Raw genomic sequence first — 144,179 nt, 5'->3', positions numbered from 1 at the left:
ATTACGATAAATCAATCTGCTGGGGTCAAACACTCGGGACCGGGGGTCCGGCGTCATCTCCAGTGGCTCTGAGGGGTATGAGCGAGACCCCGGATAAGAGGGCGTTCCCCGGGAACCCCCCCCCCCCCCGGTGACCCTCCTCGACCGCTCTCGTTTCCGCGCCGAGACCTTCATTAACCCATCGAAACCGGGAAGGCATTATCACTTTGACCGCTATTTTATGCTTTAGCTATTGAAAAATAGCAGATATACAAGCTTGTAGATCTGCTATTTTTGAAAATTTGGATATTTTCGACACGATTCTATAAATGTCTTCTAAATCTTTCTAAATGTATTTGGCCGCGGACCCCCATCTCAAATTATGTTGTTCCCGGGACCCCCAGAAGCAGAGATTTGAATAACAAAAGTTTGCTTTGAAAAATATATATTGAAAGATTTGCACGATTTTTCAAAAATAGCAGATCTAGTGCGGCACTCTGCGCCGCACTATGAGCTTGTATATCTGCTATTTTTGAATATCCAAAGTATAACAAAAATAATGGTTAAAGTGGTTACGTGACACAGATCCCGGTTCGCGGTCGAAATGCTTTAAGGGCCAAATCTGTTCCCGGAGTGAGAAAAAAAAAGTAAAGAGAGAAGAGAAGGGAGGGGGGACTTGTTTTTCATCACATCTCTGCTGCCTCTACCTCTGGTGGCCTTATTTCTCTGTCTGGGCGAGGCGGGGAACTGACAGGCAACGGCAGCCGCAGAGCAATAACGCTGTCCCCCCGGCCTGTACAGCAGATAATGCCGGAGATTTAATCAATGGCCGAGAGGAAAAGCAGGGCCAAATCAATAGGAGCCCGGGCTGTGTGCTCCCTCTGCTTTGAAGGTGAAGCCCGGCCTCGCTACATAAATTGGACTAATTGAAGAGCGTGTTCGGAAACAAGCCCCTTAAAAAGCATGTCTGTGTCAGCGTGATGCTTCTATGTGAAATTCATCACCCCGGCAACGTAAAGGAGGGCCAAGATAATAAGCTGCCATAAGCCCAAGGAAGAGAAGTGGAAGGGAGAGGCACACCATAACACATTAGCTGCATTAGAGATGACAACAGCCAGACGCACCCGTTTAGGTGACGAGAGTGGCTGCGGCACAAACGTCCACAGAAGAACGCACGCTTGTGCAGTGTGCTAGCGACTAGCGAGCTCACGTTCATGTTGTTGTTGTTGCTGATGAAGACCCCTGCCCTGTGTTGTAAAGTAACTAAGTACATTTACTTAAGTACTGTACTACAGTTTTGAGGTATTTGTACTTTACTTGAGTATTTCCAGTTCTCAGTACTTTCACTTCTACTCCACTACATCTCGGATCCAAATATTGTACTTTTACTCCACTACAATTATTTGAAAACTTTAGTTACTAGTTACTTTATAGATATAAACTATTATATAATATAACATACATTACTGGACTTAGCCCTTAGCCCTATTCTATACCTTGGCTATTTGAAAATAGCCGATCTACAAGCTCACAACGCATCGCGTTGCGATGAGTTGTGAGCTTGTAGATCTGCTATTTTCAAACATTTTGTACTTTTACTTTTGGTACTTTAAGTATTTTGATGCCAATACTTTCATACCTTTACTCAAGTACATTTTGAATTCCAGACTTTTACTCGTAACGGAGTGCATCTACATTGCAGCATTGATACTTTTACTTAAGTACAAAATGGGAGTACTTTTTCCACCACTACCCCGACCCTACAGTTCCCCACTGATAGCAGTGGTAGAAGAATTACTCATACCACACAATGCCACAATATAAAAGGCCTTGTGTTCAAAAATGTTACTTGAGTGAAACTACAAAAGTATTGGCATCAACATGTACTTTACACCATTGACTGATAGGCCCCCTGCCAGCCCGCATAGGAGTTGCTGGTCCGTCGACACAGATCAACCCTTAGTAGAGGGCCTAGGAGAGGTTAGCTCAAGGGATCATTTGGAAAATGGTGATGGTGTTTTTTTCCCTCATCAAAATGTTGTCTAACTTTAAATCTTTAGGTATTTAGCCCCCTTCCCGACATGGCAGCACAACAAGGTTGGTCCCATTGGAAACCTGAGGTTGTCTATAGAATCAACTGATATCTTTATCTCTGGAGTGTGTCTAACTTTGAGCAAGCTACAGACTCCGAAAGACAGTCTCGCCGGGGTTCCAGTCAGCAATCCCAGAGGTGTCATAGGGGTAATAAAACATAAAAAAAACACACTTTGGACATTTCTTTTCTTTGTGATCATCAAAATCTCTATATTAGAGGTCCTAAGGATGCCAAAAATCCAAACTAGAAAAAAATAAGGCGGGTGCGCGTGGACCTCTCCTAGGGCCTCTACTACCTTCCTGCCCGGCTTCCTTCCCCTTTGAACAAGCTAAATTGTACTGATATGTACGCCCGGCGGGCCTACCGGCCCGGAGGCACCGCAGAGCGTTCAAACCCCAAGTCTCCATAGTGGTGGAACCCCAGTCCCTTCTTCTGTCCTGTTCTGTTCTCTGTTAGCTGTGGTAAGCAGGAGGTGTAATATTTACAGTATATATTATGTAAAATAAAGGTGCAGCGTGACCGTGCCCTATAACAGATTATTTATATGCAGCAGTAGTGATACTTTTAATTACTTTTAATTACGGTATATTGTCACTCTTGGGCAGAAACCTTGTATCTCCACGTTTCAAATGTGTACGTTTTTTTGGTAAATCAAAGCCGTTCTTCATCATACAAGAGTCTCGCACAAAACTCATGAAAATAGACAATCTACAAGCTTGTAGATCGGCTATTTTCATTAGTTTAAAACATTTTTGGAGCTGTGTGAAGCACAGGCTCCCTATACGTGGCCGTGTGGGTCTGTCTGTGTGTCTGTCTGTGTGTCTGTCTGTCTGTGTGTCTGTATGTAGCCTGAACTTCCTAAACTTCGGCACGCTACTAGTCCCACAGTTTTGCCACCACACACTCGCGCCATATGTCAAATCGACCGGCTTACTCGGGAATCGTGGGCTAGTAACTTGCTAAGAGAAAGGTTCAATAGTTTAATTGATATTAATTTATTAGTGAATTAATTTTCCCCATTGACTTATAATGGGAATCGCAAAAACTCACATTCAATTATTTGTCTCTCGCAAACCATAGGGGCTAGAGTTTCAAGACTTGGAGAGGAGGTTCATAATGATTTCAAGGATTAAATACAAAATAATTGTGTCATTTGGCCGCATGGTGGCGCCATAACACCCCACTTTACGTTTTGGCCTGTAACTCTTGAACCGTAGGTCGGAAAATTAAAAATATTTTTTCCCTGGATTCCTTGGGTCATGAAGCATCTCCCCATATAGGCCACGCCCATTTGCGCCATGATAGATTTTCCGCCATCTTGAATTTTCTCCAAAACACACTTTTTGCTCCTTTTCCTACATATTTTCTTCAAATGTCACAAAAAACGGTACACATGATCCACACACACACACACACACACACACACACACACACACACACACACACACACACACACACACAGCTCCACTTCACACGGGTGTGATTTTTTAAATGATAAATACAAAACGAACGGTTTTGGACATACAAGGTTTCCACCCGACAACGACGTTATATACGAATACACACACGCACGCACGCACGCACTCACGCACACACACACACACGCATGCACGCACGCACACACACACGCATGCACGCACGCACACACACACGCATGCACGCACGCACACACATGCACACACACACACACACACACACACACACACACACACACACACACACACACACACACACACACACACACACATACACACTGTATTATACAGTCTTGACTGTATATATTTAAAGCATTCCAGGAAGGCAAAGGAAGGGGGCCCTCACTCTCTCTCTCTCTCTCTCACTGTGCTCTCAATCGCTGGGAAGCGGCCAAACCCCACTGATTCCATGGCTTCCTGTTCCTCCGCACACACGGACGGCAGTGAGAAAGAAGCATGAGAGACCTGAGGTTTGACACGGGGCCCTGCGGAGCCCCCGGGGACCCGCTACCCTAACCTCAAACCCTGACCCCCAAACCACTGTAGGGCTCCTGAGGCCAGCCGCGCTCAAACACATGGATGACATTTATTGTACACTGCAGCGATACGGGGCTCCATCACTCCACATGACCTCACTGAGCTCACTCACTGTGTGTGTGTGTGTGTGTGTGTGTGTGTGTGTGTGTGTGTGTGCGTGTGCGTGTGCGTGTGTGTGTAACGTCGTTGTCGGGTGGAAACCTTGTATGTCCAAAACCGTTTGTTTTGTATTTATCATTTTCAAAATGATTTAAACTAGTGAAAACAGCCGATCTACAAGCACACAACGCCTCGCACACTACTTGTGCGACTGCCTTGTATGATGAAGCAAGGCTTTGCTTTGCGAAAAAATGTACACATTTGAAACTTGGAGATACAAGGTTTCCACCACAGTGAAGATATATAACGTTGTTGTGGGGTGGAAACCTTGCATGTCCAAAACCGTTTGTTTTGTATTTATCCTTTTTTAAATTATTTAAACTATAGTGAAAATAGCCGATCTACAAGCACACAACGCCTCGCACAAGATCTGCTATTTTCACTAGTTTTGTGCGATATGGCTCTACTTTGAGAAGAAATTTACAAATTTGAGATACGAAGTTTGTGTGCGTTTGTGTGCGCGCGTGTGCACGCAGTGTTGGAAAATTAACTCAAATGTTTTACTTAATTAAAAGTAATACTGCAATGTACTGTTGAAATACTCCGTCAGTGCACGGTCACAGCGCACTTTTATTCTACCTTTTTCTTTTTTGTATGCAGAAATCCGCAAGAGAACCTCTCTACAGTATACTGTACTTGAGTACATGTACTTAGTTACTTTCCACCACTGCGTGCGTGTGTGCGTGTGTGTAGTTGAGCAAAGAAGTGTGCGTGAGCACTTTCAGGTCACCCTGTTTTATAGCTAGTTTTATAGACAGCTGGGGGGGGGGTTATGGTAAGCTGACTGGCTACACGCTTTATAAATGTGGGGGTCTCACAAAGACCCTGTTGATCAGAGCTCCATCATGGATGAGGTTTGCAGCCGTTCAATAGTTCCTGTGTGTGTGCTGATTCCACCCAACCCCTGTGTATATACTACACAATACGAGGGGAAGTGATGAAAGGGTAAGAATGATTGGAGTTCAAGTATATTTTGGTTGCGCTACCTATGTGTATGTGTATGTGCCTGTGTGACAGAGTGCACTGTAAAGCCTTAAAGGACAACTTTGTTTTTACAACATGTTTTAGATTGTAATTAGAGAAAAGAAAGACTGCTTTAGTAGCTATTTTAGCGATTTAGATTTCAGTGGGCGGGGGCATGCGGACAAGTGTCTAAACATGTCTTTTTAGACGCAATTAGCTGACATTTCTTGATTAAAATTTTCAGTAACACTACTGTGCATCTTGGGAATGGAGTGGGAAGCGGGAGGTAAACAATGACTCGTCTACTACATATACTAAGGGCCCTCTCAGACGAGGGCGATTTCTTATAAGATCCGAAATCGTAGATTCGGTGATCATTTCAAATGACAGCGATCCTCTTTCTTGAATTTGTGTTCCGATATATCCCGCTGTTCAAGTGAAATATCTGATACCTTTTCAAACTATAGTGGGGGAGCCAATCAAGTGATTCTGCTGGTTGTAATTTTGGAATGATAATTGTTGGAGACATGTATATCTTCATTCTTGGGGTTCTCACAATGCCAAAAAAACATGTCTTCAATTTTTCTTTTTGGGTTTAGCATGTGTAATTAGCATAATTAGCCAATTAATTGCCAAAAACGGGAAATGGCAATAACTTTGCTTCTAGGTAACTTATAAAGGTGATCTAAGAGTCTAAGTCCATGTTTGTGAGGTCCAGAAATTCATATGTTACCATTGTGAAGTCATACAAACTTTCATAATTAGCATAATCAGCTTAAATTATGCAAAAACGAGTTGAAAATCAGGAAATCGTTTCATTTTTCACATTTAGCTGACTTTGGAGAGATAATCTGAGACTCTTATTGACTAATTGAGTATGTTTACAAGTCCAAAAATTCCTATCCTGATGTAAGTAAATGCAACCTTTTGTCATTAGTATAATCTGCATACATGATTTATTAATTAGTCTGAAAGTAGGAAATTACCTGTTTCTTTTTCTGTTAGGATATCCACAGATTAATTCTTGTCATAATTAGTCTAGCAAATGTGCTTCAGCTGTGAGGGATCACAGCTGATAGGTCGCATCATGAAGGTCACTGGAGGCTTTGTGGGCATTACTCAGAATGCTAGTGCTAGGGAAAGGTTCTTCTCTGGTCGCACCAGAGCTGAGTAGACTTGCTGAAGAAGCATGCCAGATGGCTGGCACACAAACAGCTACACAAAAGGAGCACCATGACTTGTCCATTGCTGTCTGGACAAGGCAGGAAAAGAATGTACTTCGATTGAAGCATGTGATCAAGTCATCTTTGAATCCTCTAACATATGATGGCAAAGACCTACCCAATATCATCACAAAAGTTGTGATGCCACCCCACGTGGAGAAAGATGTATGCAGCCAAGACGAAATTGGCCAGCAGAACTATGTTGCTTTTGTGAAAGCGCGCATTAACAAAAATGAAGTCAGTGTCTGGGCCAGAATGAAAAAGATTCAAGATGTGGAAGAGTGCAGGAAAAGTTGTGAAACACAAGCTCGCTGACCAGGTGGTGGAATTGAAGGATGACAGGTCATTGTTTGCTCGAATGCTGATTGTTGCTCGATCACGGTCAGAGATCAACGTCAAAGAAGCCATTGGCCAGCACGAGTTCACTGCCAACCCACATGCTCTCTTCACAGTGACTGGTGAGCTTCGGCCCTGCACAGACAAGAGCAAGCTCATGACCATTCTCGAGGAGCTGCAGAATGAGAAGAGGACTGGTGACGTTGGTGTTGATCAGCAACCACAGAGTGCTGCCACTGACAGTTGTCCCCTGCCATCTAAGAGTGTAAGTGTCATAGATGGAATGGCATTGGTAGAGGCAATGGGAAAGCCATCATGGATCAAAATATGTTCCCAGTGGGCTGACCACTTCATAGCCATACTGGACAGGAAGACCAAAGAACATAGTGAGACCCATGTAGTATTTGACCGCTATGATATTGCATCTTCACTGAAGGAGGCCACGCGTATGCGACGCCAGGGTGGCAAGCCCCCTACCACTTATCATGTGGAAGACAACACACCGATAGGAAAGGTGTCTGAAAAACAGTTCTTGTCAGGTATCCACACCAAAGATGAGCTGACTGTCTATCTTGCTAAGAAAGCCCTCCAACACTTCCAGGGGAAACCCAACGTTTTCATAATCACGTCAAGGCAAGATGTCGACTCAAACTATATCGATGTAAAACATCTCCACAGCTCACAGGAAGAGGCTGACACAAGGATAATCCTGCACAGCCTGGATGCTGTCCGAAGAGGGGCAACACAGCTCTACATTGAGTCCCCGGACACTGATGTCTTTGTTCTTGCAATCCGACGGTACAATCAGCTGTGCAAGGACACCTATTTCATCACCGGTGTGGGAAACAAAAAACGTATCATCTCACTGGAGCCAGTAGTGCAGGCATTGGGTGAAACGAGGACTTCAGTCTTACCAGGGTTCCATGCCTTCACTGGAGCTGACCAGACAGGCCATTTTGCTGGAAAGGGAAAGTTAACCTGTTGGCAAGCCCTAAACCGGTGTCCTGTGGAGGTGGTATCTGCATTTGCTACTCTAGGTACTTCAAAAAAGCTCAGTTCTGACACAGAAAAAAAGATTGAAGCATTTGTTTGCCAGCTGTACGAGCCCGGTACAAATCTTGTGGATGTTGGTGAACTCAGGTGGAGGTTATTCACAAAGAAACAATTATAAGCAGAGAAGCTGCCACCTACACAAAGAGCATTACATCAAGCCATTGCCCGTGCCCATTACCAGGCAATGGTATGGTATCAGGACCACGTACCTAACCCACAGATGCCACCAGCAACTGAATATGGATGGGAGGCTGAGGGAGATCATCTGGTGCCAGTCACAACACGGGATCCCCCAGCTCCAGCCACCATTACTCAACTGATCAAATGTGGCTGCAAGAAATCCCAGTGCATGTCACATTGTTCTTGTCGATCTCAAAATTTGAACTGCTCCGAGATGTGCATGTGTGGGGAAGATGAAGAGGTGTGTTGTAATGTAAGCAAGGCACAACTGTTGGGGATTGACGATGACGAAGATGGAGACCCTTCTATTTAAATGTGTTTACAGAACTTTCTGTACATATTAGTATAAACAATCTGATAATTCTGTGACCATTTCTCATATTGTTCTTTATTTTATATGAGGGATGTATAAAGAAATATAGCTATATCTGGTTTCGGTGTGATTATTACATAATTATTACACAGACAAAAGGTTACATGATTCATGTATAGGATAATAATAATTCCTGGACGTGTAAACATACATCTTAGAGTCTGTGAGAAGCTTTCAAAGTTGACTAAAACAAAGAAATGCAGCAATTTGCTTATTTTCACCTCGTTTTTGCGTAATGTATGCTAATTATGCTAATTAGGAAAGGTTGTATGACTTCACAATGGTAACAGATGAGTTTCTGGACCTCACAAACATGGACTTAGACTCTTAGATCACCTTTATAAGTTACCCAGAAGCAAAGTTATTGCCATTTACTGTTTTTGGCAATTAATTGGCTAATTATGCTAATTACACATGCTAAACCCAAAAAGAAAAATTGAAGACATGTTTTTTTGGCATTGTGAGAACCCCAAGAATGAAGATATACATGTCTCCAACAATTATCATTCCAAAATTACAAAAATTGATAGGCTCCTCTACTACTAGCCAGATATCTGGATTGACAGCCCTGTTGACGATCTCGGGGGGGGGGGGGGGGGGGAGTGACACGACGAGATCGGAAATCCCGTCCCTCCAGAGGAACAAAAACAAGAGAGTTTTTTTTTCTCCACTCACTCGTTGAAGATGGACCCTGATGTTGCTATTGCTGTCTGCGCGCTGTTGTACGATGAGGCACCACGACAGAAGAAAAGTGTTCGTATCGGTTGAGCACGGATTCGCTAGGAAAGAATTATCTGAGAGGACATTCATAGATACAACAAGGATTTGTACCCCGCTGGTGCGAGAAAATCAAGCTTGTCAGAAATTGTCGGGAGCATCGGGAGAGTCATAAAAAGGCTATTAACATACTCAGATTGTCTCTGAGTAGTTTTCAAACCAAGCGCGAGTTTGTGTCTGAACTCATGAAATTTGAGGGGAGGTCATCCGGAATCAATGGGGGTAAATGTAATCAGTTTTTTGTCTTAGGAATGCGACAACAAACTAAAAAATATTATTGACTCAAGTCTCCAAGGCATGAGTATCAACAGGAAAAAAGTCATTTTGGGGGTGAACTACTCCTTTAATGTATGTTTCCTAATAATTAAAATCTACAAAGTAACTAGTTTTCTAATAGTTGTAGTGGGGTAAAAACTAAAATATTTGAGATGTAGTGCAGTAGTAAAAGTATTGAAATTTGGACATACTCCAGTAAAGTAAAAGTACCTCACAATTTAACTTAAAGGACAACTTATTATTATTTATTTTTTTACAACAAGGGTTCATATTTTAGAATGCCCCCAACCTGGGGGGTCATGCATGCAAATCAAAATCGTTAAAATCACAAAAACGATAGAAGTAAATGAAAACATTTTAACACTCATCTTATTTTCTCTAACACAAGGGTCTTCAACAGGGGGTCCGGGACCCCTAGGGGGTCCTCAGAGTTACTACAGGGGGTCCTCCAAATCTTTGAGTGATAGAAAACCTTTTTATCTTCTTTTTTTATATTAACCACTTGAACCCTAGTGTCTGAGAACTTTAGCCAAAAATAGCCGATCTACAAGCTCACAACGCCTCGCAGCGCGAGGGGGTCAAGTTTATTAGGTATTGACGGTTCAAGTGGTTAAATATCTGAAAACACAAATTCACATGAATCCAAAATACACTGATGATTGTGCTGTCAAACAATGAAACTATGAAATCTATGAAAATGTTGTGGGGGTCCCTACTTCATCTCTCTCTCAACTAAGGGGTCCTTGGCCTGAAAACGTTGAAGACACCTGCTCTAACAACTATCTATAATAATTATGAACCCTTGTTGTAAAGAACTAAAGTTGTCCTTTAAGTACAGTACTTCAGTAAATGTACTTATTTACTTTGCACCACTGCGAAGGGGAGAATGATTGTCTTGGAGTCTTGGAGGAGAGCTAGAAGTTGTGCACGGTCTCCCCAGGTTTTAATCCTGTGTTGAACGTGAAACTCACGGATCGCAGCTTTATAGATTGACACGGAGGATCTGTCTGTGTGACAGTTTGTGCGCGCGTGTGTGTACGTGTGTGTGTTTGTAAAGAGTAATGATGCACTGTGTGTGACGGGGGAGAGTCACATCTTAATGATGGATGGTCGATTATCCTCTTCAGACCGTGAACGCAAATCTGTGTCACTTTAGATCTGAACCACTTCAACCATTATGTTATGCTTTAACTATTGAAAAATAGCAGATCTACAAGCTCACAGCGCGGCACCGAGTGCCGCGCTGCGAGCATGTAGATCTGCTATTTTTGAAAAAAATCATGAAAATGTGTGAAAGCCTTTGAATATTTTGACTCGATTCTATAAATGTCATCTAAACCCTTCTTCTAAATCAGGGGTCCTCAAACTTTTTCATGTCGAGGACCCCCAAAATTACAAGTATTCGGCCGCAGACCCCCATCTCAAAAGATGTTGTTCCAGGGACGCCCCGGAAGTAAACATTTGAGTTACAAACGTTCGCTTTTAAAAAGATATATTCAAAGATTTGCCCCCCCCCCCCCCCCCCCCCAAGAAAATCAAGATTTTTCAAAAATAGCAGATCTACAAGCTCGCAGCGCGGCACTCGGTGCCGCGCTGTGAGCGTGTATATCTGCTATTTTTCAATAGTTAAAGCATAACATAATACCAGGTCTTGATGCGTTACAGAGAGATCTTCTTGCTCGTCCCAGCCCCAATGTGCTCCGTTATTAGCATGCATATAAATGGATCACACCCAGCAGCCTCTTCACTCTCGCTCTCTGACGCTATTAGTTATGCAGCCCTCTCTCTCCATCAATAAAGACCAGTCAAACTGGGAATTAGTGTGTGTGTGTGTGTGTGTGTGTGTGTGTGTGTGTGTGTGTGTGTGTGTGTGTGTGTGTGTGTGTGTGTGTGTGTGTGTGTGTGTGTGTGTGTGTGTGTGTGTGTGTGTGTGTGTGTGTGTGTGTGTGTGTGTGTGTGTGTGTGTGTGTGTGTGCGTGCGTGCGTGCGTGCGTGCGTGCGCATATTCATAAATGATGTGTGCATGTGTGGTCTAGTAGTGCATGATGTGTGGTTCGTCATGTGTGTGTGCATGAACGTGTGTGTGGTCTGCTGCATGTGTGGTTCTGTGGTTCTTTGTGTGTGTGTGTGTGCGTGCGTGCGTGTGGTTGTGTGCGTGTGTGTGGTCTGTATGATGTTGCAGTTCTCAGTTTACATTAACCCTTAAAAACGCGGCCAAATGTGACTTGGTTAGAAACATATATCAGTTGACCTGGGACTTTGTTCCCAGCATAGTGAACGTGCGTGACATGTGCGTGCGTGCGTGCGTGCGTGCGTGTGTGTGTGTGTGTGCGCGTGCGTGTGTATGTATATGAGAGAGCAAGAGAGAGCAGTGAACACTTTCCCAGCCTTATTCTCAGTGATGTCATGTGGCCTACGGACTCAGACCTTGTAATGTGCGACGACTGCAAACTCCATTCACAAGTTGGCCCATAAAGTGAGGCAGTGGTGTAAAATTAAAATATTGTACTGTTACTCCACTACATTCTTTTTGAAAACTTAGTTACTTGGCAGATATAAATGATTATATTATAAAACATATAGGCCTCCCACTGCTGGGCCGCAAGCGTATTGCAAGTGGGCCCCCAAATATTTGGCAAAACACTAAGCTTTGTATGATAATATGACATTATTATTATTATTATTATTGATAATGAGTGAGACCAATAAATAAGAACGTAAAGTATGCGTTAGTTCCATTGATCCAAGGTGGAACACAATCGACCATTAAATTAAACTTGCTCTGAAAATGCACATGCACATCCTATTAGCTTTCGTAGAGTTTGATGTCAAATGGAGGGTGCATGGCAGTGAGTGCACCTTTGGCCTTTCCTTTTTGATTCAATTTTTACGCCACAATGTTTGTAACCCATTTTTTTCACCCGGTGTCAATTGTCTAATGCAATCCTGGGCGCTACACTTCCTCTGCCGACCTGTGGAGAGCAACGGACTGACTTCATTCTTCCCTCTATGCATGAGGAGTCCAAGCCGTTTCTTTTCACCTAACGGGGGAGTTTCCTCAGCTGGACATAACGCGTGGAAGGAACACGTTATTCCAACCGGTTCCTTTTCCCTTCTTCAGGAGCCCCAGCTGGCCAGGGGGAGGCAGTATAGAGACCATGATTACTGCATGTTTTTTGTGAGGGTACCTACCCTAGGAGACACGGGGAGAACATGCATACTCCACACAGAGAGGCCCTTTTGCCAACCCCACCTAGGGTATGGGCACTGATGACGCGTAGGAGAGAACACGCCCCCAGCGCCCACAGCGTCCCCAGCAGGAATCGAACCCCAGGACATTCTAGCTGTGAGGCGACAGCGCTACCGACTGCGCCACCACGCCCCCTGCACCTTGGCCCTTCCGAAGATTTTTAAGTGAAATAGATGATTCCTTGCCCATACTCTTAATTCGAGAACCTATGAAGCTATATGAAGCTTTCTGCATGGGACATATCAAATCAAGATCCTAATCCCAGTATTTTACAAACATCGCAGTCATTCATAAATTAACTAACTCTCGGCTGCAGTATGACTCCCAGTGCGACGATTCTGCCGTCTGGAATTGCTGGAAAGCGAACCCCTTGGTCTGGGGACAGTGACGTCACAGGGCTCCTTCGCTTCGTTTTGCATAATGGAGTTAATCTCCCATGTGCAGTAGTGTCACCTCTGTGCATAAGCCTGTGTGCAAGTACGTGAGTCCAATTATACTGTTTTTCAATTCATGTATTTGGCCCCGGCTGCACTTCCGGAGTCGACCTCCAACAGGACTGAACTTCACTTTTCTCACTCGGTTCTGGGGGCTTGGACCAGGGGCGTCACAAGAGGGGGGAAAGTGGGACTGAGTTACTAGGGCCCAAGGTGGAGGGGCCCTAGTAACTTTAGCTATTGAAGAATAGCAGATATACAAGCTCACAGCGCGGCACCGAGTGCCGCGCTGCGAGCTTGTAGATCTGCTATTTTGAAAAGTCGTGAAAATGTCTGCAAATCTTTGAATATATGTATATTTTAAGCGAACATTTGTAACTCAATTTTGCTTCTGGGGGGTCCCTGGAACTAAATGTTTTGAGATGGGGTCCGTGGCCAAATACATATCACTTTGGGGATCCTTGACATGAAAAAGTGTGAGCACCACTTTTTCAAAAATAGCAGATCTACAAGCTTATAGATCTGCTATTTTTCAATAACATTCATGGGGGGCCCGCAGTGAATCCTTGTACCCAGGGCCCAGAATTTGGCGTGACGCCCCTGGCTTGGACTCCATAGCCACCATCATCTTTACATCATCACTTACAACACGCCTGCATCACACATTAAATCAAAAACAGTATTTATTGCGGCAAGAAAACCCGTTCAACCATTTACGATATACGGTACAATTCAGGCAGAGCGCTATTCACACACTCACACACGAGGACCAGAACACCATTATGGAGAAAGTGTTGCGCTACGTCGCCAAGCTGGACTCCCAGAATCCCCACGACGAGGGGCGTTTCTTCATCTTGTCTTACTTCCTGGCCACCGACACAGTCAACATCTACGAGCGGCCGGCCCGCGGGATCGCCGGCGGAATGTTCCTGAGCAAGATGCGCATCCCCAAGCAAGGTAGCAGTCAGGACAATCCCGTGTTCTACTCGCCAGCCGACTTTGCGATCGGAGCCACCGTGGAGGTCTTCGGAAGCCGCTTCGTCCTCACCGACGCTGACCTCTATGTCCTGAAATACCTGGAGTCTGTAGCAGACAAGATCCCCCCACAGACCCTGGACTCCATGCGGCAGAAGCTAGGCATGCTTCTTCCAGTCAGGGGGGAAGGTGGTAACCCTCCAACCAGTGATTAGATACCAGAGCCTTTTTCATAGTACAATGATACAGAAGTCTATACGTTGTCCTCTTGACTCTTAGCTAATATCTATTCAGTATGTTGCTTTGTAAATATTCCGTTTTAACAGAATATTTGGTAGCTGAACGGCTGTACACCAGAAGAAACGATTACCCTTATGAATATACAGTAGTGGAAGAGGGAAATGAACAACTTGCGACTACCAATGCTGCTAATAATGGGTAGTCAGGATCCACCTCTGCCCTTGAGGATTTCACAGGGGCCAGCCTGTGATGGGTCTCGCCCCTGAGGGCCTACCTAATGCACCTACAACGCATCTACAGTATTAACAGCAGAGGAGGATATTTTGAAATGATTTCCGATTTTTTTCCTTTTTTGCATTTCCTTTTGAGTTCAGTCAAGATCTTATTGTTATTTTTTGGTCTTTTGGAGTATGGTCTAAATAAATCCTGGTGTTTTTTGTTGCAATCTTAACAGTACTATTATGAAGTTTTTCTTTTTTAATATCGTTTGATAGCTTGTCACTTCTAGGTCTTTACTCATGGTCTTTTCATACGTCTGAACACTGTACTCTCTTCGGCCCAAGGTCACAGCCTCGATCCATATGGCCCTATATACTGTACATTGCAAAGAATGTACTCAGAGGATTAATAGGGTGGCGGAAAACACTCAAATCAGAATAGATCTTCCACTTGTCCAGGTTCTTATTTGGAATCTTAACAGTTAACATTTCTACTTGCTTGTCACCTCAACTCTACCTTTCCCATTAGTCTGAATACAGCTTTTTGTTTTTATTTTCTTTTTTGCTCCTTTTTATGGCCTGGCTCCTAGCCACCTAGAGAGAGTTTGTGTGTTTGTCTGTCTGTCTGTCTGTCTGTCTGTCTGTCTGTCTGTCTGTCTGTCTGTCTGTCTGTCTGTCTGTCTGTCTGTCTGTCTGTGGGAGCCACTCTCGCAGACTGCTTGACTGATCAACACCACATTTAAGCCTAATTTTTGAGCGGCGCTAGCATGGAACTCCATGTATGGAGATAACTAACGTCACGGACAGACCAGCCCAAACAAGGAGATATGCTGTTCAGGGCGCTACGTTGCCCTCACACCTACGTCACACCCCCAATCCAACTGATATACCCATCCCTAGTGTCATCAGTATATGCCCATACAAGGAGATCTCTAGCTGTCAGTCCTTTTCCCTTTTATGCCCATATATGGGATCCCTGGCAGTATATGTCCATATACAGAATGGGCATATCTGTTGGATTGGTGGATAATCCATATGCCTAAATATTGTATGGACTTGACGGCATTGGTTTGTTTGGCTCTGGTGTCATGCTGTCACAGTCAGCATGACACATGCCATATTTGGGTGTAACTGCAGTGGGTTGTGGTTTTGTCTGAGTCATTGTTAACTCTATATATGGTTATGTCTGAGTCATTTAGGATGACTACGGTTATGTCTGAGGCAGGTTATGTCTCACCAGCCATTAGCCAAATTTAAAATATAGGATAGGATGAGGCTTGGCACATCAGCCCCATCAAAACAATGTGCGTCTGTCTGGAAGATGTAAAAGAATCAAGAGCCCACATAGGCATGCTGTATGTACAGTATATTTCTATCTGTGTCTTTCTCTGAAAGACGGTGAGGACGATGACCCTAACTCTCCAGCTGCTCGACACACTATATGACTAAAGGTCTAATTAGTTCTCTGGAACAAAGGGGACTAATTAGAAACACTAATTAGAAAGGTTGTCCACTGACATTATATAGTGTAAGTTGAAAGTGGATACAAATGACAGGTCAGGGTTACGAGACAGGATGTCCGCCATCAAGGTCGCTAGAAGATGGCTCAGTTGATCAATGGAATGTGTCTACAACGAGACTATGACAAACTGTCCATTATACAAGAAGACATTAACTCCTGTGGTTTCTACACTGGTCTTTATGTTATACATTATATTCCTCTGTGACGTTTGGCAGAAGCAAGACTGACAAGCAGAGTTGAGTTCGTCCACTAAAGCTATATATATGACGAAAATATGGCTACGCTTTTCCACTGACGAAAACTAAATAAAAACTAAGCTATGGTGAACAAGACTAAGACTAATTATGTTGACAATTTGACCAAAAAAAAAGTAGACTAAAATGTTAGGGAGGGATTAGTGGAGAAGAGATCCAGTAGACCAGACATTTTATGTTTGTTTGCGCTTGGGTGTCTGGCTGCAACGCGTTGTGAGCTTGTAGATCGACTATTTTCAGCATTCAACCAAGTGTCAAATCAGGCATTACGACGCCATCAAGGCCTGCCAAAATACATTTTCGTCGATAAACAGTAGATTTAGTTGACTAAAATCTTATGACGTTTAGTTGACTAGAACTAGACTAAAACCACTGTATAACATTTCAGATGACTAAAATATGACTAAAACCTAATGGAATTTTATTCAAAAGACTATAAAACTGCTGCAGTAACACTGCTAACAAGGAGCTGTTGGACAGAATAGAGTCTCTGACACAACTCCTACCGCTTCGTATAAGGGGAATCTCCCCCGCCGATCAGTTGAGGAAATTATATGAAAGATTGCATCATTCCGCATTTCCATCATTTTGTGCGGGGGACGGGGGTTGCACTGAGACGAGCAATACCGAAACAGGGCAACAGTGTTGTGTGTGTGTGAGTATACAGTATGTGTGATATAACTCATGTCTTCTCTGTATCTCTTAATGGAAAGTGGGCATTGCATCGTTTTATGTGTTTGTAATGCTCTGTCTGGCAGAGATATGCCTCAGCGGATGTGGATGCCGTGAGAATCACAAGTCCTACCTTTACGCAGGCACAGGACCTCTCATGTCGGGGCACCCCACCCTTTATTTTCACCAAGTGAGATACCTACAGTATGGTTCAAGAAGAGAATTACGGAGAATGACTTTAAATGGGGAGACAGTCAGGAGCACGACAGCGAAACGAGACCTCGGGCATCGGGCATAAACGTTTTCTTTTTTGTGCACACTTTCTGCACATATTTTGTAATATAGGCCTATCACCTTAAAAACACCTTACTTTCAATTTGCGAACAGTGTTCTAATGGAATGACACACTTGTGCCTCCGAAACCAATCTGTCAGTTTAGAGACCGACGCGCCGAAGCATCAAATTTGCCAGTATTAAAAGTTAAGACCTTAAATGTTTGCCGGCTGCAATGTGTTCCACTGTGCTGGTTTTGGCAGTGATATGCCAATAAACGGATACAGGCAACCGAGGTGATTCCAGTTCACGCACAGCGTTTATCAGGGAAAACTTCTTATTGAATGGCTTTTTGTAAAATGCCATCGTGCGGATGAACTTCACGGAGGAAGGGGCGTTTATTTATTTATTTTTACTGCCTGGAGCACAAGTCGTACAAGTTTGATGTCTGTTATTACCTCCCAACGATTGTCTGAGAGCAGAGAAGCAGAGATCACACCTGTTCGCACGGCATTAAAAAAAGGAAGGAATGAAAAAAGAAAAGGGGCTTACTGGAGAGCAGGGGCGTCACACCAAATTCTGGGCCCTGGGTACAAGGATTCACTGCGGCCCCCCCCCCCCCCCCCCCCGTGAATGTTAACTCTTGAAAAATAGCAGATATACAAGCTCACAGCGCGGCACCGAGTGCCACGCTGCAAGCTTGTAGATCTGCTATTTTTGAGAAAAATGTGAAAAAGTGTGCAAGAAACCCATGTTTCCATGTCAGTGATGCTCAAACTTTTTCATGTGAAGGACCCCCAAAATGATTAGAATTTGGTCACGGATCCCCATCTCAAAATATTTAGTTCCAGGGACCCCCCCGGAAGCAACATTTGAGTTACAAATGTCTGCTTAAAAAATACATATTCAAAGATTTGCACACATTTTCACGACTTTTCAAAAATAGCAGATCTACAAGTGCCGCGCTGTGAGCTTGTATATCTGCTATTTTTCAATAGCTTAAGTTACTAGGGCCCCTCCACCTTGGGCCCTAGTAACTCAGTCCCACTCTCCTATACCCCTTGTGACGCCCCTGCTGGAGAGCACTGTTCCCGACTCTAATGTTTATACCATCCCCAGCCCCGGAATCCCTACAGGCCACTGAAAACACCGCGGATCATTTAATAGTCCTGTATACCGATAGGAGGCTACGGTTTCACAGCCACTTTATGAGCTCATGCTGGGAAAGCAATCTTTCAGCGCTGCGAAGATGGAGATTGCATTGGGGATGCGGCATCGCGCGGAGATGTATATACGGCATACCTTACACTCCATCATAAGAGCCGCGTGTTTGCCTCAGAAAAGAGCTTTGCTACACTATGCTATACTGCAGTCGTGTGGGGTGTGCCGTGCAACCAAAAATAGCAGATCGACAAGCTCGCAACACGAGGCGCCACACAATGTGTCATTGAAAGCTTGTAGATCGGCTATTTTCGGTGTGCGACATCAGCGCACCACTATATCGTCATTGTCGGGTGGAAACCTTGTATCTCCAAGTTTCAAATTTGTAAGTTCTTTCGCAAAGTAAATCCCTGCTTCATCGTACAAGGCCGCCACACAAAAGTAGTGAAAACAGCAGATCTTCAAGCACACAACGCCTCGCGGTGCGAGGCGTTGTGTGCTTGTAGATCGGCTGTTTTCACTAGTTTAAGTCATTTTTAAAATGATAAACGGTTTTAGACATACAAGCTTTCCACCCGACAACGACGATATGCTTACATCTGGCTCTACGGGGTGTATACACAAAGGAACCCATGGGGAACCTGGCGATACATTTTCCCCCCGTGCCAATTAAAACCTCCAGGTCTGGAGATAAACCGTCCGGTGCGCTTTGCAACAATTCCCCCTGAGTTACTGCATAATTAGGGCACGTCACCGCGACGCCGACAGGCCTGGCGTGTCCGCCGGCCCTCGGCTCAGTCACTCTCTCACTCTCTCTCCTTTACGGTCCCTCCTGTAACAATGAAACTGTCAGATTGAGTAGCAGGCAGAGGGGTCTGATGTTACCGGCAGTATGATGTGTGTGGTGGCATATCTCATGTAGCAACCACAAGTCATATGAAGGCATGTTATTTTACACTGCAGTCTCCAGCATGTCTGCAGCTGGCTGGCTCAGAGCGTAATCAGATAAGATAATGTAGCAGGGAGAGAGAGCGAGAGGGGGAGAGAGAGAGAGAGAGAGAGAAAGAGTGAAGGAGATAGAGAAGCAGAGTGATGGCTGCACTGCTCAATCTCGCACGGGAAGGAAGAGGTGGATCTGTGCATGTGTGCGTATGTTAATGTTGCGCACAATGTGGTCTCCTTATCTGCCATATCTCTCTCTCTCACACACACACACACACACACACACACACACACACACACACACACACACACAGAGAGAGAGAGCCAAGCTGAGCAGGAGATGCTGTGCGTGCGTGTGTGTGTGTGTGTGTGTGTGTGTGTGTGTGTGTGAGTGTGCGTGATTTGTACACGTGGAGGAAGTTTATAAAGCTGCCAGGCTCAGTGCATCCTTCAGGTTGCATTATGGGTAGTCTGGTAGGATTCACCTTGAAACATGGGCTGCATATTGTTGTAGTGTTTTTGGTTGGTTTCTTTTCTGAATGTTTTGAAGGTTTGCACAGGGCTCTACTTCCTGTATTGTCCCAGCTCAGATTCTGAGCCTGGGACAACTTCCTGCCCAGGAATATCATAGTTTTGGCCCAGAGGTTCTTCTCGCCCCCCTAGTGGCGAAAAAAAGAACCTCTGGGAACTCAGATTGCATTATGGGTGCTATTTAATTGGCCGAGGTGGAGGTGGGCCTCGGCGGAGGTTCAGGCAGAGGCTAGCAGTCTCACAGCATCTCAGCAGCTCCTATTTCACTGCAGTCAGTATGTGTGTGGAGGGAGGGGGGCCAGCCTGCCTGTCGCTGGAGCGTGCACACGTCCACGTGCACGCGCACACACACACACACACACACACACACACACACACACACACACACACGCGTGGACACAGAGATAGAGACACAAATCGTCGTTGTCGGGTGCAAACCTTGCATGTCCCAAACCATTGGTTTTGTATTTATCTTTTTAAAAATGACTTAAACTAGTGAAAATAGCCGATCCGCAAGCACACAACCCCTCGCACCGCGAGGCGCTGTGTGCTTGTAGATCTGCTATTTTCACTACTTTAGTGCAACACTCTTGTATGATGAAGGGCTTTCATTTCGAAAAAACATACACATTTGAAACTTGGAGATACGAGGTTTCTGCCCGACAAAACACAGAACACTCCCATGTACACGCCCGTTCGCCCACCCACAGCCACATGCATGCACGCACGTGTGCACAATTACAAAATCCATCCCATCCCATTTAGTATTGCTTTCTATTAGCCTAATGCTAAAACATTGTTTTCCTGCATTAAGAAGATGGCTCATTCAGCGATGTCATGCATCACACTAATCGTGTTATTCTGTTACGTAACAAACTTTAATCACACTCTCGTGCTGAAACTGTGATCTTTGAAATATTCCATATGCATTAGCAAGGAGGCCAACTTTATTATGTAGATGCTGTCGTAATTACATTATGGGAATGGGCGAAACAAAGGAGTAGAAATTAGTAAGTGATCTCGTCACAGAAATTACTTGTTGAGCTGTCTTCTACTGTTCTTTAACCACTTAGACCCCAGCGTCTGCATTCTGGGGTAAACTTTAAATAGATTTAATGTAGAGCAAAAACTGAAATTCTACCACTTTTTGTGGTCACATGTTCAGATACTGGATTCTGATTGGCTTAAAACAGTGGTAAATCAGTCAACAACCTTGAGTTGGCTCATGGACCCCGCCCACTGTTGTGTTGAAGTTGTAACATTTCCAAGATCAATGCACCTCCTTGCAAGTTACAACTGTGTTTTCTTTCATTTATATGGTAGAAGTGGTAGAAAAGCAATTTACCATTCGAGGGCCGTGGGTTGTTGGCTGATTTACCACTGTTTCAGGGTTGTGGCACTCGGCTTCGCCTCGTGCCACAACCCTGAACCCTGAACAACCCTGAGCCCTGAACAACCCACTCCCTCTCTAAATGGCTTACATAAACTGGAGCACTGAGCGACAATGTATGGAGTTTGGCCAAGAAAAGAGTGATTCGACTCCTTGTCAAGTTCCTCTTGTCAAAATGGCAACAGTATTGCAGCGATTCGACCATGGCAACGTGTCCTTGAGCAAGATACTGAACCCCTTACCTTACCCCATGAGGTTGCCTTATGTGAATGATGTGAATGTAATGCTCTTTGGATAACGTTTTTTACGGTATACATAAATGCAGACCATTAACTATTTTTACATTTCAGAAGAGTATCCTTTTCCCTAATAACCGTTGGACATGCAGTGCGTTGCCTGCGGTTGCGTGTTGAACGCTTGGACCCAGCCCTGCGCTGCATGATGGAATGGACAGATCTCGGGGCCTCCGGTGGCTCATATTTCTGTGCTGGTGTTGGAACACAAAGGGAGCCAAGTCTGATGAGCCAAGAACACTGACTGGACACACATAGTGAAACCCAAATGTAAGTCTGAAAGAGTTCAATTCAGATTTACTTCATTCACCCATTAAGACATGGAATTATTTTATACCTTAGCTATTGAAAAATAGCAGATCTACAAGCTCGCAGCGCGGCACTGCGAGCTTGTAGATCTGCTATTTTGCAAAAATCGTGAAAATGTGTGCAAATCTTTGAATAGATCATTTCAAAGCAAACCTTTGTAACTCAAAATGTTTTGCTACTGGGGGTCCCTGGAACAACGTATTTTGAGATGGGGGTCCGCGGCCAAATACCTATCATTTTGTGGGTCCTTGACATGAAAAAGTTTGAGAACCAAATTTTTTTGGCATAGAAAAATGCGTATTTCAAAAACCTGAGAAGGATTTAGAAGACATTTTCATAGCAGATCTACAAGTTTGCAGCGCAGCACTCGGCACCGCGCTGTGAGCTTGTATATCTGCTATTTCTTTTATAGCTAAAGCATAACATAATGGTTAAAGTGGATACAATCTAAAGTGGTCTTAATGGGTCGTTAATAACACGGTGCCAACATACAGTAGGTACAGTAGCTAGAGGCTAACACTGTAGGAGGCAGCCTCCCAATTCACTTTGTTTTCTCTCTAAGACGTACGGGCCAACACACTATATGTGAGAGAGAGACGATGTGCGATCAAAAATCAATTTGATTGAATGCATCAAGGCGCACGGACCGCGGGCTTCACACACCTGTGCCACCATGCATGCCGGCTGTGCGTTCCACACAGACAGCCGGTAAACATTGATTGGGCAATTTGACTATGACCATGCCCAGCCCAAAGGCAGCAATGATACCCAATTCCACGTCTGCACCTTACACACAGAACAGTGAAAACTACTACAGTTCAGAAAACTACTACAACATTGCGTCATTCGCCACGGTGAAGGGCTATCTCAGCGAACCCTGACATCTCTCCTCTGTTTTTTACCTTCAGACATCTCCCCATCACCCCGTTCACTGATTGGTCGATCTTGACCAATCAGTGTGCCCCCTGGCTTCACCGTGAGTCTGTGACTAAGATGGCCTCCACTTGTTTTCGAATTTTTAGGTGATAGCTTATCACCTAAAGGTTGAGGTGATAGCTCTTCACCTCGGAGTATGAGAAAGCCTTAAGTGTCTCCCTCTCTTAGTTGCTATTCTTCCCTTGTTCCTCTTTCAGCTTCTTCAACTCTCCCTTCTCTCCCTTTCCAACTTCCATTGGAAGCTAATACTGTGTATGTTCCGATATTTAATGGTCAAATACATTATACATACAGTACTGTACATTAGATAAACTATCCCCCCTTCTACCCATCACACACACACACACACACACACACACACACACACACACACACACACACACACACACACACACACACACACACACACACACACACACACACAGGAGCGCACAGGAGCGCACGCGCGCGCACACACACTGTGTGTATACTAGTGGCCAGATAGACGCGATCTCTGGGCTCAGCCTCTCCCCGTGCGGGGGGAGCGGAGGGGCTCAACTGTGTGATTAAGCAAGCCCTGGTTCCACCAGAGGGCCACCAGAGCAGATGGTCTCATTAAAAATGCAGGCAGTGTGAGCGAAAGAGATTGCCTCGTTCCAGACAGAAGCTGGCCGGTGGTTAAAGGCTCCTGTTCTTCTTCTCGCTCGTGAGATCTCCCCTCAAGCCAAGTCACGACGCCTAGCGTCGTCTCCCCTGAATGAAAGGAAAAAACTAAGAAGAAAGTTGCGAACTGTTAGTCCGTTATCCGCACGCAGTGCAATCACATCCATCGGATTTTAAGATAATGTCCAGGCTTATATCGTCGTTGTCGTGTGGAAACCTTGTATATAAGTTTCAAATTTGTATGTTCTTTCGCAAAGTAAAGTCCTGCTTCATCATACAAGGCCGTCGCCCAAAAGTAGTGAAAACAGCAGATCTACAAGCACACAACGCCTCGCAACCGCGAGGTGTTGTGTGCTTGTAGATCGGCTGTTTTCACTAGTTTGAATCATTTTTAAAATGATAAATGCAAAACGAACGGTTTTGGACATACAAGGTTTTCACCCGACAACGACTTTATGTTTTTGGCAATGACTCGTCCCTCTGTGTTGTTTTTGCAGACATCAGCACAGTTTAACATCATACTTAATGCCTGACAAACAAGGAACTGGCCCCCACACACATCACCATGTCCACTTAGTAAGAGCACACAGATGACTGAATATGGACACTCAGTGGTTTTTGGTCTTCCCCGTCGGGCCCACCTTGGCTTTGCAAGGCTTTAGAACGAGCAGCATGATGACAGCTTCGGGAACATTCCATCCTTTCCGATGTACCATCTAGAATAGATAGACGGTCGGTACAATTAAAGAGTAGCGGCGGGCGGGCGGCGCATTACAGAGTGATACAGCACTCTGGAGGGGCTGCAGCAACACATCCAGTACACAGCTGCTTAACCTATTTAGGACTGAGGCCCATTCTAAAAACGCCTTTTAAATCCTGACCTTAGGTCAGGTTTTCTGAAAAAAATCAAATATTTATTAAAAAGTTCAAAGAAATAGAATATATATATAGTTGTCGGGTGGAAACTGTAATATTAAGAAGTAATTCAGAGAGACCGGGTTTGTGTCTTACCAGTCCGCCATATTTATTTAAGAATAACTCCAGTCCCCGCAAGGGGGCAGCCTTATGGAGGCGTGGGTTCGAATCCCACTTCTGACACCATGTAATATTAAGAAGTAATTCAGAGAGACTGGGTTTGTGTCTTACCAGTCCGCCATATTTATTTAAGACTAACTCCAGTCCCCGCAACAGGGGCGTCAATTGGGTATGGCAGGGGTATGCAGCTGCCATACCCTGGGTCCAGGGGGGAAGATAAAAGTTAGTTCTAAATATGAATCCATTAATGTCTCTTTGTCTATCTGTGCGGGTTATTATGTTGGTAAATTACAGTAAAATAACTACAAATGCAAAATTTAACAAATTTGTCACTTTAACAAGGTATTATAATTATATTTTTATATATATTATATATTATATGTACTTCTTAAAATAAATATATCATGCCTGTTGCTAAGGTATGGCAACATGACTGGTGTCATGACACCAGTCACGACACCAGTCATGTTGCCATACCTTAGCTTTTTCTGAACTGACGCCACTGCCCCGCAAGGGGGCAGGCAGCCTTATATCACAACAGAAACCTTGTATATCAAAACGTGAAAATGTGAAACTTGGAGATACGAGGTTTCTGCCCGACAGTGACGATATATGTTGCTATATATTGTACATAGCAACAAGAACCCCAAAAGGGGTTCCCGTCCTAAATGCGTTAATAGAACCAGGGGCATCCATCACAACCTTGTGTAAACCCACAGCGAGACAGCAGTGGTCTGAGATCTCGGTCCAAACCCTGAGGATAATCCCTGGGCATTAAATATTGTCAACACAGACACAGTTTGGTCTGTAATGCCCCATGCCTTTGGAAAGTTAAAGGGGATTTGTGCGCTCCGAGCAGGGATTCTGGTTTTTATCAAACAACAGGCACCACCGAGGCGTGAGCGTGTCTCTGTGTGTGTGCACGTATAGAACTATACTGCGTGTGTGTGTGCGTGGCACGCTTGTGTGTCTGGGGATGGTTAAATTATATAGTGGTGAATAATATGTTATGTGCGCCTGCTTCGTGTGTTGTGCGTGCGTGCATGCGTGCGTGTGTTTGTATATGTTCATGTGTGTGCGCATGCCATGAGTACATGTTCATGTGTGTGTGTGTGCGTGCGCATGTGCTCATGTGCATGTGTGGGAGGAGGGAGTTATTGATGGATTACTGTCCTCACCTCTCAGTCTGACCCCATTACTGCCCTCTGCCTCACCCTCCCTGTCTTCCTCACCCTCCCTGTCTTCCTCACCTCACCCTCCCTGTGTCTTCTCCTCCTCACCCGTTACCAGGTACGTGCAGAGAATGTTTGAGAGGCAGGGGCTGACATGTCTAAAAGGGCCTTTTGGTGAACATGTCGAAAACAGCCGACCTCCAAGCTCACAACGTGTCGCAGGGCGACGCGTTGTGAGCTTGGAGGTCGGCTATTTCCGGTACTTATTCATGGTCTGGAGAGGGCGCTTTTTACAGACGGGTATAAGGGCAGGGGCTCAAACCCATTTGATGTCTATGTGTGCACGTGCTTGCCCGTTACTGTCTCACTCTCTCTCTCGTCTCCCCCCGGCACACGACCGCCTCCTGACTGTCCCTCCTCCATCACCTCTTCTTCTCTCACCTGTTCCCTCCTTCATGCACACACACACACACGCACGCACGCACGCACGCACGCACGCACGCACGCACGCACGCACGCACGCACGCACGCACGCACTCTCTCCTTGTTCGAAAAAAAAAGATCTGTCCTAACCTCAGTCGCTGTGACCTGCCCCCCAGCCACACACACATACATACACGCGCACACACACACACACACACACACACACACACACACACACACACACACACACACACACACACACACACACACACACACACACACACACACACACACACACACACTACCCCTATACCTTAATCTGCTTTACCCATGTCTCCTTGCACGCACACACGCACATATACCGTATGCACCGTACGCACACACGAAGCACGCACATATGCACACACGTAAGCACAGATAACCGAACTTCATCTGCTTTACCTATATCATCCTGCATGCGCGCACATACGCACACGTGCGCGGAGAGACAGAGTGAGTTGCAGAGTACAGACAGCAGAGTCAAGGGGTTTGGTGGTGGGAGGCAGAGTGTCTGTGTGAGGTTGAACATCTAAGTTGACGTGCGTGTCAGATGGAGGTCCCCTCTCGGCTGGCCGCTGGCCGCCGTACAAGCGAGGGGGCCTCGTGTTCATGTCCCAACATTTCCTGATATGTCTGAGGAGGGGAAACAACATTAGGCTGACATGTGTCGCGTTATCTCCCCACTACACATACTTGGGCCGATACAGCGAGAGCACAACACAGGCCGGTGTTAAAAGTTCCAGCTTGCCTGTCACGGCCGTTTCACTCGCACGTCGCAAAGTGGAACCAAATGGACCTCCGCTTGGTTCCATTTGTCCACTCTGGGGGTTAAATAAACGTCGAAGATTTTACTGTGGGGGAAGTCTGCAAGATAAGAAGTCCAGACAGACATGCTTGGCTAATGAAAAAATACTGAGGTTGAAGAGAAGTTCAGATCCTGTCAAATGCTTCATATTCTGTTTATTATTATTCTTCGTTTGTTACATGAGTCTCAAAATGTCTGCCGCACAGTGAAACAGTAACACATTAATTCACAGTTATTGTGAGCTGCTTCAGTCCGTACTAATAGAACTAATCGATCAGTTGTCTTGTGCGGCTATAGCGGTGAAGCCACGGACATTCTGAAAGAAAGAAACAAACCAACGACTTCACAAAGTGTGTCGGTTTAGCCAAGTTTATGTGTGATTTGTCCCGATTCCAACGCGACGTACGGGCCAAAACGAAGACACATCAGCATCATTAGAGGGCCTTCTTCTGAAACTAGACCATAGCGGCATCGTCATAACCACTAATGATCCATATCTGGCACGTTCGCACACACACACACACACACACACACACACACACACACACACACACACACACACACACACACACACACACACACACACACACACACACACACACGTGCACTCAATTGTTAACAAATACAGAAATATGTATGCTCACACACATGCACATGCAAGTGTGTGCAAGTGCGTACTCTCGCAATTGCAGACACCCAGATTTATGAAAACATCCTTGGATTGTAGCGCTACTCGCGATGATGCACCCTAATGATTTACTACAGCAATATGAGGTGCATGGAAATACTGCCAGACATTTTACATAATTCAGTCCTTTCTTCTTAAACATGGTGCTGATGTCACTTTGCAGATTATTGCAGAGCTCGCCACTTCATTATGCTTAGCCGTGGCTCTCGGGCTGCGTGTCTGTTGTTGGTCTTGCATGTAACTCTCAATAGAATCCATAAAACAAACGGCGATAGTGTAGAACAGATTGTGTTGTTAAACCCCGACGTTGTTTGTAACACTCGGAGGCAAGCAGAATTTCAGCATAAAAAGAGTAATAACCTGTGTTACAAAGATGTATGTGTCCCGGGATGTTGCGCTCCCTCCATACTGAGTACTGCCAGGTAGTAAATTAGGAAATGCCTTTGGCAAAGACTGCAGCCGCTGCCCATATACACACACATGTATGTATGTATAGTCAGTGTATACACAGCCATGGTAACATTCATCTCATGCATGCTTTTTATACTGACAGATCTACACATACATATTCACAAAGACATACAAACTTTCGATCACATGTACTGTATGTGTGCGCGTATGCATGCAGACGCACGCACGCACGCGCACACACACGCACACACACACACACACACAAACGATAAAGAAGCCCTATTTTTTTTTTTTTTTTTTCAATCGCACCCTTACATAGACTCCTCTCTTCAGTGTTGGAAAAATGTAAAGTATCAATACTGCAATATAGAAATACTCTGTTACAAGTAAAAGTCCGGAAACCAAAATGTACTTGAGTAAGTACAAGTATGAAAGTATTGGCCTCAAAATGTACTTAAAGTACCAAAAGTAAAAGTACAAAATGTTTGAAAATAGCCTAGTTATAAAATAGGGCTAATATAGTCATATACTGTAGTTTTATTGTAATAGAGGGTATGCGCGTGACATCATCATCATACCCGGAAGTTATGTGGGAACGCCTACTGAGTGGCAAAAACTAATTTCTGGCCTTGACAGCCCATACATCCAAACGGAAAGGTCCTATCTAATTGCATTAAACAGCGTTAAACAACGTTAAACTCACTTTGCCACTCATTTTGCCACTCGATATGCCATTCACTTTATGCATGCGCCTACCCTCTATTGCTTTGCACTTTCATGTTACCCAGCGGTTGAACCCTGGTGATTTTGTTATCTCCAGGACCATGTAGACTAGTAGAGGTGGATCTAGGGCCAATGTTGGAGCGGCCTGACCTCTAGGCCTACTAGCAGGGCTTTATACTTATTTGTACACTGGTGTCGCGCACCAAAAATAGCAGATCTACAAGCCCACGATGCGTCACAGCGCAACATGTGAGAGTGCAGATGATCTATTTTTGGTGCAAAACACAATCCGCAAACAAGCATAACTCTGATGTAGACTTCTTTTCTTTCCTACTGGAACAACTTGAGAGATTGTGTGCATCCTGCTTTGTTTTGGAGCTTAGACCATATTGTCGTTGTCGGGTGGAAACCTTGTATCTCCAAGTTTCAAATTTGTACGTTCTTTCACAAAGTAAAGCCCTGCATCATCGTACAAGGCCATCACACAAAAGTAGTGAAAACAGCAGATCTACAAGCACACAACGCCTCGCACCGCGAGGCGTTGTGTGCTTGTAGACCGGCTGTTTTCACTAGTTTAAATCATTTTTAAAACGAAAGATCCAAAACGAAAGGTTTTGGACATACAAGGATTCCACCCGACAATGACGATGATATACAATATATTCATTGCCGGTTATACTGTGCATGCTCTCTCTGTCTCTCTGTTCCTCTTTCTGACATGGACAAGGCAAGCGGTAAGCCCTCCCTGTCTTTTAGCTGCTTCTCCCTGTTGACACTCTCACAAGGTCTTGTAGAGTACGTATGAAGAAAGCGAGAGGTGAGATGAGAAAGGGAACGAGGTGGGAAAACAGGGTAAATTCAACAGCGGGAGAGGAAAAAAAGACACAAAGAAGAGAGACAAAGAGGACAGAGACGGAGCGTGTTTTTTGGCAAAATAGCTCGGTGTCAGATTCTAGCTGGGAGCAGAGTGGGTGTCCCTGGGCTGTCATCGTTGTAACGGAGAAGGCCGATGGACCCAGGGGCGTCACTAGGGGTAGGAAAGTGGGACTGAGTTACTTAGGGCCCAAGGTGGTGGAGGGGCCTTAATTATTTTATACTTTAACTATTGAAAAATAGCAGATATACAAGCTCGCAGCGCGGCACCGAGTGCAGCGCTGCGAGCTTGTAGATCTGCTATTTTTGAAATTTGTATCTCAAATTTTTCTTCTGGGGGGTCCCTGGAACTAAATATTTTTAGATGGGGGGTCAGTGGCCAAATACATATCATTTTGGGGGTCCTTCCCATGAAAAGGTTTGAGCTCCACTGACATCGAAATATAGATTTTTCACAAAACCTTAGAAGGATTTGAAATATTCAAAGATTTTCATGATTTTTCAAAAATAGCAGATCTACAAGCTCGCAGCGCGGCACTCGGTGCCGCGCTGTGAGCTTGTATATCTGCTATTTTTCAATAGTTAAAGCACAGGGGCCCCACAGTGAATCCTTGTACCCGGGGCCCAGAATTTGGTGCGACACCCCTGGATGGACCACTGTACTGTACCACGATTCCAGGGCTGACTTTTCAAATTATAACGTTGCACTGTGCATATTAATCACACAGACATATCAGTCAGCCTCTGCACTCCGGGGCTGCTTCAGTTACTCACTTACACAGGCCAGTATCCATTAACCATCCCAGTGTAGGAGTGCTGATGCAGGACTGGTTTTGCTTACAGATTAAAAGCAGTGTGTGATGGTCAAGCGGCCCTGTGACCTTAGATTAGTACTCCTACTCTTGTTTGATAAATAGGGGCTCTAGTCTGTGCTTTTTTCCATCTACGCTGCTCATTTCACAATGGAGTGAATGTCATGGGCTAGTCCTCCCCATTTAGGCGCGCGTGTGCGTGTGTGCACACATGCATACGTGCGTGTGTGTGTGTGTGTGTGCGCGTGTGTGTGTGTGAGACAGGTCTAACCCTGTAATAATATCTCTGCCTTTTGTTGTGGGTCTTTCCTCGGGGTAACCTGGAGGTCAGTTCTTGTCAGGTGGTTTTGAGATTAACCAGTTGCGTTCCCCTCTAAAGTCCTCTTGTGAAGAATGACTCCGGTTCTTTTGAACTGAAGCCCTGCCACTGGGCATATAGCACTCTTTTGGAAAGTTGGATCATTTAAGTGTGTAAGCAAATCAAACATCTGTATGACTTCCAATAGAATAGAATGGAATGGAATAGAATAGAATAGCTTAAGAAGCTTTTTCTGAAGTGAACATTAATTAAGTAAAATATCGTCGTTGTCGGGTGAAAACCTTGTATGTCCAGGACCGTTTGTTTTGTATTCATCATTTTAAAAATGAACTAAACTAGTGAAAATAGCAGATCTACAATCACACAACGCCTCGCACTGCGAGGCGTTGTGTGCTTGTAGATCGGCTGTTTTCACTACTTTTGTGCGACAGCCTTGTATGATGAAGCAGGGCTTTACTTGGTGAAAAAACGTACAAACTTGAAACTTGGAGATACAAGGTTTCTGCCCCGACAGTGACGATATATTTTCAATCTCAATGGGACTTGATAAAAGGAAAAGAGAAAGAAATGTATACCCTTGAGCCCTATTTTGATGACATGCACCGATTTTAACCAGGGTCAAAGTGGTTAATATATGTTCCGATTATATAAGTAAAGTTATTATGCATGGCTTGAGACTTTAGAATTTGGGGAAGAAATTCCTATTCTCCCTTGCTATAACATTTCTGTCCTCCTCCAAGTGTGTCTATATGTGCATAATGGAGTGTGGAAAGTCATGAATAAAGTGTATACTGTACATGCAAATACATACGGTTTCTGTCTTCGGGCAAAAAACTATACTATTTTAGAACTCCTCCCCCTTGCTCTTGCAGAGAGATACCCTGAAAACATTTCAGTAAATTACTTTTTTTTTTAAAGGCAACAACAAGTCATTAAAAAATGGAAGATCGTTTTAAATTAGCTGTTTATTCTTCTCTACACTGCTGCGCTTTGAGATAGCTTTAATTTAGGTGGAGGAGTGAACACCTTTAGGGGACCTGTTATATGTGAGTGTGCGTGGGTGCATTGGCTCGTGCCTGTGTGCATGTGTGTGTGTGTGGATGTGAGAGAGAGAGAGAGATAGAGAGAGAAATACATGTACATGTGTGTGAGATTCATTCACCCTCATTATCTCGGTTATTGATGCATTATTCCATTGACAGTTGAAGTTTATAAACAGAGAAAGTACTGTATGACCCGCGTTAATAGAGGAGGCAGTGGCTCAGGGGTAGAGTGGCCGCTTTGGGAACCGGAAGGTTCTCAGTTCGATCCCGGGCTCCCCCCAGAGTTAGAGCCTAATTGCTCCCGATGAGCCTTGCTTGGTTTCCTCCGCCATCGGTGTATGCATGTGTGTGAATGGGTGAATTGTTAAAGTGCATTGGATAAACGCACTATATAAATGCACCATTTAAAAAAGATGTATGACCATTTAAAAAATCAAACCTCTGTTCGAAGTGAAGCAGTGAACCGTTATTCTATGTATTCTAGAGCTATGAACTCTGTATACATTCAGTTCAAAGTGAAGCGGTATGTGTTCTAGAGTTCCAGAGCTCAGAATTCTGAATTCTGAATGAATGAATGATTTTATCTGGAGGGCCGAATTGTCATGTGAAGCTTGACCAATCCTCAAAGTATGGTCTCATTGGACATTTTTAATCATCCAATCATCAGACCGGGACGGACACTACACACATATTCTGGACGTACGGGACAGATAAAACCTGTTCATTCTGGACTGAAATTACCATATATGGACGTGGGGGACACACATGGGACACACATTTACGGACAGATAAAACCTTTTCATTCTGGACTGAAATGTCCATATATGGATGTGGGGGACACACATGGGACACACAAAGCCACTCCTTGGAAGCGGCTTTCACCGCTTCAAAAAGAATTGTGCCCTACAAAACATTTTTTAGGGCATACATTGCAATGGTTGGTCAAGTTATAAATGAAATGGAGATGCATAAATATTCCAAAATAATTCATAATTCAATTTTAATATTTTTAAATAGGATCTAGTATTGGGCATTTTACATTTTGCCTGTATACATGATGTATCATCTCTGTCGGGTGGAAACCTCATATGTCCAAAACTTTTGATTTTCAGGATTCAAATTCAAAACAGCAAAAGTAGCAGATCTACAGGGTCCACACACGTCGCTTCGCGCTGCATTTGAGCTTGTAGATCTGCTACTTTTGATACGTTTGTGTGACGCTGTAGTATGATCAAGTAGGGCATTAATTTAAGGAAAAACACAACACAAGTTAGACTATGGAGATAAGAGGTTTCTTCCGGGCAGCGACGATATTGTACTTTGATGAAGTTTTGCTTTTGGCTGGACCACAACAGTGGAGCCAGCCCTATAAAGGTGAATATCTCTGTGACTGAGTCACTCAATGACTGACTGATGAAGTCACAGCATTGGTCGGCTGATTGGCATACCAACGAACTAACCAATTGCAGAGCAACCGTCCCTCCAGGCCATGACATAATAATCTGTCCTAATAACCGACCTGGCCGGTTGCCATAATGCTTCCAGGCTATGGCGAGAGAGAGAGAGAGAGAGAGAGAGAGAGAGAGAGAGAGAGAGAGAGAGAGAGAGAGAGAGAGAGAGAGAGAGAGAGAGAGAGAGAGAGAGAGAGAGAGAGAGAGAGAGAGAGAGAGAGAGAGAGAGAGAGAGAGAGAGATATTTACTTGCACTTCACAAATGCACATATTTTTGAGCGGTGGTCACAACGCTCCTATACGTGGCCGTGTGTGTGGGTCTGTCTGTCTGTCTGTCTGTCTGTATGTCTGTCTGTCTCCGGGTCTGTAGCCTGCAGTAACCTTTTCTGACCACACATGTTAAGGGAGGGGCGCTGTTGCACACACACACACACACACACACACACACACACACACACACACACACACACACACACACACACACCACCGCTCAGTTCACACGAGTGTGATTTTACAGTCTGTGGAAGGCGCTCATTTATTAGGTTCCAACCAGGATGATCTATTGAACTGGCACGACTGAACCCTCTGCGGGGATAACACGAATACCTGGACATCACTGACTGATGAAGTTACAGGACTAAGCTATGCTAAAGCTAAGTCAGGAGTGCCACTGCTTCCTGTAATAAAAGCCCTTAAATGCCCGCCAGCATTTCATGAGCGGTTCAGCCATTTTCTAGCTTTTGACCTTTAGTGTTGTAATTAGTTTGTTTAGGGTCATTCATGGATCCAGGCTGTGCTCTTCCTCTAAAGCAGTGGTTCTCAACCTTTTCAGGCCGTGACCCCCAAAATAATCATACTTTAACTGGGGAACGAACACTAAGAGTTGTGAAAATAGCAGATCTACATGCTCACAGATCGGCTATTTTCACAGTTTCTTCCTCTAATATTTGAAAATGTGGCCAATGTTTCATTTGTCATTTTAGAGGTATTAAAAAGTCCTTAAATTGTCACTTTGGAAATGTGCAGATACCCCCTATACTCTTATACTGTATGTTGGTCTGCTTACTGTTGAGTGAGAAAAGAATTGTAACATTAAAGTAGTAGAGTAGTTCACCCCCAAAATGACTTTTTTTCTATTGATTAGTCACGCCATGGAGACTAGAGTTCAATAATATTTTTAGTTTTTTGTCACATTCCTATAAGACAAAAATGTGATAACAATAAATGTACCCCCATTCGTTCCGGATGGGGACTCATTTCGAAACGGGTCCCCATCCGGAATCAATGGGGGTACTTTTACTCGAATCAAATTTTTGTCTTAGGAATGTGACAAAAACCAAAAAATATTATTGAACTCTACTCTCCATGGCATGAGTAATCAATAGAAGCTAAACATCTGGGGACCCCACAAAAAAAAAATCCCGACCCACAGGCTGAGAACCACTGTTCTAAAGCTCTATCACAGTGCAAAGGGCTGTCTTCCTCCTACGACTGCATCGCTGCAACAAAACTATCCGATAAACTGTGTCCGCTATACGAAGACTTCATGACCAGACAACTTATTGCAGCAGCACATTACACACACACCTCCATCAGACGAACAACACCCAAGGAAAAAAAAGTGTCTTCTATAGGAAGAAGAGCTATAGGAATGTACTGCTCCATCTTGGCCCAGGAGGAGACATCAAACACACCCTCCCTTGCCCGCCTGCCTACTGTTCCCCCTGGAGAGACAGAGACGGGTTAGAGAGTGGAGACTGGCCTCTGGTAGTGTAACTCTCTGTGGAGCCCATATTGATTACACCTGCCACCGGCGGCTAGCTGGAGCTGTGCTCTCTGACAGCTGGCAGCACAGGGCGAGATGGATAACTGCTCCAGCCAGACTCCAGCCAGCTACATCATTGCCTGGGCTCCCGTTAGAGGGTGTTTGGAAGGCGAGTTGTTCTTTTGTCATTGCCTGCCGTATTAGTTAACTCGTATACGCGTCGTGCGTAGTACCGTAGTGTCCGGTCGCCCGTCCAATTAAATCACACGGGGAAATGTAGAGGGAGGTTGTAGAGGCAGAGTGTCGCCTCGTGCACTCGTTCACAGTGCATTGTTTACCTGAGGAAAAACATTTTTTTCCCTCTTTTTTTTTTCTTCCCTCGAGGGCGCGCTGCATCATCACTCAGTCCGAAGTTCCGAGCCATAAGGGAATTGCATCATCATACCTTGAACATTTGAAATGACTGCAACTTGAGATACCGTATTATCTGCAACATTCAGCGCAGGTAGTGTACCTGCATATCATCAGAGAAGTATGTGTAACGTAAATGTCAAATCACGAGGCGTTTTTGAATAACGTGCCATTCTGTGCACCAAATTTAACCACCACCAGGCGCGATTATTAAGTAAAGTTTTCTTTATCTGTGACGGACAGCTCTTGAGGAGCGAGTCAGTCTCGGAGTTGTGAATAGGTTTTCTACTTTCTCTCAGCCTCCCCGAGGACTGCTCACTAAACTCTCAAATACCTGGAACGCGCCCGAGTCGCGTTAGATTTTAACCACTTTAACCATTATTTTATGCTTTAACTTTAGAAAAATAGCAGATATACAAGCTCACAGCGCGGCACCGAGTGCCGCGCTGCGAGCTTGTAGATCTGCTATTTTTGAAAAATCGTGAAAATGAGTGTAAGTCTTTGAATATCTTTGACCCGATCTTTGACCCGACTTCTAAATCCTTCCCCTAAATCATGCTGTTCTCAAACCTTTTCATGTCAAGGACCCCCAAAATTACAGGTATTTGGCCACGGACCCCCATCTCAAAATATGTTGTTCCAGGGACCACCCAGAAGTAAATATTTGAGTTACAAATGTTCGCTTTTAAGTAGATATATTCAAAGACTTGCAAAAAAAAATCATGATCTTTCAAAAAATAGCAGATCTACAAGCTCACAGCGCGGCACTCGGTGCCACGCTGTGAGCTTCTATATCTGCTATTTTTCAATAGTAACATAATCCTAGGCCCTAAATGGGCTAAACACAAACTGTTGAGCAGCCAGGAGGCAGTGGCTTGTGTGAAGAGTTTGGAGCTAAAGCCAGTATGAATCCTGTTCCCCTGTCGGCTCCCATAGTGCCTCCTCCAGGCTGATGGGTCCATGGTGTTGATTATTGAGATGAACGGCTATAAACTCAATATTTTCAGAGGAGCAGTGAGGAGACTGTAAAGTAGGCAAATGCCTGGGCTCTCACACAGGAGAGCCGTGGAGTGAGCAAGCTAAATGGGTGTAGAGGGATTCATACGGCTTAGTCAGGATAAGGAACTGGGATCTGGTAGGGTGTTATTCTCATTTCTCTCTCTCTCTCTCTCTCTCCCTCTCTCTCTCTCTCTCTCTCTCTCTGAATCTCTTCTCCCTCTCACACACAGCCCAAGGGCTTTTATTTTATTTTTAATCCTTTACTTTTCACAGTACAGTCTGTAACAAAGGCTGTGAGAGACAGAAATGGAAATGTGATCTTGGCCAAATCCCTGGTCATTTGGTTTGAGAAATTGCACTCATGAAACATTAACGCGCGGAGAGCTATACCCGCGCACACAGACAGCACATGCAGTTACGGCACCAAAAAAAGCAAAAATAAATAATAATAATTTGATATATTACAATGCGCGACTCACTTTTACAGAGTTATCCCATGCACTGAACTTGAGCAAACATTTGCTCCGCTTAATGATTTATATTCTGCAGTATTATTCTCATTTTCTCTGTCAGTCTCTGCATTGTATAATTTCTCCGTTCCCTGCAAGCGTATGCTTTTTCCCCCTTCCAACCCACCATGCATCTGTCTTTGGTTGCGTTCATCAAAGACCAGTCACTCCCCTGACACCATTACAAGAATCCAGGATCAAGTTGCTCTACTTTTATTTATGTGTAGCGACTGGGATGTTTAAATATCTTCGCTCCATGTGAGAGCTTTAGTCTGTTTTGACCCAGCCATCATTTCTGTCACAGCGACCACGGAAAAAGCAGACCTCTGTGTCTCTTGGGACACAGAATCAAAGAGTGAGTGTAGATAGCAAGAGAGAGAGAGAGAGAGAGAGAGAGAGAGAGAGAGAGAGAGAGAGAGAGAGAGAGAGAAGTAAAGAATAAGAGAGAGATATATAGAGAGAGAGAGACCGTGTACAAGAGAGAGAAGCAGTGGAGTCAGTTCAGCAAAAGCTAAGGTATGGCAACATGACTGGTGTCTTGCACGCGCGCCCTCGCGCGCCACCTTAGCAACAGGCATGATACATTTATTTTAAGAAGTATATTTCTATTTTTTCCCCCGTTTCTATGGTTTCTTTCTTGGGCTGGATATGGCAGCCTGAAATGGTTGTTCAAGTGCAGCTAAACTTGGCATGTTAGTAAACGTGCCACAATTAACAATAATGCATTGCACCTGTGCAGCTGACCTGCGGAACCTGGGAATATACCATCTTGTCAAGATGGGGAAAATACAAGTGTGGAGAATAGAATTATAATACCTTGTTAAAGTTACCAGTTTGTTAAATTATGCATTTGCAGTTATTTTACTGTAATTTAACAACATAATAACCAGAACAGATAGACAAAGAGACCTTCATGGATTTATATTTAAAAGTAACTTTAATTTCCCCCCTGGACCCAGGGTATGGCAGCTGCATACCCCTGCCATACCCAGTTGACGCCCCTGGAGAGAAGAATGATGTAGCTAGAGAGACTCCGTTAACCACTTGTCTGACAAACAAGTCGCTCCTCGGCTGTCTGGTGATGCTTGATGCTGATGAAGGTGGAGACGTGCCTAAGCATTAATGGAACTGAAACAAAAATAAACCATTTCCAACTATAAAAAGAGACACACATACAGTGCATGTACACGCAGCTGTGTAGAAGTTGGCAGTGTTGCCTTTGATTTATTCCTCTGGGGGGAAAAAGAAGGACGGCATATGTGTTGGGAAAGCAGGGGAAGGGGAGAGAGAAGAAAAAAACAACGAAGCACACAAGGAACATTCCAAGTTCGCCACAGGAAATCAATTTATTTGAGAGGGCAGCCAGGCTAAAAATAGGGAGGCCCCAAACAATAGCGTTGGAATTAATTGCCCAGATTTTGTAGGAAGGCAAGAAGACTCCAGAGAGACAAAGTTTGTTCTCCATCTTGTTTGTGCGTGCGTGCGTGTGCGTGCGTGTGCGTGCGTGTGTGTGTGTGTGTGTGTGTGTGCGCGTGTGTGTGTGTTTACATGTTATGGAAATATTAGTCTGGTCGACTTGTCGTGTTATTTTGTTTCTCTGGCATATTTCTGCTAGTCTGCAGCTGTCACAACAGAACTGAGTCTCAATCATTTCCTGTCCTAGATATGATGACTTATACGCCGCGTTCGCGCCGCTGCCAAAGCGCGCGGCGGCGCACTTGACGGGATATGATGATTTATCCCGCGACTTCTGCACAGTAAATAGACAATAGCTGTTTTGTCACACTCCGCCGAGTTCTAACTGGCTTTTTTTTCTTTTTCAGGAATATGTGAAGGAGTGCTGCGGGGCCCTGATGGGGGCTGATGTGCCACTTTTAATGAGATCTCACATAGCAGTGTTTAAATATTTAACCGTTCCTGGTGTAGCCTCCCCCCAACGGCCGCCAGGCAAAACTGCAGAGGTTTTCACTAAATCAACACCTATGCCGTACGGTAGGCACCTATCTCTCCACCGAGAACATCCAGAAAAATAGGCACAGTGTGAATAGGTAATGGCATTTTTAAATACATACAGTAGCGCCCCCAATACCGAGCCTCACCTATATGGATAGGAGATGTCTGTCTGCCTGCTCCCTGCAAGAATGCATTCAAAGACGCCGTGACAAAGGGTGAAGGCTGCAGATGGGAGAAGCTGTTGAATTATACATCCGTTTTCAATTAGGTATTTTAAAAGGATCGGGGGGGGGGGGGGAATCCCAGCCAAATAACTCCCATTCCTGCCATGTTTTTTGGTTGAGGTGTTCTTATTTTATTTCCTTTTCTATTTCGCATTCAGTCTCACAGTGTGTTGTTGTGAGGAGCATTTTCGCTACAGATCATTTCAAATCCACCCTTCAGTGTTTTCTTTTCTCACCCCGCCACAAGCCCACCCCCAATCATCCACGGAAAATGAGGCTGGGGGTTTGCCACCCCCCCCCCCTGCTGAGTTCAGAGGGCATGGTGGTGGTAGCAGAGTCAGTGGTGGATATGTGTTGTGTTTGATGTTTGTGTATAGCCTGATTTATACTTAGCTGTAGGGATGGGACGATATGAAAATGTCATATCACGATTATTGTGACAAAAGAAATCGCGATTTACGATATTATGGCGATAATCAAAATCCATTATCCTGGGGTGCAACATTTGCCAAAAAATAGCAGATCTACAAGCTCACAACGCGTTGCGTATCAAGTACCTATATTATAAGTACCTTTTACCAATTCTAGAGGGTTTAAGTGGTATCGGATATGCAGCTCTGCAAATAAAAGGTGAATTGATCCCAGTGCAGGACGATATCACGATAAATTAAACCCCAGGATACGATTATCATGAGTGTTTTTTACCACGATAAAAGATAATATTGCGTATCGTCCCATCCCTACTTAGCTGTGCACCGAAAATAGGTGATCTACAAGCACACAACATGACACATTACGACGTGTTGGGAGCTTGTAGATCAGCTATTTCATGGTGCACGACACAGCGCACAACCAAGTGCAAATCATGCCTACTGTAATGTGTGTGCACATCTGGATGTGTTAAGCATGCTGGTGGAGAGGAGATATAGAAGATGGTAAAATCCTCACTGTAAAATGTTGATTCATGCTTCAGGTTCCACAGATAAATATTGTGAAATCTTGTGAAAAATATTTTCACAATGTTCGCCTCTTGCTTACTTAATATTTGAAGGTTTGGCCAGTTTGGTATTAAAATGGACTTGAAAGTCCTTAAAGAGGTGGTGCCATGATTCCCCCCCCCCCCCCCCCCCCCCCCCCCCTCTAAAACATGATTATCAGGTATTATGATTATACTAGGAGGAAGATTTTTTCCAAAAAAGTATACAGAAAGAGTTAAAATTGGGTTTTTATGTGGCCACACCCCCAGTTCATTAACACATTAAACGCCCACGTGGTGCCCACGCGCCAATCTCTTTGATGTTTACGTGTGCCCACGACGCGTTCGACGCATTGTACAGTAAACTATACTGTACTGTAGCTACTGCACTTGGCTACCGCGGTGATGATCATGAAACAAACTCCATTTCCCAACATGCAGCGCGAAATTACGTCACCCGGACGTGCTGCCTGTCTCGTTGACTTCCTGTTTAGCGGCTGCACAAAAATGCTGTTTTCTCCGGATTCTCTTCCTTTTTTCTTTTTTTTCTCAAAACGGCAGCCTCTTCTACCGGCCGTAACACAAACACTGTGGCTTAGAATTGATAAAAAACGGTCCTGACTGAAAGAAAAGATTTTCGCGAAATAAACAGGACATACTTGGATTACATTTACTCGGATTACTTTTCTCGCCAGTACTTCGATGATAGGTAAAATGGCGGGTTGCCATGGGCACCAGCAAATTAAACGTCGAATAATTCTGGGCACCCGATGTGTTAAGTATGCATGGATGTCATGGTGGGTGGTGACCCAGCTGAAGTTAGCCACACCCCACAGTGTTGGGTGAATGGGGAGGAGTTGATTCTGTGATGTCATTGTATCTGTGTTTTTAACTGACACTTTTGACCACAAGGTGGCAGCCTCCAAGAGAAAACAAACAAATACCAAGAGAATACATAATTGCTCATAAAAACCACACCAGGGGGTCTAATGAAGTACTTGCAACCTCCTAGACACATGAAAAACAGAAAAAGTACAAAACTATGGCACCACCTCTTTAAATTGTCACTTTATAAATGTGCAGATGTATACTCTGTGTTGGTTCGTTTACCGTTGAGGGAGAAAAATAAATGACATTAAGCTAATCATCTGAGGACCCCGCAGAATAATTTGGGGACCACACTTGGGGTCCTGACCCCAAGTTTGAGAAACACTGCTCTAGATAGTAACGGAGCGTAGGAGATTTGAAAGGGTTGACAAAGTTGCTCTAATAGCATCTTGTAATATTCAACCTGTACTGTAGCATCCATTTGATCCCTAAAACGCTGATTACACTCTGTTACCTATTAATTCCTTTGACCCGCTAATCCTTAAGCTATGATCTAAAAACAAAGAGCCTTAATTAACAAACATATTAACCACTTAAACCCTATATACTTCGCTGACCGGAGTCCCCCGGGAGTCTATACTAAAATCTCTCTCAAGAATACGTAGCTGATGTACAGTATAAGCTCACAACACATCGCCTTGCGACACGTTGAGAGCTTGTAGATCTGCTATTTTGTCAAACCCCAGAATAGAGCAATTCGATTTTATGTGGTAAATGATACAATATATTAAATACTATATTTTCTAAAATGGCTAGTTCCATTCCTTGATTCTGATTGGCTGGTTTCCCTTTGCTGTTGTATATGCGACTATAATCCACACCTTGAATCAGTTTATATCAAACCCAGGTGCGTTATTTCATAGTGCATAGTTATTACATAGTGCACCAATTATCTGCACCTGTGTTGTTGGCAACTACTTTCTTGTAGCTGGGAACCACTTTCTTGTAGACCTTGTTGTGAATTATTAGTGAAATAGAACAGTTTTAATTGGTACATATCTATGATTTTTCATGTTGCCATATTGTAACCGTTTTAGAAAAGCAATAAGCCACACGAGGCATGTGGTTACCTGTATTTTATACCGGCTGAGAGGGTTGGAGACACTCGGCTTCGCCTCTCTGCCGTTATAAAATACCAGGTAACCACATGCCTCTTGTGGCACTATAAATGTTGTTAACCCTACTGTACAACCACTAACATCCATTATTTTGTCTGTAACATTTGTCTATTAAAAAAACTGATGTTTTCTTTTAATGTACTGAATAATGAAAGCAGATTTGTAATTTTTTTTTCACATAGAATTTGGCACGCGCTCGGTTTGCCATGTTTTCAGATTCTCGCGTAATCACTGGTGCACAGATTTGGCAGTCGGTTGGGGGCGGCGGCGGTGGTGGAAGGGAGGCTGTCAGGAGGGATGGTGAATATTTGGGGAGAGGACGGGCTTGTATTTGAGTCTGTTTTGGGGTGATACATATTTGGAGGCGGGGGTGGCTTTTGGAGGTGGTTGTGGTGTGTGGGGGTTGGCGGGGGCGGGATGGGGTGGGGGGTGGGAATAGTATTTGGGGAATATGCTCTACCTGCCAGCTGGAGGGTTCTGGAGGCACAGATGATAGGATTCATGGAATCTCTCCTTGCTCTTTACACAATCCTCAACGCACGCACGCACACACACACACACACACACGCGCGCACGCACGGACGCACGCACGCACGCTATGGAGCACGCACGCACGCACGCACACACACAGGGGTGTCGCACCAAATTCTGGGCCCTGGGTACAAGGATTCACTGCGAGCCCCCTTAGACTGGGAACACATTATTACGCATTATTTTGTGCTTTAACTATTGAAAAATAGCAGATATACATGCTCACAGATCTGGTATTTTTGAAAGATTTGTGCAAGTCTTTGAATATTTCAAATCCTTCAAAGGTTTTTTTTTAAAAACCTATGTTTCCCATCTCAAAATATTTAGTTCCAGGAACCCCCAGAAGCAAAATTTGAGTTACAAATGTTCGCTTAAAAAATACATATGTTCAAAGATTTGCAAACATTTTCACGACTTTTCAAAAATTCGTGAAAGCTCGCAGCGCGGCACTCGGTGCCACGCTGTGAGCTTGTATATATCTGCTATTTTTCAATTAAGGCCCCTCCACCTTGGGCCCTAGTAACTCAGTCCCACTTTTCTCCCCCTTATGTGACACCCCTGCACACACACACACGCACTCGCACACAAATCCCCTCCTCCTTTCCCCTCTTCCCCTCTGCTGCCCTTCCCTCTTTCATCCTCCCCCCCCAGCCATCCCAGACGCAAACACACAGCCTATCTCTGCCTGACTGTCTGCCGTGCCAACTCAGCCCCTCTCTCTCTCTCTCTCTCTCTCCCCCGAAACAATCCCTATAGCTCCCCCGCTCTCCCCCGTAGGATGCAGGGGAGCGGAGCATCATTAATTCCCTCTAACCTGTCCGTTTTTCTGTTAGGAAAAGCGTGGGTTATTTGACAGTTGGGGATTGTACATATAGACATTGCTGTGGTGGATGTACATGCAGAGTTCGGCGGCGCCCAAATCACATGCATGACGACTCCTCTCTCTCGGCCCGCGTCGCTTCATCTGGCTGCCAATTCGGGCACCAGCGGAGGCGTGCTTGCCAGGGGACCAGACGAAAAATCCACCTCCCCCGACACACACACGCACACGCGCGCGCACACACACACACACACACACACACACACACACATGCACAAGCACACCAGGGACGTGCAGAGAATTTTAGAGAGGCAGGGGCTCAAATTTCTAAAAGGGCCTTTTGGTGAAAATACTTGAAAATAGCAGACCTCCAAGCTCACAACGCGTCGCACTGCGACGCGTTGTGAGCTTGGAGGTCGGCTATTTTCAGTGCTTGATACCACACTGAACTAGGCATAATCAAGTCAAAACTGGATTTCTAGTCAGGAGAGTTTGAACAAGGCAATTCTCTTGAACGCTGCCTTCAGGTATGGCATGGAAAGAGGGCATTTTCATTTCTTTAACCATTGTAAAAACTGTATTCATGGTCTGGAGAGGGCACTTTTTTAGAGACAGATAAAAGGGCTGGGGCTCAAGCCCCCTTTGATGTATACGTGTGCACGTGCCTGACACACACACACACAAACTAACACACACTACCCCCGATGCCCGCCCTCCCTCCCTCCCTCCCCCCACCCGGTACCACCCCTTATGCCCTCCCACTCCCCTCCCCCCGTCTCTCTCTCTCCATACCACACTCATTATTAATGATCTGAGGGACAGCTTTCATTTGATCTATTACTTAGGATGGGACGGTGGCTGCTGTGCGGCTGCATCCCCGCTGGATGTTTAATTATTTCACGGAGGGCTTCTCTCCCTCACTCTGGCTCCGTCTCTGTTGTGCAGATGAAATATTGAAGTTCAGGAGTGTAGTGCAAAGTGGCCCCATGCAGGGCAAGGTGTGTGTGTGTGCGTGTGTGTGTGTGTGTGTGTTTGTGTGTGTGTCCGTGCACGTGTGTGTATGTGTGGGTGCTCGTGTCTACGTACTGTACACAAGCTTGTGCATGTGGATGTTTGTGTGCTTGTATGCCTCTGTGTGTGTATGTAAAAGAGGCTGAGGTTTATACTTCTCAGACTGATTTGTTTTTTTTTTCTCTCAGAGTTTACAGTTTGGACATTCATCTAGACCAGGGGTCTTCAACGTTTTCAGGCCAAGGACACCTGAGCTGAGAAGGAGATGAAGCAGGGACCCCCCACAACCATTCCATAGTTTCATTGTTTGACAGCACAATCAGTGTGTATTTTGGATTCATGTACATTTGTGTTTTCAGATATTTAACCTCTTGAATAGTCAATACTTAATAAACTTGACCTTTCACTCTGTACTCAGTCTGCTCTTTTTCCTCTCTACACCAAACCTCTTTGCCAAAAATAGCCGATCTCTACAAGCTCACAGCGCCTCACAGCGTGGAGCGCTGTGAGCTTGTAGATCAGCTATTTATGGCTAAAGTTATCAGACTATGGAGACTAGGGCTCAAAAGGTTATGAAAAAGTCACTCAAGGATTTGGAGGACCCCATGTAGTAACTCTGAGGACCCCCTAGGTGTCCCGGACCCCCTGTTGAAGAGCCCTGATCTAGCCCCCTCCAGCCATGAGGCCACTGACTGGTAGCTGAGTGTATTCGTTTTTAAGGACTTCCTTAGTGAGAAAGATTGAGCTTTTTTTTTTTACTTTCAAATGGAAGTTCCATTCACTAGTACTTATATGAGGATATTTACGTTTTCTACAAACCACCATTAACTTGTAAACTTGAGCTACCATAATCATGTGCTCAAGAAACATTACTCACAAAGCGTATGTAATGCGCATATGAAACGCTATTAATGACAGCCCAGTAATGAGGTTGTTGTTGAGGCACGTAAAAATGACATCACCGTTGATTTGAATTATTTATACATGTATTTTATTTTTTTGCATTTTTGCCAAGAAAAACCCATAACAACATCTATCATGGAAATAGGTCTGACATCACATACATACATGACTGTAAACGTTGCCTTCAGGCTATGACGCACAACACCATGGCTAAGTGCTTTTACTTCACTACATCATAAATCCTGGTCCCTCTTGAGACCCAGGCTACCGTGTTACTTTTAATAGGCACAAAATGACATTTCTATCATTGAGACCCAGATTTGATGGAGTACAGAAAGACGGCGTCCCTTAAAATTCCACACGAACTGACATAGAACAATCCTTGGTGGTTTGGCTGGCTCAGACTACACTAGTTACCAGATGCACCACAGAGACCTAATCAGACCTGATCACCATGTTATGGGCTCAAATTAGTCACTCGTCTCACTCTCTACACCAGAGGTCTTCCATGTTTTTTCAGGCCAAGAACCCCTTATTAGAGATACCCCACTACATATAATAAAATATTAATATAATAAATATTAATTGGGCTGCAGATTCAACTTTTTCAGACTTGTGTAGCGTTGTGTTGGATTCATGTTAATGTGTATTTTCAGACCGTTTTAAACCCTCAACAGTTCTGCTCTTTTTCCCCCCTACAACAAGCTTTGCCCCAAATAGTCGATCTACAACATCACAACACGGCACACTGCGAGGCGTTGTAAGCTTGTAGATCGGATAATGTTCCCATCAGAAAAGTGATGCTGTAGGGTTCAAGTGGTTCATTAAAAAGAAATTCCTATCACACAAAGATTTTGCGGACCCCCTGTAGTAACTCTGAGGGCCTCCTAGGGTCCCGGACCCCCTGTTTAAGACCCCTGCTCTACACTCTTTCCCCCCATTAGTCTGTCTAGTGAAGCCTATGGAACAACCCTCCCAGAAGGACGAATGCATTTTCCGGCCACGTATTAGGAATAATTGCTGCGGCTGTTGTCGGTACCTCTGGCAACGTTGCGGCAGGTGCCGCTGCCGGAAAATGCTTTCGCTGTCCCTCCAACCACGGGTTGTATAGTTACGTGGCCAGGAAAGAAACAGGGTGGTGGTGGGATCAAATTGTGATTGTGACCGTCAGGTCGCAGTTAGTATGAAAACATCCAGCTCATGCCCGTGAGTGGGTGAGTCACGCTAATGCCGTGTAACACTCACATGGGTCTGTGCCGCGTCACTGATTGGCTCACTCACTCACATGGGTCTGTGCTGCGTCACTGATTGGCTCACTCACTCACATGTGTCTGTGCCGCGTCGCTGGTTGGCTATGGCTTTCACAGACAGCTCAGCTGTTTAACTGAACAGTGTCTGTGTGTGTGTTGAGGGAGATTGCTGCGCGACCTGGCGGTCGCTTCTCGACCTCACGGCGTGTTATTACTTGTATTATTAAACAAAAATATTAACCATATCAGACTCTACATTTCAGTCTGATAAAGCATATCCCAACCGGCCTTAAAAATATATGAACCAGAGGGATATTAAAAGCAGAGGTATGGGACCACCCCTCCCCCCCTCCCCTGCACCTGGCCATAAAGTCCAAATATGGCTACGAATCTTATCTGTGGCATCTCTGCTGTATGCTCCACAAACCAAACGTAGTGATTACATTCATATTCACTGTACAAAACTGTTCTCAAAATAACACTTTTAGCACATAAGCAAACACAAAGCAGTTTCGGAATGTTTGTTTGTTTGTGTTTTGCTGACTATTTTTCCTGCTCGTGTTGTCGTCCACGAAATGTTTGTAGCGCTTGACTAGAGAATTACTGCATTATAATTAAGTGCATTATAAAATGATGAATACAATACAGTGTTTTCCCTTTCAAATTTGACCTGAAGAAGATCCCAGGATTGAAATGTTGTCATGTTTTGCAAATAAAGCTGCTATTTTCCTTGTAGCTGGAGTGCGGGCTCTCCTTTAGTCTTATTGGCCCAGCACCCATTGTCGATGTGCATGTATTTCAGTTTAATTTCAAATGACATGCCACACAGTGCCTTTTTTGTTTTAAATATACTTGCAGCATCTGCTCGTTTATGTAAAAGTTTCATTTCGAGAAATGTTTCACAAGTCAAATTCATTTGGGTCTCCATCCGGAATCAATGGGGGTAAATTTACTATAATCAAATTTTTGGAATATCAAAAAATATCCATGAATTCAAGTCTCCATGGCATGAGTAATCATTTTGGGGGTGAACTACTCCTTTGGTTCCTCGGTCACAGAACAGCACCAAACAGATAAAAAGTACAGTGTACGATACAACAAAGTTTGGACTCATATCATAGATACAAACAATGAAGCATGCACATCCACTTCTAACAACCAGGTGCTGGGCTGAGGTCAGAATCCAAAAATTAAGCTCGAAACGTCACATCCAATGATGGTGGAAAAGGAACCAATAAATTTGAAGCTTTGGAGCATGACCCAGTGTGCAGACTTCATTCTTTTTGTACTCCTATCATCGCCAAACAGTTATACAACCCAGTGTAGATACCAGAGTTCACTTTAAAACAATCTTTTTTATTTAAAAGACACCGTATTACCATTACATCTTCCACAGCTATAAGGAACACTGACACACAGTCCAAACGCAAGTCAAGAACAGAAGATAACTTCACCAGGCGGCGGGCCCACGGCTGCTTTAGTGTTTACACTAAAACTAGAGCCAGTCGTTAACCCATTTAGGCCTAGGATTATTGACTGCTTTAACCATTGAAAAATAGCAGATCTGCTATTTTTGAAAAATCATGATTTTTCTTTGCAAGTCTTTGAATATATCTACTTAAAAGCGAACATTTGTAACTCAAATATTTGCTTCTGGGGGGTCCCTGGAACAACATATTTTGAGATGGGGGTCCGTGGCTAAATACCTGTAATTTTGGGGGTCCTTGACATGAAAAGGTTTGAGAACCACTGATTTAGAGGAAGGATTTAGAAGTCGGGTCAAAGATATTCAAAGACTTGCACACATTTTCACGTTTTTTTTTCAAAAATAGCAGTATACAGTATGTACAGTACTGTATACTGTATATCTGCTATTTTTACAGTATATCTGCTATTTTTCAATGGTTAAGGCATAACATAGTGGTTAAAGTGGTTAAAATCTAACGCGACTCGGGCGCGTTCCCGGTATTTGAGAGTTAAGCGCACGTATATACGAATCCATATTCCATAAACATAATGACACCTTATGCGAGTGCGCGTGATTACATGTGACGGTTAAGATTTGCGTCCCACAGTGGGGGCCACCTCTCCGGCCAGTCAGTGAAGCATTGGCCTGCTGTAATTGGTAGTGGGGAGTAATCCACATGCTTATGTGGGGGAGCATCGCAGTGACATTGATATACAGCGCTCCATTAACTCATGAAGACCGGCAGCAACGCATGATTACTTTAATTATTTTAATGCTTTAACTATTGAAAAATAGCAGATCTACAAGCTCACAGCGCGGCACCGAGTGCCGCGCTGCGAGCTTGTAGATCTGCTATTTTTTGAAAAATCTTGAACATTTTGTGCAAGCCTTTGAATATTTTTGACCTGATTCTATAAATGTCTTCAAAATGTTTTTTTTTTTTTTTTTGAAAAATGCATGTTTCTATGTCAGTGGTGCTCAAACCTTTTTCATGTGAAGGACCCCCAAAATGATATGTATTTGGCCACGGAACCCCATCTCAAAACATTTAGTTCCAGGGACCCCCCCAGAAGCAAATTTTGCGTTACAAATGTTCACTTTAAAAATACATAAGATGGCCAAAGCGCAAAACCTCCTATCTGCAAATTTTATGATTTTTGGATTTCACTTGAAATGAAGACAACAAGCTATGTTGCACATGGTCAGTCTGTCTGCAAGATCGTTCTGCCCCTTATTTTGCCAAAAATGTCATGTGACTAGAAATAGTAGACTTTTCTTTTTCATTTTCCCAACAAAGTGAATTTTTCAGATAGGAGGTTTTGCGCTTTGGCCATAGTTTTGTGCACAAATTTTCACTACTTTTCAAAAATAGGCAAAGCATGACATAATCCCGGGTCCTTAACGGGTTAATTGCCATATGAATAGGGTCTGCAGCGCTTGGCTCGCTGCTGATGCATCACAGTAAAAGAGATGGGTCACTCTGTCTTCTCCAGCCTGCAGCCTTGCCAAGCTCATAATTACTAAAACCCCCAATTAATCTTCCCATCACATAGGCCAAATATACACTTCCTCCCTATATAAATGAGTTACAGTATATGCTTTAAGTAAACGTGGGTGTGCTTGACTTTGTGTATATGCGTCGTACTGTATGTTTGTGCGAGGGAGCATTAGTACGTTTGTGTGTGTGTGTGTGTGTGTGTGTGTGTGTGTGTGTGTGTGTGTGTGTGTGTGTGTGTGTGTGTGTGTGTGCAAGCGTGCATGTGTACATAGTAAAATTCTCAGTGTTAATCTAGCTCAGAGGGTGGACAGTATAAATGGACCTTTATGGGTCTGTGACTCTGAGAGCGTACAAATGGAACCACATGGACCCTTAAGGGTCAGGATTAACACTCAGGATTTGACAGGGTACAGAAGCATGTGTGCAAGCGTACATTTGTGTGTGTGTGTGTGTGTGTGTGTGTGTGTGTGTGTGTGTGTGTGTGTGTGTGTGTGTGTGTGTGTGTGTGTGTGTGTGTGCGTGCGTGTGTGCGTGTGCGTGTGGCCCGTGTGCGTGTGTGTGCGTGTGCCCATAAGAACATTATGTCCTGCACTGGGTCAGTACTGTGTGTTCCCACTGGAAAGCCAATTGGCCACAAGGCACAGAGATTATCAATACAAGTGCTATCAATTGTTTTAGCGTCAAACTATTTCAGCAAACCTGTCTACTCTATAATGTGCTAATAAAAAAAAAGGTTAATAAACTGAAATGATTGCACACAAATACTGTACATACTGTGCACATATGCGATCGCAAGGTGAAGTACAGTACATGAATACAAGGCTGCTATGTTCCTTTTGGAAGACTTATGTAAGACGTCATCTGTCAAGGCCCGGCCACGACCAGACTTTCTACTGTAATTCACATGTTTCCTTTTATTTGAAACCCTATTCTAACAAACGAGCAGTGTGTTATTACAACATGCTAAATGGATCATATGGTTTCTTTAACTCCTATGCACCTACACCGTATTTCCAGCATGTTTCCAAAGGAAAACGCGGAACCGGTTCTTTTGAGTCGCCCTGTGCTTAAGACAAACCTAAGTGATTGGTGGATATACAAACCATCCCGTTCATTTCCTCTTGTTTTAAGTGCCAAATGAGACGGGCCGTCGGCGAGACGGACCGCGTCGTTTCTGAACGACGTAGTAACTCTCCTCACGGGTCAGAAAAGCAGTTATATGAAATTTTTTGGTGTCTGTACAATGCTAATCACTGTGAATTAGACTTTTTGACATACTGTGAGTGTGTGTGTGTGTGTTTGTCTGTGTGTGTGTGTGTGTGTGTGTGTGTGTGTGTGTGTGTGTGTGTGTGTGTGTGTGTGTGTGTGTGTGTGTGTGCGTGCGTGTGTGCGTGCGTGCGTGTGCGTGCGTCTGAACATATATTTATGATTTTAGCGTCCCTAGCCCTTTCCCCATTGTGAATAGAATCCTCACAGCCTCTTCTCCAGCCCTTGCCACCCTCCCTCCTTTTATCACATTCACAACACCTTACTGGCACCTAGTGGCTTGATGCAGTACTGCATCCACCTGATGCAGGGAGGCCAGTTGGGGAGATGAAGGATGTTTACAAGTGGCATTTGTCCCTAATTAAAAGCAGCACTTGTTGAAGCACTTGGTCTGGAGAAGGACTAGCATCCACAGTGACACAGGCCGGCCCGCTGATCCTCCGGTAAGCCTCCTCCACTCTGTACGCACAGGCACACATGTACACGCACGCACGCACGCACGCACGCACGCACACACACACGCACGCACGCACACACACACACACACACACATACACACACACACAAGCTCGTTAGAAATATATGTGAATATCTATTAATATCCATTTACAGTTAAAGGGAAACTAAGTCATATATACACCATGACACATGACGTCATTGTGCACTTGCTGAGAACACAAAGAAAACAATGGGTACTTTTTGGCCCACACTATCATTGATCTCCTCACGTCAGAACAATAGGATTTAGGTTGAAAATGTGCACCGTTTTCCATTATTAAAGAAGACATTGCTAATAACGTGGGACTAATAAGCCACAAGACATCAAAAACATTGAAGTTGTCATGTATGCTGTTGTGTAATGTACAGCATGTGCTTATCAATCTGTTTTCAGAATGAACTTAACAGCGGTCAGAAAACAGCCCGGTATTTCAGCTCAGCGTTTCGGGGGGGGCAGACGGCGCGGCGGACAGTGACAGAGCGGCGGGTATCTCGGAAACATCCGAGAAACAACACAGATGGCTCACGGCACAAGCGTTTCCTGACACGAAATGAACAATGCTCCTGGTGGAGGAGGCATCACCGTGATTGAAGTCTGTGGAATCTCCCTCTGTTTCTGTCAGCAACGCCCGTGTCTCTCCCTCCGTCTTCTGCCTCCGCTGGCCCAAACATCTGGCCATTCCGTGTGGAAAGGCCATTATGTCAGCGGAGAGAATAAATGGAAGTGGCCATCGACCTGTCTGCCTAGCGACTATAGCACAAGCCCAGCAGTGTCTTGAGTTGGGACCAGCTTAATGGAGCACAGCAGCTCAGCAACTAATCACCTGTTCTTTCTCATCAGCCCCTTCCCCCGCGGGACGGTAATTGATTGTTAAGTGTTTGATGGGTCAGATGTAGACCGACCTGACTCAAGGAATTGCACAGTACAGTCTGTCTGCCACCCCCTATCTGTGTGTGTGTGCGCGCGCGTTCGTGTTTTTTTGCAATATATAGTGTTTTTCAGGGACGAGTTTCCAAAAGTCAGACAAATTGTGAAAATAGACGATCTACAAGGTCACAGCTTGTAAGTTTTCATTATTTTCTTATTTTCCAGTTGAGTCCAAAACATTTTTTGTTTGTTATTGTGTTAGTTTTAGTTAAATATAATAACCTTGGTGTGTGTGTGTGCGTGCGTGCGTGTGTGCGTGCGTGCACGTTTTATATCTGTTTGTTTCACTGTGTCCTTTTATAAGTGCACATACATTACACTACCACAAATACATAACTACATCTGTTTTGTATACACATGGACTTGCTTTCAAGTTATAATTTGTCTACAGTATGTATCAATTACATCTGCACATGTCTGCACATACTATATTCCATACAGTGGACACAGAGGAACATGCACTTAGACACAGGGGCTTATTTTCTGCCATGCTAAACCCCAAACCCCTAAACTTCTTTGGCTTTTTTTACTATTTTGAAAAACATTTTAAAATACTTCAAATGGCCGATTTAAATCGGCACGTTGTGAGCTTGTAAATCAGCTATTTGAACTATTTAAAATGTTTTTCAAAATAGTAAAAAAAGGCAAAGAAGTTTAGGGTTTAGCTTGGCGAAAATAGGGCCGACAATCTTTCTAAACGTATGTCGTCTCCTGAACAACATGGTGCTGATGCTCCTCATGCTTACTATGCATCCCAGACCACAGCCATCCACTGAAAAGAACCATTATTATGTACACCTGCTGTGCAGAAGTTGTCCATTGCATCTGTGTGTGCATGTGGTGTGTGTGTGTGTGTGTGTGTGTGTGTGTGTGTGTGTGTGTGTGTGTGTGTGTGTGTGTGTGTGTGTGTGTGTGTGTGTGTGTGTGTGTGTGTGTGTGTGTGTGTGTGCAGGGGTGTCGCACCAAATTCTGGGCCCTAGGTACAAGGATTCACTGCGGGCCCCCCATGAATGTTCTTCATTGGGGGGTGGGTTTAACCCATTTAGACTGGAAACGCATTATTTATTACACATTATTTTGTGCTTTAACTATTGAAAAATAGCAGGTATACAAGCTCACAGCGTGGCACCGAGTCTTTGAGTCTTTGATTATTTCAAATCCTTCCATGTTTCTATGTCAGTGGTGCTCGAACCTTTTCATGTGAAGGACCCCCAAAATTATATGTATTTGACCCCCATCTCAAAATATTTAGTTCCAGGGACCCCCCGGAACCTAAATTTGAGTTACAAAATACATATATTCAAAGATTTGCACACATTTTCACAACCTTTTAAAAATAGCAGATCTACATCTGCTAAATAATTAAGGTAAGTGCACATACATTACACCACCACAAATGCATGACTACACTTGTTTTTCATACACATGGACTTGCTTTCAAGTTACAATTTACAGTGTGGGCCCTAGTAACTCAGTCCCACTTTTCCCCCTATTGTGACGCCCCTGTGTGTGTGTGTGTGTGTGTGTGTATGTGCGTGCGTGCGTGTGCGCGCGTGCGTGTGTCCTATCCTATGTGCAGTACTTCACACCATGAGTCTAAAGTCACCTGAGTCTGAAGAGGTGGTTGTGGTCTAGCTCTTGCTCCTCTTGGGTCTGACCTTGACCTCGGTCCCTCAGCCTCCTCTTCCTCTCCTGGGGGTCCAGGGTGAGCAGGACCACCAGGCTGGGCTGGAGCAGGTCCCCTGGCCAGCGGTACCCCTCCCAACCCTCTGCTGGGAGGTTAGACACTGGACCCGTCACCGCCGTGGCCATGGCGTAGGACGCTGTGCTGTGCCAGAATCTGGGAAGAGAGGTGAATGGCAGTGGTGGGAAAAGTACTCGAATTATTTACTTTTTCTTGAAAAACGGATGCTAAAATAAAAATAATGTTTCGAAAATATGTTATAAAAAATAAGCTTCATATATGTGTTTCTATTCAAAAATGACCACAAAAAGCGCAACATAATGATAAAATAATCATTTTGGCAATTGTCAGACCGACACTTTGTTTACATTCTAGTCTATAGACTAGGATGTAAACAAAGTGTTGGCCCTACAATGAAAAAGTTAACTATAGGTCCTTTAAGTAAAAGTATCAATATTGTAACATAGATTTTCTCTGTTACGAGTAAAAGTCCAGAATTCAAAATGTACTTGAATAAAAGTGTGAAAGTATTGGCATCAAAAAGTACTTAAAGTACCAAAAGTAAAAGTACTAAATATTTGAAAATAGCAGATCTACAAGCTCACAACACGTCGCATCGCAACGCGTTGTGAGCTTGTAGATCGGCTATTTTCAAATATCCTAGGTATAAACTAGGGCTAAAGTGGTTGATGTTTTATAATATTATAATTTATAACTGCAAAGTAACTAGTAACTAAAGTTGTCAAATAAATGTAGTGGAGTAAAAGTACAAAATTTGGATCCGAGATGTAGTGGAGTAGAAGTAAAAGTATTGGAAATTAGAAATACTCAAGTAAAGTACAAATACCGCAGCATGGGCCTGTCACCTAAAGGGTTACTGTCACTTTAAGAATCATCTTAAAAAACAAGTTAATATTTTTATGATGTCATTGTGGGGATGCGCAATTATAAGCCAATCAAATGAATTGTCTGTATAGCCTGACAGTATGACTACTTACTGTACTGGTCGGCTGTTGTTGGGGGGCGAGGGGCAGATTACACTGTGACATGAGCTTCAGACTGTCAGACTGTTTCAGACCGTTTTCAGAGAAGCTCACGTCACAGTGTAATCTACCCCTCAACCCCTTTAGGTGACAGTACCCATTTAAGTACAGTACTTAAGTAAATGTACTGAGTTACTTTCCACCACGGATGGATGGATGGATGGATGGATGGATGGATGGATGGATGGATGGATGGATGGATGGATGGAAAGAAGAATGGACAGATGGAAGGATGAGTGAATCGATGGAAAAAAAGGTTGGATGGATGATGGGTGGATAGATGGAAGGGTGGATGGAATAAAGAATGGATGGAAGGATGAATAGACAGACAGACAGACAGACAGACAGACAGACAGACAGACAGACAGACAGACAGACAGTTTAGGAGAAATAATATCTCCTCATACTTTAGGAATTATATTGTATGATACATATTTTTTTTTTCCTTTTTTATTCAGAGATAAAAAAAAGGTCCACATATAGGTAAACCCGTTCCAACAATAAGGAGGTACCACCTCCAACCTATCGACAAAATCCTTACCTGTCAACGATGACAGGTGTCTGTCTGGCCTCCTGGCCTATTAGTTCTGCTGTGATGTAGTTCCCCAGGGCGTAGAAGGCTCGGCGGATGAGGGGCGGCTCCTGATCAAAGCGGGCCCTCCAGGGGGACAGGCAGCAGGGAGGGGACCGCAGCAAAGTGGCCCCCAGCGCTTCCCTCAGAGACTCAGTCAGAGTGGTCTTACCTGAGGAGAGGCAAGAGGGAGGGAGGAAGATATGCTCACCACAAAAACAGAAGAGAAGCAAAGCAAGTATGGGGATCATACTTGCTTTGCTCACATGGTTCAATTGGCCTGATCAATTATTAGTAGGTTGGGATTGTTTTTGATTATAGTAATAGTAACTGACTAGTGACCACGACTGTACTGTGACTGGTGACTCTACACATTCATACTACATCATTTGTTCTCAAACAACACCCCCTGATTGTCCCAAGGGGTGCCTTGGGACTTTGTGACAACCACGTTAGTATTTCATAATACAAAATGTATTTTTGTATTTACTACATCAGTACTTTGTATGCACTTTTTTCCCAAGGCAAAAGATATACCCCAATATATTTAACCACTTGATATGCTATCCCTATTTTGACCATGATAATTTTCAATTCATATATTTTATTGAAAACCTATTCAAGCTCACATTGCAACATGTTGTGAGCCAAGCTTGTAAATTGGCTATTTTCTCTTCGTGTGCATGTGTGCAGTATGTGTGCCTTGAGATTTTAATTTGCCCATTGGGTAAAAAAAGTTTAAAAACCACAGCACTACTGCACCAGTTTCAGTCAATAAGTAGACATTGGGAATCCTAGTAACTTCTTTCCCAAGTTGAATACTCAACCACTTTGATAGCCACGTTAGTTAGAAATCTGGTTGGTTATGGTTTTACTGTTTGAGCTCAAAGTGACATGTAATTCGACTGAAAAAATGCTGTTATACTGTAGCGGTGTTATCATGAAGTTTCCTATTGTGATTTTTTATTATAGTGTATCATTTTATTTAACACTAACAGATTGACAGATTGTACGGTGTTGAAGAGACAGAGACGGCTGTGTGAGGAAGGGCTGTGGGAGAGCAATGAGCAGTTTACAGTACCCATCCATATGAGTTATATCAGCGCAACTGATGTATTGGGAACACCGTCTTTTATTGCATTTTATTTCACCAACTTGTCTCTCAGCCTGTGTGCTCTATCCAGTCTACGTGGTTCTCCAAATAAACGGGAAGAAGAGGGGGACATCATTTCTTGTCAGTTAGATAGCTCGCTGTCATGGGCAATATTGCATTAGTCAAATTTGCACAAATTGTCAGCAGAATTTAGATGCCACATATCCATATCAGGAAGACACCATACCCATAGCAACAGTTCACAATACCTGGGAATCTAGGGAATGAATGATGGGATATTTCGTAGTGTGTGCAGCGTGCATGGAAATGAGGGCAGGAAAGAAAAACACTGCTTGGCACTGGCACTACCAAGCAGTGTTTTTTCCTTCTCCCCCCATTTCCATGCACACTGCACAAAATTGTCCAAGTGTGCCAGTTTAATAACTTTCAACCTGACATTCCTATTTTGGGCATGTTATTATAGGCAAACATTATTTCATTTCAAATGGCCATAGCTTGGAGACTTGCTCGTTGCTCTGATCAGTGCAATATAGGACTGGATTTGAAGGCTGTGTCGCGGCCTGAAAATAGTTTTAAATAATTATCAATGGATAAAAAAAAATAAAACATTATGCACATTTTCAAAAATAGTGACAGTAGCAGATCTACAAGCTCACAAATATGTTGGATTGCAACATAAAGGTAGAGTAAGTGATATTCTTTGGTTAAAACAAAAATTGCTATAGAGTGTTTGCTCCGTAACAGGGGTATCCCCATCTCTCAAGCAAATACATTTTCTGGTGGGTTGCCAAGTTCAGCCAATCAGGAGCGAGTACCCATTTATTAGCTTCAATTTCATAGTGTTCTGCCAACGTCTTTGTGTCATAATTTCACTTGTTATCCTGTATCTATGAGTCTACTGATTGGTTATTTAATACACAAATAAAACAAACATTATACTGTATGTAACAATGTGTTTTATAAGATAATTTACAATGTACATTAATGGTCAAACGTATGCAGCTAATATTTTTAGCCAGATACAACTTTTGACCATAAGTAACCCTGACATGATGCTCGCGCATTCTTGAAGTTTGTGGAAAGAGCATTAAAATAAGCTCCAGTAACAACTCGACATCTTCCTTTTTACAGGATCATAACCTTTCTGACGTCATGTTGCATGATATTCCATTAGGCAGGCCTCCCTGGCAGATAATGACATCTGCAGAGAAGGTTGTCCATCACTTAAGGGAGACATCTATGCATCATGCTGCCTATCACATGTTCGTTTATGAGGTAATGACATTAACCTGTGGCATCCAGTCCTTCTATGACAATAACAGGGAAGTCTGCTTTACATCCGACCTCTCGTCTCTGGTCTGCCAGCTCCAGTAGGGCTCTAGTCTCTGGGATGATGTCACCACACTGCCGACCACACACACACACACACACACACACACACACACACACACACACACACACACACACACACACACACACACACACACACACACACACACGCACACACACACACACACACACAAAAGCATTTGTTGTATTAAGAAGCAGTAATGTTCACAATGTAGGGCAAATCTATTCTGGGTTATTAAGCTCTCTGCCACTAGAGTGCACTGTTGTGCCAATGATGTTGTTATTGTTGTCAAAATTATTGCACTCAAGTTATTGTCTTAGGAATGTGACATAAACCAAAAAATATGATTGGATTTAAGTCTCCATGCACGAGTAATCAATAGAAAAAGTCATTTTGGGGGTTAACTACTCCTTTAAATGACCCTAGTAGACTACTAATACAATATGTTAGTTTGTCTGTTCAGCTACAGCAACGATGACACGTTTGTGCAAATGTAAAAGCATAGGTCTACATATATAAATAAAAGCCCTGCCTGCATATACTTGTTTATGCAATCATTTAAATTATTATTATGATTATTATTATTATGCTCAATGTTGTTGTTGTTATCTTGTAATCTGAGTGTGAGCCCATGTCAGAGACAACTTATTATTGTGAATATGAATGAAACAGTCCAAACCTCCTGGAGAACACTGTATGCCTCCTCAAAACTGTAGAACACATCAGAGTTGATGATGCTGAGAGATGATGGGTGACAGTCAGGTGCTTCAGAGGGAACTATACAGTAGGACTCAGACACGCCCACGGCTTCTTCTCCTCCACAGGGCCACAGGTGTTGGGACCAGGCGCGACTGCAATCTCCCACTCGCACGTAGGAGAACGCCAATACAGGGTCATTCTGTACCAATTCACTCAATATGCGCTCCGTGGTGGCGGAGCACTCGGAGGAATCCTTTAAGAAATAACCCTTTAGGACAGAGTCTTTGACATTAGGCAGAAATGAAAACATAGTCAAAAGCTTGCATTCTGACGGCAGCGCTGTCAACAGTTTGTCTTTCAGCCCTCCGTAGAACTTAGCTCTTAGAATTCTGTCGTGGCTGTGGACGAGAAGAGAGTAGCACCGCTCGTTCTTTTGCACACTTCTAAACAGCTGCGGCGCCTCTCGCTGGTGCGTCTCTCGCTGCAGTCGCAGGGCAAAGTAGACGGGGAGCGCCGACCTCCCATCCATTTCCACAGAGAAAACACGAGCGGACCACTGGCCGAGGAGAGACAGGGGCAGGCTGCGTCTAGCCATGCTGGAATGGGATAAGAATAAGATATGGAGGATAGGATAGGTTTAAACAAGCTTCTGGGTTGAGATGCGATGGTAGGCTATCTTCCCCCCAACAGTAGAGTCCTTGTTATGTAATGTCATAGACATGCTGTAGGGAAAACGAAACTTAATGTGCTACTATGGTCATCCTTAGTTTCGAAATCGAAACTTGTGTTTGGTATTCTGCCATAAACATTGCTTATCTTATCTATGCAGTGTGCAGACTGTAACCCACTTGCGTCATTTGTTGTTTGCCAATTTGCTTTTAAGTTAATGGAAACCTATTCTTATTGGTCATATCGGTAATTAGAATCAATCACACAGCATCCACCAGTCACCACTCACCTGGCCCCATTACTCTTCCGTTTCATTTCATTGTTTGTAAATACGAACTGGAAAGCTATGATGACTGACTTTGCACTTAAGAAAGGAAAGGGATTCCCATGTAGCCTATTTAGCCTATCCAAGTTTCGTTTCAGCAAAAAGGTGGTGACTCTGCTGACAGTATTCTATTTAAAGTGCCCACCATCCTGCTGCAGTCAGTGTGATGATGATCCATTTCAAGATGTTTTGCTCTTCAGCTTTGAAGGTGTTCCTGCACTTTTGCATCAGGGTATTTTCAAGCCTCTTCTCCAATGCGCAGGCTTGGATTACTGGTGGTTTGCTGGAGAAAGGGTTTGCAGGGGAAACAACAACTACACCTGTTACCTGCAAATTGGATCAAAAGAAAGAAGAGAGCGCAATAACAACGACCCCAACCAGTGTCAATTATCATTTTACGCGCAAGTGCAACTACAAATGTGGCTTTTGTTTCCACACTGCGAAAACATCATTTGTCTTGCCCATAGAGGAGGCAAAGAGGGGTCTCGAACTTCTGCAGAAATCTGGTAAATTTGAAAGATCTCAAAAAATTAAATTCATCTATTTGCATTTGCCACAACCTTGCATGCTTATAATAGGCCTATTATGATCTATTGTTGTCCATTAGGTATGGAAAAGATCAACTTCTCTGGAGGGGAGCCTTTCCTGCATGACAAAGGAGACTTCCTTGGGAAGTTAGTTCAATACTGCAAACAGGACCTGAAGCTGCCAAGTGTCAGTATTGTCAGCAATGGAAGCATGATCAAAGAAAACTGGTTCCAGAAATATGGTAAGAGTTCTCATTTTTCAAATACTATGAACCATAACACAAATTATATAGGCTACTATAGCCTACTACAGTATTATTATTAATAAAAGTATTTGTTTTAATTAATTACTTTTCTTCTACAGTAGATGGCAGTATTTTCACAAAAAAAGGAATAATACTCTGTTGTGGTCTTTTTTTTAAAGAATAGCCAGTCTATTTGTCTGCAAATAAGGCATGCTTGTACACTCTCTCGCTTTCTGTCTCTATTTCTCTCTAGTATCTCTCTTCCTCGCTCTGTCTGTCTCCCACTTTTTTAATATATATTATTCACTCATTCTCTGTCCTCACTCTCAGGTGAATATCTGGACATACTGGCCATTTCCTGTGACAGCTTTGACGAGGAGACCAATCATCTCATAGGCAGAGCTCAGGGTAGGAAGAGCCACCTAGACAACCTCTACAAGGTCCGCAACTGGTGCCAGCAGTATAAGGTGGCGTTCAAGATCAACTCTGTGATCAACACCTTTAATGTGGACGAAGACATGAGGGAGAACATTGCTGAGCTCAACCCTGTCCGCTGGAAGGTAGGAACCAAGACAGAGCGATAAGAGGGAACTTATATTTGCAGTTAACACACATTGGTATTACAATCCTCAGTTGTTTCTTTTTTGTTTTACTTTTTTTTATTTGCAGTTTGTCACATACAGCATCACAGGGTCAACATTATTACATCATTTGGTTATCACATCTAGTCCATGTCAGACATTTGTGGTGGCATTCTGTTGGGTTTTATATTCAGTCTATTTCTCCCATTTCTCAAGGAACAGTTCTTCTTGTATCCAGAGTTTGTGTGTAAATCTCTCCATAACATATATTTCCTCCGCAAATGCACAGCCACTGCTCACAAGTTGGAGGGTCACTTTTATACCACAATCTTGTTATTGCTTTTTTGCTGGTTGCCAGCAGCACCTTGACCAGATACATGTCATCTCCATGTGTGTTTTCCTGTGTCAAGTTTCCTAGATACAGCACCACACTTGTCTTCGGTGTTTTCGCATTTCAATATCTCCTTTATTACTGACCACACATCATCCCAATACTTGTCAGTTTTTGGACAGTTCCAAAATATATGCTCGTGGCCAGCATCCATGTATCCACATAATCTCCAGCATGGTTGTTTCTCTGCTGTGACTTTTCCTCTGATCTTTGGAGTTACGAAATATAATGGTGTTCTACAATCCTCAGCTGACTTAGATTGTATTAAGGTAATCTTGCGGTTGGTTACATTTGTATTATGTATGAACACTCTGGATTTTGCTGCATGCACTTAACCCACTGTTTTTTGCGTGCTGCGTTCAGGTGTTCCAGTGCCTGCTGATTCACGGGGAGAATGCAGGGGAGGATGCTCTGAGAGAGGCAGAGAGGTTTGTGGTCAGTGACCAACAGTTTCAGGACTTTCTGGACAGGCATAGCAGCGTCACCTGCCTCGTACCCGAGTCCAATCAGAAGGTGAGACATGCCAGATGAACTGACAATACTGATTGTATCCACAATTGCAAAAAGTGCCAAAGTACCAAATAATATATTGTCGTGGTCGGGTGAAAACCTTGTATGTCCAAAACCGTTTGTTTTGTATTTATCATTTTAAAAATGATTTAAACTAGTGAAAACAGCTGATCTACAAGCACACAACACCTCGCACCGCGTGGCGTTGTGTGCTTGTAGATCTGCTGTTTTCACTACTTTTGTGCGACGGCCTTGTATGATGAAGCAGGGCTTTGCTTTGTGAAAAAATTAACACATTTGAAACTTGGAGATACAAGGTTTCTGCCCGACAGTGACGATATGACACTGTTGTTATAGGATGAAATGGCTTGCCATCCATATTCATCATGTTTTGCACCCTATAATCACTCCAATGTAATACTAATGGATCTCTTTTCTCTGGAGTATACAACATGTGAAAGAGAATGCAGACTTGAATGATATTTGATTTGTAAAACCAGGTTGCAGACAGAAACAATAGTTTTGACTAAGAATTGTGTCTTTTCAGATGAGGGATTCTTACCTCATCCTGGATGAATATGTAAGTAATATATGACCTTATTTATACGCATGGACAGTCGCACACCCATATAATTTCTAGCATTGGTAGTTAAAGGACATAACAATTTTGACATAACATGCTATCCTTTTAACTGATTCATTAGAACAATGGCTGAGCTTTTATGTTAGCTTTTCTTATTGTTTCAACACATTATTGCTGTGAATTTCAAAACATCAAAGTAACCACAGAATAGCATTGAACATGAACCATTTCTGTTTTCCCCTGTTCCAGATGCGTTTCCTGGACTGCAGAGAAGGACGGAAGGACCCGTCCAAGTCCATCCTTGATGTTGGTGTAAAGGAGGCCATTTCTTTCAGTGGCTTTGATGAGAAGATGTTTCTAAAAAGAGGGGGGAAATATGTGTGGAGCAAAGCTGATATGCAGCTTGAGTGGTGAATCTCGGCTACTCAAGAAATGTGCTTTACTGCAGTGGTTCTCAACCTGTGGGTCAGGACCCCCAAGGGGGTCCCCACATTATTTTGGGCGGTCCCCAGATGATTAACTTAATGTGCAACACTGTTTTCTCACTCAACAGTAAACAAAGCAACATAACGTTTAAGTGTATATAGCACATTTCTAAAGTGGCAATTTAAGCACTTTTTAATACCTCTGGAATTACAAATTAAACATTGGCCAAATTGTCAAATATTAGAGGCAGAAATTGTGAAAATAGCCGATCTAGATGCTCACAACGCCTCGCAACGTGAGGCGTTGTGAGCATGTAGATCTGCTATTTTCACAATAGAACTGTGTTTACAAAATGTAATGCCTCAACTCTTAGTGCTCGTCAGGGTGGGGTCCCCAGTTAAATTATGATTATTTTGGGGGTCGTGGCCTGAAAAGGTTGAGAACCACTGCTTTACTGGAGTGAATGCTAATTTGCACTTTTCATTACGTTATGTTTATTTGAATTATGTTACATTTATGTGTAGTTTGCCTGTTTGTATTACTTTGTCCACCAGAGAGTGCTGTGGATCAGATTTGCACAACCCTATGTTGCCTTTTTGTAAAATGTTATATGGTAATAATAAGCTAATATTAATGTTTCTCAGATGTTAAGATAAAAATAAAAAACACAATAGTTTGTAAAATATTATATTTAATTGTTGTCTTATTGCTTTTTAAGTTTAAATACCTGTTTTATACAATTTGTATAATAATACCGTAGGCCTAGCCTACACTTAAGCTCTGTTGCGCAACAGAACTGTCAGTGATGAAAAGACAACAGCATATTTCCATTCATGTACCTCTAATATTGTTGAATTAAATAAATAAATGATAACAAATGTATTGTGAATAATTATTTATGTATTCATAGGCTAACATCAACCTCTGCTTTGCAACTTTACACGCTTGTAGTAGCCAAACATTATTCTTATTAATATATTAATTCTTGACAGAGTACAAATGGAACCAAATGTCAAGTTGAGGGGAGGCCTTCAAATTTCAAAGTTTGTGAACCACTGTAAATATACAGTAATTTCGACAGCGTCACTTGGACAGCAGGCGGCGCTACCGTTAGCGGAATGCACACAGAGTGACGCTTGTTTCTCCTGGCAGCAGAGCGGAGCTGGAACGCAACGCGCACACTCGCAACAAATGGCGTCCCTCCAGTGCGAAGCAGCTGATTCCCCACTGAGGAGGAGAGCGGCGGCAATATCTGTTTAGAGGTAAACAACACCACCGCCCACGGATGTTTTTTGCTACACGATAGCAGCGCGTACGTTATTGCTTTATGCAGGAGGAAGGCTCCTGTTTTTAAGAAAAAGAACAGGCTGACGGTTAGGACGGTGCATTCTACTGTCTGTAACCGAGGCTTTACCACCACCACCGCTCCTGTCTGTGAGCCAGGAAGGAAGATACTGTAGCTTTACTGTCAGTCAGATACAGTTTGTGATTTTCGTTGCCCCCACAGCTCGGTTTGCTTATCGTTTGCGTCTCACCGGGGCCTTATTGTGTATTGTAAGCGCTAATAAATAAGGCTACACGCTAGCGACAGGGTCAGCGGACGTCCCCACCCGGACGTAGCGTCGGGGAGGATTCATAATAATGAAACAACATGGGCATCACCCACAGCCACTGCGTGCTATTCTGTGAGCAGCCAGCCAGTATGCTGCTGTGCTGATAACTCTGACTAGTTGGGTCACATCTTCCCCCCGTTAATCCAATTCAGGAGATCAACGGCGGCTTGTCGTTCCAAATCCTCCCTGGACCCGATCAAGACGGCCTTATCTCAACAAGCCAGCAGGTAATATTTTGGTGTCTTGTTGTTTTGTAACGTGTAATGCCGTTCTGTGGCCTGGCTGGCATTCGTTGACAGCAGTGTTAAATCAAAGCCGCAACCTGCCCATAACATAACGTCCAGGTCTCTCTCTCTCTCGCACATGAAAGAGCAGATTTCTACCCGTATTTACAAGACGCAGTCAGTGCTTGGGCAGGCAGGGGAGTCTCTGCGTTTCCCAGGGGGTTGGCTAACTGTCAACCAGTAGGTTTCCTACCCAACACACCTCCAACCACTGCATTATGTGCTGTATTAACAAAAAAGATTGGTTAAATAAGATGTATTAATTAAAATACGTTTCGGTTTGCAGCCTTTATTGAACTGTGTGGGTGTACAGTAGTTAACTGGAGATTGACACTGAGGATGTGTGTGTGTGTGTGTGTGTGTGTGTGTGTGTGTGTGTGTGTGTGTGTGTGTGTGTTTGTTTGTACATAACATTCTATTTATATCATCAGGCTAATTATCCAGCTGTGGTTTACTTTGCTGGCCATTTACTATAATCTTTTTCCTCGAATGTCTTGTCTTCAAGACAAATTTGAGCATAGATCATTTATCTGATTGTCTGCTCATTCTATAAGTGTACATTTTTCAAGTCTTTTAATAATAACTTGGCTGGTAACTTAAACACAGGTCTGCTGGTGGTTTCCCTCATTTAGTTTCATTGAGCAAAAAGAGAGTGAGAGGGAGAGACGGGGAAAACTGTTTTGTTGACACCACTTCACAGTCAATCAATATCACGTGTGTACTTCAAGCACACACACACACACACACACACACACACACACACACACACACACACACACACACACACACACACTGAACACACACACGTGATATTGATGATATTGATTGATTGAGCACACATTCAGGTGCACATGCAAGTACAGTACTTTGCATGTGCAGGCAAGTGTGTTATCCTTCATGAACTTGAAATGACAGTGCATTTGGTCCCATAGTACTACTTAATAAGAGCCTCCCTCTATATTATACAGAGATTACATGAAATTATACCCTTCTTTTGAACCACTTTAACCATGGCAAACCTATTTTGGACATGTCGCATATTTATGGAAATGTATTTCCATAAATAGCTAAAATAGCACATCTACCATCTCATAACTTGTCGTGGTGCAAGGCCATTTGTCATATAATGTCCTAGTATCCACCAGGGCTGTGTGTTGTTAATTCAAGTGCACTACAGTGCTGCATCTCAACTTTTCATCCAGAAATGGTTCACAAGTGTGACATGCATGAAGTGGATGGCTCCACTAAGCTGTGAAAGGTCAACCGGTGCCATGCCATTTCCATTTTAAGCAGCAACCGAGCAACCACTACCCTCTAGGGCACAGTGGGCATGTAACCAGGCTACTATACAGAGCAGGGCTGACACCATTACAACATTTATGTTGACGATTAAGTTTCATACAAATAATTAACGATCTAATCGTGTTTCTGTCGCTGAAAACTGGAGCATATGAATGAAAGTTACATTTCTGTTTGGCCTTTAGGCTTCATAATCAAAAATTGGTACTGCATTGATGTGACTAACAACTTGAATATACAAAAAACTAACTGACATATTTAATAAAACAAAATGAAATAGCTGACTTCATGCTGCGCTGTAAGCTCGTAGATCTGGTATTTCTGCTTTTTATATTTGAATAATTGTGATTATCTTGTATAACTGCAATTATTTGAGATGCAGGCCTCAAATAATTCGGCCTACTATAGAGCAATTCTGTGCTCCATGATGGATGGCTGATGTTGAGGGGGCCATGATACCAGACAGAGTGGCAACTGGCGAGGTCCATTTCCAACATAATATTCTATTCTTTTAGGGTGTGTGTGTGTCTCGGACTGTGGAAATTGACTGAAATTGCTCCCCTGTGAGAAAGGTTAATGTGTTTATTTCCTGATGAACCTAATCAGGATTTCCTGCAGCACTTTATTGGCCAGGCGGTCCACCCAGCCTAAAATCTGTAGCACCCGGCCTAAGAGTCTGGTGAAAATTATGCAAAATCCCTCCTAAGCGTGCAAAACAAACTATACTTTTGTGTTTGTGTTTGTTTAAGCAACTTCTCCTATGTTGAGGGCCAAAAATAAGAATTAATCAAAATTAAGGGAATTAATTTAGTCGACTGCCAGAGTCCCCCCCCCCCCCCAGCCTACCACCTGGCCAAGCCTTTTTCTTGCAGGAAACCCTGCCTAATAATGCGTTCACACACTAGCAAATACAGTTAAATACAACGCTATGCAGCATATTTGTAGCTTCATATATTCGTAGCTGAAGTTGAAACCAGCTCAACTTGTTTGTAGCTGCTGACTGTAGCCTTTGTAGCAGCTACCAACGTCGAATGTAGCTTTTTATCTTTGTGTTGCTGGCTCCCATTGAATATGAATGGTAGCCTGTATCTTTGTAGCTGCCAGTGTAAACCCAGCATGAGAGTGCTGTTCAATGAATGTTCACTCGCTGTGCTGCAAAGACTTAATGTACCTAGAATAACAACATGGCATCATTTAGGGAAAATGTGAAGCCTTTTCATTGTTCATATGATGCTGTGCACTGCAGCAGTATTCTAGGCACCTAGTTTTAGCCAATTCAAAATTGGCACTGTATTACATCAAGATTTACGAGTTTAGAGTTTTTTTTTAGTCTTTAAGACTCAAGATTGTATTTGTCACATCTTATATCTTTTCTGTTGTCTTTTTGTAAATGAATGCCCTAACTCGTAATACTGTACTGCTACAGTATCACACAAAAGCAGCAAAAATAGGAAATCTACATTTTGAAAAGAAAAAGGTGTGTGTGTGTGTGTGTGTGTGTGTGTGTGTGTGTGTGTGTGTGTGTGTGTGTGTGTGTGTGTGTGTGTGTGTGTGTGTGTGTGTGTGTGTGTGTGTGTGTGTGTGTGTGTGTGTGTGTGTGTGTGTGTGGAATCAAGAGCTTTTGACTAAATAATAACTACATGGATCCATTGGAACAGATGTTTTTCTTTCCATATCCTAACAAGTAACCATTGTGGACATGGCAAGGTTTCTACCCGACAGCGGCGAGTACACAGGCGTAATAATATTCTTTGGCTTTGGTTCCTCACACTGTGGCAGCAATAACGATAACAAAAGAGGTCATTAATTAATAATTACCAGAAGTATTAATTAAAGTGTCTGGTGCCTGTTTGTGTGGGGTGTGCATAGCTGCTTCTTTGCGTGTGTGGTAGGCAGTTAGGCAACGGTGTCAGTCGTTCGTAAACCTGATTGTAAACCTGGTGATTATCTTTTTCAAAGCCTAGTGCCCATGGTCTTGTCATTCATGAACGTGTTTTTGCAAGAACAAACATAAAAAAAAAATATATATATATATATATATATATATATATATATACATATAGGCCTACTGTAAGCTGCATCCTAGTATTTGTACCCATGGCTGTTAACTCGACATGGTTTTTCCCATCGATTCCCTGTGGAACTGCATGCTGCCTATAGTAGCAATACAGTATGTTATGTTCAGCTTTAACAACGCGTACACACACACACACACGCACGCACGCGCACACACACACACACACACACACACACACACACACGCACACACGCACACACAGAGCACACATAGAGTGTGGCAGACAGGTGAGGTGATGGAGATGCTATTCCATTCTCTTTTGTCCTACAGGCGTTCCCATGAGAGAATAAACATGCTTTGTAGAAACACAGTAGTGCATTTTGTGGAGTGACCAGCAGTCAGCCGGCTCCCAGAGGGAAGTGGGGAAGGGTTTGCTTAAGAGAGAAGGAATGTGAGTTTTCTTTCAATGGGATGTGGTGCGGTTATGATGCCCAGAACACAGTGTGCCTGCCAGGCCTAGAGGAATACTAACACATATCTGTATAGTATACTAAAGTATTGTATAGCACCATCCACGTCAATAATAAACACTGCTGCAGTGTATAGCATTAGCTTGCATGTTTCATTCCTATAGACACAGGCTGTGGTTATGTTTGGTTCTGCTGTGCTGTTATCAGTTCAAACAGCACTGGTCCTCACTGATGAGTGCTCACTAGGGATGGTCCGATCAGGTTTTTTGGAACCGATCAGCGAGCACCGATCACAAAAGTTTGATCACCCGATACCGATCAATCACCGATCCGATCAAGTTATTATTTATATTTTCTAAATGTTAATGTTTTAACTTTAATTCATTCATTCACTCATGAATTCATTTATATATTTGCCTTATAGTTATTTACTAGCATTACTATGTATTTATTATCATAGCAGTAACTAATTATTCCTTCAGCACTCTGGAAATCAATACCCCAAAATGGCCTCAAGTGGGCATACTGAACGGCTGTTTGATCGGATGCACCGATCCGTTCCGATCGGTGAGTTTACCTTTTGATCTAAACCACCGATTATCGCCGATCACGCTTTGATCGGCCCGATCCGATCCATTGCCGATTGATCGGTAACATCTCTAGTGCTCACCTAACCTTATTGCGCAATGTTTACCTACCTACCTAATCTTTTCATGGGCCTATTTGATCTTAGTGAGTGAGTAATAGAGTGAGAGAGAGAGACGCACAAAATGTCTTTCTGTGATGCTGGCATTGATGAGGACTGTGTTTAGTGAATCAAATGAGGTTCTAGGGCTGTCACAATTATTACATAATCGCCTAATCGCAATTACTTTACATAATCGCGATTGTTTTTCATAATCTATTTTTTTAAGTAAAAAAAAATAGTGGAAATAGCCGATCTACAAGCTCACAACGCGTCGCGACGTGTTGTGAGCTTGTAGATCGGCTATTTCCACTATCAATGTTCTTTTTTAAGTATAAAGTTGTCAAATATGCCTGTGATTTCTTTGTATATTTAGGTTATGTGTCGTATCTGCCATGTGCAACTTCAAAGCCTACAAGCCAAACAGAAATGTAATTGTCAACGACAAAAACACAATTAAATCGTTAATCGCAATTATTTGAGTGACAATTAATCGTCATGTAAAATGTCATATCGTGACAGCCCTAGTTGCTCCCCTAAGAAGCATAAGTTGTAGACTAGTTTGCTGAAATATGTTAGTGCATAATGTAACGATATAACGTTAGTAGTACAGACTACAGAAAATGTTTGATTGAATCAAAACAAAAGACAAGTTTATTAACGCTTGAAGTTAATCTGCACAGATGCTCTATCATGGTAAAATGTGCATACAAGCCTGTCAACAAAAACATCAAGTGAAGCTTTTTTAGGCTGCACTGAAAACCCATATGGAGGAAAACACATTGGAAATCAGGCAAGGGATCCCCTCGCAAAACCAACTTCCTGTTTTTTGGACTTGCACCTGTTGCACTCTATTCGATATAGATCCAAGCTTGACCTTTTAGGTCGTCTGTGTCTGTCTATTAAGCTACATTGTTGGCCCTGCTAACACAGTAGTACAGTACACACTTTATTCCTGGCCCGACAGCGTTAGTAGGGTGTCATGTTGTAATTACTCAAGTATGTGTGTCTGGTGAACTAATGGGGACTCCCATACTCGCTGCCGTACTTTTGTGCTCGGCATCTGAAGGGGTTCTTGTGTTCAGAGGTTAGATTCAAGATTTAAGGAATAGCAATAGAATAAGCGTAGTAATGGTATACACTACAGTGAGTGAATAGCACACCAAAATTAGCCTGGCATGGCCAGTCTAATATCACTGTGTAGATATAAGTGTGGAATCTTTGTGTGGGTGAATTTAAAAAGATGCCTCTGGTGATAAACCTGCCCCATATTTGCATACCGGGGCCTGATCAGTGCCCCACAAATTCGGGGTCAGGGAAATCCAATCACAACCGAGCGGTGCCTGACGAAATCTGCCGAGGGCTATTTTCTTATTCATTTTTTTTTTTTTTTTTTTTTTTTTTGCACTGGCAGATTTGCCTTGTCCACTGTATGGATGGGTAAATAACACGTGTACATTTAACTGTATATACTTACTCTGTGTATGTGCATAACATTATACATGTAATGTGTCAAGTACCTCTATATAGGACAGTGGTTCTCAACCTGCGTGTCGGGACCCCCAAGGGGGTCTGCAAGTTATTTTGGGGGGTCCCCACATGATTAACTTAATGTGCAACATTGTTTTCTCACTCAACAAGTAAACAACCCAACATAAAGTTTGAGTGTATAGAGAGTATCGGCACATTTCTAAAGCGACAATTTAAGGACTTGTCCAAATTGTCAAATATTAGAGGCAGAGCTCACAACGTGCGTTGTGAGCATGTAGATCTGCTATTTTCACAATATAACCATGTTAATGTAATGCCTCAATTCTTAGTGCTCGTCAGTTAAAATATGATTATTTTGGGGGTCGCGGCCTGAAAAGGTTGAGAACCACTGATATAGGATGTGTTTAATTGTGTGTTAAATCTGCTAACCAGCAACACGTCTGTACTGTCTATTGTTTATAAGCTGTCCTGGTGCCTGCTGGTCTGGGCCTGGACGCTGCAGAACCGCTTGACAGATGGCAGCAGCTGAAATGGTCTATGATTGGGGTGGCTGAAGTCCTTGATAATCCTACACGGCAGGCTTCAATACTGACACAACGATATGTGTATTTGTGTATCATCAAACATATAATTTTCCGAATGTCTGAGTGAGTGTCTGTCTGAAACAGCGTTTCTCCTCAGTGGCTGGAGCAATTGATCGGGCGGGCGGGCGGGCGGGCGGGCTGGTGGGTGGAGGGGGGTTGGGGGGGGGGGGGGGGGGGAGACACAGTATCTCTGTATAGCCATTAAACGAAACGGGTATTTCTTACATTGATGCTCCTACATATTATCATGCAAGCACCAGTTAAAGTTACTTTCCATCCCTCATATGTTTCGCATTAAGTTAATCATTTGGGGACCCCTCTGGGGGTCTCGACCCACAGGTTGAGAACCCCATATCTTTGAACGGGTAAGGGCTAGTATCCTTGATGGAGGGAAGCCCACATCCACTGATGATCTGGACTGTCCCCATACCACGAGTCTGCTGCTCTAGCCTGGATCACTTTAACCCTAGCATTCCGATTCTGTCCGTTTTCTGCGAAGAGAGAGGCTTTAAAACAGTAGTTCACAAACAAAATGACTTTTTTTCTATTGATTAAACACAAAAAAACAAAAATCTAAAGGTATTATTGAACTCCAGTCTCCATAGCGTGAACTACTCCTTTAATTTAAGGTGCTCAGAAAATGTGAGTGACACCCCTTCTGGTCAAATGCAGACAGCTACTCTAGTAATTAAACACCAATTACCCCCTCCCCATTTCCTCATTACATTAAGTCAATCTCGTTAAGACTGGTCTCACCGAGGGAGGAGGCACTATGGGGGCACGGCAGCAGCACAGGACGGAAGCCTCTCTCGCCCACGTTTCCAAAACCAGGGCCGACGCGACAGACCCGTTTGTCTCAGTTACACACAAAAAACTGTAGTTTCCCCCCCATCTTAAATTATTCACTGAACTGTGTAACACATATTTGTCTAGAAATCAGAAGGAGTGGTAAGGCTTTAGTGGCTTGAAGTGTTGGCTCTGTGCATTCAGGTTGCCAAGGATTATGCAACAGCTTAAATGCCATTCACTTTTAGAAGAGCGTTGTCATGGGGGGGATGTCGTGTGATACCAGAGAGTAGCAGTCATCCGAGTCGTAAACGGTTCCTTAAAATGCTGCTCATTTCTCTGAGGAGCACTGCCATTCTGTCAGTGTGTGTGTGTGTGTGTGTGTGTGTGTTATGGCTCACTGCCAGCCAAACGTTAGGACGAGACGAGAATCGTTTGTGATAGTTATGTTATGCCTCCGTGTGCCATGTTTGTTTGGAGCCGGCCGACTTGACGCTTGGCACTTTTGGAGTGATTCAAGATTCAAAGTCTTTATTCGTCACGTCATGTGCAGTGAAGTGTTGTGGCACAGTGGCAGATTCTGCAAGAACACATAGTTTCCAAGTAACGTATGCTGTATAATGCAAAGTATAGCCAGATAAAAGTACGGTAATAAAATGTTGTAATACAAGTAAGGTACAGAGTAGTGATAAGTAAAGTGTAATTGAACCTATTCAACCTAGTAGGTGTGCAAACAACGGCATCAATATACATAGAAGTTGGTGTAGTAGTGTAGTGAGTGACCCTAAGAGATAGCATGTACTCTATAGTAAAAGCTTTAGAATTGCCCCTTCCCTGGGCTCTCCCATGCAGTGCAGTCCTGCAGCGGGAAGCTCTGAGACAGGTAAATCTGGTAAGGTGAGACCTGGGTACATAACCCCTTGGTAGACCGCGTATAACATTACACTTTCCAGGACTTGGCATTTTGTAAACGAGTAAGTTGCAACCAAACCGCAGGAGGATTGGCTGTGTAGTGCGAGAACGGTCTGAACCAAACTGGCACACTTTCTGTTTGTCCATAGAGAGTGAAAATGTATTTTTACGTAATGCAAGTTTGTAATTGAATATCTGGATGTTTAATCATATCTCTAATATTGTGGAGTTTTGTTTTTGTTATGGAATACTGTGCTTAAAAGAGCTCTATGGCATGTAAGGATAAGAACTGGATGTAAGGGCACTTGCGTCTTTGTCATTCAGACAGGTGATATGAATTGGTACAAGAATGGATCATAGTGATGTACTGCCTACTGTACATCAATGATTATTATCCTAACTTATTAATTTCAACTCAAGCACCCCCAGTTTGATATTTATTAGGCCACAGGCTCTTGTCTCTGGGGCCCCCCCATCTACACTGTAAAATCCTCTGTTTTAGTTTGATGTTTGATGCGTACAAACCTGGATAGTTGGAGCGACGCGATTACATACAAAGTGAATGCAAAGAAGAGATGACGCGCGACCGGGCACGACGCAAACCATCCGAACGGGGCGGCGCGACTGGTCGCTTCGGTATCTCCGCCCCCAGTTGGAAAAATCCAAGTGAAGCGACCTTTGCTTCGCCCCGACTCCACCCATCGCGTCCTGACAGCCAATCAGCGTTAATGTTGTCCGGAGACACGGAAATGTTTGGGTGTTTTTGTTTTGGGACTCCCTTTTTTCCTGGTGTTTCGCCGTGCTTTTTGACGTGACATGTTTTCTTTTCCAACGCTGACCAGCGCGACCAAAGTGAAGCTTCAGGTTTCAACGCAGCATGAGGGTAAACAATCAGAGTGAAAGGGTCCATTTGGTTCCTAACTTATCAGTCATTTAGCTTGAAAAAGCCCTTGGGGACCGTGGACCCCCCATGTTGAGTACATTATGTATAGTCAGAGTGTTTGTACAGTGTCATCTATGCTCACTACATAAAGAGCATCATTTCACCATAGAATATGATATCTCCAAGCTTTGAAGATCCTGTATGGTGCTTAGATCAATCCTGGCACTGTGATGTTAGGTTGTGCTCCATTTTTGTGATCTCAACTGTCAACAAGCCTGAGGCAAGGCTGAGGTATGTGCTGTTCAACATCTAAAGAGCTAGGTGTGTAATGTACCCTGTAAATGCCAACAATCCTTTGATGTATACTGTATCTTCAGAAAGAACCTCCATCAATTGTGGCGACATAGGGCAGAACCTGAGGCCCCTTACCGATGACTTTTTTGATTACTTTTGTTTTTTCCCTGAGGGAAGAAGAGAAATAGAGTACGGACTCATCGTTGGATAACGTCTCAGTTGCAAGGCCAGGATGGCCAGCAACGCAAGCATGTCATCCGCAATAAGCTTATGTAATGTAATCAGTCAAAAGCAAGCGAAGGCTTTGATGCAAGCGTCATTGTGTGAACCTGTCACCATGCTGCTGTACGTTGTTTTTTATTATACTTTCTTTGCCCTTTTTTTGATGTGCAAAGTTTCATGGCGACCTCTTCCTTTTTTGGAGTGTTCCTGTCCATATGAAGTGGGCCTTTCATCCGCATGTGTGTGTGTTCGTTCGTGTTCGTTCATCAAACCAACAACAGGACGTCAGCGCATTTCCTAAGGTAGTCCTCAGTTTCCTCCTTCCTGTTCCCCAGTGATGGGACTTGGGGAGCTGAGAGGAGAGACTATGCCCGTTTTTCTTCAAACAAGCAGCTGCAGTGAGATGAGTAAAGGCCTGCACTGGAGGAGGATGGGTGGGGTGAGGGGCGTGAGTAGGGGGAGAGAGAGACAGAATGTGCTGTCTTGTATATAAAACCCCTCTTTTTCTTTTTCACTTAGTCATCCTGTGGCGCGGTGTGAGCCAGCAGAGAACCTGCTGTGTTAGGCTTTCTAACAGGACGTCTAGGCCACAGGGAGACATGAGGAATAATTTCGAACGAGTGCGGAATAGGAGAAGCCCGTATCGGACTACAATGATCAATGCAGGCCCATCATGTACTATATTCCGAAGCCGCAGATTAAGTTGTGCATTTCTGTAAAAGAAGCAGGACCCAAAAAACAGGTCATTGCTTTTTCCTCGTTGATGCAATTTTGGGTTTGAAGTTGCGATAGTATTACAACTTACGACAGCGGAACTGCATTCTGTGAACGTGACCTTGTGTGGTGTCAGTCTATGGGCGTTTGTCATGGCATGATGGCTCTCATGCGTTGGTCCTCCTTGTACAGAACCGTTTAGCCGCACTGAGGAACTGATAAATCGGCGTTGTCGGGTGGAAACCGTGTATGTCCAAAACCTCCCCTTTTTGTTATTTTAAAATGTTAAAATAGCCGATCTAAGGGCACACAACACCTCGCATTGTGAGGCGTTGTGATCTTGCAGATTTGCTATTTTTACTACTTTTGTGCGATACTTTTGTATGATGAAGCAGGGATTTAATATATTTAAAAAGAAGACATACAAATTTGAAACTTGGAGATACAAGGTTTGCAACTTGAACCTTCTTGTGTTCAGTTTCAGTTCAGTTCAGTTTATTTTTATTTATAGTACAAAATCACCCCGAGGGGCCTCTGTGCACTTCACAACAGGGCAATACAACACACAATTTCAAGGAAAATAAAAACAGTCAAATGTGAAAACAACAACAACAAAACATTCAATTTTGAAAACAACAAAAACAGGGCAAAAGATTATATATAGAATATAGCAACACAATGTTAAAAACCATGGGGTAATAGGATATGGTCATGGCAATGTTCATAGATTATGGCAAACCGTAGTGCAGGCAAAAAAGATGAGTTTTTAACTTAGATTTAAAAATGTCTAGGGAGTCAGCATCCCTGACAGCCTGAGGGAGAGCATTCCAGAGGTGGGGGGCACGGTGTGTAAATGCTCTGCCCCCGACGGTTACTTTATTGGGTATAGTTACTGTGAGTTGACCAGCGTCCTGGGACCGTAGTGGTCTTCCTGGGATGTAAGGTTGTATTAGGTCCGACATATAGGATGGGGATTGTCCGTGTAGGGCTTTGAAGGTCAGGAGCAGGACCTTGAAGTCGGCTCTGGCCTGAATTGGTAACCAGTGAAGTGCTATGAGTGTTGGTGTGATGTGATCGTATTTCCTTTTCCGGGTTAGTACTTTGGCTGCAGCGTTTTGGACTAGCCTGAGGCCATTTGTTGCTGTTGATGGTAGTCCAGAGAAAAGTGCGTTACAGTAATCTAATCTAGATGTGATGAATGCGTGGATCAAGGTTTCAGCGTCCGGGAGTGATAATATTGGGCGGATTCTAGCTAAGTTGCGTAGGTGGAAGAAGGCAGATTTTGTGATACTTTTAATGTGGTGTGTAAAGGATAATGATGGGTCGAATATTACTCCAAGGTTTCTAATAGTGGGTTTATGATTTATTGAACAGCCATCCAGATTGAGAGTTAGGTTATTGTACAGGTGTGTGTGTTTGACTGGGCCGACCAGCAGCATTTCTGATTTGGCAGAATTCAGGAGCAGGAAGCTGTTGTTCATCCATGTCCTAACTTCATTGAGGCAGTTTTCAAGGTTATGGAGGCTGGATGAGTCGTTTACTGTGATGGGGATGTAGATTTGGGTATCGTCTGCGTAACAGTGATAGTTGATATTGAATTTCCTAAAAATGTCCCCTAGTGGAAGCATATATAAACTGAAAAGTAGTGGGCCAAGAACAGAGCCTTGTGGGACGCCGTAGTTTACATTGGAGTAATCGGATGTGGAATTGTTGAAAAATACACGCTGTGTTCTGTTGGTAAGGTAGGAGCGAAACCAGGCAAGGACGGGACCCTTGATACCAACCAGATATTCTAATCTATGGATGAGGATGGAGTGATCGACCGTATCAAAAGCTGAGCTAAGGTCAAGGAGCAGCAGGAGAGATGTCTTGTCTGTGTCCATTGCCATTAGTAGGTCGTTTGAGACTTTAACCAGTGCTGTTTCTGTGGAGTGATGGGATCTGAAACCGGACTGAAAACTGTCGAAAAGGTTGTTGTTATTGAGATAGGCTGTTAGCTGACTGGAAACAGCTCTTTCCAGCAGTTTTGACAGGTTTGAAATTGGTCTGTAGTCTGTAGTCTGTAGTGTTCAATGGGGAGAGTGTTTTTTGCAGGTCTTTCAGTCCGAGTGTATCAAAAAAGCAGCTGGGTTAATCACTGTTGGTCCGACCAGTTTAGCATTCACCAGATTATCATTCACCAGCGTCGGCAGGTTAGCATTTCACCAGCGTCGGTAGGTTAGCATTCACCAGCATTAGTTTTACTGAGGTTAGGGCTAAGGTTAGGTTTAGGTGTATCTCCGTCCCCCCGACTTTCGGCACCTCTGCGCAGCCAATCACAAGCTTCCGCTACCTTAACCCAGTTGTCTTTTTGATACACTCGGACTGAAAGACCTGCAAAAAACACTCTCCCTGTGTCCTTGATGATGTGGAGCTGCATTGTTAGCACGAGAGCTAGCACGTTTCAGTGGAGACACTGGCATGGCACAGAACACTATTGTTGAAAGCTTTCTTTATTGCGACCGTAGGTCGCACTTACTACAGAAAGCTCCACCAGGTGTCCGTGCGTCAGTCCGTCACACGTCACACGTCACACTTTTGCCCTGCTCATATCTCCGCAACCGTTGCCCCGATCCATGCCAGATTTTGCACACACACTCCTTACCTGCCAAACTAAAACCTCCAAGGACCCCCGGAGCTCCAGGGACCCCCAGGTCCCTGGGGGACCCCCAGATGTAAAAAATTTCCAAATGTGCAAAAATGACCAAATGACCACCCCAACGGGGCTGCTCACGGGGAATTCCCGGGGACCACCGACTCCTTGTGCTCCAGAACGGATGCAAAAGTGGTGGCGCCCCCAGTGGAGGACCCCCTGCCACTGCAGCGCACATAAAATGCCGTAACTTGGGCAAGGAGCGACCGGGAGAGCCGGGGCCGGTACCTATTCGTCCGCCTCGGCGGCGCGGAGACCCCACCCCTCATTTCTCACATGGCCCTCTTCTAGCGCCACCTTCAGGCCGATTTTTGAAAGCACATTTTTGGACACTGCTCCTCCAATTTTTGCCCTAAAATCACGCAAATCGCTACACAGTATGTCTACACTCATGTCATCAACATGGATCCGTCCACATTTTTTGGGGACACTGCTCCCTACTCTTTGTGTATACATGTGACCTACGGTCGCTTATCTCCCGATTAGGGAGTCTTACTGGTGATTTCTTTTCCCACCGTTTCCCAATTCGTAGGCATTTCTGGAATTGCTTAATGTGTATGGTTTCGCTCCATTACTCGGTGAGAATGCCACCATGTCCCACAGATTAGTCAATGTGTGAGTGCCTCTCTGTTGAAGAGGCTCTCTTCCTCCTTGAGTCATCATGAAAACTCTTATTGTCCAGTGGCGTGAGAGTGCTGCTCCTTATGCTGCAGTCACACATGCACAGCAAAATGTGTTAATTTAACACTGATGGTAACGTACAGAAGCTAATCGGAAGTGCACAAATTAAATATTGTAATTTGGCTTAATAGTAGAAGCTTCTCAGTGCAGAACTGGTGAGTTAAAGTTTAAAACACTGACTCTTACCAGAGTTTCCCTTGCCGTAGTGTTGTTTTGTGGTGTCCACTTTTGTATACAGACTGTATCAGCTGTTTTGGTTCCTTATCTAATTCAGTTTCTCCTGCTATGCTTCTTCATGTGTGGTAATAGTTGCGACCAAAGGTCGCAGTTTACTATGAGAAACGTCACAGCTTGTCCGCGTCCGTCCGTGTAGACGTGTACACATTTTTACGGTCTATGGGTTTGCCGCTCTGACATCATGCTCTGATGTCACTGTGAGGTCAGGGGAACCACTCTAGCAGATTGGGTTTGCCACTCTTACATAATGCTCTGGCTTCACTGTGATGTCACACTAAAGCCGACATCATAGTCGCCTGGGCGGTGGAAGGCTTTACACCGCGGTGTAGTTTTTGGAGCTGTGTGGAACACAAGCTCCCTATACGTGGCCGTGTGTGTGTCCGTCCGTGTCTGTCTGTCTGTCTGTATGTAGCCTCAAAGTTTGGCACGCTACTCCTCCCACAGTTTTTGCACCACACACTCGCGCCATATGTCAAATTGACCGGCTTACTCGGGAATCGTCTGCTAGTAACTTGCTAAGAGAAAGGTTCTATAGTTTAATTGATATTAATTTATTAGTGAATTAATTTTCCCCATTGACTTATAATGGGAATTGCAAAAACTCACATTCAAGTATTTTTCTCTCGTAAACCATAGGAGCTACAGTTTCAAACCTCGGAGAGGAGATTCATAATGATTTTAAGAATGAATCCAAAAAAAATTACATCACTCGGCCTCATGGTGGCGCTATAACGGCCCACTTTGCGTTTTGCCCCGTAACTCTTGAACCGTAGATCGGAAAATTAAAATTCTTTTTTCCCTGGATTCCTTGGGTCAAGACGCATCTCCCCATATAGGCCACGCCCATTTGCGCCAGGATAGATTTTCCGCCATCTTGAATTTTCTCCAAAACACACTTTTTGCACCTTTTCCTACATATTTTCTTCAAATGTCACAAAAATCGGTACACATGATCCTGGGTGACCAGAGAGGTGCTACACACACACACACACACACACACACACACACAGCTCCACTTCGAACAGAGGTTCGATTTTTTCGAGTCTTTTTGAGTCATGAAACTACAATGTTACATCATTCCTCGTGGTGGAGAGCTTTACACCGCAAGTCCCAACACATCTCTCTGTTTTTACTATCAGACAGACAGGCTCTACACCCCGTTCACTGATTGGTTGATCTAGACCAGTCAGTCACGGTGTACAGGACTCCACCGTGAGTGACTATGATGTCCTGCACTTATTTTCTGACTCGCGGTGGAACGCTTTCCACCTAAAATTTGCGGTGGAGAGCTCTCCACCGTACACTCTGATACGGGCTTAACAATCCCTTTTATGCCCATATATGGAGTTCCCTGTCATCAATATTAATGATGCCCTGTTAGAGAGATCCCTGTGATGCCAGGGGGGAAAAAAATCACTTTTATGCCCATACATGGAGTCAGGGACACATGGAGATCCCTGTGATGCCAGGGGAACAAATCCCCTTTATGCCCATATATGGAGATCCCTGATGTCCACAGCCTTGATGTCCATGTCCACATCACTGTGGCGCGACCTCGCCCTGAGGCGTCTTTACTAGTGGTATTATCACTTGTGTAGCAATATTTCCATCCTCCTAAGGTCTGTGTGTTTGTGTGTGCTAGCCTGTTCTCTCAAGGGACACCAAGGACACAGATTCTGTAAAGGGAAAGCAAGTTAAACCTCACAATGGATTTTCCTGCTAACCAATGTGTGCTATGTATATCAGCAGGATTTGGCTCTTGCTGTTTGTAAACATTCAAAGTTATTTTGGTGTGTTCACTGTTTTGATTCAAAGTTATTTTGGTGTGTTCACTGTTTTGATTTGTTAGCCCGAAAACGTTCTCGTCTACCAAAACGAACAGTGGAGAAAAAAAAGAACACCAAAATGCACCACACTACTCCAGTCAGTCCAGTGGCTGATAACTGCTGGTATAGATAGACCTTTTTCCAGAGTGCTGCCGTTTAGCTGTGGTGTCGGTGCACAGCCGCACACACACATAGGTGCCGCTTGACACCACAGTTAAGGTTGCCGTGCTTAGAAATGGGTCTATAGAGGGAAATGTTTGGGTTTGTTAAGTAAACAAAGGGCAATGTTACATACTATGCCTTTAACAACACCCACTGCTCAAAGATTGACGGTGACGCCCATCCTGAACAAAGTAGCATAAGAAAATAAGACGCAGGCAGAGGGTTAAGGAGAGCACACACTGAACGCGAACGGCTGCGCAGCGTCGCGTTGCGGTATCGACGCACGTGACGTGCTTCGCGGCAACCACAACTGGACGGAGTGGACGCGGCGGGCTGCCACACAGCCCATCCATTTCCCCCGGTGGGGAGAACCATGGGAGAACATGTTCACCGCGCGGCAACGCTGGAAAAATAGAACAGCGGCGTATTGGCGCGGCAGGCGAGGCGGCGGACCCGCGACTGCACGCATTTGACGCCGCCGGTGTGGGTTATTTCATTGAAAATAATGGGGCCGTATGTTTTGACGCGGTGCTTGCGCCGCCTCCGCGTCCGGTGTGTGTTCCCTGTTTGGGTCTGTGTGGTTCATAAGTGATGTTTGAGAGGGATTATTTTTATATACAACATATTTCTTTAAAGGTGAAAACCATCCATTTTCAATATTGAACTGTGTCATTAATATACCTTTTGAGGAGTTGTGAGGGGGGGAAAAAAACATGATTCTGTATCTTTTAAATAGCTTGTATACATGATTATTGTGCAACTGACAGATTGTTAGTGATAGATTGATATAGTATTGACATTGGTTCTCACTTAAGTTATCTTTATAAATGGCAGTGGTACGGCCACTTGTACATGCATGTTTAAAATAAAAGCATGAATATATTAATCTATTATTTTAATAGCATAGTATTGAATGCACAATAATATGGTATGTTTATACGCAGTTGTATACATGAATATACAATAGGCCTATATGTTGTAGCCCCACCACCACCCTACGAGGTAGGGGGTCCCTGCTCCATCTCCCCATCAGTTTTGGGGTCCCTGGCCTGAAAACGTTGAAGACCCCTGCTCTAAGGTATATTAATGACATAATTCAATATTGAAACTTCCCCTTTAAGACGATCCTACTCATTATACCTTTAAGAACTCTACTACGTCACTTGACTCGACACTACAGTATTATTTGAACATGTGAGTGAGTGATTTATGTGCACAAGCCGTTACATTTTGTTGCTGAAGTGGAGAAGCATTTGACTGTGTTTGCCAAACGCCAGCAGCAATTTAAAGGGAATGTGCATTGCAAAAGGACATTAAGTACAACTAGAAGAACCCCTAAGGCCTAACCAGGAAATTCAGAATGCAATATCAATTGGGTTGATATAGTAGTTGTTACAGTCGACGCACCAAAAAGTGACTGAATATGTTGTGAAGGGCAAGGAGGGCGGTGTTTTAATTACCTGCTGCATATACGTGAATACACATGGTTTACTGTATGCCAGTGTGGAGATGTACTGTAGAGTGGTGAGTAGGGCTGTCACGTTTAGGACATTTTACATGGTGGAAATAGCAGATCTACAAGCTCACAACCCGTCATAGACGCGTTGTGAGCTTGTAGATCTACTATTTCTACTATGTTTGAAAATTTTTGAAAATATCTGAACAAAAGCGATTAGACGATTATGTAAAAATTGTGACAGGCCTAGAGGTGAGTGACAAGACCCTGTGCTCATGGTCTCTGCACCTGGACAGAAATGGACTCATGGTGGCGGTGCCATGCCTCATTCACTTATGCGTGCCAAGCGAGGATGTGCCAAGCGAGAGGTTCCATCAGCCCCCAGATAAGATTCTGAGCAGTGTATGGGGCACGTCATGGCACACGTGAAGAAAATTCGGAGAAGCAATCATTATAAATGTGGGATTAATGTCCGGGTAGTGGCATTCGTTGCTTAGTGTATTTTATTCAGCTAGAAGTTTGAACATTTGGCTGGGATGGTAATCGTCCTTGTCCTCTCGTACAATTGCTAAAAAGACGACCTTCAATCAGACAACATCAAATAAGAATCTATTTGTTGGCCTGGCTCAGTAGGTTCACATACGAGAAGGAATTTGACTTGTTGCATTGCTCTTTTAGTTTTAACACAATATTACAGAAGATATCTAGTAGTCTTTCATCCACAGTTTCGATATTAAAATAAGATTAGTCACTCGAGACAGAATTGTTGACTCACATAGTTGCCTAGAAAAACACTCTTCAGTTTCACCTTTGCAGTCGCCTAAATAAATCCTGCTGAATCAAACTAGTTGAAGCCTATCTAGCTTGTTGCTCAGCCGAAATGGACATGCCAAAATACATATGAAAGACATTTTAAAATATATATTCCCGAACGGAAATGACAAACAGTTGACAGCTTCTTGTTACAGTTAACTCTCTGTAGCATTTGTAGATTGTGGAAGAATTGTGCTTGAGAGCCCTAAGATGAAAAAATGAAAAAAAGCTTTATTGATCCCCATGGAGACATTCAGTTGTCATAGCAGCAGCAACAGTGCCAGTAAGCGTGAAACAGAGGATAGGCTAGAGAGAGAGTCTAAACTCTAAAGAGTCTGATGCTATAACATCTGCACTGGTTCTGAGTTAACGAATACACTATTCTATAATATTTGTACAATCTTTCACCAGTATGCATGCATGAATATTGTCAATGGATCTATACAAACTATAAACAGTGATTATTAGATAATACAGTCAGTTGTCAGCTTGTCTCAACAATGGGTCATTTGGATAACTGCGACCAGTAAACTGGTCCGATATACATCACTGGCCCCTTTAGGGCGAGGTCGTTTGTCGCCCTGAGGCGTTCAGTCAATCAACAGTGAATAATTATGAGTATATTTTAGTCTATCAAATATTCTGTTCTAGTTATAGTCTGTTATAGTCTGTTGGTGTTTTAGTGATATACCCCGGTAACCAATGGGCAAGTGTTCCAGAGTCAAGCAGGACTCTGTAATCCCTAAGAGCAGAACCTATGGGGCTACTGGCATAAACGGACAGTCTCTAAGACCTTTAGCGGTGTGCTGGGGGTGAATGAGTATGTGGCTAAATGTGCTCCTCAAACATTCCTGGTTCAATTCCCTGTATCGGCATAAAATCTGTGTGGAAAAGTGATTGACCAACATTCACCACTCCCAACAACCACCGTTCAAAGTACCTTTGAGCAAAGGCACTGAATCTCCAGCCTCTCCAGTGGAGTTGCCAGACAGTGCTTAGTAGTAGTAGTAGTAGCCAACAAGCTCTGTTGTACTGGGAAGCTTCCAGGTGTTGAATGTGAAGCAGGGCCCACTTAATGTGATTTACCCTCGTTAAATAACGGAGAGGTGTTCATCAGGATAGCGTCGAGCTTTCTCCTCGTCCTCCTCTCCGCAACCACCATTCCAGGCAGTTATGGGATAGCCATCCTCACCAGCTTGTTCAGTTTGCTGGCATCCCTTCCCTTGTGTTGTTGTTACCCCCAACAAACCACAGCAAATAAAAAGAGGACACTGGCTACTACAGACTGGTACAAGATCGATATATATCGATATGTTGCCAAAGAGACTTATTATAAGGGTCTGTTTATTGTGATGTGATATAAAACGGAATGTTATCTCTAGCTACTGGGCCGTGTCTGGAGTCTGACTGCATTCCAACCGATTTTATACAAGGATAATTACATTGCTCACCCTCTTGTTTCTCTGTTGGAACAGTGTTCTTCTTCAGAGTGCTGTGGTGAGTGTGGTCTGCACATCAGCTCTCTCCAATTTGTCATGTTGTTGTCTCAGGGTGCGTTCGTTCGCCCATCAAAACAACAGTTTTGTTGTTCGTTGCCTTTGCTTTCGATGCGGCATGAAGTCACTTGGATGTGGAAATCAGCCAGTGCATGTAAACAGCATTCCGAGTAGCTTACTATCACGGACAAGGCGATGGTGTTCCAATCTATGTTACTGTTGTGGTGTTATACGCGTTTGTTTTGTCTCTTTCTGACAAGAATCAAAGTGTGCATGTGTTTTTTTCTCTTTTTTTCTGTCATATATAATATCGTCGTTGTCGGGTGGAAACCTCATATCTCCAAGTTTCAAATTTGTACATTCTTTCGCAAAGTAGAGCCCTGCTTCATCATACAAGGCCATCGCACAAAAGTAGTGAAAACAGCAGATCTACAAGCATACAACGCCTCGCAGTGCGAGGCGTTGTGTGCTTGCAGATCGGCTGTTTCCACTAGTTTAAAAAAAAACATCTCTTTTTTTTAAGATTTGTTTTTGGGCTTTTTATGCCTTTATTTGACAGGACAGTAGACTGACAGGAAATGGGGAGAGAGATGGGGAATGACATGTGGCAAAGGTCGTCCGGATCGGGAATCGAACCGGCGACGCCAGCAGCAGGCATTGACACTAAGGCTTGCCCACCTGCCCCCGGCAGGTAAATAAAACATCAGGGCAGGTGAAGTTGGCTTTCAGGTTGCCCGACAGGGCAAGTGCTCATTTGAGAGGGGACACAAATGTCTATAAACACAACACAAGATATCTGTCTAAACACCTGAACGTGGCCAGTGCGCTGTGTCTTCTGGTCTGTGGAATGTAAAATAAGAGCACTATTTACCTATAATGTGCTGTTTTTACTGTTGCTACATTTAAAAATATAAAATAACAAGTGTGAAACCATAGACATATTCAATCATAGCTAAAGTATTTGGTATTTGGATTTGGAGGTATTGAGGTATTACATTTTATCGCACAGCCCCAGAAAGTAAAGAAATAAGTGTTAAATTGAGCGGTAATTAAAATCGTACCTATCATTTTATAATGGACGATTTACTTTTCGGGCAAGTGGGCATTACCTTCGGGCAAGTAGAACATGAACTGTACTTGCCCGATGGGCAAGTGCCTCTGAGACCTTAGTGTCAACCCCTGCAGCAGGCATCATAGCTTTGTATGTGGTATGCGCCTTGACCACCAGGCCAGCGGGCACCCCCTAGTTTAAATATTTTTTAAAATGATAAATGCAAAACGAATGGTTTTGAACATACAAGGTTTCCCCCCGACAACAGATATGTCCAGTACCATCCTGATTGTGGATGAAGTAAAAACACTGTGCCATCCACTGCTGCGTTCAGCAGCAGTGGATGGCACAACCCGTCGCTTTGCGCCGCGTTGTGCACTTATAGTCAGATTGTCCTAATTATTATCATTTTCTATTTATCGAATTTCTTAGATTTTTTTTTATGTATACTATACTATACAATAAAACCACTTTGCATTGGAGCCCTCAGTGTGCGAGCGTTTATTCGTTTATTTCAGTTTATTAGCCGTATAATTGTTTTTATTATTTAAAAGTCTTTTGAAATATATATACATATATATTTATATGTAGGAAAAGAAAATTGGATTTTTACTCGAGTCGTGACCCACAAACATTGGTCTGTGACCCACAAATGGGTCCCGACCCACTGTTTGGGAAACGGTGGTCTAACTCCTGTTCTTCTAACTCCCCAGACCTTGTGGGTACAGGGTTCAGGGGTCAGTAACTGACCCTCCCCCTTGACCTCTTCCTCCGTTTTCCACTCCAGAAGAAGAGGAGAGGATATTTAACTGGGTCTGCCGCAGAGAAATGGCAGGGGAGCGAGCAGGCATGAGGCTGCTTTGTTGTCCTACTTACCCAAGCATGACCACTGTCAGTGTCTGTCTGCCCAAAACAGCACCATGAGAGAGAGAGAGAGAGAGAGAGAGAGAGAGACAGACACACACACACACACACACACACACACACACACACACACACACACACACACACACACACACACACACTCACAGCTCCTTCACACCACCCAACACTGTCAATATATACGTACATCCTCAGTGATTGCGTAACTCCTCGGGGCGCTGCGAAAGCAGGCCCTGTCACCTCCACACTTAGACCGACAGCGACTGTCCCCATCTGCTCTTTCTTCTCCATGTTGACAAGTCGTGTCCCCTCACGTCCCATCCAGCTTGAGATGACCAAAAATAAACGACCCCCCCACCCGCCCGACTCCCGTAGGTTATGATAAGAACTTTGGAGAGTTAGTTGTCAGCTTGACTGGGAGAATAACTGCAGTGTCTGGCTGTCCTGGGTACAGTGGTCACTGGTCAGTTAACGGTGTGTCGATCGCCGTCAGTGATGTGTCGCCAGCACCATGTCCTACATGAAGTGATTCTCAACCTTTTTAATTTCACGGATCCCCAGTTTTAAAATGCTTTGGGCTACGGATCCCCTTTACTTTTGATAACGTTCATTTATCTTGTCGAGAACCACATGGCCTAATGTCCTGCTCTCATACCAAGTTCTGCAGATACTTTATGTACATACAGTACGGCAGTGTGCATGCTTTGTCAATGTCATCGGCACATTTTTTATTTTTTGGAGCTGTGTGAAGCACAGGCTCCCTATACGTGGCCGTGTGGGTCTGTCTGTGTGTCTGTCTGTGTGTGTGTCTGTATGTAGCCTGAACTTCCTAAACTTCGGCACGCCACTAGTCCCACAGTTTTGCCACCACACACTCGCGCCATATGTCAAATCGAACGGCTTACTCGGGAATCGTGGGCTATTACTTTTCTAAGAGAAAGGTTCTATAGTTTAATTGATATTAATTTATTAGTGAATTAATTTTCCCCATTGACTTATAATGGGAATCGCAAAAACTCACATTCAATTATTTGTCTCTCGCAAACCATAGGGGCTAGAGTTTCAAGACTTGGAGAGGAGGTTCATAATGATTTCAAGGATTAAATAAAAAATAATTGTGTCATTTGGCCGCATGGTGGCGCCATAACACCCCACTTTACTTTTTGGCCTGTAACTCTTGAACCGTAGGTCGGAAAATTAAAAATATTGTTTCCCTGGATTCCTTGGGCCATGACGCATCTCCCCATATAGGCCATGCCCATTTGCGCCATGATAGATTTTCCGCCATCTTGAATTTTCTCCAAAACACACTTTTTGCTCCTTTTCCTACATATTTTCTTCAAATGTCACAAAAATCGGTACACATGATCCACACACACACACACACACACACACACACACACACACACACACACACACACACACAGCTCCACTTCACACGGGTGTGATTTTTATTTACAGTATATGGCGTGACCTGTGCCCACCTCTGTCCCTTATGCACGCCGGTTCCAAACGTGCACAGATGTGATTTTTCAGAAGGAGATGTCTAAATACACCGACATCTGTTTTGAGTTTGGCCAGGTGCTGAATACGGGATACAATAAGAAGCGGGTTGGGGTTAGAGGTGGCGTCACACTGGTATGTTAGTTATTTGGGTACAGTATTATGTTTACCATGGGAGTTAGATCAGCAATCAGCAGTTTATCCTGCCTTCTCTTGCATGGGTAGGCTGCAACTATTGATAATCATTGTAGTAGATTATTCTATGCATTACTTTTTCTAGTCATCAAATAATCTAGGGAAAAGTGCTCTCTGGAAGAGTGGTGTGCACTTTTGGGGAAGACTTCTTCATGATAGAGGTGGCCACACTTTCCTGTACCCTATAAGTGCACAAAACATGGGGTTCATCCATTCAATATTTGATTTTCTCGAGTGTTGTTGAGTATTACTGTTACTACTGTAGTAATCTCTCAAGACAAAACAAAACAGAGAGAGGGTGCTGTTTTTCCCTTTTCTTTGACGATGGGTTCCCAGATCGCTACTGTAGTAGCGTACTGTAGCATTGGCCTAAGCTGTGTCTATTCAGATCTGTTCATCACATTCCTTTCAGTACAGCGTGTGTGGGTGGCAGGAGACTCTAAAACCACAAGCTGACTGAATATGCTCACACCCCCATTCAGAACTACTGCACACACATTTAATTCAATCAATTACAAACAACACAACATGATCATGATTAAAGTCATCTCCATAGTCATATTCGTTGAATTTTCCTCTGTTAGCCAAATAAGCTAATATCCAGGGATTAAGTGTGGAACATCACTGTCAAGTAATGAGTATAATGAGGAGTTCCGACAAGATGGCGACCGAGTAGGACGCGTTTGTTGAGCTCTGTGGAGGTGCATAGTTTTCACATTTTTTAAGCCCATTTTTGACTGCCTTTATAGTTCTTTTGAGACTTTAAACGCCCAAAACACTGGTGAGCGTCTGTTTTTGCAGTTGTTTCGTGTTTCATGCCGAATACGATTAACACGAGGTCGAGGAGTACCAGGTCTCCGACCGCAAACGCTGACAACATGGCCGGCGCAATGCAGGGCGACGCTGACGCTCCGGTTACAAAGAGCATGCTGCGTGAGGTCCTCAAGGAATCACTGAAAGAGTTTATGGATGGTTTTATTCAACCCATGATGCTTGGCTTGGAGAAGAAATTACTGAAGAAGATTGATGACTTCGGAAAGGAGCTGCGTCCTGCAGTCGCCACGCTGAACACGACCGTGGCTGAACATGGGGAGGCCATTGAGAACTTTGGTTCCTCCATGGACAGTTTGCAGATGTGTATCACTGAATTGGAGAGAAGATGTGCTAATCTGGAGGAGAAGCTCGTCATAGCAGAAGACCGGAGTCGTAGGAACAACATAAGAGTGATTGGGATCTCTCCTGGGCTAGAAAAGGCTGACCCAGTGGCCTTTATCCAGTCTTTTTTGCAGAAAACATTCCCCGACGAGTTTCCCGACTCCCCCCCGGAGGTGGATCGTGCTCATCGGACCGGCAATCCACGTTCTGATAAGCCAAGGGCTTTCCTGGCAAGGATCCATTTTTTCCGGGTAAAGGAACGCATACTCCAGCTCTCCAGGAAAGCAGGCCAACTGACATACAATGGCAAAAAGGTGTATATTTTCCCCGACTGGTCTGCTGAAACATCAAAGAGAAGGGCAGCTTTCGGGCCAGTAAAGGAATTCCTACGTTCCATCACCGCGGAAGGAGTGAAATACGGAATAAGGCACCCGAGCAAATTCTGGATAACCGTGGATGAGGCGACTTCTACTTTCAACTCACCCAAGGAAGCTCTGGCCTTTTGCAAGGATAAGTTCAAGACTCCAGGTGCTGCGGACGAGACTCTAGCTACGCGGGATGATGAGACGACAGTTACAGAGAACTAACTTTTACCAGGGACACTTTTGCTTTCGTGATCGCGTGCTTTCAAACACATTCTGCCGATGTGATATCCTTTTGCCTTTAATGGACTGTTGGTAAGCTGGCTGGGACTTTGGAGATGACTTTTACGCACGTCTTTCTTTCCTCACTCTCTCCTCCTCCTCCTCCCCAAAGGGTGAGTTGTTAATGTAAGCCTACTTATTGTTTTGGACTCATCATCTGACTTGACGTTGTGTTTTCAAGTGTTTCGTTTCATAATACCTATTTTATTTGTATCGAAGAATAAGATATATTTTATTTTTTAACAAGATCTGTAAGCAGATGGGTGTTACTCGTTTTAATTTAGGTTACCGCAAGGAGAGAGGATTTAGGGCTGCTAAAGCTATAAGCATAATTCACTGTCTTTTTTGTTTGAATATAATGGACATTGTTCTTGTTATTATTGTATTCCTTTTCTTTGCTCTTATTGAGCGTTGTGCTGCTTACTATATAGGTCTAGAGGGTTTTATCTCTCTCTGTTAAGCTTTGTCTAACGGGTTCCGTGTCGCGGTTCAGACGGAGCCTGCTCTCTCTCTCATCTTCCCTCTATGTCTCTCTATCTATCTCGGCTTTCCCTCTCTCTCTCTCTCTCTCTCTCTCTCTCTCTCTCTCTCTCTCTCTCTCTATGGCTCTCTCTCTCGCTGTGTGTGTGTGTGTGTCTCTCTCTCTCTCTCTCTCTCTCTCTCTTTCTGTTAGGTAATGGCGGCTATGTTGGTTGTTAGTTTATGGTTCGTTTATGCCTCCTAAAACGCTACTTTCTCGGGTAGGAGGGCGAGACTGGGCTTTGGCCTTTGTATTGAGTAATGTAGCCTACTGTTTAAGGTGAAACAGATATAAATAATATGGTCTAAATTGTGAAGGCTCCGCGGTTCCAGAGACCACTCGCTCTCCCGCCCTTTCTCTATGTCTCTCTACCTATCTCTGCTTCTCCTCTCTCTCTCTCTCTCCCTGGCTCATTGACTCGTTCTTTTTTTTCCTTTTTTTTCTAATCTCAATAGCTGGCGGATGTACGATCTCGTGGCGCGTTGGCTCTACGTGCTTGTGGATCCGCTGTCTGGGGGGGGGGGGGGGGGGGGGGGTAGTTATTTACCTACTTGTCTTCTAAAATGTTAATTTCTTGATGGGGGGAGAGGGGAGCTCTGTATTGGGATATTTATTTTGTAGTCGTGATTGGGTAGGTTCACTGTTTGAAGTATGGTAGTTTACTGTTTAAGACGGAAACAGACTTAACTAATATGATTGACATTTATCTAAGTTTGCACTGGCCTTTTGGGCATGTACAGGGAGCTGTATATGGCGCAGTATGCATTATGTGTGCTGTGTTGTATATGGTTTCCTGATCATACATAACTGTGTTTTATGTAAATACTTATGTATACAGACTTTTCTTTTCTTTCTTTTTTTCCCCCTTCTAATTAGTAATTGTGGTTTGTATACATGGATGCATGGGGGGGGCTGTATGTGGTGCAGTATGCATTAACACTGTGTGTGCTTTGCTGCATATGGCCCCCCGGATGTGCTTTTAATTTCTATTTCTAACTACATATATAAGTGCATATATTTTTTATATCATATACACTGATTTCCTTTTTATTTATTTTTATTATTAATATTATATTAGTGCCTTGTCGTGGTGACAGCCTTATTTCCACTTATCTGTCACAAGTGTTTGGTTATTTGCATTAACGTGGCTTATAGGGCTTTATCACATTCTAGGTGGGCCTAGTGCTGGACTGATTATTATTATTACAGTTGTTATAGTCCCCTCATTTTTTTTTCCCTTTATTCTTTTCTTTTTTCTCTCCCCCTTCTTTACTAGAAATGTTAACATACCATTCTCATTTATTTAAGTGATATGAAGTGGGGAGATTGATCATAATTTGAGCGGATGGAATGTTTGAGAGCTATTCAGCCACAAGAAGGCACTTTTTTGTTGTTGTTGTTTTTACTTTGGTGATCTGTTATATATTTACATAATCACCAGAGGGCAATGTATGGTTACTTTTGGGCAGTTACTTGTTTGCACTCTCTGACAGAGTGAAATGAAGGTTGACTAATAGGTTGATGGGGTGGGGAACTGTTTTTGTGCACTCTGATGCTAATGGGGTTTTCCCCCTCAAGCTTCAATGTTATGTGTTTTTTTATGTTCGTTTGATGTTGCTTTTTCCTTTCTGTTCCTTTTGGGGTTGTTTTGTTTTTCTGTGGGGAAGGTTTGTTGTGAGGGACCAACTAGGAAATTCTAAAATGTTCTACTGTGCTTGCTGTGCGTATGGTTTGAACCACAATTATGACAGAATATAAATTTCTAAGTTTCAATGTAAGGGGAGCGAATATACCGCATAAGCGAACCAGCATTTTGGGGGTTTTGCGATCTAAATCAATTGACTTTGCATTTATACAGGAGTCTCATCTTTTAAAAGAGCATTCCAACCGATTGGCTAATAAACATTATCGTGTTTTAGCCTTTTCAGCTGCTTCTTCCAAAACCAAGGGAGTAGCCATATTGGCTAGACGTAACCTTAGGTTGGATTTTTTGGGTGATTGGTCTGACAGTGACGGGAGGATAGCTGTTGCTAAAATCCGCTTGGAGGGTAAAATGCTAGCACTAGTCTCTGTGTATGCTCCAAATGTTTTAGACAAAGAGTTTTACAAATTACTAACTAAAACCTTATTGGAACTGACGGATTTCAAAATCATTGTTGGTGCTGACTTCAATGCAACATGGCAACATAACCTAGATAGATCCACTGGGGTAGAAAGCAGAGAACAGGCACTAGCGTCTGCAGAACTACGTGCTTGGGCAAACTCAACTGGCTTACTCGACATCTGGCGTTTAATGAACCCAACGGTTAGAGATTTTTCTTTTCTGTCGGGTAGGCATGCTTCATTCTCTAGGATCGATTACGTTTTTGCCCCTGTTAGCTTGTTTCATAAAATTGCCAAGGTAGAGTTGCTCCCAATGTCACTCTCGGATCACAAGGCGGTGCTGTGTGTTGCTTCACTGAAACAGGTTATAGATAGAGCTCCTAGATGGCGGTTTAACACCACACTGCTGCGCGATGCGGCATTTGTAGCTCAGTTTCAAACTGGTTTGCGCGAATTTATAAATATCAATACAGGCTCAGTTGAGGATCCCAGAATTCTTTGGGATGCAATTAAAGGCTTTATCAGGAGTAATACAACCCTCTATGCGTCCACTCAGAGAAAATTAAGGTCAGCCAAACTGGTGGAATTGGAATCTCGGTTTTCTACTTTGGATAATTCTCTCCAAAATAACTTTGATGTTAGTACAGCAACCCAGAGAGAGCTAGTTAAGAAAGAAATTAACTCCATTCTCAAGCGCCGCTCAGAATTTCAAATGAAACGCACAAGGCAAAACTACTATTTTAATAGTGCAAGACCCAGTCACTTACTGGCTTTACGTCTTAGATCCAATGAGCATTTTGCTGATATTGTTAGTGTCAAATCAACAACGGGAGCCATGGTTACAGAACCCAAAGAGGTCAATGCCACGTTTCGTGCTTTTTATGATGAGCTCTACACCTCCGAGGTCATTCACGATGATGCAGTATGCAATGATTTTTTATCCAACATACAGTTACCAACCCTTAGCGAGGCGGATGCGGAAGCCTTAGATAGACCGCTCCATCTGGCGGAATTACAGGAAGCTGTGCTCGCAATGCGTAGGGGCAAGTCGCCTGGTTTGGATGGGATACCCCCTGAACTTTATGCCATCTTTTGGGAAGATCTAGGTCAGCTGATGCTAGACATGTTTCGATATGCAATTGAAAGTGGCTCTTTCTCCAGGGATGTGAATGTAGCTATTATATCATTATTGTTGAAGAAGAACAAGGATCCCACAGATTGCGCAAGCTATAGACCGCTTTCACTTTTGAATTCTGATCTAAAAGTTTTTGCTAAGGTGCTTGCGCGTCGCTTGCAGGGTTTTATGACCACCTTAGTACACTGTGATCAGACAGGTTTCATAGGAACTAGACTAGCCTCTGATAATGCTAGACGACTATTGCATATCATCGATAGGGCTAAGGAGCTGAGGACCCCCGCCGCAGTGTTGTCGCTCGATGCGTTGAAAGCATTTGATCGTCTGGAATGGTCTTACCTGTGGGCTGTACTAGATAAAATGGGATTTGGTGCTTCATTCATACATTTTGTTAAAGTACTTTATTCTAATCCGTCAGCGATGGTCCTAACCGGTAAGATCTGTTCGCCGCTATTCACGATTGGCAGATCTTCAAGGCAGGGTTGTCCCCTTAGTCCTCTCCTTTTCGCACTTTCACTCGAACCCTTGGCTCAGACAGTGCGTCAGTCTGCAGATATTACTCCTGTTTCGATTAACAACACACAGCATCGCATTTCCCTATATGCTGATGATATTCTACTGTTCATTGAGAATGCACCACAGTCAATTACTCACGTCCTTCAAATTTTTGATCAGTTCAGTTCCATTTCCGGCTACAAAATTAATTGGACGAAGTCAGCCCTTCTACCTCTAAATGATCAGATGAGATCTGCTATCCTGCCGCCCATAATCCCAGTAGTAAGCCAATTCAAATATCTTGGCATAGATATTTTCCCCTCTCTTCAGGCTATTGTTAAGAACAACTATGGTGACACTCTAAATAAGATTTGTCTTGATTTAGATAGATGGTCATCTTTGCCCAACTCTCTCCAAGCTCGAGTTTCAATCATAAAGATGAATGTTCTTCCTAGGGTTAACTTTGTAAGCTCTATGCTCCCTTTGCCACCACCGCCGCAATACTGGAATAAGCTTCACTCTTCGATATCTAAGTTTGTGTGGAAAGGGAAACGCCCTCGTCTTAAACTTTCTCTATTACAACGTGCTAGAGATGATGGCGGCCTTTCATTGCCCAACTTTAAATTTTATTATTGGGCCTTCACGCTCCGCCCCCTTTTAAATTGGTTTAACCCAGCAAATAAGGTTTCTTGGAGAGAGCTTGAGGAGAGTTTAGTGCAGCCTGTTGAATTGAGAGATCTTATCTATTCAAACATAACTACACATCAATGCAAAGTTCGCTTTGGACCTATCATTTCTCATTTAGTGGCAGTATGGAGGGCAGCTGAAAAGATGTGTAAGATTGATTGTAAATGGAACTTATTTTCCCCAGTGTTCAATAATCAAAGACTTTTAATCGAGGATCGCCCCATTCGCTTTCCAAGGTGGAGGGCTAAGGGGATTCGTACATTAGGGGACTTATTTGATAGAAATGGTTTACGACCTTTTCGAGATTTGTGTGACATCTTCAATCTGCCTGGAAATACCCTTTTTTTCTACTTCCAACTGAGAACGTCCATGAGGACCTACGGGGTCCCATGGCAAGCTCCCCTTAGATTGCACCCCTTCCATGAGTTTATCTGTGATGGTAACAGAACAAGAGGTTTGGTTTCCACCCTCTATGGTTTTTTATTAGACTGTAGTTATGGGCCCCTATCTGTTGATACTGTTTGGAGGAATGATGTACCAAATTTGGACCCTGACTTTTGTTGGGACACAGTATGGTCTAACATTAGGCTATCTTCTAGAAATCCAGACCATCAACAAATTCATTTAAATTTTGTTCATCGGACTTATTTAACTCCCCGCAGACTATGTGCTATGAGGATTTTGAATAATCCCAACTGCACTCTCTGCGCCTCAAATAGTATTGGTACCTTCCTTCACATGGTTTGGGAATGCCCAAATGTGTCGTCATTCTGGAATATGGTTGCCTCCAAACTTTCAACTATTTTTAGTATTAATATCATATCTTCTCCTTCTTTATTTTTATTAAATGACGTCTCACAGTTGCAACTAAACAATATACGCAAGCGCATCTTCTTTGCTGGATTAACGGCGGCGAAGAAGATGGTAGCTACGCGGTGGAAACCTCCTCATACGTTAACGTTCCGCCAGTGGGCCTTGACCTTTCTAGATATAGTATATTTAGAGCAGTCGATAGCAAGGTTACACGGAGCAAAAGAAGAAAACATTAATATGTGGTCGGACATTGCAGATAAGCTTAAGGCTATGATTCAAGAAATCACTATATAGTGGTAACAGCCTAGCACAGGCATGCACTATTGTACATTCCGTGTTGGTCCGGGGAAAGGGGGTGGGTGGGTTTTCTTTTCCTTTTCTTGTTTTGCTATTGTTTGTGTTGTTTGTCTGTTAATTGCATTTTTCTTTTGATCAATGTTTTACTTTTTCTTGTTCTATTCATATGTATGTCTCTAATTTCATGTTTTGGAAAATAAAAATAATTGATAACAAAAAAAAAAAGTAATGAGTATAATAAATATTGCACCCAGGTTTGTACGCAAGTTTATTGATGTTTATGTTATCATTTTAAAATGAGTAAACATTTATTTAGGGCAGAAAAGTGATACATTGTACTTGTAAATGTCTATGTAATTTTCCTTGTTGCACATTTTGTTATTTAGCTTTTTCTTTTTTATACATAGTTTACAGTATGTATGCAAATGTGGGTTGCACTAACTGTAGGAGTATATGAAGCATTCACTACATATTATACATCTTAAAAGCAGTCTAAGGAAAGATGTTATACAGTGGTGTTTTGGTTTCTGGTTGAGGGACGGCGGCAAAGGATTAAATGGAGGTCTGGGCCTGTATATATTCAAACTAGAATCGCATACGGTAGACAGATTTATCAGGTTAAACATGGATGTTATGACAAGGCACATCTCCCTCTGGACTATTAGGGCATAATGGGATATTCAACATACCTTAGCTGTGCGTGCGTGCGTGCGTGCGTGCGTGCGTGCGTGCGTGCGTGCGTGCGTGCGTGCGTGCGTGCGTGCGTGCGTGCGTGCGTGTGTGTGTGTGTGTGCGTGGCTGCGTGTGCACGTCTGTGCGTGTTTATATTGCATGTTTGCACTGTTCCCTAATGGGAGCTACATGCACAGCAAGGTGACCGCTAATAACCGTGGCAAACTGAAGGGAGTCTGTGGGGGAAAAGCGAGTAGGTTGGCATATTGCTCTCCCTCTCTCTCATTCTTTCTCTTTCAACGTGGCTTCCCTACTTTGGGCATGTGTTATAGGCAACCATTTTTAACCCATTTAGAACGGGTACACATTTTGTGTATCATTATTTTATACTTTAACTATTGAAAAACAGCAGATATACAAGCTCACAGCGCGGCACCGAGTGCCGCGCTGCGAGCTTGTAGATCTGCTATTTTTGGAAAATCATGAAAATTAGAATTTTGACCCGATTCTATAAGTGTCTTTTGAATCCTTCTAAGGTTTTTTGAAAAACCTATGTTTCTATGTCAGCAATCTGGCCAGCCATCGTCAAAGAAAAGGTCCTTTTCACTTAACTGGAGCTGCAGTTAGTCTGTTCTTGAGAGACTATGTCAGTGGTTCTCAAACCTTTTCATGTGAAGGACCCCCAAAATGATATGTATTTGGCCACGGACCCCCATCTCAAAATATCTAGTTCCAGGGACCACCCAGAAGCAAAATTTTAGATACAAAACGTTCGCTTTGAAAATACATTATATTCAAAGATTTGCACACATTTTCACGACTTTTTCAAAAATAGCAGATCTTGTATATCTGCTATTTTTCACTGGTTAAAGCATTCAATAATTCTAGGCCTAAATGGGTTAATAACTGTTATAAAGCAAAACAAATAACCATTATGGGCCCACTGTGAAGGTTGAGGTTATATTTACATTAATACTCTGTGTGAGTGAATGAAACGCATATCCAGCAGTGAAACATTTTTCATAAATAATGGGAGGCCATAGAGATTGACTGAAATGAATATGAGACCAGATGTATGTGTTGTTATTGTGCGCCGATATTGCAGCTGAGGTGGCGGTTGGTTTTATTCTGCTAATATCATATATTAGGGGTCTTCAGCAGGGGGTCCGGGACCCCTAGGGGGTCCTCAGGGTTACTAAAAGGGGGTCCTCCAAATCTTCCAATCCTTTTTATATTAACAACTTGAACCCTATTCTGAGAACTGTTGCCAAAAATAGCAGATCTACAAGCTCACTTGTGAGCTTATAGTTCAGCTATTTTCGGCAAAGAGGTTTGGTGTAGAGGGGAAAAAGAGCAGACTAAGTACAGAGTAAAAGCCAAAGGTCAATTTTATTAGGTATGACAGCTCAAGTGGTTAAATATCTGAAAACACAAATTGACATGAATCCAAAATTAACTGATGTTTGTGCTGTCAAACTGAAACTATATGGAATCTATGAAAAGGCTGTGGAGGGTCCCTGCTTCAACTCTCTCTCAACTAAGGGGTCCTTGGCCTGAAACGTTGAAGACCCCTGTCATATATATACTGTATATGAAGCACTCGTTCCATTAATGTTGCAGGAACAAAATAATGACACGTAAGCGAGCATCTATTGGCCTGCTCTCAGGCTACACAGTTATAAATCCCAATCACCATGGTTTCTGCCTTCATTATCACAGGCCTCCTTCCATCTCTCGCTGCATAGAGTTTCTCCTCCTGTCAGTGCTGCTCTCTCTGGCCTCGCTAATTGGATGACTGTGGATTCTTGTAGACTAGCTGACTGACAGCTTTGTGCATGCATTGAGATGAATGTTGCTGGCTTGGTGCATGGGTGGATGATGTGGGTGTATGTATTTACGTGCAAGGTTTGTGCTATTATATGCATGTGTCTGTCTGTGTGTGTGAGAGGGAAAATGTTGTGTGTGCACAGCTCCCACACCTAGAAGATTTAGCAGTTATGAATCTTTTCTTCACATCAGCCATAGGTGAGGATTATAAATAGAGCCTTATGCAATGCTTTGGTGGGGCATTATGCAATTACACACTACAGTGAAAGCTGTCAGACCAGGTGAAAACAGCAGAGAAATATCACTTTCTGTCCTCCTTGCCCCTCTCTCTCTCTCTCTCTCTCTCTCTCTCTCTCTCTCTCTCTCTCATGTAATAGGCTATACATTATATAGGAGTAAGTGGCATGGTAGATTATACTCACAGGATGTTTGGTTAGATTAAATGAGCTCTTCAGTAGAGATCTATAGTGAGTGAGTGTGAATGTGGTCTATTGTAGCGTGTGTGTGCCTGCATGCTCGCTCGTGACAATCTTCTCCCTCTTTCTCTTTCATTCTCACTCAGCCCGAGGGTGTCCAGGTGGGAATTGGCTTTTTATAGCGTTCTTAATAAGCTAGGACAGAGCATTGATTTGAATATAGCGTTGGCCTCCTGTGCCGGGCTGGGTGTCCAAATAAAATAAAATGATAACCAACGGTACTGTGCCGCAGACTCTGGGTGTCATTGTCATTTGTTTAGCCAAAATCTACAAGCTCAAGATCTTGTAGATCTGCTCTGTTTTGTATTTTTTAATTTAATTGGGACGCCATGGTGAAAGTGGTTGAGACATCAAAGGGTATTAAGCTGTTATCATTGTAATTAAAAGAATAAGTGACCTTCACCATGCGGTTGGTTGTACATGTTTTGTTCATCTCACTAGGGAAATCAATGTGTTCCTCCATTACATAATGAAATGTGCCTTCGTTTCTCTAAAGAGCAGTTTATAACCATTTAAAAAACCTGTATGCGAACTACTGTTGTATGTACTTTAATTTCCTGAACAATGGGAGGAGAAACAATCAATAGCGTTTTGCTCAATGCCAGGGCTTTTGTCATTTTTAAACATAATAGGCTTGGGTTTTGTTCTTGTGGGTTTTTTCACCCCACAGGTAAAGAGGTATTTTATTCTAATTTCATGTATGGTGCCGAAAGGAAAGCGGCCTTTTCCTGTGAAGAGCTTTTCTATCTATGCAGCTTAAATTCTGTAAGTGCATTCACTTTCTAGGTTACATGCATAACCACTCATCCAGTTACAGAATGGATTGTCAGTGGTGTGTGCGTGTGTGTGCGTGTGCGTGTGTGAGATAACATGACTATGTGCAGCGCTTGTGTGTTGGTTGACTTGGTTCATAAATTTAATTAATTCTCTAGCAGCCATTCAGCAGCAGTGTGAATGGTGATGTACTGTATGCCTCTAAGCTGGGAGGTGACCTCCTTCAGACTGATGAGTGACTTGTGATGACCAGTGATGACTTCATCATTCACTTGTAGAGATGGGCTAAATCGATTATGGTTGGCTGTTCGAACTGTCTGACCTTTCTATTTGAAGTGTGTGTGTGTGTGTGTGTGTGTGTGTGTGTGTGTGTGTGTGTGTGTGTGTGTGTGTGTGTGTGTGTGTGTGTGTGTGTGTGTGTGTGTGTGTGTGTGTGTGTGTGTGTGTGTGTGTGTGTGTGTGTGTGTGTGTGTGTGTGTGTGTGTGTGTGTGTGTGTGAGATAACTCAAGAGTGATAATGGACCCTCTAGTAGTGAATAATGCAGCAGTTGGAACACAACACACTGCACCACCTTTTGCTGTGAAAACTCTTCTTTTTTTCCCCCTCTTCTCTATCTCACTTAGGGATGGGACGATTCGCGATATTATCGTGTATCATGATAAAAAAATACTCACGATAATCGTATTGTGGAGATTTAATTTATCGTGATCGTCCTCCATCATGCACTGGGATCAATTCACCTTTTATTTGCCGAGCTGCGTATCCGGTTCTACTTAAACCCTCTATAATTGGTAAAAGGTACTTGATGTGTACTTGATAGTCTTTTTTTCACTCTCTATCAAATGTCTTTGCCAACAAATAGCAGATCTTCTTTGCCAAAAAATTGTCGATCTACAAGCTCACAACGTGTCGCAACGCAACACTTTGTGAGCTTGTAGATCTGCAATTTTTTGGCAAATGTTCCACCCCAGGATAATGGATTTTGATTGTTGCAATAATATCGTAAATCACGATTTATTTTGTCACAATAATCGTGATATGAAATGTTCATATCGTCCCATCCCTGATCTCACTCCTCCATCCTTCTTCTCTTTTTTCCCCTCACACAATCTATCCATCTATCTCTCACTCCCTCTCTCTCTCTCTTCCCATCCTCCGGCACTCCTTGCGAAACTATTTGATTTGTCCCCATCGACCTACACTGTCAATCCTTGCACAGCCAACATAAACAAAGAGAAACCAATTCAGGACTGGAAAAAAAGCTTCACTCTCTATTAGACATTCTTTGACTGTGCAGTATGAGTATAGATTATTTGCCGTCACCGTGGCAACTTTAGCTACAGTACAGACTTAACCCATTCAGAACGGGTACACATATTATGTATCATTATTTTATGCTTTAACTATTGAAAAATAGCAGATATACAAGCTCACAGCGCGGCACCGAGTGCCACGCTGCAAGCTTGTAGATCTGCTATTTTTAAAAAAAATTGAAAATTTGAATTTTGACCCGATTCTATAAGTGTCTTTTGAATCCTATGTTTCTATGTCAGCAATCTGGCCAGCCATTGTCAAAGAAAAGGTCCTTTTCACTTCACTGGAGCTCAGTTATTCTGTTCTTGAGAGACTACTATGTCAGTGGTTCTCAAACCTTTTCATGTGAAGGACCCCCAAACTGATATTTATTTGGCCACGGACCCGCATCTCAAAATATCTAGTTCCAGGGACCACCCAGAAGCAAATTTTGAATTTCAAACGTTCGCTCAAAAAATACATATATTCAAAGATTTGCACACATTTTCACAACTTTTTTTCCAAAATAGCAGATCTGCAAGCTCGCAGCGAGGCACTCGGTGCCGCGCTGTGAGCTTGTGTATCTGCTATTTTTTCACTGGTTAACGCATTCAATAATTCTAGACCTAAATGAGTTAAATATAATTCAGTGTCAGTAGCTTGGCATTTCTCAGACGGACTGCTCTTGTGTTTGCCCTCCTCCGCTCTCATGGTTTCTTTCTCTCACAGAGAATTCACACTGGCACCGTATCCCCCAACACCAACTCCTCCAGAAGGAGTTTGTTTATGAGTCCTTGACAACATGATCCTGATAACAATTTCACTGTCTGTAAAGTACAAGTAAAGTGTTTGCGCACCAAAATAGCTGCTCTACAAGCTCATAAGGCGCACAATGCATTGTGATCTTGTAGATCGGATAATTTCAGCATACAGATACAGTAGTTGACCATTGGGGGATTCATCCCCCGATTGATCCATCTTAGCTCGATCCCTGATTGATCGATATGAGAATCAATCTCCGATTCTAGGATTGACCTCGATCGCAGTAGTGCTTATGTGAGTCAGACACGGGCTCATGGCCTCGCTACCTACTACCTCATCCACTGCCTTGCTCCTAAGGGAAGATAACGCCTCTCGTGTCAGTTTACCGAACCAGCCTACCCTCTTTCCTGTTTTTCCACTTTGCCTTGCTCCAGTTCTCTCAATTCAGCTCCCTCAGATTCTCTCCTCCCCAGGATGGCACGTGTACCGCAGACAGCACCGAGGTGGTGTTTACTCACAGTCCACCCATGGAGTGATCACATGTTCCCTTCCACCCCGGTGCCCCCGCTGACACCCTCTCCCCCTACCCCATCCTTTCCCTCCTTTGTGTGAATTTGAGGCAGACTGTGCTTTGACCAGTGAAAGCAAGCTGCACAGTGCACACTCTCTCTCTCTCTTTTTCTTCCTTCACACTTCTTTTTTCTGTCTCCAGTCTAGGGATGGGACGATACGCGTTATTATTGTGTATCGTGATAAAAAAAAAAACACTCGCGATAATCGTATCGTGGAGATTTAATTCATCGTGATATCGTCCTCTGGGATCTTTTATTTGCCGAGCTGCATATCCGGTACCGCTTAAACCCTCTATAATTGGTAAAAGGTACTATACATGTATACTTGATAGTCTTTTTTTCACTTTTTATCAAATGTCTTTGCCAAAAAATAGCCGATCTACAAGCTCACAGCGACGCGTCACGTTGTGAGCTTGTAGATTGGCTATTTTTTGGAAAATGTTCCACCCAGGATAATGGATTTTGATTATCGCGATAATATCGTAAATCGTGATTTATTTTTTGTCACAATAATCGTGATATGAAATTTTCATATCGTCCCATCCCTACTCCAGTCTCAGCCTTTTGCTCTCCCTCCCGCGTTTGTTCCCCCTCTGCCTCTTCTCGTCTCCCTCGGCTCCTCCAACTCTCTCCCCCTTACCGCCACTATAACCACCAAACCCCCGTCTCCCGTTGCTTAGCAGCGCCGGGCAGAGTTTTGACAGCGTTGACGTTGTGTGTGCAGGGCCACTTCCTGTAAACAGAACAGAGTGGGTGCTCTGTGCTCTCTCCGGTCTGACTGGGGGAAAGGAGAGAGAGAGAGAGAGAGAGAGAGAGCAAGACGTCGAGACGTCCCAAAATAAACCCCTCACATAAAAAGGAGGCATGATGACGCACTGCAAAGGAAAGTGTTAACTCACAGAGAGCGAGGAGGCTGCTTTGGAAGAGTTGCTCTTTTCTTTCTCGTTAAGCCTGGAATAGGGCTGTCACGATTATGACATTTTACATGACTATTAATTGTCACTCAAATAATTGTGATTAATGATTTCATTGTGTTTTTGTCGTTGACATTTACATTTCTGTTTGGCTTTTAGGCTTTGAAGTTGCACATGGTAGATATGACACATAACCTAAATATACAAAGAAATTACTGACAGATTTGACAACTTTATACTTAAAAAAAGAACATTGATAGTGGAAATAGCCGATCTACAAGCTTGTAGATCTGCTATTTCCACTATTTTTGACATTTAAAAAAAAAAAAAAAAATTAACATTTTCCAACATGGAAACGATTATGACGATTATGAAAAATAATCACGATTACGTAAAATAATTGTGATTAGACGATTATGTAATAATTGTGACAGCCCTAGCCTGGAATGAGAATGAATACAGACAGATATGCTGTTTAGGCCAGGGGTTTTCAAAGTGGGTGACGGCCGGGGCACCCTAGGGTGCTGTGATGCCAGTCCCAGGGGTGCCGCGAGATAATGTGATAATATTTGGAATTCATCAATATCACTTCACTATGCTTAGTAAAACAGACCTGATTGTCTCCACCAGCCGAAGGCATGGGGGAGAGTATGTTTTCCCCTTCGTCCGTCCGTGTGTCCGTCCGTCCGTGCGTGCGTGCGTGCGTCCGTCCGTGTGTCCTCGCAGTTTGTGTGCACCTAATCTCAGTCGCCGTTGGCCCGGTCGCTGCCAAAGTGAGCACACACATTCCCTGGATGCCAATCTAGAACCTCTGCCCTAAATTTTTCAAATGGGCCTTTTCTAGCGCCACCTAGTGGCCGATGTTCGCAAAACACATTTCTGTGCACTACTCTTACAGATTTTGTCCAAAAATCCTACAAATCGGTAAGCAGTATCTCGACAGTCATGTGATCGACACAGATCTGTCCGATTTCGCATATTCCATCCTGATTGGCAAAGATTGGCTTCCAAAGTTTGTAGGATTGAGTCGTTTTGAACAAAATACCTCAAATCCCAAACGCAAAGTGCAATTATCATGAAATCGCGCACACACGTTCCCACTAGGTCGAGGAAGAAATGCCACTTCAAATTTTTGAAATCAGCCTCATGGTGGCGCTATAACAGGCCGATTTGTGGTTTTACCTATAACTCCACCGATCAGTTTCAAACTTTGTAAGCGCACTCCCTAGAGGCCAAGGAAAAACCCTTTCTCTGCATTTTTCACACCAGCCTTTTATAGCGCCACCAGGAGGCCGACTTATGTAAAACACATTTTTTCAGATTATTCCTTGAGATTTTATCCAAAAATCATGCAAATCGGTACACAGTATCTCTATAGTGATGTGATCAAGTCCGATCCGTCTGATATTTCATATTCCATCCTAATTGGCTAATATTGGCTTCCAAAGTTTGCAGGATTGCTCAGTTTTTTAACAAAATGCTTCAAATCATCAACGCAGCTTGCGATTACCGTGAAATTTGCCACACATATTCCCACTATGTCAAGGAACAAATGCTACCCTTTTCACGTTGGCCTGTTATAGCGCCACCAGCAGGTAGACTTTAGCAAAACACATTTTTGGAACACAATGCCTCAAATCATGCATGCAGCGTCAGATTGCCATGAAAGGTCTAAGGTGAAGAATATATGCCAGCCTTTTTACATTGGCCTATTATACAGTAGCACCACCAGGACGCCTGGCCTGGGGGAGACCTGTGCTCGGAAGAGCACTGCTTCTAGTTTGCACTGTACTTGATGAGTTCTTTTTCCATCTACGACAACTCTCTTCACCAAACATAGCCGATCTACAAGCTCACAGCGCGTCACAACGTGACCTTCCCCCCCCCCCCCCACCCCAGAATAGGCATGCTGGGGTTCAAGTGGTTAAACATCAAGTATAACGTTATTTTCAGTCAGTTCTGATGGAAACGGATATTTCTCCAATATGATGTAAGATTCTAAAAATGAACAATGTAAAGCTGGTTGCACACTGCTGCGTTTTTCGTTGCGAAATGCGTTTTTTAGGGCAAGGAGAGAGAGAGAGATAGAGAGAGCAAGGGACCGAGTGGTGCGCGAAACGGGCGGCAGTGTGCAAACGTGACTGACATAATGTGAGGTTGATTTTTTATTCACGCACTCTGAAATTCACTCCGATATTCGCCCTGAAAAACGCAGCAGTGTGCAACCAGCTTTACTCAGGGGTGCCGTGGATGAAAAAGTTATTTACAGGGGGGCTCTGAGTCAAAAAAAGTTTGAAAACCCCTGGTTTAGTCGGAGGGCACAGCATACAGTGGGAGCTATATACTGTATGCATGCGTGAATTGTAAAATCCAAGATGCAGATACTAATGTGCATCTTACTCTTGGATATATTCTGGTGGCAGATACAAACCAAAGTGTGCCAGATCTATTTTTCAAATTACGAACAACATGTCATCTCTCCTTTGTTGTCTGTGGAATTATGAATGTGAGCCGTCCTTATGCACACTCTCATTCTGTCTATTCTTATCTTCAAAGTTATCTGGCTGCGAGAGAGCATCACTCAAAAACATTTGGATGTCGTCTGGGGATGCATTTGGCCTAAATAAGAGTTTGCTTCTTACTTTTTTCCTTCTTCTCTATCTCTCTCTCTGTCCAGGGTTGTCGTACCAAAATTTGCGTTACAAATGTTCGCTTAGAAAATACATTTATTCAAAGATTTGCATACATTTTCATGACTTTTCAAAAATAGCAGATCTACAAGCTCGCAGCGCGGCACTCTGTGCCGCGCTGTGAGCTTGTATATCTGCTATTTTTCAATAGCTAAAGTATAAGATAATTAAGGCCCCCTCCACCTTGGGCCCTAGTAACGCAGTCCCACTTTCCCCCCCCTTGTGACGCCCTTACTTATCTCTTGTCTCTCTCTCTCTCTCTCACAGCTCTGTGGCTGCAAAGATGACCACGGCACGATACCGTCCCACCTGGGAGCTGGCCCTGGACCCGCTGGTCTCCTGTAAGCTGTGCCTTGGAGAGTTCCCCCTGGAGCAGATGACCACCATCACACAGTGCCAATGTGTCTTCTGCACACTGGTGAGATGGCTAACATTTCACAGATGGAACAAGGGGAACCTAGCGATGTGCCGCGCGGCTCATTGTCAGATGACCTGGGTATCCTTGACCTTTTGATCACTCAAATAGAGCCATTATTTCCACATGCTCGTTGGTTTGTCATTGTGGACAGAGTGACATAATAACATGCTTGTTGGTTTGTCATTGTGGACAGAGTGACATAATAACATGTTCGTTGGTTTGTCATTGTGGACACAGAGTGACATAAAAGCAGGCTTGTTGGTTTGGCAGTCACTTCGACGATTAGCTAACAAAGTTTGTCCAAGCCCGGCCTTAATGCATGGCTGCCAAAGGCTTAATGAGCTATCTGATCTACAGTGGTATGGGGTAGGGCTGGGCAGTTAATTGAAAATATATTGAAACAAAATTTTGATCCAATAACTGACTTAAAAAAAAGTTTTTGACAGGAAAATAATCTCACAACGTGTCGCGCTGTGACTCTTCTAGGGCTAAGACAAAGAAAGACGGCATGAAGTGAAACTTAAAGGAGTAGTTCACGCCCAAAATGACTTTTTTTCTATTGACTACTCACACCATGGAGACTTGAGTTCAATACAATGTTTTCGTATTTGTCGCATTCCTAAGACAAAATGTGTTCTAGTAAATTTACCCCCATTGATTCCGGATGGGGACCCAAATGCATGGCACTGGATGGGGAAACCATCAGGGTGCATTTATTATAATCAAATTATTGTCTTAGGAATGCGAAAAAAAAACTAAACAAAAAAAAAACATTATTGAACTCAAGTCTCCATGGTGTGAGTAATCAATAGAAAAACACACTTTGTCATTTTGTTGAAAATGGTCTCAAATACATTTTGTATACAATGTTTTTATTCATACTCTTGTCCAGACTGTGTGTGTGTGTGTGTGTGTGTGTGTGTGTGTGTGTGTGTGTGTGTGTGTGTGTGTGTGTGTGTGTGTGTGTGTGTGTGTGTGTGTGTGTGTGTGTGTGTGTGTGTGTGTGTGTGTGTGTGTGTGTGTGTAGCCATTAAAATGTTTATAAAATGATGGGAGTTTAAACATTTTATGTAGGAAAGAAGTTACTTTTTCCACACCCCTGTGTGTGATGAATTGGTCCTCCTTTGTTTCATCAGCATCCACAACACATCCATCATTATTTCCAACACAGTGTAAGATGCTCATGGGGGTGGGGGCAGCGCTCCGGTGCTGCTGTGACAGCTGTGCTAGTTCACAAACTGATTTTTTATAAAAATAGAATGCTGTTCAGTCCATAGAGATCCTTTGTGACTAATGAGAACTACAGAAAGAAAACATTATTCCACGTTTTCAAGTACTTCGGGGCAATCGCAAACATTATCGCATTCAGTAGTTCAACCCTCAGTATTCAGTAGATCATTAACAATTTTGCTGCCATTTTAAACATAGCTGTAGTAAGCAGCTGCCAAATTGTCCTTACCTTTTAACGTGGGCACGCGCACGCATCGTGCACAATCTGTGCGCGACTCATCTAGTAGACGTGTAGACTCGGTGACAAGCTTTCGAATAAAAAAAACCCCATTGAAATAGACATATCCGTTGCCACGCTGTATCCCTGCTTATCCGCCAGTGTTTACATGAAAAAACATTGAAAAAAGCCAACTGTGCGTTATGGTAACAAGTGGACACGTTCGCGCACAAAACGCACGATATGTGCGGGGATCATAATCCAGGCGTGTAGAGACTGGATCAAAGTTTCCAAACGCAAAAATCCAATTGAAAAACGAGTGTTCCATCGCCGAGTAGCTTGCTCTTCTGTTACAATGTAAACCAACGGAGGCGGGACTATGGCCCAGGCTCAGACCGGATACGGAAAGCTAGATCCGGTCCAGACCGGAAATGACCGGATACAGTTAGGGGGGCGGGCCTAAAGAGCCAGAATCAGCGAAAATCAGCGATAATACTTTTAATCCTTTCATAATGATTAAAGCTAATTAAACTTCCGGGATCTACGGGCATGGCACCGCGGTACAGCGGGAAATCTACGTTTTCTACGGGGATCGCGGAGTATGAGTTAAGACCTGAGGCCGATTCTACAAAGTGTCTTCTAAATCATAACAGTTTTCTGAAAAACGTGTGTATTTGGCCGCCGACCCCCATCTCAAAATATTTTGTTCCATGGACACCCAGAAGCAAAGATTGGAGTTACAAATGTTCGCTTTCAAAGAATATATATATTTAAAGATTTGCACAAATTGTCACGATTTTTCAAAAATGGCAGATCTACAAGTTCGTAGTGTGGCGCGAAGTGACATGCTATCAGCTTGTATATCTGTATAAAACGTATAAAATAGTGCAATCTAGAATTACACGGATGCTTTCCTGGTTTTTATTGGTTTAAAGAACATTAAAAAGACAACAATCTAGGATTAGGCGACTGGAGTGGCTAGGGTTAGCGTTCCTGCCCACACCACTGTGGAGACTAGGGCTTTGAATCATCCACAGTGTATCCGGATTGACCGTGAGCTCCAGCCAACACTATTGGCTGTGTTCAGGGATGGGAAGCCGGTCGGAGAGGACAAACTCTGTCTCTTCTTCACTAGCAACTCCTGTGGAGTGGAACTGGCAGGAGTATCATGTTGAACCCCTCCTGGTGGAAACTCCTCACTGTCTGGGAGGGAAGCAGCTATAACCACTCAATGTGTACTGTATCACTGGAGACATGTGGTTGTCTACTCTCTACACCAGTGGTTCCCAAATACATTAGTGGGTCGCAGACACATTTTTATGAGTCACGACTTGTGAGTAAATTACCACTTTCTTTTCTTAAACAAAAGCCTAAAAACGAATTCTACAAATCTTTAAGGTAACTACGGTATTAATATGAAATACTAAATTCCATAAATAAATCATTATACATTTTAAGAAGTTGTGAAAATGATAATAGTGGTGAAACCCAAACAGTAGGGGTTGTACAGTAAGTGACAAGGACTATAGATACATGGGGGGATTGGCAATGATTACATTGGGGAGAAGATGTGGGAAAAATATCTATGGTGTAATTAGAGTAATTAAAGTCCAGAGAATGTTTTTTTACTAAAATGTACAGCAATAACATTATTATTAGGACATTACTGGGAAAATGCATTGTCATGGTGCTGGCTGTAGCTGGGACCTCTGATTTAACCAAACTACATTAGATAATTTGTGGTGGAGTTTTTACAAAGCTTTTGGCAGCTGTGCATGTTGGCCTTCGGACTTCAACCAACTTTTCTCATGAGCCAATGGAACATCTGAGAATTAACAGTGAGCTGCGGTTTTAGAAAAGTGGAAACAATTATTGTTCTTTTTGACTACAAGAACTAAATGAGCCATGCCTTGCCATGTAAAGTAATGTATTTCACGGTTTCTGGATTTGTTTCCATACGCTACTACTCAGTTTCTCGAAAGGGTTCTCAGAAGCTAATCTTGGCGCTGCTCAGGAGATAGTACTAACCCTGAGTAGGGTTGGGATCCTTTGGGATTTTAACGATTCCCTTACAGGTCCATTTGGTTCCATTTGTATGCTCTCAGAGTTATGCTTGTCCTTGACATTAAAAGGTTTCAGAACCACTGGTATTGTAATTGTACTAGAGGTTCGCGGCCTTCGGCCGCTCACATCTAGAGTCCACTTAAAAAAAAATTAAAATTAAAAATTAAAAAAAAAGGGGGGGGGGAACTATTGTGCCGCAGCGCACGTTTCCGGTCGGACATATTTGACCGCCGGACGCACTGGAGAGAAGTGACTGTTATGCCTCTGCTATTTCTCTGCACTCCACTGACTCACACAGGCAGCAGCAGCAGCAAACACAGTGGTGTCAAATTTCTCTCTCTCTCTCGCTTGCCCGCCCCCCCCTCCCCTGTTGCCTCCTCTCTCTCGTGCTTAGCGAATGAGCGGACGGCATAGGGTTATGGGCGGTATTCCTTACCGTCCTGACGACTACCTATGCGACTACCTATGAGTTGGAGTGGATGTAAAGGGGGCGTGGACGGGCTTGGAAGTGGGATGCGGCAATAGGAGGAATGTATATATAAGATAGCAGACATGAAGTCAACATACTCTGACTGTATGATGAAACGGTTCCAAATGTGATGGAACCAAACAGTGGTGTAAAGTAACTAATGACATTTACTTAAGTACTGTACTTAAGTACAATTTTGAGGTATTTGTACTTTACTTGAGTATTTCCAATTTACAATACTTTTACTTCTACTCCACTAGATCTCAGATCCAAATATTGTACTACTTTTACTCCACTACATTTATTTGAAAACTTGAGTTACTAGTTTCTTTGCAGATATAAATTATAATATTATAAAACGTACATAAACTACTTTAGCCCTATTTTATACCTGGGCTACTGTATTTGAAAAAAAAAAAAGCTGATCTACAAGCTCACAACATGTCGCATTGTAACAGAGCATTTCTTTATTGCAGTAGTGATACTTTTACTTAAGTAAAATATTTGGGATCCCAACCCTAAAGGTGGTTGCACACTGCTGCGTTTTTCGTTGCGAAATGCGTTTTTCAGGGCAAGGAGAGAGAGAGAGATAGAGAGAGCAAGGGACCGAGTGGTGCGCGAAACGGGCGGCAGTGTGCAAACGTGACTGACATAACGTGAGGTTGATTTTTTATTTGCGTGCTCCGAAATTCACTCCGATATTCGGCCCGAAAAACGCAGCAGTGTGCAACCACCTTAACCCTGAGTTCAGGCAACCCACGGGAGGAGCAAGCGATGCTGTTAGCTCTGGCTGACTGTCTTTTCCCGGTGTTTAGCCTTGGTTGATGTGGTTTTGAGGTTGGGTTTAGGCATAGTTTCTGTGAGGTTAAGGCTAGGGTTAGGCATAGTGTTTGTGAGCTTAGGGTTATGGTTAAGGTTAGGCTTAGGCATAGTTTTTGTGAAGTTAAAGGTTACCGTTTAGCCCCGACCTGGGCGACACAACCAAAGGAAGAGGGAGTTGCTTGGGTGACAGCACTTGAACCAGACACTACACCTAATCTCTTCACTGAAAGAGGCCAATCTACAAGTTCAACTTTAGCAGACAGTCAGCCCATTTTAGCTGATTGTTCGCCTGTTATGACAAGCCCAGAATAGGGGCCATTAGGGTTCAAGTGGTTATATGCTGACAGTATAAAACTGTTATCGCGTGACTGTATCTGTCTCTCATAAAGAGGAATGTAACATTCAGCGCTATTATTCAACAAAACAAAAACTATGGAAGTATTTTACTATCGGTTCTTCTCCAAAGAAATGATTTGGGGAAGTTATGTGGCTTCCATGTTCCACACGGGTACACATTGTATCATTATTTTATGCTATAACTATTGAAAAATAGCAGATACACAAGCTCACAGCGTGGCACCGAGTGCCACGCTGCGAGCTTGTAGATCAGCTATTTTTGAAAAATTGATATTTATTTGGCCACGGAGCCCCATCTCAAAATATCTAGTTCCAGGGACCACCCCCAGAAGCAAAATTTGAGTTACAAACGTACGCTTTAAAAATACATATATTTCTTTTCAAAAATAGCAGATCTACAAGCTCGCAGCGCGGCACTCGGTGCCGCGCTGTGAGCTTGTATATCTGCTATTTTTCAATAGTTAAAGGAGTAGTTCACCCCCAAAATGACTTTTTTTCTATTGATTAGTCACGCCATGGAGACTAGAGTTCAATAATATTTTTAGTTTTTTGTCGCATTCCTAAGACAAAAATTTACCCCCATTCGTTCCGGATGGGGACCCGTTTCGAAACGGGTCCCCATCCGGAATCAATGGGGGTAAATTTACTCGAATCAAGTTTTTGTCTTAGGAATATGACAAAAACCAAAAAATATTATTGAACTCTACTCTCCATGGCATGAGTAATCAATAGAAAAAAAGTCATTTTGGGGGTGAACTACTCCTTTAAAGCATAAAATAATTCTTGGCTTAAACAGGTTAACTGCTCTAAACAACCTGTATGTCCTCCCCTTCCCAGTGCCTGAAGCAGTATGTGGAACTCCTGATCAAAGAAGGCCTTGAAACTGCAATCAGCTGTCCTGACTCAGCCTGTCCCAAGAGAGGACACTTGCAGGAAAATGAGGTAATGATGTATAGAATGAAAAAAGGTTACGTTTGGGAGTTTGATCTTTTTCTCTCCTCTAGGCGACGAAGGGAAAGTTATCTATCCTTGACTAGGGCTGTCATGATTATGACATTTTACATGACGATTAATTCAGGCTTTTGCAAAAATTTTACCCTGGGCAGATTGTTTTTATAGTGGCAGTGAATGGGATTTTTTTTATTTTTTCATAGCCTCATTACAGCTATATAAAGTACCAAAGGAAAAACATCTAGGTGATATTAATAAAAAGGGAAGACAAAGGTACAGTAGTTACATTGCAAAACAGGGGGTTTCCCCGAAAATACATGTTTTAATTTGTTTAATCCCAGTGGGACAGAATCATCCATTGCAGATTCTTTTATAGTGGAAGTGGATGGGATTTTTTTATTTTTTCATAGCCTCATTACAGCTATATAAAGTACCAAAAAAAACACATCTACGTGATATTAATAAAAAGGGAAGAAAAAGGTACAGTAATTACATAGCAAAACAGTAGTTTTCCCCCGAAAATATATGTTTTAATTAGTTTAATCCTCTGGATCAGAGAGAGAATAGAAATAGAAAGAGAAAGCGCATTGCATCTTGGGTAGGAAGAGGAGAGCCAGATTATAGTTCTCCTCACATAATAGGCTGGCTTTTCGTAATTCTGCCCATTTAAAATATATGTACCCAATCGTAACTCTTAGACCATTGATAAGGTCCATGTGAACTAGTTTGTTGAAGCTTATTCATTATGATGAGCGAGATCGCTATCACCGCCCGCGGCCGTACTGGACGAACGCCGTGTCGCGCAGAGCGGACAGTTGTTGAAAGCCTAAAGCAACATTCTCCACTGCACAAACTCCACCCCCGATAGCAAAAAGGGAATGGTTTTTTCTGGTTGGCCAGTCAGGGAGTCTCAGGGACCAATCAGAAGGCTGACAAACGGTGAATTGTCACTCAAATAATTGCGATTAACGATTTAATTGTGTTTTTGTCGTTGACAATTACTTTTCTGTTTGGCTTTTAGGCTTTGAAGTTGCACATGGCATGTGACACATCTACACATCTACAAGCTCACAACGCGCTTGTGAGCTTGTAGATATGCTATTTCCACTATTTTTGAAAATATAGGAACATTTTTCAACATGGAAACAATTATGACGATTATGACAAAATAACTGATTATGTGAAATAATTGTGATAGACGATTATGTAATGATTGTGACAGTCCCATCCTTGAATCTCTGGATGTTCAGAGATCCCCCAGCTGGTTTCCTGTCCTCCTTTCAGCCTCCTTCCCTGAGACCCCATGCAGCCATACTGGACTATTCATATTTGAAATGTAAAACATAACAATGTCAAGAACTTAACACATTCATTGCCCTGAACGTTGTGGGTGCTAGTAGGCTATTCTATGGTTCACCAAATGTATTCTCATTTGGGGACACAAGGCCAGATGACGTCATGACCAAGGGGCCAGTTGTCCGGATTTAAAATGAATTAAACACGAAACTAAAAGTTCCTATGATAGGCCGCTAGTTGCACTGTTCTGGTACCAGAAGCAGCATGTTCTCCATAGGATTCCATTCATTTCCCCTGAAGTTGATTTTCTTACCTTAATAAACATTGTCATAAATACTTTATGGCTCCTGTCGCTAGTTTATAGCCTTGTTTCAATCACCATGATATGTGTTTTGCTTTTGCTTTGAAACCAATGCCGTCCATAACGTAACCGGAACCATCTGAGACTTTCTTTTTTTTTTTTTATAAAAAAGGAAAACACACTAACGTGTGTGTATGGGGAAGGGGGTTCGGAGCATGCTGCAGTTACACAGCTCTAGTGTTCAATTTGACGGTTGCGACCGGACAAGGAATATTTTCACACTCTACGAGATCATGTTAATATCCACTCTAGCTTTCAGTTGGGGTTCCAAATTAGAAATACATAACTTTTGAAAATTATTTGCAATAATTTCAAGCGAAGCATGTCGGTAAACTCGCAGCTCATAAACGCTTGCCTGCTATGAAAGAATCGAAACGAGGGTCACATCTCTGGGTCATCTGTGTCCAGCTCTTCTGATCAATTCTCCAATAGGATTTGCACGTAGCTCATAATCCTGGTACTCTCATTTCCGAGTGAGAGTGTGAATATAGAAAACCTTGTGACGAATCTTTGTGGTGGAAAAACGGCAAAGCAGCACTCGGTCACACTTCCAGTCTAGCTAGCTGGCGATTATTGCCTCTGTGTGCTCCGTCCCCACCTCCTCCAGCCAGCCAAGTTTCTCCTGTGTGAGATTCTGCCTGGCTTCCCAGCGGAGGTGAATCAGAGGGCAAAGCGCGCTCATCCTGCAGGCAGTTTGCTTGATGGACTCTCTCTCCCGCCCTCACTCTGTCTTGCAGAGGCCCAGAGGCTGCATCGTGGCTCAGCATCGTCACAGCCTTATGTTTGCAATCAATCAGCGTCACTAGCCTTTAATGGAACTGGGGCCAGTCATGCCAGTCTGGGGACACATCCCTCATATGTGGCCGCTCTGACGGCCAATGCCTTTGACTTGTAATTGACTGCTTCTCTATGAGGCCCCACCACCCACCCACCCACCCTGAACGCTCTTTTCATCACCCAGTAAACGAGTACGTTTTGCCCTCGGTTAGTGTGCATGCAGTATGTACCCAGATTTTTGATTTATATATGCGGATGGAATATTGTTGGCCTTCTTCACGCCTTAAATTCTAAATGTATTTTATTCTCGCAATGCTCAAATCGTATCTGTTTGTATATACAATGTATATTATGCAAATGTATATCTGTATGCGTGGTTATGCCTTATTGCACGTTCTATGAAAAAGAAAACATTGGCTACCCCCGTTTTATGTGTCTATTCAGGTATTTTCTTTTTCACATCATATCCAGCGTCATCGTTCTTGTGCTGTTGTTTTGCTATTAGCACTGCGGAACTTGCCACACGTCACTGCTCGTACCTGAATGGGTAGTGACTAATACACCCTCTTAATTCTTTTGGAAATTCAATTTGCATTTTGCATTAAATAGCCTGGCCCTTTTAGCTGTATGCAAAATAACATTCTCTCTCTCTCTCTACACCCCCCCCAACCCTCCTTCTCTCTCTCTACCCCCATCTCTCTCCCTTTCTCATTTCCTGCCTCTAGATTGAGTGCATGGTGGCCACAGAGATGATGCAGAGGTACAAGAAGCTTCAGTTTGAGAGAGGTGAGTAAGCGTGGAAAAGTCAGCTGGCGACGGCCGGTTCCAAATGCTTGTCAATGTCAGTGGGTGATATGTGGGTAATGACTGTCGACCACAGACGTCGCAAGACCCACCTGTCTGCCTTCAGTAACTCATTGGCAGCAAAAAAAAAAGAAAGGGATGATATAAAGTCCCTGGCAAGCGTAGCAAAGTTCTGTTTACTGCTTCTGAAGTCACTCCTCCACCATTACCATCTGTACTTGGAAGTTTGAAATACACCACCTGTTTTGGGGGAAAACCTACAACGTGATTTGGATTGAAGCCTTGCTGCTGAGTGACTGTTGATCTGTTAGTGCTGACGGGCATTTGTTGAATATCGTCGTTGTCGGGTGGAAATCTTGTATGTTCAAAACTGTTTATTTTGTATTTATCATTTTTAAAATGATTTAAACTAGCGAAAACAGACGATCTACAAGCACACAATGCCTGGGACCGCGAGGCGTTGTGTGCTTGTAGATCAGTTGTTTTCACTACTTTTGTGCGACGGCCTTGTATGATGAAGCAGTGCTTTACTTTGCGAAGAAATGTACACATTTAAAACTTGGAGATACAAGGTTTCTGCCCGACGGTGACGATATGTTATCCTTCCACTGGCGTCGTAGAATCTGGACGGCATCAGTGTTTGATTTGGACGTCAAAGTTCCCTATCTCTTCCTCGGGCAAATTGCCACCTGTGGTTTCCTATCGATGTCACCGAGAATGATAATCGGCGTCGCTGGTGTTCTTTGTCAGAATGTTATGGATCGGTTATGGAACCATCTCCCGCCTGTGGGAAGATTCAATACACCTCCGTGTGCACAGCAGATAATTAGCCACGCAGGGACCGTGGACGCTGCCTACAGGTATTCAGGCCAAACGCTTGGCTGACTCTTAGCGTAGTATCCTGACTCAACCCTGTGTCGTCCTTATCAAAGTTTTAACACCAGTCCGTATCAAATATACATGAAGGGGGAAAGCCTCCCAGACTGGGTTTTTGAAGGGATTTTAATTGGATTGGTATGGCGCTGGCCTAGTGAACTGTCTGACTGACTCTGATCGAGGCAGGTCTTTCTAGCACAGCGTGATGGCTTAGTTAAAGGCCTTTCTTTTTTATCTCTGCCCCAGTTATGTATTCAGCCTATGCGAGTCGTATCTGCATATTGTGTGGTTTACAGCGCATGTTAACCGTGTGATAAAAGGCTGGTATATCAGTGCAGAGAAGATAAATGCTCTAAGGCGGGAGGAGGCGCAGGTCCTGCTGTCAGAGTAGACATGCTAACTGGTGAAACGCCACCAGCAAAGACAAGCTGTTGGCCTCGCTACCATTCTTTTTTTGGTGGGTTCCCAGCAGGCTCTGGAACGAACCCACCTCGTGCGCGCCACGCACGCAACAGACAGACACGCGCGCGCACACGTAATACACATGAACAGACAGTATTACACAGAATAGAGGAGGCCATGGCTGCATGATATCCCATAATGAGTACAAATTCTCTCAACCCATTAAAACTGTGAAAGAATCTGTAGCCACATTAAAGGGATATTCCACTTTCAAAAAAACTTTTGGTCATTTTATCATCTAATCAGGCTTTTATGAACACCCTGAACAGTTTTTAATTTGCTTCATTCAATATTTAGATATTTCATGTAAATGTTACCAGGTAACTTCAAACTTCGTTTTAACCATGATAGATTCATTAAAAACACCAATTGTGTTTTTCTGGTGACACATACTACCCTCCTAATATGTGAGCAGGCCGTGTTTTTTAGATTCATTCATTCATTCATATTTAATAATTATTTCTTTGTATTTCATTTTTTCCATTTTCCCAAATAATCTTAAAAATAAATGAAAAAAGTTATGGATACATACAGTGTTTCCCTGTTGAAAGCGGAATACCCCTTTAACCATTATACCGTTATACTTTTGCTATACAAAAATAGTAGATGGACTCATAGTGCAGCACAAAGTGCCGTGCTATGTGCTTGTAGAACTGCTATTTGTGAAAAATCTTGGAACATTTGTGCAAATCTTGGTCTTGGATGGCTTAACGGGCTGTGCCAATAGGTGACCAGATTGTGCGTGGACCACACAACCATAACGTTCCTGGTTCGATTCCCGGACTGTGTAGCACGTCCTCCTCCCTCCCTCTGCCCTCAGTTTCCTGTCCCTCTACAATCCTATCTAAATAAAGCAACGACTGCCTAAAAATATTAAGGGAAGGAGGGGAAAAAAAACATTCCTCAGAGAAACCCTCAAAGAGCGCTATTGATGTTGCCTGGATAAAAGCGTTCAGCCATTTAATCAGTGTCCCAGCAGCGCAGCCAGGCAGAATCACTGCTGTAACCGTTCCATGTTGTTGCAGGACGGAGCCCAGACTGCATGCGGAATGTGTGCTTTGGACCTTAATCAACGCACAACAATGGCAGCTTTAATAGAAAGACACCCCACAAAAACTCCAAATCGTGTCTGTGGGGTTCCAACTATAACAGGTCATGGGGAATCTGTGAAAGGCATTGACTTTGGAAAGTGTTGTTTGCCAGGCCATGCAATTATGGAAAATTCCGCATATTGACAAATATAGAAATATATTGTCGTTGTCGGGTGGAAACCTCGTATCTCCAAGTTTCAAATTCGTACGTTCTTTCGCAAAGTAAAACCCTGCTTCATCATACAAGGCCGTCGCACAAAAGTAGTGACAACAGCAGATCTACAAGCACACAACGGCGTTGTGTGCTTGTAGATCGGCTGTTTTCACTAGTTTAAATCATTTTTAAAGCGATAAATGCAAAAAATAACGGTTTTGGACATACAAGGTTTTCACTCGACAACGACGATATACGTATTTTTTCTGACCTGCCAATTGAGCTTGCCAGTTGTTGATTGAAACAATAAAAAACCAATAAGAACTTGCCAATGCACGACACTTAGTTTGAACATAGGCGATGATGACAAAGGTTGGTCTTAGAGATTGTGCCATTCAGATGGCATCTCCAAAACACTGTGGCGATTGTTGAGTCGTAAATAAAGACATCATGTCCATGACATTACCACCATGGCCTCTTGCCACCAGACACGCGTGACTGTTAGACGCCTCTTTTCAAAAAAGAGACACACTATATTCTTCGTTTTCTTTTTTTTTTTCGTGCGTGCATCCACACAGAGGTGCTGCTGGACCCGTGCCGGACGTGGTGCCCGTCCTCTACGTGCCAGGCCGTGTGCCAGCTCAAGGAGGCGGACCCTCCAGCCTTGCCCCAGCTGGTCCAGTGCGCCGTCTGTGCCCTGGAGTTCTGCTCGGCCTGCAAGGCCAACTGGCACGCCGGGCAAGCCTGTCAGGAGAGCAACCTGCCCATCACCTCCTACCTACCAGGAGAGAACAGGTACCGTTTATTTTATTACCCTGATCCCAACTGCCTCAGAGGTGATGAACATGTCTGTCTCTCTCTCTCTCTCTCTCTCTCTCTCACTCACTCTCTCTCTCTCTCTCTCTCACTCTCTCTCTCACTTTCTCTCTCTCTCTCTCTCTCTCTCTCTCTCTCTCTCTCTCTCTCTCTCTCACACGTCCTCTCTCAAATAGGGATGGGACAATAATCGTTATCGTTTATCGTGATAAAAAAACACTCACAATAATCGTATCGTGGAGGTTTACATTTTTTGTGAATTTATCCTCCATCATGCACTGGGATCAATTCACCTTTTATTTTATGAGCTGCATATCCGGTACCACTTAAACCCTCTATAATTGGTAAAACGGACTTGGAAATAACATAGGTGATAGATTCTTTTTTTCCACTCTCTACCAAATCTCTTTGCCAAAAAATAGCCGATCTACAAGCTCACAACGTGTCACTTTGCGACGCGTTGTGTGCTTGTAGATCTGTTTTTTTTTTGCAAATATTCCGCCCCAGGATAATGGATATCGGGGAGATTTTGATTATTGCGATAATATCGCCTATCGCAATTTGCGATGATTTGGTCACAATAATCGTGACACGAAATTGTCATATCTCCCCATCCTTACTCTCGACTAGTCTGAATACGCCACTGCACCTACTGTACAGTAGAGGTGCTGTACTGCCCTCATGGGGTCATTCAAGGGTCACCCCCCCCCCACACACACACGCCCACTTAGGGCCCCAGTGACCTTTTACATTTTTAGTTTACCGAGCGCCGTGAGGTCCTGACCTCTGAACCACACAAGGTTACGGTTTTCCTCTTTACTGGAAACCCACATTCCTGTTCTTAAAGCAGGAAACGCAGCCTATAGGATCAGCAGCTGGCTCGCCTGACCTCTCCGCCGTCACTTGGGAGATAAGTAGGTCTCAGACGAGTGCAGGTGATCAATGAATATTGGCTCCCAAAGAGACATGGCTGCTTCCAGTTCCAGGAAGCCCCCCTGCATGTGGTAAACAGTAGGGATTCATGGATTGTGTATTTAATATGGATCGCCAGTCGGCTTAGTTGGCCGGCGCTGCCTTCCACTGGCTTCAGACAGGGCAGCTCAGGTTAGCCCGGGGCTGTGGTCTGGGGATACAGACCTTAAAATCTATCTTCAGCTCAGGTTAGCCCGGGCTGTGGTTGGAGGATACAGACCTTAAAATCTATCTTCAGCTCAGGTTAGCCCGGGCTGTGGTCGGAGGATACAGACCTTAAAATCTATCTTCAGCTCAGGTTAGCCCGGGCTGTGGTTGGAGGATACAGACCTTAAAATCTATCTTCAGCTCAGGTTAGCCCGGGCTGTGGTTGGAGGATACAGACCTTAAAATCTATCTTCAGCTCAGGTTAGCCCGGGCTGTGGTTGGGGGGATACAGACCTTAAAATCTATCTTCAGCTCAGGTTAGCCCGGGCTGTGGTTGGGGGGATACAGACCTTAAGATCTATCTTCCCAAACCTAAGCTCCTGCCATGCACACTGTCAATGGGTGTATTATAATTATTATTATTAGTAGTACGCTTAGTGGCCTTGTGGCTAGAGTGTCTCCTCGACCTCCCAGTCTCTTTGAGACTGGGAGGTCAGGGTTAAATCCCTGGTCGGGTCATACCAAAATTGTAAAAATGGGACCAAATGGCCTCCCTGCTTGGCACTGAGCTCGTCATTGCTGCGGCTCACCGCTCAAAGGTGGGTCAAAGGCAGTAACAGCAATGTATCTGACAAATTAAGATTATTATTATAGTAGTTGTATTTATAAAATCCATTCAAAGGTCACCCTGGAAGATAGCAGTGCAGTCATGTGGTGCGACACGTTGCAGGCTTGTAGATCTACTATTTTCGGCGAGCGATGCTGTGGTGTTGGTGAAGTATGAATCAGGCTTAAGGCGTCTGAGGATAGAGGAAGGGAAAGTTGAGAGGGCTGCTTGTACATGTCCACAGATTACCAGCTTCTGCTTTATGAGCTCTTCTTTCCCTGAAAACCCCCTGCTGCACGGAGGAGAAAGGAGCTTTCTTGTCTCCGACTCCGTCTAGGTTTAGTGTGGATCACAGAAGCCAGTGGTGTAAAACAACTGCGGTTGAGATCTAACTCTTGGGCCTTCAGCACAGCGTTTTCTCTGACATCCTCGTACATTCAAAATAAATATCCCGCCGCTATTGTCAACCTAAACCGTCGGCGTGAATGCGGCGCTCCTGACGTGGGTGTTTCAGCGATATTCAACTGACGATCAAGTTTGACTTATGTCGGCCATATGCCAAGCGTGCAAACACATATTACATCCCTCTTCCCCCTTCTTCGGAGAACAATGTTGACAGGATTGGGGGACACAGGCAGAGAATAAAATGGAAATGCAGAAAAATGCCAGCAGTCCTGTGATGGATTGTTGCTTCTGAACCCATCCACTGCACTGCCGATAAACACAATAGAAACGCATTGACTTCACCGCCCTCAAACTAGAGACCATGGTTAGGGCTGTCACGATTATGACATTTTACATGACGATTAATTGTCACTCAAATAATTGCGATTAACGATTTAATTGTGCTTTTGTCGTTGACAATTACATTTCTGTTTGGCTTTGTAGGCCTTGAAGTTTCACATGGCAAATATGACACGTAACCTAAATATACAAAGAAATGAAGGACATGTTTGACAACTTTACACTTTAAAAAGAACATTGATAGTGGAAATAGCTGATCTACAAGCTTGCAGATCTGCTATTTCCACTATTTTTTTAATGTTTGAACATATATAAACATTTTTCAACATGTAAATGATTATGAGGATTATCCCCAAATGATTGCGATTATATCAAATAATTGCGATTAGACGATTATGTAATAATTGTGACACCCCTAACCATGGTGTTGGAATCACACCTTCTGGCTGTAAGAAGACTTGACACAATGCATTTTGTCTGCCAAAACCTGTGTTTTCATTTTCTTCATCTTTGAGAAATTACAAACCTTTGAATTTAAATGGCCTCTGTATAGCAATACCTGATGACCGACGCTGTTATTGTGGAAAAGGGCATTTGTTCCCTACTATGAAAGGTTCCATTGAGCACCACACCCTCTGCTTGACTCTGATAAGGTTTCAGTTTCCTGTGTTAGTTTCCTTGGATAAGAGTTGGATAAGAGCCATAGTATTCCAGGGAAGGGAGTTTCCTCACACAGATGCAGGTAGTTTCCTGTGGCATTTCTCTTTATGACTGCGGTAGGTGTACTACTAATACATTTTGATTTAAGAAGCACTCATGAAACTTACACACTTTGCATTAGAGAGAACATTTATTTAATCCAGCAATTTATTTGTATTTTGTTCTTTGTATTATTATAATTTTTTAATGTATTTAATTGGCTGCAGCTAGTATTGGCTGCAATACTATAAAAATTGGCCAAACATTGGCCAAATTGTCAAATAATATAAGAAAAAGGCACATTTTTTTGATCTGATCTAAAGGCATTTTTTATTGATTGAATACTCTACATTTCTGACTAATAGACTATTAGTCAGAAATGTAAACGGCACATTGTACAGTAAGACATTAAGGCTAAAGAAGTCCTGGGGACTATCTCCTATGTATTCAATTCATCATCATAGCATCAGAAATAATACATGTCTACAAATAAAAACACATTGTACAAACAAAGGAGAAAAGGGAAAACCTACGGCATTTCCCCTCCTTTTGATGGGGAAATTACATAAACACATTTTTTTTTAATCGTTTTTAATGGTTGGTGTCAAGGCATTCCACATTCTGGTGACAGAAATGTGGGTAGTACCAGATCATGGTCACTATTTATGCTATTTTTATTACCATTTGAAAATCTGGATCCAGAGCCGTGGATTCTTCATTCTTCCACAGACAATGGCTGAAACAACAGGAAGTTTAAAATTGTCTTTAAATCACTCTTCCTATTGGGTTTTTTGATGTTATGTATTGTCAAAATTAGCTTTGTTATTGTTCGTTTATTTATGTGCTAAGTCTTTGAGAGCTGTATGAGACGGTATCTTAAGTTTGGATTATTTATTTCTTAGTTGCTAGTTTACATCATGACCACCAACTTGTCCTATTGCTTTAACCCTTAAGTTCTGTTCAGATTCACTACACCTTCGTTCTGTTCGGGTCATTTTGACCCGGTGGATATTTGGTTTAAAAAAAACAACACTAATATAAATTTTAACTTAACAAATCATCATGATACATTGACTTTGACTCAATACCAAACAATTCATATGATATATTTGGTAAATGTTTGCATTTCTGCTTTGCTCTATCACATTAAACACTGAAAGAGCTAGGCGTTTTTACTGATTTAGCTGAAATCCATGTAAAAAAAACAACTTCATTTAATACTGGGCAATATTGCTCATGCTTATAGGAAGGGGGGGAGGGTTCGGAATGGGGCTTCGGAAGGGAGGTGTTAGAAGTGGGGATGACTGTGTGTCTGTGTTTTGGCATAATACTGTGTATTTCTGTGCTTCCGGGTCAAAATGACCCGAACAGCACTTAAGGTTCAAAAAATATGAGGGGGGTGTAGCATGGGTGTAGTGCAAAAATATTTTTTTTACATGTTCATCTCAGAAGAATCTTTAAGGCCAGTGAGTTTCAGGTGGAAACATTTTTAACTTCTACCTTTTTTTTCCAAATGAAAATGTAAAACGGGTCAAAATGACCCGAACAGCACTTAAGGGTTAACAGCTTCAACAAGTGCAGTTGGTCCTCTATCTTCAGTTATAAGGTTGTGTCTAGAATGTCTTAATTTCAACCTTTCCAGTGGCTATATATTGTCGTTGTCGGGTGGAAACCTTGTATGTCCAAAACCGTTTGTTTTGTATTTATCATTTTAAAAATGATTTTAACTAGTGAAAACAGCCGATCTACAAGCAACACAACGCCTCGCACCGCGAGGCGTTGTGTGCTTGTAGATCTGCTGTTTTCACTACTTTTGTGAGACGGCCTTGTATGATGAAGCAGGGCTTTACTTTGCGAAAGAACGTACACATTTGAAACTTGGAGATACAAGGTTTCCACCCGACAACGACGATATATATATATCATAGCTGATCAAAAAACTACCAAAGATGAGACTGATTCTCATTCAGTCCATGTGCGACAACCTATCCCTTCACCCTGAGCAAATTCAGGGTATTTTTTGTTTCAAGATGGCTGCCAGGTGTCAGATGAATGGGGGTCTGTATGTGTGTGCGTGCGCGCGAACGTGCCTTTAACCGCTCTGGGCCCGGTTAGATCAATACGAGAGAATTGGCCTGGAAATGAATTGGCTTGTTTTCTGTCTTGAAGAGGGCACATAGAAGGACGGCTACCGTCTCACCTCCAGCCTTGAACAGTCAGCACTTTTACTGAAACAGGAGGAATAGATACAGAATCACTGACGTGAACAACGGAGCAGAAAATAAGGGCCCAGGAGGCTGACCGAGTGAAAATAATAATTCAAAACAAGCTTAAGAACACTTGAGGTCGGGGTTCATTACCGCAGCAGCTTTTTTAAAAGAACGACATGAGCTTCTGGGCTTCTCACTTTCGTTTGGACAAGAGCCTGCCGAATATTGATCGCACCTTATTAACAAGTCTGACAAAGTATCTGTGAATTGGATTTTGTTTCGTGACTGCAGGGTTTTTCCACTGAAAAAAAAAACAAATTCCTTCTTCTCTCTCATTTCTCTCAGCTCCTTCTTCAAGAATGATGAAGACGACGCCCCCATCAAACGATGTCCCAAATGTAAAGTCTACATTGAGAGGGACGAGGGGTGTGCCCAGATGATGTGCAAGAACTGTAAACACGCCTTCTGCTGGTACTGTCTGGAATCTCTGGATGTGAGTTGTACACAGAACTGGTCCCTCGTGGCTTTCCTTCCTTATGCAATATATTGATAATGATATTTATAGCACCAGTAAGTTGAGAGCAGCAAAACAATTGATCACTTTCAACCTGGCATCCCTATTTTGGGATTGTCAGGCAACATTTAAAAAAATAGCATTAGGGCATTCACCAACTATTCGAATATCAAAGTCACTATTCGATGTTGTTCACCGAAGTCGAATATATTAGCTTATTTTTAATTTTCATTGTTTTCTCTTTAATAAAAATATAATTTATAAAGCTTGGCTAGATAGGAAGTCATAAGAATGAGTTGCCAGTGCCCCTGGTGGATGAATTTGTTAATGCTCTGTACCAGGGGTTCTCAAACCTTTTTAGGCCGTGACCCCCAAAATAAACATATTTGAACTGGGGACCCCCACCCTGACAAGCCCTTGGAATTGTAGGTATTAATGTGACTCGGTTCCACAGATAAATATTGTGAAAATAGCCGATCTACATGCTCACAACGCCTCGCAACGCGAGGCGTTGTGAGCATGTAGATCGGCTATTTTCACAATGTTCGCCTCTTGCTTACTTAATATTTGACTGTTTGGCAAGTCCTGTCGAATATTCAACTATTCAAATACTTTGAGGTCGAATAATTAGAATACTAAAAATCACTATTCGTGAATGCCCTAAATAGCATGCATCAAAGCTATACAAGCTCACAGCACATCCCAATGCAATGTCTTGTGAGTTAGATTGTCTATTGTTATGCATTGTAAAATGGGGCTTAAGTGGTGGAATGAACTACTCCGCATTTCCAAATAATGAGAAATGTTCTCAAAATAATAATCTGCTCGTGTATGAAGTGAAAGCATGCAACCAACCAAAGTTGCACAGCGTCGAATTCTGATGGATTGTGTTGGCAAGTATTTTGCGTGCATTGCATACCCACCTATATTATGCTGTAGGTCAATCTGCTATCTAATGTGCTCTTTAAATAGCACAGACATACTGCGCAGGGGGACTGTGCTAGACTTTAGACTAGGTCAGAGCTGATCTAAGACACAATCACTTTTCTGACATAACATTGCACCTGTCCACACTGAATTTTAAGACCAACGCGCACAAAATGGTCACAGCTATATTTGGTCATTGAGTCGACAACATTGAGTCGTTGAATGCTGCGATTTTCGTTTACAATCCGCGTGCACGCCGTGGTTGGTTCGCGATTACAAAAGACCCCATGTTAATCCATTCTAGCATTGCTGTGCTAGGAAGTAAACAGCAGAAAGTGGCCACAGAAAAGAGCTAGTTTATCATTATAATGACTTAATGCAGGATCTTTTTTTTTTTCTTCTTTTTATCACATTGGCAGAAATCAGCTTCCAGTAATGGCTTGTCTTTATCAAAATAATTGTTTTCTCTACCTGTAGTTGATGAGGCTGGAATTGGATGCTCTAGACCAGATCAGAATGTTTGTAGACAAATGGCGATTTCCGGGTAGAATGCATGTCTATGGACGTTTTCACAATATAAAATAACATGTCCAGAACAGCTAGGTCTAGTTGGTCAACCTGTGGATATTTATAACTAAATAATATACAGTATTTCATTGGTCAATGATGATACCATCGTCCTGTTCGTGTCCTGTTCTTCCAGAAATAAGGTCAATGAATAACACTGCTCCAATGCAACGCTGCCTGCGCCATCTACCCGTTATCTAACCATCATTTGTGGTGATGTCATGGTGGTCTAGTTAAATTGTCAAGGACAAAAATAAAAGGTCCTTTTCGTCTTAGCATCTTAGCTGGAAGGAGTCCTTCTTGCCTCATGATGTAGTTCTGTTTGTGGAGTTACCCGTACGTACATACAGTGGACCACACAGGTAATTTAAAAGCCATTTTCTCTGAATAGCTGCATGTGCCTCTCAGCTCGCTAATGGTCAATGTGTGTGTGTGTGTGTGTGTGTGTGTGTGTGTGTGTGTGTGTGTGTGTGTGTGTGTGTGTGTGTGTGTGTGTGTGTGTGTGTGTGTGTGTGTGTGTGTGTGTGTGTGTGTGTGCGCGTGTACCTATTCGACAGGACGACTTTCTCCTGATCCACTATGACAAAGGGCCCTGTCGTAACAAACTGGGCCACTCCAGGGCGTCTGTTATCTGGCACAGAACACAGGTGAGAGGCTGCCTCCTTCCCTCCTTCTCCCTCTCATTCAGGGCTCCCCTCTTTATCTGCACTGCAGCATGTGGCACGCTACGCGTGTTCCCTCCACTGTCTCTGTCTCGTCATCTCTCTCTCTCTTCGCTTCGCTCTCACGTCTTTGTCACGAGCACACACACACACACACACACACACACACACACACACACACACGGGTGTCGCACCAAATTCTGGGCCCTGGGTACAAGGATTCACTGCGGGCCCCCCCCCCATGAATGTTCTTCATAGGGGGAGGGGCTTTAACCCATTTAGACCGGGAACGCATTATTACGTGTTATTTTGTGCTTTAGCTATTGAAAAATAGCAGATATACAAGCTCACAGCGCGGCACCGAGTGCCGCGCTGCGACCTTGTAGATCTGCTATTTTTGAAAAATCTTGAAAATTGAATATTTCAAATCCTTGAAAAACCTATGTTTCTATGTCGGTGGTGCTCAAACTTTTTCATGTGAAGGACCTCCAAAATGATATGTATTTGGCCACGGACCCCCATCTCAAAACATTTAGTTCCAGGGACCACCCAGAAGCGAAATTTGAGTTACAATTGTTTGCTTTAAAAAATACGTATATTCAAAGATTTGCACACATTTTCACGACTTTTCAAAAATAGCAGATCTACAAGCTTGCAGTGCGGCACTCGGTGCCGCGCTGTGAGCTTGGTAGATCTGCTATTTTTCAATAGCTAAAGTATAAAATAATGAAGGCCCCTCCACCTTGGGCCCTAGTAACTCAGTCCCACTTTCCCCCCCTTGTGACACCCTCCACACACAGACACACACACACACACAGACCTACCACACTGCTACAGAGAGTGTAATAGTTGAAGACAGGCTTGGGCCACGTGCCGAGGGCCTCGGTTATGCTTAAATTAAAATCCGTCACTCGCCATAAGTGGTAGATCTACAAGCGCCCAGAACATTGTGAGCTATTTTTAGCGAGCAACACTATTGCACGCCGAAGTACAATATTAGTCGGGACTATAAATCAGCATTATTTAAATGCACCTTTCAGGCTTTCTTCTCGTGAGTGGCACCGTCATACAACAAAGTATAAATCGGCCTATTAACTACATGTTCAGTGAACTGTGTAGTCAAATGAAAGAAATGACTGCAGTGTTTTATGTGAAAGATTCCTTTTGATTACCATTTTTCAGTCTGCAACAACAGAGGCTACTGTACATGGCAAGCAGCTCTGGCGCTGTTCACTTTCCCAACCTTTAGCTTCACTATCATTCCAAGTTACAATGTAGGCTTCCAACACCATTCCTTAACCCATTTAGGCCTAGGATTATTGACTGCTTTAACTATTGAAAAATAGCAGATATACAAGCTCACAGCGCGGCACCGAGTGCCGCGCTGCAAGCTTGTAGATCTGCTATTTTTGAAAAATCATGTTTTTTTTTGTTTGCAAGTCTTTGAATATATCTACTTAAAAGTGAACATTTGTAACTAAATATTTACTTCTGGGTGGTCCCTGGAACAACATATTTTGAGATGGGGGGGTTCGCGGCCAAATACCTGTAATTTTGGGGGTCATTGACATGAAAAGGTTTGAGAACCACTGATTTAGAGGAAGGATTTAGAAGTCGGGTCAAAGATCGGGGTCAAAGATATTCAAAGACTTGCACTCATTTTCACGATTTTTCAAAAATAGTAGATTTACAAGCTCGCAGCGCGGCACTCGGTGCCGCGCTGTGAGCTTGTATATCTGCTATTTTTCTAAAGTTAAAGCATAAAGTAATGGTTAAAGTGGTTCAAATCTAACGTGACTCGGGCGCGTTCCCGGTATTTGAGAGTTAACTGGGCACATTCCTTACCGGGGGTAACATTTGTACCCAGGTGGGCACATCCCACTGTCCCAACAGACTTGTTGTGAACATTAGTAAACATAATGGCATCTGTTCCCCAGTGGGGCCAGGCGGAGTCATGGACACACTTAAAGCGCCGCCCGTACTGCACCGCTAGACGGTGTCGCATACCAGAAATAGCCGACCTACAAGCTCACAACGCGTCGCACAGCGACGCGTTGTGAGCTTGTAGGTCTGCTATTTCTGGCACGCGCCACAGCATAAATTAGGCATCGCAGATCAGCTCTCTCTCTCTCTCCTTTGCTCTCTGTCTCTCTCTACTGCCTCTCAATCTGTGAGGTTCAGACCAGCCTTGCTTACTGATCTTCCATTCATAAATACATTGGATGTCGCAGCACAAATCTGGCTTTTACGTACACATCTCAGCTTCTTCACCATGCCATACCATACCAGACAATGTCCTCCTCCATGTATCTGATTGATAATTAGATGGGTCTTGTGTACTCTGTGTGTGTGTGTGTGTGTGTGTGTGTGTGTGTGTGTGTGTGTGTGTGTGTGTGTGTGTGTGTGTGTGTGTGTGTGTGTGTGTGTGTGTGTGTGTGTGTGTGTGTGTGTGTGTGTGTGTGAGAGAGAGAGAGTGTGTGTGACACCATGTGAGAGCATAAGGAGGACAGGAGGTCACATTGTTGTGTTCTCTGACACACTAACTCTTTCAGGGCATGTAAAGCCTCTATCAGAGTCCAGGGTGAAGAGCTATTCACTTCACCGCGTTGTAGTTTCCTAGCTATCTCCTAGGCTTTGTTATGTATTTTTAGGTGATAGCTAGAAACTACACCGCGGTGAAGTGAATAGCTCTTCACCCTGGACTCTGATAGAGGCTTTACTCTGACCAAAGGAAAGATTACTGTGCTCAAACAACCGTGCTGTTCTCTACAGCAGATCCTTTCCAACTGACAGAAATAAACAGGCAGTTACCAACGGGTACTTGTCCTTCATAGACCTGCCCTCAAGTGATCCCAAAAATTTCCCCTGAGCCCCCGAAATTGGGTCTGGAAGGGCGGGGAGGTTCATTATAAGTCACTGATGCCCATGACTGCATGTTTGGCATTTAGTTCAGTTCCACTGGAGTTTTACTGGTGTCTTGCGCCCCTGTGTGGACAATTACCTGAATTGCACTCATGATGGAAAAACTGGCACCCTTAACTATATTGTCCCTGTTCTTCTCTCTTATAATGTAATAAACAAACATGAATAGCTACTATTGACTATATAACTTCTCACAAATGAAGAGGTCCAATGACATCTGAGTTACACCCATGCTTCTCTGGGAGGTAGCTACAGTATGTACCTAAAGGTATAGCAGTGCTATCATTAACAGCTAAGTTATTAGCCTGCAGACCCCCATTTAAAAAGATATGCCAGGGGCACTCATATTAAAGCTTTTTAGGGCTCTAGCAATGATTTTCTTACCATTTTAATTTCAAGGACCCCCAGTTTAACATGCATTAGGCTTCGGACCACCATTTAATGGCATTTCTATCTCTGAGACCCCAATTTATATTGTAAAATCAATGTTAATTTAACTCAGAGTGTAGAAATGGAAGCATTTGTCTCTGAGTCCTCTGGTAGTGGTTTCTAACAATCATTTAGCAGGGGACTCCCTGGAACTCCTTCAAGGACCCCGCTTTGAGAACCAATGCCCTGTCTAGAGTCTAGATCTTAGGCCCCTGGGAGATGGATTGCTGAGGTGGAACACAACACCTACCGTCAGCTCTCAGTACTTGCACCCAAGCTGTGCTACTCATACACTGAGTTGGCAGTGCCCGGGAATTAACCCATGACCAACCCATTTTTGGGCCTTAGAGGGTTAATGCACGACTTGCACCCAAGCTGTGCTACTCATACACTGAGTTGACAGTGCCTGGGAATTAACCCATGACCATGTGGTTGAAAGGGGAGTGCTTTACCGACTAAGCCAAGTGCTGTGGATAGACTATGTTGATCTCTAAATGGGCAATCTGGCTAGCCATTGTCAAAGAAAAGGGAAAACGGCGCCCTCTCTGTAGCACCAGGGAATCTGTTCTTGAGAGATTACTAAATGGGTAATGTTCATTTTGGAAATGCATTTTGTGTGTTCAGGTCGTGGGGATCTTCGCTGGTTTCGGCCTCCTGCTTCTGGTCGCCTCCCCCTTCCTCCTGCTGGCCACGCCCATCGTCCTCTGCTGTAAGTGCAAGTGCAGCAAAGGAGACGACGACCCCCTGCCCACCTAAAAAAGAGAAACAAAACGCAGCGTCTCCGCCAGGATGAGGTGGCGAGCCGCCCTGTTGGAATGGGCCATCGATCTTTTATCACCTTTCACCCCCTTTGTATCGTTTTCCTACTTCCAGCTTTGAGTGCTTTGTTTTTTCTTGGGGTGGGCCGGGCGTGCGCCGGGTCCGGGCCGCATTGGAATCCATCGCTCCGCATTGGGAGGAGAGTGGCCACAGCCGCCCCTGCGTGGAGGAGGAGGTAACCCCGGGGGTTCAAAGGTCACGGGAGGTCAGAAAGACTTGAGAAAAGGACTGTAAGTGTCCTTGTGTTTTTGTCGGTGGTGGTGGTGGTGGTGGTTTGGGCACGTGTAGCGCAAAGGCGGATCCACCGTTCCGGTGGGCCCGTAGCCAGTTGAGTTACTGTGGCGAGGTACGTACGCAGGTTCGGCTTTTGTCGTGACAAGCAAAGGGGCAATGATATACATGTTGTAAAATGCATCTACAGTTCTCTTGTACGGACGCTACCATGCTGGAGCTGCATTGGAAAGTACTTTAATCGCTCTGTTTTGTTGGCTTGTCGTGCAAAAAAAGAAGAACAAAAAAAAAAAGCTTCTACCCGCGCCACCACATTCTTTGTGTAGCTAAAGGTTTCATCAGTAGCATTGCTCATATTCACACGCCGGCCATTTAACTTTGACGTCATACTTGTCTTGAAGTAAGAACAAAATGGCCAACACGTGAATATGGTCAGTTAAAGAGTTGCACCGCATGTGTTTGGCGGGCACTCTGTTTGCACACAGAGCATGGTTCCTCCTTCTGGGCCGAGGTAGGGGGCGCTCTTTCCTCGCAGCTCACTGTACAGCACGTCCTCTAAATGATGTCAATGTTTTATAACGTTTAACTTTTAATAGAACTGTCTCCAGAGTTGTGTCTACAGTCTGTACCGTACTTTGAGTGTTTCCCAAACCGTTTGTTGGGTCCAGATGTCAGAGGGTGAATGACGCTCACTTTAAGACTTGCTACAAATGTCATTGCTTTGGTCTAGGATGGTCCATCCGATGTTTGTGAACCACAAATATGACGCACCCCCTGTTCAAAGCTACGTATAGACATTGAACGGGACAAATTGACATCGAATGGGATGAATAGGGATAACATTTTTATTTTATTTTGAAGGGTTTATCAATTTCGGGGGAAAAAAAATACAACGGTATTCTTTAGGAAACCTTTCTGGTTGCAATGCCAGTCATTTTTTTGTTAACCATATTTCTTGGTTTCTTTTCTATTGTTTACAGACTCGATTCACCCGAATTTTGTGTTCACAATTATTTACTGGACTAACTTTTATTATAGACCAAAAAAAATATTTGCAAGGAATTTCTCAACTTGAGTGGCTTCCCACTTCAAGGTCATCGTTAAGTCTGTTATATCCACATGACGTGGAGCCATTTTAACAATTCACTGGAATATATGTCACAGAAGTAATGCTCTGACCCCAGTGAGTGGTTTAGCCAAATATAATCGAATGGCCTTAATTTGAGTGCAGCCAAAAACAAAAGGGAATGTCCCCTGTGCGTTAGAAAAAGTCAAATGTCAAAATCTGACCGCTGTCATCGCAGGGAAAGCACATTTAAAGACATTTTCAAAACAATATAACCCTTTATTTCCTTTTCACTTGATGCTATGATGTCATACATTCATTGCATTGTTAATAGCCATCCTGTATAACCCAAACTGCTGTAAATGCAACAACTATCCTAAAAAATATATTTTATGCGAACCAATGCGTCCCATATTTACAGTACAAGTGAAGGGCAGCAGAAATTATCTAGGACAGCAAACCTGGTCCTATCAACCACCATTTTTTGTTATCATCTGAAACTGATCTTGGATCAAATCTCCTACTCTGTGATGCTTAATTAAAAAAAGCCTGGCAATTTGAGTTGCAAACTTGCATATGTTAGTGGTGTGAGTTTTAATGTTATGTGTTGGTTGGGAGTGAGACCTCCAACGACGTAGCTATTTCCTTCTTGCAGGGACATTAGAGTAGTCTGTAGAAATAAATATAAAGGAATGTTCCATTTTGGGCACACAATTATTACAAAGCTGCTCTATATCACTTTATCTATGCAAGTTTGTACATTACCATTTGTAAAAGGTTAACCGATTGGTCATATCTTGTACGTCATGGTTTATCACCTTTTAATGTTATGCAGCAGCAGAGGATGTCGTTTGCCATCCTACACTATGTGTACAGTACATATCATGGATTTTATTTAATCAGGGAACTATCCAGGAAACCATCCTTATTTTTGTGGCATGACCTGTGTTTCTTGTTGTCAAAATCTTGTAATCATAAACACTGAGTATAGGAATCAGTTTTTGTATTTCGTTTGTTCATTTTACTAAAATTTCATTGAGTTTTTCCTTTTTTTCCCCCCCTCTTTTTTTTTTGCAGCAGCAGTTATTTCACGTAAGGAATCAATTTGAACTTTGTTTAGGCAGAAGGCTGACACACCTACATAAAGCACTTCAATATACACACCTTCATCCCCTTGTGGTCCATTCTCATTACAAAATGACAGAAGTCCATATTTTATCTTTGAGTCTTTTTTCTTCTTAAATTAATGCTAGTGATCACCTTTAACCACCTAAGCCCTATTTTATAGTTTCATACAACAGTGTCATGCAAAAGTAGACAAAATGGACGATCTACAATCTCACAAGTCATGACGTGGCTATTTCTGGAACTGAAAGATAGGGCTCAAGATGGGGAAGCCAGCTTGAAAATGGTCAATTCTGACTGTGGGCATAAATAGTTAACAGTTAAAAATATGAATAAGAGCTTGTTAACCTCTGTCCCCATGTGTTCCATTCTCATTTCAATATGACCTATTCATCGCCTGCAATTTCAATCACCCCACGAAAGCCAAATGGTAGATTCTTAGGCTTGATGTCAAGATTAATTACTTTTTTTCCTTTGGCAGTATATAAGCTTATCAGACACCTCTATGTATGTGGCAGAGCGATGCTCGTCAAATCGGCTGCATTTCTCTATCTCTGTTGTTTATCTTGCCGCTTGGGGCATATAATCGAGGACCAGAATGATTTGTGTGTACGGTTACTTAACACTTGGGTTGCCATAGTTTTGCCATAACTTATGTAGAGTAACTTCTATGTATCTTTCCTATTGTTTTTACCAGATTTTTGGTAGCGGTGCATGCACCTACCTACACACGCACTCACGCTTAGGAGTGGTGTGACCACTGCTCAAAAATACAGCCGCCTGTAAGCTTATGGTCCATAGAAAACAGGAGGTTTTAACCAAACAATCCATATGGGAAAAGAAGCAAAAGAAGCAGGAGCTTGTATACAAAGCAATGAAGAAAAGGAAGTGAGCAGCAGCGGCTTTCACGAGGCATCATGGGAAATTGAGTTTCTTCGCTCACTAGCGGCTGCCGCGGCGCTCCAAGGGGGTAAATCCTTATCATGTTCCTGGACATGTTAGGCAGCCCAAGTGTTGAGTAGTTGTTGAAATGGAGGATATTGGATGTCTGAGATGGGACTGAAACTCTTAACTAATATCTAATGATAAATAATTAAAATTGGAACACACATAATTTGCCCACATTTGCTGACAATTAACGGTTTCGGACAAACAAAGTTTATGCCGACAGCGACGATATCGAAGCTTACATGACATTACTGTTCATATCCATTCCATACTTCATCCCACCCTCATTCACAGTAATTCAGCAGCTAAGAACAGACATTCTGGTCAACGTCATACACATTGATTGCACAACATCATCATGGCCCTCGCGAATTAATTCCAAGACTTGCAGCATACAGCGTACATTTATTAGCCTTAAAGTTTTAGCACCTGCTGTAGCCTCTATTGTTTTTACTGACCCCACCTACAATTCAAGCATGATTGTTTTATATCGGCGCTAATCCAGTTCGAGCACCTTTCATTTTGTCCTCTCCTTGAAAATCTCATTCCAGATATTGGCTTTCGCTGTTCGTATGACAATCGTGCCAAACAGATTTCCAGGCAGGATTGGAGAAAAAAATTTGTTTTGACCATGTATCGTTAATGTGTAAAAACATATGTTACGGAGATGAACAATTTGCTTTTTTTTTTCTTTTTTTTTTTTTATGCAAGTGCTGCACTGTATAATGGGTTCCATGGTTTGCTTTGTGTTCTGGTCAGGTTAAAGCCACCATATTCATTTTATATGTTGCGATACCTTCTGTGTTCACAGAATGGAACTGAACAGTTGAACTCGATACAAACTCAGTGGAGTCGTGAAAGATCACACAAACACGCGCTATAGGGTTCTCTCAATGCTTTGGACTGATAGGGTCCTTCGCAAGCCTGCATGAGGAATAAATGTATTTGAAAATGTTCCATCTGATGTGTTTGAAGACGTTTTTACTTGAAAATCCAGTCTGTTTCTCTAAACCAGGGGTCTTCAACAGCGGGTCCGGGACCTCTAGGGGGTCCTCAGAGTTACTACAGGGGGTCCTCCAAATCTTTGTGTGATAGAAACTTGTTTTTTTCCCCCTTTTTTATATTTGCCACTTGAACCCTAGCATCCATATTTTCAGAACTTTAGCCAAAAATAGCAGATCTACAAGCTCACAACGCCTCGCGCTGCGAGGCGTTGTGAGCTTGTAGATCGGCTATTTTTGGCAAAGAGCTTTGGAGGGGGAAAAAGGCAGACTAAGTACAGTGAAAAGTCAAGTTTATTAAGTATTGACGGTTCAAGTGGTTAAATATCTGAAAAGCCACATTAACATGAATCCAAAATATACTGATGATCGTGCTGTCAAACTATGAAACTATATGGAATCAGGTTGTGGGGGTCCCTGCTTCATCTCTCTCTCAACTAAGGGGTCCTTGGCCTGAAAACGTTGAAGACCCTTGCTCTAAACATCTAAAAACCATCTTACAAAATTGTAAATACCGTTTCACCCATGTCTGCTGCCTGGCAACACTGAACAGATAGATATTATGCAACAAATACTAAGGGCCAAACCGTAGACTACAATCGCCTCTGTGTCAACACCATCCGTTTACCACAGCAGGGCCAATGGGGCTTATTTTTATGACTTAACTTTGACTGGGATCGATATGCTATTGCTAATGGCAGCCAGCAAGATGTTCAAAGAACCACCCTTCATGTTTTGTTTTCAGATCTCACTTGCCCTTTTCGAGGGGAGATTGAAGCTAAATCGCTTTACCAAGGTTTACTTTGCAACTTTACAGAGGTCGAGTCTGGCTGTCTATGATCAGCGATTTATATTTTATAACCCGTCGTGTCAATAGGTAATGTTGCATGCACTTGGCTCTGAGTACTCATTTATGCGTTAGAGATTACAATATTGTAGCCTCGAAGGATCTTTGGACTGGTAGCATTGTCAACTCATTGCATTTTTTTTATTGGTTATAGTTTTTTTGTTCTGTAAAAAAAGAAAAAGAATTCCACAATTTCTTAAAATGGTCAACCTTTGGTTATAGAATTAAGACTTGCCTAAACTGGTCTGTTTCCTTCTTTATGCCTGTTTTTATACGCCTGTGTTGGATTATGTTCTACTTTGTATTGTCTGTGTTAAGGAAGGAAGCCTCAGTCCAGGTGGGTCAATTCATCTTCAGTCAGACATCTTTGCACAAAATATTTTGGGCATGGGATATGTTTCCCTGCATAGTAGAGTATAGGGCATTCACCAAATATTCGAATATCAAAGTCACTATTCGACGTTGTTCACCAAAGTCGAATATTCACTTATTTATTTTTTTTGTATTCTTTTCTCTTTAAAAAGAATATATAGTTTATAAAACTTGGCTAGATAGGAAATCATAAGAATGAGTTGTCAATGCCAATTTGTTAATGCTCTATACCAGGGGTTCCCAAACCTTTTTAGGCTGTGACCCCCAAAATAAACATATTTGAACTGGGGACCCCCACCCTGACAAGCACTTCGAATTGTAGGTATTACATTTAATGTGACTCGGTTCCGCAGATAAATATTGTGAAAATAGCAGTTGTGAGCATGTAGATCGGCTATTTTCACAATGTTTCGCCTCTTGCTTACTTAATATTGCTTACTTAATATTTGACAGTTTGGCCAGTCCTGTTGAATATTTGATTATTCGAATACTTTGAGGTCGAATAATTCGAATACTAAAAATCACTATTCGTGAATGCCCTAGTAGAGATATGAATGTGCTGAACTTAAGGTTGATTGACCCAAGCCATGATCGACTGACGTAAACCTTGCAAAATGGTATATCTGGACAGCTTCTGTACAATTGAAATATATAGTTGCCATCTCCCCATGTATCTGCAGTCCCACTAACACTGTGACACAAGGTATTAAAGGTTGTTGTTTTTTGTGATTCTGTTCTTTATTGTGACATTCCAAATACAATCCAGATCTTTTTGCATATGTTTTAAGGTATTGCACAATGGCTCCCTCTGCTGTTAGAATAATGCTTTACAGTTCCTCTCACAAAAGGCAACCATTTGAAAGGGGCAGCTTAAAACAGAAATGTAAAATAAACATAAATAACTTAAAGGGGCATGATTTTGTAGTTTGTGTTCCAGTTAATGTTAAAACATGGCAGAATAGTGAAACCGCTGCAGCTAATAAAATTGATAATGTTAGATTTAAGTGGGCAAGCGATCATAGACAGTTTTGATTGATTGAATACTTTATTAGAAGTTTGCATAGGAAAAGGTACAGTTTCATGGCGGTACAGTTCACTGGTACAAGGTCTACTAAAAGGAGATCCTAGAAAAGCTTATTTCCACAGGAAACCATTTAAGTATCTCTATATAACATTGAATGACAGACGAATAGAACACAGTAGCCTACTATGCAGTAGATATGTAAATAAAATAAAATGAAAGAACAAAAAAAGAAAACAGTAAGTCTAAACAAACAGTAAGTATATACAAAGAAGGGGCAGGGGAGGGGAGGGCTGGGCTAGGTTTGTTTTTTTTACCAGTTGCGAACGGCTGCTGCCTGTAAGTGGTTTTTCAGGGCAATTTCGAAGGATGCTAGGGATCCACACTCCTTTATGGCCTTCGGTAAGGCTTTCCACATTTTGGTATAGCAGAAGAACGTAGTCGACAGTATTTTCATTGCTTGCACATTGACACACTACAGTACATCTAACACCCATCATTTGATTAGTTGCAGCTGCATTGCTTATATCACTGTGCAATATAGGATCAGTGTTATTATGCATATAGGCTAGTCTGCCATATTTTTACTGTAGTTTTTAACCTTAACTGGAAAACAGAAGAAATCTGCCCCTTTTAGGTTGACAAATTAACATGTTTATTATCTTTGTTTGGATACACTGACTTGTCTACTGTATGCCAAGATAAACATAATCAGTCAACAAGTTCAGTGACCAGACTTTAGAGATGTCATATATCTGTATATAGATGTGTAGATAGCATTTTGGAATAACACCTCAATTATAATCTGGTTTGTATATAGGCAGTTAAAGTTAAGTCAAATACCGTTGTTGTCGGGTGGAAAAGTATGTCCAAAATCTTTATTCTTTTTGTTATTTTAAAACTATTGAAAAAAGGCATTAATTGACCAAAAAACATACACATTTGAAACTTGGAGATACAAGGTTTCTGCCTTACAATGACGATATCCATACCTGTATAATAGCTAGGACACATTGAATATATATTTTATATGTATGCATTCCAACTCCCCCACACATCTGTGACACCAGCTCCTGTTTAAATGTCATCCTATTTAAAATAGGTTTTGTTCATTGGTAACGACTATACTCTCGTCCGCTCATTTCCATTGCTTTCGACTCTGTAAACAAGCAGCTTAGCCTCTGCTCTGTTTGATCAGCACCTGGGTTTCAGGCCTTTCGCTCCTCCAAAGAACAGGTTGTTTTTTTCTTTCTCCTCTGCTCTCTTTGTCTCCATTTCCTGCCAGACGCTGGGATCGGGGGCATTAACCAAGACAACCCTGAAAATGAAAAGTGCAAACTCCAAATAACAACCCGCTCGTATATCATCCCTCACCAGCTGTTCTCCGTTTGGAAGGCTCTCCACCAATCGCCGGGCAGGACCACAGGAAGTTGCCATCTGTGGGCGCCATGGCGACGGGGTCTGCGGATGGGGCATTTGAGGCTGATGTGTTATCCGAAGCAAATGAAGTATGATGCACAACACGGAGACAACGGGAGGGAGGAAAAAGATGGGGGACAGAGATGGACGGGAAGAGAGAGAGGGAAAGAGAGCTGATCTCGAACACACAGTCAGTGGCGTCAGTTCAGAAAAAGCTAAGGTATTGCCACATGACTGGTGTCTTGCACGCGCGCCTTCATGCGCGTGCAAGACACCAGTCATGTTGCCATACCTTAGCAACAGACATGATACTGTACATTTATTTTAAGAAATACATTCTATTTTTTCCCCCCATTTCTACGGTTTCTTGGGCTGGATATGGCAGCCTGGAACGGTTGTTCAAGTGCAGCTAAACTTGGCATGTTAGTAAACGTGCCACAATTAACAATAATGCATTGCACCTGTGCAGCTGACCTGCGGAACCTGGGAATATACCATTCTGTCAAGATGTGGAGAATATAATTATAATACCTTGTTAAAGGGAACATTTTGTTAATTTTTTTATTTGTAGTTATTTTACTGTAATTTAACAACATAACCAGAACAGATTTAGACAAAGTGTATTTATATTTAAAAGTAACTTTTATTTTCCCCCCTGGACCCAGGGTATGGCAGCTGCATACCCCTGCCATACCCAATTGACGCCCCTGCACACAGTGTATGTAATAGAGGAGAGAGAGAGAGAGGCACCTGCTCTGCACAGAACGCAGGGTTCTGCCATCACATGTGTGCTGGCTGCTGGCCGATCGAGCCTGGCCTGCTCTGGCTTTATCTAATGCACCTCACTGCCAACTCCTGCTCTCCTCTCTGCTCCTCCAACCCATCCTCTGCTGCTCTGCAGTTAGCAGCCAACCAAGCAACCCTTAACCTCTAACATCATAGCAGAAAACACACTGGAAAATCTCATCACGAACACAAATGACGGAGGGTTGATTGTGTGACTGAATAGGGAACGTTAATGACTTCCATGGTGTGTTACAGCAGTGGTTCTCAAAATTAATCATATTTTAACTGACGATCACTAAGAGTTGAGGCATTACATTTTGTATATCACGGTTTTATTGTGAAAATCGCCGATCTACATGCTCACAATGCCTCGCAACTTCTGCCTCTAATATTTGACAATTTGGCCAATGTTTAATTTGTCATTTCAGAGGTATTCAAAAGTCCTTCAATTTCCACTTTCCACTAGAAATGTGCAGATACCCTCTATATACACTATACACACTTTATGTTGGTTTGTTTACTGTTGAGTGAGAAAACAGTGTTGCACATTAAGTTAATCACCTGGGGACCCCCCAAAATAATTTGGAGACTCCCTTGGGGTCCCCGACCCACAGGTTGAGAACCACTGTGTTACAGTATCAGCAGTGGTGTTTTATATTGTAGATCCAAGACATAGGCTCAAAATCCCACTGGCTCATGATGGTTACACACCCACCCACAGACTCTGTCACACACACACACACACACACGTGTGCATACGCACACACATGCACGCACGCACGCACACGCGCGCGCGACACACAAGACAAGCTTGACTGGGACTGTATCGTGGATTCGTGGTTAGCACACTTCTGAAGATAGGAGTCCACAGAACTGTCCAAGTAACGTTTTGATGAATGTGGCATGAAGCATCTCAAAGCAATATTGAATACTGAAGATGGGAGACTGGAATGGATTGCCCAGCATGTGCTATTCAGACGTTATTGGATACAGACCAGGCCATGACTGAAAGCAGCACAGATAAATAGAGGACTGACTGAACTGAACTAGTATGGGTACATTTAATTTAGATGTGAGATATTTCTCTTCATTTGTTATCACTTGGCTCCCTTGGATTTGACTTCAATCTGTTTAACACATCTTATTTTGTGAGTTGAAACGTGGTTTCTTGGCATGTCTATACTTAATTTGCAACATAAAAAAAGTAACAAAACCCCCAAAAGAAAATTTGGCATATAGGCAAATACCACCTCATCTCATATGGTTCAAATACAGCACATCTGTTGGTGATGCAGTCTCAGATTTCACAGTTGTAGGTGTTGATTGATGGCGCGGTGTGAGTTAGCCTGTATTTAGTGAACCATAAATGTGCAGTGAACAGAATCTGATTAGCATAAAAGATAGCAGCTATTTTTGTTCTCCCCCATTCAAGATTATAATAGATTATAGTGGTTCATTAACCTGTCATATATAGTTGACGAATGCAGTTAGAGAAACGTAGGCCTGCTTCTCTGCATGGTTGAAGTAGTAGAGTTTGTCTGATTCCGGAATGTCTAATGATCTATTGATGCAGTCTATGAGTTTAGCTTGAGTCGTTTTTTGGCTTCTCCAGAATTGGTTTTAATGTGAAAGAAATCTGGCGGATTGGGAAGGCAGAAGGCACCTCCTAATAGTGAATTCACATAGGGGCCTTTTCCACCGGCAAAGAACCGGTTCCAGAACCAGTGCCGGTTCAACTTTCTTGGGAACCTTCTTGGTTCGTTCTTGTGAACTGGCTTGCTTTTCCACCAGATTGAACCAGAACCACAAAAACCAAGGATTTTGTGGTTCCAGTTCAGAACCAACTTTTACAGTTCAGAACCAACTCCGGTTCTCGGTGGAAAAGCCCACCTCTGGTTCATCCCATAGGCGGGAGAAAGAACCGGAACCGGTTCTTTGCCGGTGGAAAAGGCCCCATAGAGAAGTTTTAGTGGTGGTGAGGTGACTAATAGCCCTGTTAATGTGAATGGCCTTTGCTGGCCAGGAGAGGGAACCAGAGTGCTATAGAAAGAACCCTCTTGTTCAGTGCACACACATTCACACATGCACACAGAGATGCAGTCAGAGTGTGATGTGGAACATTCAACTATGGGCCATGAGCTACTGAAGACTGGCTGTGTTTTCCTGCACGTTGTAGCTTGTCTCACGTTAGGGTTAGGGTCCATTTAGCAAGTGGCCACACAGCCAGACATGAGGTTGATAAAACCCATAGGCTAAAACAGTCTAGAGATGGACTAGAGAGAAGTAGCTCAGTGGTTCTCAACCTTTTCAGGCCGTGACCCCTCCAAAATAATCATGTGAACTGGGGACCCCCCCACACTGACCACAAAGCACTTGGATTTGTAAGAGTCGAGGCATTACATTTTGTTTGACTCTGTTCCACTGATAAATATTGTGGAAAATGGCAGATCTTCAGTAATTCCTGACAGGTCACATTGTCTGGGTGACTCCCCTTCCACTGGAATGAATGGAGTAAACACAGGTTGACATTTAGAGCTAAGAGCTCCCCGCCAGCTCTCCGCGGGGGTTAAGGGTTAATAATAGGCATGCGGCCCTCGCTCGTACGCTCTCGCATGGCTGTGAATGTTTGCTGTGACCAAAGGCCATTGTACATTATCCCAGTGACTGACTGTAGGATGACGAGGCATGGTCGGGGGTCCGCCTCTGATCTGCTCTGCCTCAGCATGCCAGCAGTATTGTTCCTTGTCCTTTCTGCCCATGACGCCCATTAGCTTCCATTAGCCTCCATTACCTTCCCGTAGTTCAGCAATACTGGGGTCACCCGCCTGTCTGTAGGAGTGATGTATGACACACTGATGTCCTCAAAACATCAGTGTGTTTTTTGTATTCTGGATTGTTTTTCTCCTCTTTTATATGAACCCTAGTGTCCTTACTCTGAGAACTTAAGCCAAAGTCGATCTGCTATTTTTGGCAAAGGGGTTTGATGTATTGGGGAAAACAAGCAGACTTAATTACAGAGCGAAAGGTCAAGTTTATTAAGTATTGACGGTTCAAGTGGTTAAATATCAGAAAACAAATTGACATGAATCTGAAATACATTGCGTTGCGTTAAAGGCTCCGATCTTTAAGATGTTCCGTACATTTTGCAAAGCAGCACGCTAAGCAAAATCATGGAACGCTATGCTATAGGTATACAAGAGCTGACCCATAGTGAAACATTTAATCAGAATAACTTGAGTCATGCAAACTTAAATGCATTTTAACATTAAAACCATAGAACATTGAATTCAGTCAGTCTAGAGCCATAAACACATGGATTTTGGTTCAACATTCGTGTCAATGTTTGAGACAAGAATGTGAACTATAAGGTCACGGTGGAGGCATGTTTGCCAGCAGCAGCGGTGCTGAGCACGCCGTGGCAGCAATGGAAAAGCAGAGATCTATAGTGTAGGAGGGAGCCGTATTTATACAGACCGCCTTGTTGAAGGAATGAGGTGTGATTGGAAAGCGTGGCTGATTGAAAGCAGACTGACAGCTGATTACAGCTGAGCGTATGCGATTTTCGTACCCTGCATGATCTAACGCTATGCTTCATTACGCTATGAAGCTTGCAACAATGAGAGAGTTAAAAGTATGATGAAATAAGTATTTTTTTCCCTTAAGGGCGGTGTTGTTTCGTGTGATCAAATAATTTCAAGACGCTCTTACATAAGAGCTGTCAGTGTTTCTGACAGATTGGATTCCACACCCTCTTCCTCCTCACTCCACCCTTTCCCCACCTTCCACCTCTATCTTTTCATCCTCGCCGCCATCCTTCCTCTCTGTACACCTCTATACACCAAAAACCTTTTTGCGCTTGACATGGGTTGGCCGTGTGTATTTTCAGAGCATGTTTATTTCAATC

General features: G+C 43.2%; 3 protein-coding genes across 5 annotated transcripts; 2 read left to right on the top strand and 1 right to left on the bottom strand.

Moving 5' to 3' along the window:
• Positions 1-51,190: 51,190 nt before the first annotated feature.
• Positions 51,191-59,335, bottom strand: cmpk2 (cytidine monophosphate (UMP-CMP) kinase 2, mitochondrial; the record flags this gene model as incomplete). Its single annotated transcript, XM_080750638.1, has 5 exons — positions 51,191-51,311; positions 53,885-54,118; positions 55,547-55,748; positions 57,980-58,094; positions 58,721-59,335. 5 exons carry the CDS (start codon positions 59,333-59,335, stop codon positions 51,191-51,193), a joined length of 1,287 nt encoding a protein of 428 aa, XP_080606764.1.
• Positions 59,336-59,918: 583 nt separating this feature from the next.
• On the top strand, positions 59,919-62,985 carry rsad2 (radical S-adenosyl methionine domain containing 2; the record flags this gene model as incomplete). The annotated part of the gene is made up of 6 exons (XM_080750931.1): positions 59,919-60,240; positions 60,342-60,503; positions 60,837-61,066; positions 61,842-61,991; positions 62,536-62,568; positions 62,821-62,985. 6 exons carry the CDS (start codon positions 59,919-59,921, stop codon positions 62,983-62,985), a joined length of 1,062 nt encoding a protein of 353 aa, XP_080607057.1.
• A 1,199-nt stretch (positions 62,986-64,184) lies between these two features.
• Positions 64,185-135,989, top strand: rnf144aa (ring finger protein 144aa). Of its 3 annotated transcripts, none has more exons than XM_080750762.1 (9): positions 64,185-64,259; positions 64,763-64,837; positions 106,343-106,493; positions 112,490-112,594; positions 115,763-115,823; positions 119,003-119,219; positions 124,965-125,112; positions 127,185-127,274; positions 131,265-135,989. In XM_080750762.1, the coding sequence occupies exons 3-9, from the start codon at positions 106,359-106,361 to the stop codon at positions 131,394-131,396; spliced, it is 888 nt and encodes a 295-aa protein (XP_080606888.1). In that variant the 5' UTR covers positions 64,185-64,259; positions 64,763-64,837; positions 106,343-106,358; the 3' UTR covers positions 131,397-135,989. The 3 variants fall into 3 exon arrangements, with proteins under 3 accessions (XP_080606888.1, XP_080606889.1, XP_080606890.1); XM_080750764.1 differs by having other exon boundaries at positions 64,239-64,259; positions 64,728-64,837; XM_080750763.1 differs by lacking the exon at positions 64,763-64,837.
• Positions 135,990-144,179: the final 8,190 nt, after the last annotated feature.

Source organism: Nannobrachium achirus, assembly GCF_963921795.1.
Source record: "Nannobrachium achirus genome assembly, chromosome: 20".
In the NCBI taxonomy this organism is placed as follows: Eukaryota; Metazoa; Chordata; class Actinopteri; order Myctophiformes; family Myctophidae; genus Nannobrachium; species Nannobrachium achirus.
This window is presented reverse-complemented; position numbering and strand designations above follow the sequence as displayed.

Coding starts and splice junctions, on each gene's coding strand:
- rnf144aa (XM_080750763.1), top strand. CDS start 106,359: ATGACCACGGCACGATACCGTCCCACCTGGGAGCTGGCCCTGGACCCG. Junction 115,824..119,002: donor GAAGCTTCAGTTTGAGAGAG/GTGAGTAAGCGT, acceptor GCATCCACACAG/AGGTGCTGCTGGACCCGTGC. Junction 127,275..131,264: donor TTATCTGGCACAGAACACAG/GTGAGAGGCTGC, acceptor TTGTGTGTTCAG/GTCGTGGGGATCTTCGCTGG.